At 48.0% G+C, this 141,921-nt stretch overlaps 3 protein-coding genes, 1 non-coding gene and 1 pseudogene across 7 annotated transcripts in view; 3 read left to right on the top strand and 2 right to left on the bottom strand.

Moving 5' to 3' along the window:
- FAM200C (family with sequence similarity 200 member C) overlaps nucleotides 1-3,489 on the top strand; it is a 6,209-nt gene extending 2,720 nt beyond the window's left edge. For both annotated transcript variants that reach the window (XR_014146966.1, XR_014146965.1), the window contains one exon: nucleotides 1,073-3,489. This is a non-coding gene — a transcript (family with sequence similarity 200 member C). The remainder of the gene's footprint in view (nucleotides 1-1,072) is intronic.
- A 15,861-nt stretch (nucleotides 3,490-19,350) lies between these two features.
- C1QTNF2 (C1q and TNF related 2) lies at nucleotides 19,351-38,112 on the top strand. Of its 2 annotated transcripts, XM_081826276.1 has the most exons (4): nucleotides 19,411-19,494; nucleotides 30,421-30,586; nucleotides 33,475-33,727; nucleotides 37,178-38,112. In XM_081826276.1, exons 3-4 carry the CDS (start codon nucleotides 33,484-33,486, stop codon nucleotides 37,789-37,791), a joined length of 858 nt encoding a protein of 285 aa, XP_081682402.1. In that variant the 5' UTR covers nucleotides 19,411-19,494; nucleotides 30,421-30,586; nucleotides 33,475-33,483; the 3' UTR covers nucleotides 37,792-38,112. The 2 variants fall into 2 exon arrangements, with proteins under 2 accessions (XP_081682400.1, XP_081682402.1); XM_081826274.1 differs by lacking the exon at nucleotides 30,421-30,586 and having other exon boundaries at nucleotides 19,351-19,494.
- LOC102746060 (surfeit locus protein 2 pseudogene) lies at nucleotides 22,345-23,183 on the bottom strand (annotated as a pseudogene).
- Nucleotides 38,113-72,097: 33,985 nt separating the features above from the next.
- On the top strand, nucleotides 72,098-125,698 carry CCNJL (cyclin J like). 2 transcript variants are annotated; one of them, XM_081826273.1, is made up of 6 exons: nucleotides 72,098-72,141; nucleotides 72,916-73,030; nucleotides 99,733-99,946; nucleotides 120,068-120,370; nucleotides 121,917-122,076; nucleotides 123,573-125,698. In XM_081826273.1, the coding sequence occupies exons 2-6, from the start codon at nucleotides 72,965-72,967 to the stop codon at nucleotides 123,994-123,996; spliced, it is 1,167 nt and encodes a 388-aa protein (XP_081682399.1). In that variant the 5' UTR covers nucleotides 72,098-72,141; nucleotides 72,916-72,964; the 3' UTR covers nucleotides 123,997-125,698. The 2 variants fall into 2 exon arrangements, with proteins under 2 accessions (XP_081682399.1, XP_081682398.1); XM_081826272.1 differs by lacking the exon at nucleotides 72,098-72,141 and adding an exon at nucleotides 72,264-72,524.
- Nucleotides 125,699-133,165: 7,467 nt separating this feature from the next.
- FABP6 (fatty acid binding protein 6) lies at nucleotides 133,166-138,594 on the bottom strand. Its single transcript, XM_006745867.2, has 4 exons — nucleotides 138,448-138,594; nucleotides 137,090-137,265; nucleotides 135,731-135,820; nucleotides 133,166-133,483 (listed from the first exon to the last, which is right to left on the bottom strand). Exons 1-4 carry the CDS (start codon nucleotides 138,512-138,514, stop codon nucleotides 133,430-133,432), a joined length of 387 nt encoding a protein of 128 aa, XP_006745930.2. The 5' UTR covers nucleotides 138,515-138,594; the 3' UTR covers nucleotides 133,166-133,429.
- Nucleotides 138,595-141,921: the final 3,327 nt, after the last annotated feature.

Below are 141,921 nucleotides of genomic sequence, written 5' to 3'. Positions count from 1 at the left end.
TGTTCTGGTTACCATTCATAAGAATTATTCAAAATGCTTATGTAGAATACAGATTCTGAGCCCCTACTATAGAGCTAGGGAATCAGAATCTCTGGGAGTTGGGACCATGCATCTACATTTTAGCAAAAGATTTCACTGATTCCTCCATTTGCTAACCTAGGAACCATTACATTCTAATCCCTGTCCTCAGATTAAAACAAATCTTAATTTTGGGAATACTGCTTATTTTCATTCCATTGTTTCGGCTTCTTTCTTGACTGCTTTTACTGAGGGGTAGTTATATGAAAAAGCATCATGAAATTCCTATCGTAACTAAGGATGTTACTCTATGAGAGAGATTTTTCTGAAGTCTCAGTAACAAAAATAGTTGTATTTCTCCTGAACAACTTGTTTTGCTTTTCTGTATACGAATCATGGACTGGTAGTGTGTTACACTTTAGCTTCAAGGAAGCTCTGGGCCAATTTTGTATCCTACTTCTGTGTCAAAGGCGACTTAATCAGACCCATTTGAAATTCTCTGCTTACGTTGGAATCAGAGCCAGTCAAGGATCAAATAGTATTACAGACCTGTTTAATCCTTAACTATGAAAAAGAACTAGCCACTATGTCAAAATATGTCCTTCCTTAGAGTATTTAATGAATTACGCCCTTCTCTATTCACTTGCTCATAACTGCCTGTGTGTGTACATCCCTGGCGGAGAATGGAAGGAGGGGGAGGGGGTGGTAGTAAGATGCCCTTTTAGGGGATACAAAATGTACCAGATTTGTTTGGAACATACATCATTGAAAACAAATGAAGCCATAACTTCAGTTCACCAATAGAGGATTTACGGGTATTCACAACCTATATAAGTCCAAATCTCCCATATGTAGCTTACTGGTAAGTCGTTTACTCCGGGGCATTAGCTGTGAGTTGATAGCTTTAAGTTGGACTGTCATGCTGTCATGGTTTACTTTGAACTGACATGTTACAGGATATTTCTTTACATGTACAAATGGCATGTGATGTGGCTTTGTTTTAATTCGGTTAGCCAGTGATTTTTAATATGTGGGTTATATTTTACTCCCAAAGCAAAATTCTGCAGCATCTCTGGAATACTACCTGAGAATTTCGGGGTGCCATGTCGAAGAAACGCAAATGGGATGATGACTATGTTCGTTACTGGTTCACCTGTACAACAGAGGTTGATGGAACTCAGCGCCCACAATGTGTATTGTGTAACTCAATATTTTCAAATGCTGACCTCAGACCATCAAAATTGTCTGACCATTTTAACAGACAGCATGGTGGTGTAGGTGGGCATGATCTCAATAGCCTGAAGCATATGCCAACACCATCTGATCAGAGTGAAACCTTGAAAACATTTGGAGTTACATCTCACGAGGATGCCTTATTACAAGCATCATATCAGTTTGCATATTTATGTGCCAAGGAGAAGAATCCCCATACAATAGCTGAAAAATTAGTAAAACCTTGTGCATTGGAAATAGCACAAATAGTTTTGGGACCAGATGCACAAAAGAAGCTTCAGCAGGTACCCTTATCAGATGATGTGATCCATTCTAGAATTGATGAAATGAGCCAGGATATCTTACAGCAAGTTCTAGAGGACATCAGAGCCAGTCCTCTGAAAGTGGGTATTCAGCTTGCTGAGACAACGGACATGGGTGACTGCAGTCAGCTAATGGCATTTGTACGATACATAAAAGAAAGAGAGATCATAGAAGAATTTCTATTCTGTGAACCATTGCAGTTAACAATGAAAGGAAAAGATGTGTTCAATCTCTTCAGAGACTTCTTTTTGAAGCATAAGATAGCACTTGATGTATGTGGCTCTGTTTGTACTGACGGTGCCTCTTCTATGCTGGCAGAAAATTCAGAATTTGTTGCCTGTGTGAAAAAAGAGGCACCTCACATCGTGATCACGCATTGTTTGTTGAATCCTCATGACCTTGTCACAAAGACCTTGCCTACAAAACTGAGAGATGCTCTGTTTACTGTGGTGAGGGTAATAAATTTCATCAAAGGACGCGCTCCAAATCATCGCCTCTTTCAGGCTTTTTTTGAAGAAATTGGAATCGAGTATAGTGTCCTCCTTTTCCATACTGAAATGAGGTGGCTTTCCCGAGGTCAAATACTTACCCATATTTTTGAAATGTATGAAGAAATAAATCAGTTTCTTCACCACCAAAGCAGTAACTTAGTTGATGGCTTTGAAAATAAAGAGTTTAAAGTTCACTTAGCATACCTTGCAGATTTATTCAAACACCTGAATGAACTTAGTGCATCTATGCAAAGGACTGGGATGAACACAGTATCAGCTAGAGAAAAGTTATCTGCTTTTGTTAGGAAGTTTCCATTTTGGCTAAAGCGAATTGAGAAAAGAAATTTTACCAACTTTCCTTTTCTTGAAGAAATCATTGTTTCAGATAATGAAGCAGCAAGCATTGCAGCTGAAATAACACTGCACCTGCAACAGCTGAGCAACTTCTTCCATGGATATTTTTCTGTTGGAGATCTTGCTGAGGCAAGTAAATGGATACTGGATCCGTTTCTTTTTAATCTGGATTTTGTCGATGATGGTTATTTGATGAAAACTGATCTTGCTGAATTACGAGCTAGTGGCCAAATCCTGATGGAATTTGAGACAATGAAGCTTGAGGATTTCTGGTGTGCTCAATTCACAGTGTTTCCAAGCCTGGCAAAGACAGCTCTAGAAATCCTTATACCATTTGCAACTACATACCTTTGTGAGTTGGGATTTTCATCACTTTTACATTTTAAAACAAAGTCCAGAAGCTGCTTTAATATGAGTGATGACATTCGTGTGGCTATTTCAAAAAAAGTTCCTCGTTTCTCAGACATCATTGAACAAAAGCTACAGCTACAGCAGAAGTCACTGTGAGCTGATACATTTTTAATGTATAATTTTTAATATATTCTTAATTTCATTGTAAAATTAAGCTGTAATTGTGTCTCTTTTATATTTATGGCATACCAAATCCCAAGAAAAAGTTTAGCATGTGTAACTTTTAATTTTCACAGTTTTGAGAATAAGAACACAGGCAGCAGAAAAGATTAAATACCACCTAGTGGATACATAGAATTCTTCTAAGTATCTGTTGAAGCTGTTGATGTGATACGTAAAAAGACACACAAGCACTAGAATATCCACCTAAGTGGTACAATAGGCTAGGAATGGATCCCGGAGAAGAGAGAAGATCTCCCAGAACATGCATCTTCATGTTAAAAGTAAAAGTTGAAGGACAAAATGATAGACTGAGTCCCCGCGTCTCTGTGAGTGTTGTCAATGGGGAGGCTAATGGGATCAGAACAGGATTATGAAATGTTATAGTTGGAAAAGGGATGAGTCTAGTTTATATAAGATTTACTTTTAAATGTATTCTTTGGAGTTAGTCTTACAATGTCCATTCCTCTAGCTCCCATGCTCTAAATACCATGACATTAATAAATGTCCTAATATCCTATTAGTCACTCTTTGTCTTTTTTTAAATTACAGCAGGACTCCAAGTCATTGAGGCTGCTAAAAAGAGGATCTGAGAGCCTCACCATAGAGATTCTGATTTAGCAGATCTGGCATAAGCTCAAGGGCCTTCATTCTTTTTTTTTTTAAAGATTTTATGTATTTCTTTGACAGAGAGACAGCGAGAGAGGGAACACAAGCAAGGGGAGTGGGAGAGGGAGAAGCAGGCTTCCTGCTGAGCAGGGAGCCTGAGGTGGGGATCATGACCCCAAGGGATCATGACCCCAAGACCCGGGGATCATGACCTGAGCCGAAGGCAGACGCTTAATGACTGAGCCACCTAGGCACCCCAAGGGCCTTCATTCTTAACCAGTTTCCAGATGGTTCTGATGGATTCTTTGGGCCTCCGGTCTCATCTTATTTTCCCTTTACCCCAATTTTCCCACTTATTTTACATCTTAAGCTCTGTGTATTTACCTAACATAGTTCAAAACTTTTGAATGGACCAGAATATAAATAATAAATAAATTGATGTGAAGTCACTGTGGTAAATCAGGGCCATCAAAAAATTTCCTGTGGGGGGGCGCCTGGGTGGCTCAGTTGGTTAAGCAACTGCCTTCGGCTCAGGTCATGATCCCGGGGTCCTGGGATCGAGCCCCACATCAGGCTCCCTGCTCGGCTGGAAGCCTGCTTCTCCCTCTCCCACTCCCCCTCCCCCTACTTGTGTTCCCCCGCATGCTGTCTCTCTCTCTGTGTCAATTAAATAAATAAATTAAAAATCTTAAAAAAAAAAAATAAAAATAATTAAAAAAAAATTTCCTGTGGGAACTTAAATTTACATACGTTTTCTGGATAATAATTTGGTAAAATATAGTTTTAAATTTTAATAAATTTACATTTTTATTTCAAAACCTAAATACCTTATCAAAGTGGTATGCTAAAAAATGAGTCCTATAATAAAAAGCCACAGTCCCTTTCCTGCCCAATTACTTAACCATTTCTGCTTTAACATTTTGTGGTTCCACCCTTATCTCTAAGTAATGTGTTTATACCAAACACATATGCCAGTTTTGAGTTTTGTTTTTTGGTTTTGTTTTTTTTTTTTTTAAGATTTTATTTATTTATTTGAGAGAGAGAGAACACATGAGAGGGGACAGGGCCAGAGGGCGAAGCAGACTCCCTGCCGAGCAGGGAGCCCAATGCGGGACTCGATCCAGGGACTCCAGGATCATGACCCAAGCCGAAGGCAGTCGCTTAACCAACTGATCCACCCAGGCGCCCTGTTTTTTGGTTTTTTTAATTAAGTAAACTCTACCCTCAACATGGGGCTCGAACTCACAACCCTGAGACCAGGAGTCGTGTGTTCCACCGACTAAGCCAGCCAGGCTCCCCCACATATGCCAGTTTTGATTTATCAGCTTTAGAAGTTATATATTGACTCCTCTCGATAATAAGTGATTACTGAATTTATAAAACGTTCATCTCCTTCCCTACTATTCCCAATTTTTTATTATGGTAGTATTAATTTTAGTTCCTTTGTTGATTATTCGTAGCCCTTTGATTGGGGATTTTTCCCTCTAGGAATTTACGTCCTGGGGAGAATCAGGGATATCCACAGTTTGATTTATAAAACAGGTAATTACAGCATTTTTCTAATAGTGAAAAATTGGAGAAAAAAGACAAGGGGAATGGAATCTGACTAACAGGTGCACCACCCGAATACTGCAAATTGAAGTTTGTATTTTCTACACAAAACTCAACTTGATCACCATCCATCAAAATACTCTTATCAATAAACATAAATACATGACTTTCATCTAAAAATGTAGTTACAAAATATAAGTTCCTAATTTTTTTCTAGTATAATCTAACATCAAGAGCAGTGGGAAGAATTTCCAAAGCTAATATAGGAATAAATCTGGAAGAGTATGTATAAAGTTTCATATGTGTGTGTATCTAGAGATAGGAAGGAAGAAGGATGGAAGCAATGTATGCGTGTATGAAGCATGGAAATTAACAATACAAAAAAGCAGGACTAGGACGCAATGCCAGAAGCAAATGACCTTTGATGGCCAGTCTTTCATTAAGTCCACTAGAATTCTCCTGCTATGAAACAAAAATCCAAAGGATATTTTAAAGGGAATAGCTGAGTTTTGAATTCATTTTCAAATTCTACAACAGTTTATTTTCCCTGATCAAAGTAAAGAGACTGCAATGTCTGCTAAAATAAAGAAACTTAGATTTTATTTTTTAGTTTAAAAAAATTTCCCACAATGGTACATATACTGGCACTTACAAGTCATGTGTTGGTTTCTTTTTCTCCCAAGAAAGAGATAATTGTCTTATATTTTTACTATATAATTAAGGTCATTGGTCAATTGCAAAAAAAGAATCAGGGTAAAGATACAATCGTATGACCAGCAGATGTCACTCTCTGTGCATGATTGGTTGAAAGTAAATTTAACCACAGATTTTGCCAAATACCTGATTTTAAACATCTCTAGAAAAAGGATTTGTAGTTCAAATTAAAATTGCCCCACCTGAGGAGCACCTAGGTGGCTCAGTCAGTTGAGCGGCAGGCTCTTGATTTTGGCTTAGGTCATAATCTTGGGGTCCTGGGATCCAGCCCCACATGGGCTCTGCACTCAGCAGGGAATCAGAATTCTTCTCCCTCTGCCCCTCTCCCTGCTTGTGTGCTCTCTCTCTCTCTCTCAAATAAATAAATCTTTAAAAAAAAAAAAAAAAAAGCCCCACCTGAGCCTCTGCTGGCTCAAAATTGGCAGAAAGAACTGTTGTGGAGCATTGGGAAACATGGGTGGGAAAGAAAATATAAATAGCTTTTTTTCTAAAACTGACTTGAGCATGTGGACCTTTGACATCTCAGCTACTTTTCTAAGCCACCAAAGGCTACTTGAAGTGGGTGGATAGGTCAGCACATACTCCTTTGCTATTCCATGACAGTTAACAAGGCTGGCAGAAGTAAATGGCAAAGCCATACCCAGATAATGTGTCTTTTCCAGTGAGAGTAAATTGCTATCCCTTCCATGATAGAAGGGATCTAATGTAAGTAAGCTGCCACTAAGGGCCCACACCAGGGGGCCCTTAGCCCAACACATCAGGGCTCAGTGTTGGTCTCTGGTCTCTGCTATTGGCAGGTCAAGCACTCAGTAGGTCAGTTTTGGTGAGGGGAAGTCCATGTTGCTGAGCCTATGTATAAGCCTCCATCCTTGCCAACATAGCCACTCTTGTATATGGGCCCACTGAGCAGTCATTAAGATGACTGGAAAAAGAGGCTGACTAATTGCTACAAAGTACGTCATCTTGTCCTGATTACTGAGAACCTCCTCTGTCTTAATTTAGGTTCAGCAAGCTCTTCAAGGAGTCCTCAAGCCAGGGTCAGCTATCACGAGAGACCCAGATATACTTTAGTATTCCTGCTACTCTCAGTCATTTACTGGAAGCAGGCCATGGGAGGCATTTGAACCAACACAGGTGTGATGAATTTCGGAGTGCAACAGCTGGGGCTCATGGTTAATTATGTTCCCTATAGTCACATGTCTACAAAGTACATTCTCATGGATGTACAGTGTCCTTTGGTGAACATTCACCTGGAGCACAATAATCTTCAATTCTCTTGCCTATTCTGAGAGGTCCATCTATATACTTCGCCCCCAGACCTTGTCACTTGTCTTATATATCTGTTCTTCCCAAGTCCTGAACAGTCATCAAACCATTAGTAACTGCCCTTGAATACTAGAGTTTCGATCCATACTTCGGGGTAGTGCTCAGTTCAGACATAGCAGACAAGCAATCGTACCGCTCAGGATTCTCCTCAGGAAAATGTCCCTTTACTGGGATCTTTCTGAAACATATCCGATGGAGGTTGTAATGCTGCAGGAGATTTTGCAGATCCCAGCTGGCACTAGCCTATTAGGCAAAATAAACTGTAAACCAGACTTAAATTTCTTTTTTTTTTTTAAGATTTTATTTATTTATTTGACAGAGACACAGCGAGAGAGGGAACACAAGCAGGGGGAGTGGGAGAGGGAAAAGCAGGCTCCCCGCCCAGCAGGGAGCCCGATGTGGGGCTCCATCCCAGGACCCTGGTATCACGACCTGAGCTGAAGGCAGACGCTTAATGACTGAGCCACCCAGGCGCCCCCAGACCTAAATTTCCTGTTAGTCAGCTGGTCAAAAGGAACTCTTCATGCAGCCAGAGGTAAAGACTGGGAAAAAAGAAGTCTTGTAACAGGAGTAAGTGTCAAAGGATTTGAGCCACCTACTCAGGCAACTTGCTTATGCATTCTAGACCTGCTTGCTCTCTCTCCCTTGTATATCACTGCTACTTGAGGATGGATTGCTGCTGTGCACATTCCAGCTTATGGCTTGCTGGATCACGCAGCACCCAGTGCCATAGAGCTGTTTCTAAAAGGAAAATCAGTTAACTTCAAAAGAGGGTATGGATTTGCTCCCAAACCCTAGAGGTGTATGCTTCGATTCTCCTATTGGCATTTGCCAGAGGTTCTGTACAGAATCCTTATTTGCCATATTTAATGTCATTGGATCTGCTGATCTTAAGTTTTGGGTGGCAGGGGAGCTAGCCCTACACTTGCTACAGAGCCTTTTCTACTCCACTCAAAACCGGCAGTGTTATGGTAAATGGCTCAGAGTGATACACTCAAATGTGGTATATGTTGCCTCCAAAAGCCAAAAAGGCCCACCAAGCATCAAGCCTCTGTTGCAGTAGGAGGTGATACAAGGGACAGCAACTTATATTTCACCCGGAAAGAACTATTGCAACATGCTCCAGACCATTAGCACATCAGAAATTTCACCAAGGTGCATGAGTCCCTGAATTTTTATGGGGTTTACCTCCCACTCTCCAACCTCACATGCATTTTACTAAGGCATCCGCAGTACTGGCTATTACCTTCGTATCAGATCCAATCTGCATGTCATCAGTGAAGTGGACCAGTGTGATGGACTGTGAAATGTCAAGATGATCACGATCTCTGCAGATTATGACAGGAGGTTGATGTAGCCCTAAGGGAAAACTATAAAGGTGGTCTCAGTTCTGCAATGTAAAAACAAGCTGCTTCTGGTGGTCACTGCAAATTATTATAGAGAGAGGAGATAAAAAGCATTTGCCAGATCACTAATGGTACGTGAAGTGCCAAGGGTTATGTTGATCTTCTCTCATAAAGATAGCACATCTGGAACAGCAGCTGCAATTGGAGTCATCACCTGTGTAAGTTTACAGTAATCCATCGTAATTCTCAGATCCACCGACCTTTGGCACAGGACAAACAGGTAAATTTAAGTGGAGATGTGACAGATACCAAGCCAATGATGGTGGCACTAATCTCTGCAATTTCCTCTAGGGATGTGCTATTGCTGTTGGCTTGGTAAGGAGGGGACTTTCTAGGGGCTTCTACTTGGCCCTTTTTACAATAATAACCCTCAGTCCATGGGTCAGAGAGGAAATTTGGGGATCCTGCCAGTAATTAAGTATGTCTAATGCAATTACATTCAAGAACTGGAGATGTGACCGCTGGGTTCACAGACCTACTGGGCTCTCTGTAATTTTAACTTGGGCCAATATTCCATTCATCACCTGACCACCATTAGCCCCCACTTTAACTGGTGGACCAGAGTAGTGTTTTAGGGTCCCAGAAATTACTGCCAATTCAGGACCAGTGCTTATTAATGCCCAAAAGATCTGAAGACTTTTTTTTTTTTTCAGGATACAGTCACCCTATTAACGACTACAGGTCTCTGGGGAAGCCTTGAAAGAAGGTTTATAGTATATACTGTGGCAGTATTGTGGAGTTCTTAAGAAAACTCAGCATAGGGCGCCTGGGTGGCTCAGTCATTAAACATCTGCCTTCGGCTCAGGTCATGATTCTGGTGTCCTGGGATCGAGCCCCACGTCGGGCTCCCTGCTCAGCGGGAAGCCTGCTTCTCCCTCTCCCACTCCCCCTGCTTGTGTTCCCTCTCTTGCTGTCTCTCTCTGTCAAATAAATAAAAATCTTAAAAAAAAAAAAAAAAGAAAAAATAGCATATCCTTCAGTCAAGGGACTCTGGGTATGATAGCTGGCTTAGGTCTGGAAACTGGAGGAGAGGCTATGATTCGCTCTGTAGTGACTTTAGTCAGACTTCGGAGTACCAGACCTAGAGTTTTTCCTAATGTGTAGATCGAGTAATATTTAGTAGACTTCCCATCTATTTCATTCCTAGGTCTGCTGTACCAACTAGCTACTGTATTAGGGTTCTCCAGAGAAACAGAACCAATAGGATGTGTGGGTATGTACATAGGAAGAGATTAGTATAAGGAACTGGCTCACATAATTATGGAAGCTTGGCAAGTCCAAAATCTGCAGGGTGGGCCAGTTAGCCACACAGGCAGGAAAGCAGATCCAGTCTGAAGACAGTCTCCTAGAGATTCCCCTCTTGCTTGAGAAGCTTGGTCTTTTTATTCTATTCAGGCCTTCAACTAATTGGATGAGGCCCACTCACATTTTGGAGAGCAATCTGCTTTACTCAAAGTCTACCAATTTGAATGTTAATCTCATCCAAAAACACCATTGCAGAAACACCCAGAATAATGTTTACCCAAACATCTGGGCACCCAGTGACCCAGTCAAATTGACACATAAAAGTAACCATCAACAGCTACTATCAGTGTTCCCTGGGGGTCAAAACATTTTGATGGCCATTTTGTCCCTGCTGAGTATTATGTTAAACATTAATTTCAATTCGGATGAAATTAATGAACAGCATTGAATTGGTGACAGCATCTTCTACCATCATACCAGCTTAAAGAGAACAGCCACCACAGAGATTTTCAAGAATATTGATGATCTCATTAATGTATTGCTCAATACCTTAGTGAAGGAGTGTCCACTGGGTCCTCTTGAACCATATAGTAGAGGGCAGTAATGGGGGAAGTTTGAAGGTCACAAATAATATGTTTACTCTAACATTTCTCTCTCCCTAAAGGTTTTAATTCCTTTCTCTACATTATGCCAGGGAAGTTCTGGGATCTCAAACTCATTCTTATATGTAGGTCACTGTTGAGTCCAAATAAGCAAATTCTTAATACAGGTTAACACATTAAATAGAGAGTCCCTGATAAATACACCCATATCAGTAAATTTGGCCTGTTATATTCTGCCTTCTTTGGTCTAATGCTCTTAGAATCCCATTCCACACATATTCACCAGGTTTCTGCCTATATAAATTAGAAAAATCTTGCAGTTATTTTGGATTATAAAATCTTTCCTTCAGGATCAGACTTTGAACTTGTTTCCTTGTAATATTCTGGATCTGACCCTAGTTATGGGTCTAGTGGCAACAAGGGGTAGTAGGGTAGATCTTGAAGAGTAAAGGCGTCTCCTTGAAAGGCATCTGCCTCAGGTGAGGTTAATACAAGAACTTTAAGCAAAGGAAGCCTAATCTCAGTCGTGGAGGGTGAAGGCAAGGAAGGCTCAGAGTGACTTAGGGGTTAAGATTTTTAGCTTCATGCAAGCCTATGCAGATGTCTTCATTCCAAGTCTTAGAATTAGACACTATCCCGGTTCTCATCCCAACTTGCACTGAGAGACATAGGCTATGAATTCAATTTACCTTTAAATTCTGCAACCCTCACAGTTAAATATTGTGTCTCAATTTGCAGCTATAAGAGATTTGAGATACTTTTAGGACTGCCATAGAATCTCCCTAACCAGGACTTGAGCTGAGACTTTAAAGAGCTGAGTATGTCATTTTCTTTCTGTAAGCACTCCAGTGCTCTCAGAAGAAGGCATCTCACCCACATTCCTCCTAGTCATCATTATTGCCATCAGCCACTTGATCTCCCAAGGCACCTGCTTCAGGAAGTTCTTCATCACAATGTTCTACAGCCAATAATTTGATTAATCAGTGTCACTCCATGCCATGGGTTACCAGCATCCCATTTCCATGATAAGAAGCTCAAGAGTGCATTCAGGTCTAGAGACAAATCCAAACACCTGAAAATATTCCATCTCTGAGGTCTGTTTCCTGAGACTTCTGGTACCAATTTTTGTATCAGGCAAGGTTCAGTCTGGAGACACAAACTCTACCAATTACTTTCACAGACAGAATTTACTATAAAGAATTGTTAACCAGGTATGAGAAAACTGGAAAGGCAAAAGGAATACTGTAGTAAATGCAGAAAGCAGTTACCAGCCCGAGGGCTGGGAGAAAGGAGAAGAGTTTGGGATTAATAAAACTTAAGAGCTCGGATAAAGCGTCCCATGGTGCTGGGACAGAGAAGGCATCTGCCCGCTGATACCAGTATGTCTGAAGAAGCATAATGAGGCTGGTTCTGAGATTGTGGGAAAAATGGAAACTTGAACCAGTTGCTCCCACAGGAAATACTTCTGTCATTGCCAGGGTGAGGAACTGTTGTTTGGGTGACCCTGCCAGTAACAGTAAGCAAAACAGAAAGGAGCAAGTTCCTTGCCAATCTAGACTTCCAGTCTCCCTCTAGTGCCCCCTATTGGCTGACTGACAGAAGACCCGCTGGCAAAGGAGAAAGGATTTGCTGTCCCAGCCTTGACGTAGAGCCAGCCGAGTTCGAAGAGATGATAGCTTAATAACCATCTGTGTGTGTGTGTGTGCGTGTGTGTGTGTGTGTGTTCTGAGCCATTTTAAAGTGAGTTCCCAACATCATGTTTCTTCACCCCGGCATACTTCATCATACATCTGACAATAACTCCCTAATACTAATACTAATACTCAGATCATATTCAAAGTTCCTCCAATCGCCCCCAAAATATCTTAATTTTTTATGACATCAAAATTTCAAAGAATGTCCCTACTCTCTGAATTGGTTGTTTTCTCTTATATCATTTAACTAGTTCCTCTGTTCTCTATTTTCTGCTAACCAGAGGTTAGGTGTGTGTATGTATAACCTTTTTTCTTCACAAGCAGTAGCACATGTAATGATTTTTTTTTATTATACCAATCATAAATTAAGTGGATGAGACATGTAGAGCTGTCTTCTGAGTGTTGTTTAAAAGAAATCTGTAGAAGTCTTTTGAAATACAAGATTTAGAGAAATTAGTCTCCGTTCACTGCACAACAGCTGATAGATAAAAAATTTCTTTCTAGCCACTAGCTAAATCTCACTTATGCAGTCTAATCATGCATTGTTTCCTCAGTCTGGGATTTCTGCTTTTCTTTCCAGCCAAAAGGCAGAGATAGACCCTTTATTTCTCACAGCCCCTCCCCAAATTATGCTGGCCAAACGTGGCAAGGCCTTGGTTTCTATACTCATTCCTATGCTGCTCTCTCAAAGATTGATTCCCTAAAGCAGAAGCCTTAGACTTTCTTAGCAGGGCATTTCCCTCAAATCAAATGTCTGTTCATTTCTGATCCCCACACCGACTTGAGAAACATCAAGAGTTTTTGCATTAGGTTCCAAAATGTCTCTCCAACTGAGGCCCTTCAAGTTACATCTGGAAAGTGGTTGGATCTTTTCTGGGTCATTTCCTGTTGAATATAAGTGGTAACTATTTTGGTCTGACTTCATTTGTGCTGGGACTCTTGCTGGCTCAGGGCTTTAACTCTACTGAAACCTTAGGCCAAAGGAGCCTCTCCGAACTCTCTGGTTCTTTTCCCTCCCGCGAAGACTGCTGTGCTTGTGGAAGCCCTTGCCTGGCCAAATGTGGCCCCAGTAGGAGAATGTATGACTGGACAAGAGCTGAGCTCTCACGGCAACTCTGGCTCCCGCTCGCTCTGTGACCTTGGGAAGATGGCTGGCTTCTGTGCCTCTGTTCCTTCAGCTGTATAATGGGAGAAATAATTGTCCCAAACTTGGAATACTCAAACAGATTGAATCTTTTTTAAAGAAAGTATATAGTTGTAGGAGGAGGGTTACTAGTTTTAACTCTCTCAGCTCTCTGGCACATCCCCAGATCCAACTCATCCATCAGAGCCAAGGAAGAATTTCCAAGGACTGTAACACAGCATATTCTTTATTTTTTTTTTTATTTTATTGAGGGGAGGGGCATAGAATAAGTACTAGATTCCCATGGTTTAAAAGTCAAGTTGTCCCATAAAGTGAATAATAAATCTTACTTTTACCACTGTTTTCCAGTTCCCCTCTCTAGAGACAACTTTTTGGGTCACAATGTTTCATGTATCTTTCTTGAGATAGATTATGCTCATACATTCATGTGTGTTTCTGTGTGTTTTCCTCACCTCTTTTTAACTTGGATGATAGCAAACTATACATGCTGTTCCGCTCCTTATCATTCTCACTAAACACAGTATCATGCAGATAATTCCATGGTAGTACATAGAGTTCTGCCTCTATGTATGTATGCATAATGATTTATTTAATTAGTTCCCGATGGTGAACATTAGATTGTTTCCAGTCTTTTATTAGTTCAAACACAGTTGAAATGAATATCTTTATGCACACTTCCAGGATAAGTTGTGGAAATAGAATAACTATGTCAAAAATAAACTGTGTATTTTCAATTTTTACAGATCTGCAAGCTTTCCTTGCAGCTCAACTATCGTCTTGTTTGATTCTAAGTGACGTAATACACAGGGAAGCCAACACTCACTCCAACATCGCGGTCTTTCTATGGAAGGGCAGCGAGTCCTCTCTTTCAGCAGCTGTCTCCCCAGTGCTGCCACATTAGGAAGACCCCATCTGGAATGATCTCATCCTGGAGAACTTCACAGCCCCAAAGCCCCTTGTTGTAAGTAAGCATTGACAATTTGGGTCTTGGCCATTAGCTCTTTGGAATGATTCAACAATCATTTTAAACCCTCTTTTGTGCCAAAATTGGAGAAAAGAAAGGGCTGAAAAAGGACAAAGAGGAAGGCTGGGAAGGCCTACATTTTAATCATGGATGGAGGTCAAAAGATTGTGGACTTTCTCTGTCTTGACTTCACAACGAACTACCAAGTCACCGAAGGTCTCTGTCCTCTTTTTCCCCATGTGTGAAATGAAGACCACAGGCCAAATTATTCCTCAGGACCTTTCCTCCTTTGGAGACTCAGATGCAGTGTGGGTCAGGGGCACTTGCCCTCCCAACGTCACCATATTCAAAAAGCAAGAGTTGTTACAAATCGGTATGTGACAAATATCCAAGTGGGTGGTCCAGCTGAAATGGCATTCAGAGAGTACTGTGCTGGTGAACAGGCTGAAGACTCTGCTGGGGGAAGAGAGTCTTGATTTGTAGCATTTGCTGATTTCCGTAGCATAATTATTCCCACTATGACGCAAATATGATGTCCCTTGACTCAAAACTGGAAAGAGAAGCGCAGAAGCACAGAATTAGTGGCTGTCTCCAGCAAACCACTAGTTAGGAATTCAAGGACAGCATTTTCTTCAGATTGTTCTGTATTAAGAGGCCGTTCATGAAAGAGGAGAGATTTGAAGTGGGCATTGGACAGTGCCGTAGGACTCTTTCCATGGTCTGACAGGAACAACTCACACTGGCTTGAAGAAAGAGAACGAAAATTAGAACATGAATGTTGTAGTGCAAGTATCTGCACAAAGGTTTCCAATTATGTGGGCAGAGCCCTCTCTCTCTCCCACCTTTCAGTTCTTCTTGCATCTACTTCTATCGCTATACTGATGTCATTGACTCCTCCCACAAGCAGGCTCTCTCCAAATGGCAGGAAAAAAATGGCTAGTGCAGCCCAGGGCTCTATCTTTACAGTTAACAATTCAGAAGAAAAGTAAGTGCCATCTCATGGAAATCACATGGAAAGATTCTGATGATCTCTGCTTGGATCTCAGGCTCCCCATTTGGGTTCTTAACTGGGCACAAAAGGAAGGGGTGCCTGGTCCACATGCCCCTACTCCTGCAGCCAGAGGGCAGGCAGAGCACCAAGATGAACCACTCTTTCCCTACCACCCAGTATACATGAGAATCACCCAAATGGAATTCCCCAATGGACAGAGGGATAATGGGCAGATAAAAGCTATGAATTTCCAGTAGACACATGTGTAAGGCTTTGTGGAGAGGCAGAAGAGTGGTTGGAGGAAACTGCCTGAGTGGAGGTGTAGACACATAAAAGGTGAAGGTGGGAGCCAGCAAGACGACCCTGACCAAAACAGGGCTACCCACAGGGCAGTGGTTCTCAGTGGAGGGCGATTTTGCCCACCTTGGGACATTTGGCAATGTCTGGAGATATTTTTGGTTGTCACAACTGGAGGCAGAGGGGTAGCTGCGATCATCTAGAGAGTAGAGGCCAAAGATCCTGCTAACCATCCTACAATGCACAGGATAGTTCCCCCAGTGAAGACTTATCGAGTCTCAAGTGTCAGTAATGCAGACATTGAGAAATCCTGACACAGGAAAAATAGGAGAAGTGGCTAGGAAGATGTCAAATCAGAGGCTTCTAGTTACTGAGGCTACAGAAACGCTAAGTGGCTGAGACTCTATCCTATGACTATTACCCAGGGGAGCATTAGAAAGCTGTTGGGCATGGCTACTGTGGCTCTTACTCACGGCTCCTTCTGCCTGGCACCACTATCCCTCCTCCTTTGCCACCTTCACAGGGCTGGCTCGTTTTCACCCTTTGTGACTCAGCTTCGATGTTACCTACTCAAGAGATCTTCCCAGACCTCCCAGGAAAGTAAGGTCTCTCACAGACTCCGCCCCACTGTTCTCTCCCACAGTTCCCTCTTCTTTTCCTTCGTAACTCTTGCCACGGTTGTGAGTTCTATGTTTCAGTGCTCCTTCAACACTTGTCTCCTCAAAAGCACCACAGAGGCAGAGAGCTCACTTGTTTTGTGCACTGCCTTGACCACAACGAAAAGCAGAGTGCCTTGTGCACTGTAGTTGTTTGATATCTGACCAATTAATTGGTTTGAAAGTTGCTTATAGGATTGGAATGGGGTCAAGGTGAAACAGAAAGAGGAAAGAAAGGTGGCCGTCTGGATGTCCTTCCTGCTATTCTGCTCACACTCGTGTCCCGCCCCGTCTCTGACACTCACAACACCTCTAATTCACAGCGTGATGTATCAGTTAGGGTTCATGTGAAGGTGCAAAACCATTCTAGCTATTTTAAGAAAACACGGATTAATGAATAGAATCAAGTAAACTCAGAATCCTTGTAGAGCAAGTTCTGGCCTGGCTTGGTCCTCAAGAATGATTCCCAGAACACCACACAGTACTGAATGCCCAAGGGAACCACTATTTCTGCCACAATCTGGAAGCTGAGGTTCCAGGAGTCACTGGACCCAGTCTCTACACATAATTTTAGGTATAGTCCGGGGCCAGGAGTTATTGCCCAAACTCTAGAGCTATCTTGCCCCTTGTAGGTCACCGCCAGCACAAGGGATCCCTCCCCATCTGCTGCCTCCTCTCCACCTAACTCAGTTGTTTTTCCTAACTCAGTGTTGAATTCAGGTTTCCACAAGCGCACGGGACTGGCCAAACCTAAATTACGAGGGGAACTCCAACAGCAGGGAGTTTGGGAAATGGATTTTTAGCTTTTCAGCCTCTGTAGTACAGGAAAACACACCAAGAAAGGTTTGGGCAGATGTGGAACAAGCCGATCTACCACCTCTGGCACATGGCTGCCCCTGCTGGACTACAAGCCCTCTATGGCCATAAATGTCTCAATGTCATTCATCTTCTCAATACATTGAGCATTTTTTCTAGACATGAATGGCATTGTGAAATGAATTGAACTGAATCAAAAAAACGGGGAAATCCTCATTTTGAACACGTTGTATGTTTCCTATAGCACTTACTGCATTATGCCTCTTAGACGAATTTGTGTTCTCATTCCTTTCCCCATAGACCAAAAGTTCACCTCCTTGTCCCCATACTCAAAATAGGTAACAAATGTTTGTGTACTGAATTAAAGACAGAAACAGGCTAGAGTGAGGAAGTTCTGAGCCCCATTCTATCTTGAAGCAGCTCCTGCAGCTCCTAGAATAGCCATTTCATGAGTATTTGGGATTTCCAGTTCCATGCCATCACCACCACAGGGACCCACAGGACAAGACCCCAAGGACTCTGCTCAGCTTCAGGAGACCTCGGTTCCAAGTCTTCCCCAAAAGCTGGAAGAACATACACGCCCATTCATTCAGCCAGTAAACATATATTAAGTGCTTCCCAGGTGCCACTTTTCTGTACTTCTTTTCCTTTTCCTGTACTTCTCTTCAACCATCTCCTTACCAACAAGAGTGGCTTCAGCCTCTATGGCAGTGGAGGCCCATGGGTAACACGTGGAGATTTCTACTCTATCCTAGAGCCCTTTAGATTGTGAATGGCATCCATGCATTCGAGGCAGGGTTTCCTTACCTTTTTCATTCCTGACATATTTGGGAACAGACCAAGGTACCCAGAGGGAGTGGTGAACAGAGGTACCCTTTCCAGCCATCTATGATTCAACACACTAAACCCTACTTCACATGTCATCTTTCCTCTGTGTTTAGAGCTCACACCTCCCCTACACCCAGACAAGTCCCAGTCCTCCCTCAGGGTTAGACCCAGGCCTTCCCCCTGAACGCCCAGTTTCATACTCAGTGTTTTCCTCTTCTGTAATACTCCTTTCACTTGTATCCACTTGTGTCATCCCCATGAGACTCTAAGTTCCATGAGGACAGGCACCAAAGTTTTCTGGTTTACCTCCATATCCCCAGCACCTAGCTCAGGGACTGACACCTCACAGATGTTTATCAAATGTTTGTTGGATGAAGATCTGTTGAGCCTGCTAACTTTCATCCTCAGATAATGTTTATGTAACATTAGTAATAATTCTCTACATAGTTCAGTGGCTTACCAAACAGCTTTATGGGTGAGTGTCCCAACTTCAGGGGAGGGGAGGAGACAAGACAATAATATAATCATTACTCTCTCTACTTTTCAGAAGATAAGACACCATCCATGAGGTAAGTCACTTGTCTTAGGTGGTGGAACCAGCAGACTTCAAATGTATGTCTGCATTAAAATTCTGAATGTGGGTCATATATCATCTGCTAGCCAGATGCTGTAGCAGTGGAGTGAAATACTGGTAGCTCATAGAAGAGAGCAGTAGAAAGAACAGGAAGAAGCTAAAGCCAGGCCTCTATGATTTTTCTTTCCTCTAGAGTCTGCTTGCAACCTAAACAGGGTCACTCTGCCTGTTCTGGGACTCTCAGCAATCTGAGGAGGAGGCAGAAACTTAGTGAAGCCAGGGAAGACTTACCTTCTGGGAGGAGGGAAAAGAGGGTTGGGACACAGGGGCACTATTATGTATGTGCATACTCACAAAAGCTACACCACAGCACGTGCACATATAAACACACCCAGAGTGAGCAGGCACTATACAGAACTCATGCACATGCACACTGATATGTGGTTGTGCACACTCATACACACATTTCAATGCATACACCCAGCAAATGAAGGGCACTTCAGTTCCACACTGAGCTGCAATCTTGGACGTGTGAGTGTATGTGTGCATACGGGAGCCCTGATGAACGTTTGGCCACCTGCACTTATGAATGCACACACACACACACACATACACAACTAAACACACACACACGATTCATAATCACTCAAGTACAGGCAAATTCCGTACTTGGGGAATTTACGCTGTTATAGCTGTCATGCCCATTACCCTCTGATCCACAGCGAGTTGAATGCTCACGTGCAAGCAATACAGATGTCTCTTCAGACACACGCACGAATACCCACACTCTTGCAACCGCCTGGGTAGCAATCACTCTCGTGCATGTAAACCTTCCAATGCACTGACAAGTTCTACACCCAGAGACCTGCATGGACACACTCAAGTTGTCACCAGCGCTGAAGTTTTTTCCAAACCCATGCCGAAGGGAGAGCTCGGAGCCGCGGGCTGGCCCACGTGACCGGGAACGGAGCGCTCCCGCCCATGACGGGATGGGAAAAGTATGCCTGGGGCGGGCGCCGGCAGAGCGGCGGCGGCGGGAGGCGGGACGCCTAGCTGGGCGAGAGCTTCGTGGTTCCGGAAGCCCCTGGACGTGGCCGAGGCTGCGAGGGTGAGTGTCCGTGCGCTACCCGCGCCGCACCTCCGCCGCCCTCCTGCAGGGGCGGAGAGCTCAGATGGGACGGGAGGGCTCCGCGGTGTTGGGGCGGGGACAGGGGTCTGTGCGGGTGGGAGGTCAAGTGCTGCAAACTTCCCCTCTTTGCAGGCCGGGCAACCCCGGGATTCCTGGCTCCCGACCTCTGCCTTATGAATTATAACATGAATTAACCTGTATTGAGCGCTCACTGTATGCCAGGCTCTGTGCTAAGTGGCTTAACTGTTGATAGCAACACCTCTACAATTTATTGAGCGCCTATTTTGTGCCAGGCTCTGGCAGCCTCTGGTGTGCTGTTTCATTTCCATGACGACAGGTTATCCCCATCTACCAAAGAGGAACCAGGCTCAGACGTTAATGACTTGCTTCGGGTTGCACAGCTAGTAACTGGTGGTAAAGGGACTTGAGCCCTGGTAAGTCTGAGTCCAATACCCGAGCTAACAATCATAGTTGGTATTTATGGAGTGCATGACCTCATTTACTCTTCACAGCACTTCTTTAATTAAGTATATTATTAGACGGGCAGACTGAGCTCAAAAGGTACTAAGTGGCAAGTGGCAAGTTGAGATTTGCATCCAGTTCTTTACAACTGTCTTCCCCCAAACTACTTGTCTCTTAAGCCTTGTCTTAATTACTTTGTTCATATTTCTCCAACCCCCCTGCCACGGTCCTATTCCAGGACTGTATCTCTCTGCTGAAAGATCGCAGTGGCCCCCACTGGTCTCCCAGTCCTTGTTTGCACAACCTCTGCACCATCCTCCTCTGCTCTTTGATCACAAAACTCTCCTACCTGGAACCCTTCAAAATCTCCCCCCTCAGACCCGCCATCTCCCAGGGACCCCGTGTTCCTACCCCCACTGAACCAGCAGCAATAACAACAACATCTTATATATGTCAACCCAAGGCTGATGCTCAGGTAGCATTGTTCAAAGTCTGTCCTCTCCTCTCCTCCCTTTCTGCCCCCCTCCCCCACCTACACAGTTCTCTTCTGATTTATTCTGTTATCTGGTAATTGTATCCGTTAAGCCCACTTTCCACTGCCAACACCTCAGACCCCCTGCACTTCTTAGAACATCACTACTACCCTTTATTCTAACACATCAAGTGCACCATGGTGTTGGCTTCTTCCCAAATGTCTGACTTCTCCCCATCCTAGCAGGGACACCAACTTTGCCTGTCTTCTAATACTTAAATATTAGGGTCACCTTTTGTTTTAAATGCTACAAAACTAACAGTGCTCATCATAAGAAATTCGGACAGTACAAAAAGGGAGAAAGTAAAAAGTAAAAGCTGACACACCCATTCCTAATTCTGAGAGGAAACCCATTTATCAAGAAGTTGTGTCCTTTCAGAAATTATATATGTGTGTGTATCCTTTTTTTTTTTTTAACTCAAAAAGAATCATACTTTATGTTCCATACTGCAACATGCCTTTTTCACTTTGTGTATGTTGGCCATCTTCCCGTTTGCATGTCTGGACTGACTTTGTTCTCATAATGGTGTCATAGTATGTCACCGTACGAGTAAATGGTGATTTCTTTCACAAGTCTGGGGTCATCTCTGAAGCTATTCTGCCTCCACCAAATACTCAGCAAGTTCCCCCAGGACGTGACTGCTTTCTCTGCAAATCCCCCTCTTCTTCCCTGTCTCACTATTCTTCCTCATCAGCTGCTTGGACACAGGGGACTGACTCTTCTTTCCTACTGTGCCAGTCTCTACTGCTTTCTGCTCCCGAATGTTCGGCATAGGCTAACAGAGTCCGTGTACACACTCACAGCTTCCCTCACCCTCCCTTCCAGTCAGAGGCTTGCCAACCGGGCTTTGCCTCTATGAGATGAACTCCTGCATAAAGCAGATTTCAGTTCAAATTCTATTCTAGGTTTACTTTTGAAAGGAATTCTATGCCAAATCTTTTTTCAAGGAAATAAGCCTCCTTGGATTTGTGCCCTGGCTTACTTCTGTAACACACACGCACACAGAGAGCTGCCCTGTGAGTTAAGGCTTTCTGTTCGTGGGTCCTATGCCCGAGCACATGGCAGAGGTACATGAGCCCCGTGCCCTGAGTCAGCAGGCCTGGGTCCCCTCCCAGCTTGGACCTGGAAAAAATTACTTCACTTTTCTGAGCCCTGTTTTCTCTTCTGCCAAGTGAGGATGATAGCATCAGCCTTACAGAACTGTGAGGAGAGCCGAACGGGGGAAATGAACATCAAAGCTTTGAAGTAAGAACACACAACATGTGTGGAGAACACCCTTTTCCCCTGGGTCAGGGGTTGCCAACTCAGATGCTGATAGGGGCTGTGCATGACACAAAAGTGAGCAGAAGGCATGCCATCTGGGAGTGGTAAGTGCTGTGCACATTGGGGAATGCAGATGCTGCGTCGTGGTCTGCTAGGGTGGCCATAACAAAGTACCACAGACTGGTGACTTAAACCACAGAAAGTTATTCTCTCCGAGTTCCAGAGGCTAGAAGTCTACCATTACAGTGACGACGGGGTTAGTTCCTTCTGAGGCCTCTCTCCTTGGCTTGCAGATGGTCACCTTGCTGGGACCTCACATGGTCATCCCTCTGTGTGTTGTGTCCTAATCTCTTTATGAGGATGCCAGTCATCATGGAAGAGGGCCCATCCATACGACTTTATTTCCCTTTACCTCTTCAAAGGCCCAACCTCCAAATATCACCCCATTCTGAGGTTCTGGGATTAGGACTTCAACATATGAATTTTGGGGAACACATTTCAGCCCATAACACTCCATCTCAAGGGGCAACCAGTTGGTGCCCTGCCAAATGTTGCCAGATCCTCCAGATTCTCAAGAAAACTTGAAAATCTTGATTTTTTTATTTTTTGCTTTTTCCAGCAACCTTTTATTAACCTGTTTAAAAGAGCTGAAGCTCTTAGGTTTATGGTCATGACTTTTGAACTTCTTTGGTGAGCCCAACTGCTTCTCCTAATGCCTGAGGACCTGCTCCTGGTCCCCTTCCATCTCTTCTCTGGCCCCAGGACCCTTCTCCCTTGGGCACCTTGACCTCTCGCCCTCCTCCTCTGTCGAAGAGTCATCGATGCTGTCCCCATGCTCAGTCCCTCCCAGGTCCTCTCTGGTGAACAACTCAGGTGGGTAAATGTCTGCCATGGTGTTGTCACTGTCACTCGCCCCTGCGCCGTCTTCGCTAGAAGCGGGTTGCCAGGAGGCTTCTCTCGGGTGAGGGGCCAGTGCTCTGCCTCTCGTCTTCCCCCCTCTTCCTGGTGTGCCGGAGGCAGGCAGGCACGCACTCCATACACGGCTTCTGACACCCTTCGTTTGTACTCACGCGGAGCTCTCTGGCACCGTGGGCGCTGGGTATGCTTCAGCACCTGCTCCGGGGACTTGTTCATGTGCCCCCGGGGTGAGTTTGCGGACCAGCTGTCACAGGTTCTCGGTGCTGGGAACGATGTGCAGCTCCAACTCCGAACTCCTGTGCCCTCGAAGGCAGGAGAGGCATGGACCAACCGCCGGGATTTCTAGCCACGGGTGGAGACCTGGAGCTCAGGCAGAAGGCAGGGCAAGCTGCGGGCTGGCGAGAGCGCATTGCACCTTGTGGGAGCTGGGCTCCAGCCACAGAGTCGGCTGCTTGTGCCTGGAAATCTTGATTTTAACATAAAATCTCCCATGTTTTACATTGGCAACAATTTCAAATTAAAACAACGACAACAACAACAAAAGCATGGTGCAGTCTGTAGTTTGCATCAGCTCAGGCCATTGATAAGCCAATCGGGTCTAGATTATCATTCCCTAATCAATCCCTCAGTGGCAGGCCATCCTCCCTGGCTTTTTTAACCCTTTCAACCAGAGGTCCCTGCACATTGCAATGTTAATAAAGAGCTGGTTATTGAATGAGTAAATTTGAATTTTACAACTTTTTTTTTTTTTTAAGATTTTATTTATTTATTTGTGAGAGAGAGCACATGAGAGGGGGAGGGTCAGAGGGAGAAGCAGACTCCCTGCCGAGCAGGGAGCCCGATGCGGGACTCGATCCCGGGACTCCAGGATCATGACCTGAGCCGAAGGCAGACACTTAACCGACTGAGCCACCCAGGCGCCCGAATTTTACAACTTCTTTGACAGTAGGTCACACGTGTAGAAATCCTGCACCTTCGCATTTGTGCCTTGCTGTCAACCCGTAGCAGCTGTCATAACTGCCTGCGAGCTGTTTACCCCAAAGCTCACAAGTGTTCAGCTCACCTTTCTCATATGTTACAGATGAGGCAACAGCAGACCCAGGTCTGCTCATTTAACCTCCTCCTGTTATAGCCTATCTCACCTTGCTTTCACATGTTATCATCATATCAGAATAACACTACCATTACCTAGTGCTTACTGGTGCCTGGTTACTGCATTATCTCATTTAATATTCACAATTATTGTATAAGGGAGGGATGAGCAATTTAATTACTCGGGGAGTAAAGACCTCAAATAATTCGAATTGGTGTAATTCAAAATTCACCGGCTGAAGGATGGCAGGTATTTTGCTCACCTACTAGAATAGTGTTGTCATGTGGTTCTCGCGTACACACAGTTGACCATTTACAAGTCACGCTGCCTTGCGAGGTTCTTGACAAACTTTTAATTTGGGGGGTTTTGAGTTATTTCAGATTTCACACATAAAGAGAAAGAATAAATATTTTTCTTTCATGCTATTTCAAATTCAAATGGTTTAAACAAGACCATAGAGTATGGTTTTTTCCATTTTACAGACAAGGAAACTAAGGCCCAAAGGGGTTCAGTAGCAGAGGTCGAACATGTATGACTCCTAAGCACCAGACCGACTCTGTGCTTCTCAAAGGCCAGCCCCGGGTCAGATCCTTAGAGTTACCCTGAAAGCCTGTCAGGGCCTGACTGGAACAGCCTCCATGGAGACCAGCAGCCCAGAGAAGTCCAGGCAAACTTAGCCTTTGCTCCCTAGCTCTTCAGAGTTCAGCATTTGTTCCCCCCCTCAGTTCCTGGGTCTTCAAGGGTGGTCCCTTCTGTACCATTCCGAGGGATCATCTCACCACCCCACAATGTCCTTCCCTTGCCTTCTGCCTGGTCCTGGGTGCTCTTTGGAATGAGGGCCTGTTTCGAAGAGAAAGGAGGTTCAAGGCTTGCTTTCTCTCCTGGGCACCCAGGCTGGACCCTCAGTATAGCCAGGCTGTGTGCCCTGTGAGGGTGGCAGCCACATTTTTCATCTCCAGAACCCCAGTGTCTGGCCTCAGAGGCAATAAGTAGCACCATTTATGGGCATGCACATGCCAAGCCATGGTACCAAGCACGTGATACCCCATTTGGCCTCCCGTCACTGGCTGAGCTAAGCGCTGTCCCGGTGATCCACCCGTCTGTGTATTATGGAGCGTGAACATACCAGGTGGCTCAGCGGTGTGGGGCCAAGGCAGGCACCCCATCCTTCCCTCAGGATGCCATGCCAGAGCAGGGGCAAAGGCCCAGGCTCCTCGCTTTCGGTGGCAACTGACGGAAACACAAAGCAAACTAGCTTAAATGAAAAATGGAGAAAGAGAAAGCAGGGGCCTCCCCCTGAAATGCCCCAGGACTCAGCGATCAGGACTGCAGTTGGTGACAATTACAATTTTAAACAAGGTCTTGATTTCTGTATCGTGCTTTACTTTCAACATCCATTATCCTGTTTGATCTTTGGAAGGGTAAGAAATAATACAGTAATAATAGCTCATACTTTTGTACCCCTCACCACATGCCACGCCTCGTCTAGGGACATTATGTCCTCATAACAACCTTCTAAGGCAGATAGTAGTAGTATTGTCCCCATTTGGGAGAGGACAAGGCTGAGGGAGATAGAATAAGTAATTTGTAAAAGGTCCCACAGCGAGTTCAACTGGTTCAACTCAAGCGGCTCTGTTTAGAGCTAATCCCAGCCACCACATGGCTGTGGCTTGCGACGTGACCGGTCTGAACGCAGATGTGCTGCAAAGGGAAAATACACGCTGGGTTTCCAACACTTAGTGCTGATTAACGAATGCGAAATGCCTCATTAATCATTTTTACATTAATTACACGTTGAAGTGATCTTTGAGATAGATAAGGCTACATTAAATTTAATTTCACTGCTTTCATTTTACCTTTTTACCATGGCAATGAGACCCCTTTCGAATGGTGGCCGCACATCCTACTGCTATCAGATGCGCTGCTCAAACACACTCCCCAGCACCCTGGGCTGCCACTTGGAGGCTGGCCCTCAGGCCAAGCTGGATACAGGACTCGAATACCCTCAGGCTCCTTCCCTCCCCTCACATCTGGCACACAGGCTGCATTCTTCTGGCTCCCTGCAGTCCTTGGTCTCCGTGGTGGAAAACAGCTGTGGGCAGCCCCGAGGCTGGATGGCTCTGTGCCCTCACTGCCTGGGCAGCCGGGGTCCCACACGAAGCAGCCAGGGGCCCGGGGGTGGGCCCCGTGTTCAGCACAGCACATTGCATGTCGGGTTTGTTGGTCGGCCGGGGTTTGGGTGTACATAGCAGAAGGCCTAGCGACTTCCAGTGGGTCTTCAGGAGTGTGTGCGGGCACCAACCCCACGAGATCCTGGCTCCTGGGATCTCGCTGGGTCACGCTTTGTCCTTGGACCTCTTTTTCTACACCCAGCCAGAAGCAGGGAGTGTGGCAGGAGAAAACAGCAGATCGGATCGTTTCTGGGGCCTGTTGGCAAGTGGGCCCCATGCCTTTTAATCTTCTGTATTAGACTCGGGTTGCTGGAGTGTTCCCAAATCCCAGGAAAGGGGACTTTTCTGTGAGCGCTGTGTGAGAAGCTGTCGCCAGCCCCTCTTCTCCAGGCGGTCTGTCAGCTTTTCAGAGAAGCTGGAGAGGGCTGTTTCCAATTTGCCTCCTGGAATTCAGGGAGGGCATGGGGTGTTTTTCATTATAGAATTGTCACTCCCATCAAAGGGAATTTTCAGGGAGCTTCATCTGCAAGTGAGCCCCACCCCATTCCAGCCACCAGCCCCTTCCCCTTTACTCCATAGTCTGGTAGAATCGCTGGCTGGGTCCGATTCAGGTATCCCCAGCACCTCCCTCCCAGAACCGCCTCCCTAGACACTCCGGGGGCTCCTAGTGGGAGGTCAGGACTGCTTGCTATTAGTTCAGGGGCAGGTGGTGGCAATTACAATTTTCAACTTTTGTATCATGTTTGCTCTCAACATTAGTTATCTTGTTTGATTCTCAGAGCAGTCCTGGAAGGCAGACAGAATGAGCGTTACCACCGCCATTTCACAGGTGAGGAAATGGAAGCTGGGATAAGAGGAGACGACTTTCCCACCGTCACATAACCAGTGAGTTACGTGACCCACATCTTCCAATCCAAGACCAGTCATCTAGCTGCCTCTCCCTCATTGGGCGAGTGTGGCTTTGTCATCCACACAAAGCAAATGAAAGTAGTGATCCTGTTTTGCCCTTTTATTAAAAGGAGTGTCTCGTTCAAGGCTGAAGAACAGCTCTGAACTGAGCACTCCTATATGTGGGGCGGTACTGTGCTGGGCTCTGGCGACATGATCAAAAGCAGGACAGGCAGGGACTTGCTTTCCTGGACTTCCACACCAGAAGGAGGACACAGTTGGTGGGTCAAGAAACCAATACCCTATATAATCACAACTTGGTCCAAGTGCTTGGAAAGGAAAAGCAAAGTAGCAGGGGTGGGTGGGATACTTTCGGTCCCATGACCAGACATTTCTGTCTGAGGAGACAGTAGCAGATCTGAGCCCTGAAGGATGAGGCAGGCAATGGTCTTCGGGCTTCACAGGGAGGGGGTGAGGGCTAGGGGGCATTTCAGAGCTCTCTCCAACTGCTGAGCAGTCAGTCACACACTGGGCTCAAAGCTTTGGGTACGTTATCGCATTGTTCCTACAGAAACTCCATGAGGTGGCTAAACTATTATTTCCATTAGATGGGGAAACTAAGTGAGTGGGTTTCCCATGGCTCTGAATCACAGAGTTAAACACCAGCCCTACCTGCCAGTGGTCATAACCCAATAACCAGCAAGTTAGATTTATTTAAGTATAATGTAGATCTTCTAGTCTCCAAGGCAGGATGGCTCAGAAGTGAGCAGCCGGCCCAGACAGGTGTCCCTGGAGTTTCTACCAGCAGACCACACTCAGGGGTAGTCAGCAAGACACCGATGTCCCCACTTCTGGTCCTTCTCTCATTACAGTCTGGGCCGAGGGTCCTTGGGAATGAACCGGGAGCCCATGTCTTGAGGGCCAAGGGCAGAAAGGAGGAGGCAGACTCTTCCCCTGACAGTGGACTTCGGGCTGGGAGACTTAACTCCCAGTTCTTCCTAGGACATGTGTATTTATGAATCATTAGCTACTTAACTGAGAGATGAGAAGTCCAGGGACTGGACAAATTAAAACCAGACTGAAGAACTTCATCCAAGTTTAGTACCTCATGACTTCATTTTGGGGGTTTAATCAACTAACATTTTTTTCCGCTACAGCAGGAAGACGGTCATAGCCTTCTTATTCAACTCCCACCAGGAGGGATTTAGGAAATAAGATAGTTTTTTTTTTTAAGATGTATTTATTTATTTGAGAGAGAGAGCGTGCACAGTGCATGCCAGCACAAGCAGGTGGAGGGGCAGAGGGAGAGAGGGAGAGAATGTTCAAGCAGACTCCCTGCTGGTCATGGAGCCTGACACAGGGCTCAGTCTCATGACCCCGAGATCCTGACCTGAGCCGAAATCAAGAGCTGGATGCCTAACCTACTGAGCCACCCAGGCACCCCAGGAACTAAGATAGTTTTTCAAAAAGGGGAGGAAGGATCAATAATTGTTTTTTATTCCCTCTGAGCAGTTGAACAGATATTTATGGGGTACCTCCTATGTGTAAAATATTCTGTAAGCTCCATCCCTGGAGTGAGGGTGGGAGTCCCTGTGCTCTAGGAGGTCAAAAGAAAGGAGGGATTAGAATTAGATCTGGGTTGAGTTAGAATAACCTCGAAAGGGAGAAAACTTTCTTTTCTCTTTTTTTTTTTTGTTTTTTGGAGAAACCTTATTTGGATCCAAGGATTCCTTTTGGATTTAGGCCATTGCCTTGTTTTCTCCTCACTGTGGATTTTCTTGAGGGCCGATTGTGTGTCTCACACATTAATGAGGCAAATGTTTCTTGAACACCCACTGTGTGCAAAGAAGTTGGAAGCTGTGAGGATATAACAGACCAGCTGGGGTCCCTGCTCCCATGGGGCTTCCATTTTAATGGGAATGCCCAGTAAGCAGGGGAGCAAGCAAATCCAGCGAGTACAGGTGCACTGTTGTAAGGACTAGAAAGACACAGTCAGGGAGCTGGGGTCCAAAGGGAGAGCTGTCTGAGAGGGCACGTCAGGGAAGGCCTTGAAGGAAGGGACATTTAAGCTGAAACACAATGGATAAAGAGCCAGCTAGCCAAGAGGGTGGGGCTCCTAGGCTGGCAGAATGGAGCTTGGCTTGAAGGAGGTGGGTGGCTGGGGGATGGGGAAGCAGGGAGAGGCAGGGGGAGCTGGTGTGGGGCAGTGGTGGCCGCAGGGGCCGGGTCATTTAGGGCCTTGTGGGCCACGTGAGGGTTTCCGATGTTTGCTGTTACCACCAGCAACAACTGGACTAAGACCCTCCAGGAAGTGATGGGGCCGAGTTATGTTTCTGAACGGTCGCTCTGGCTTCGCATGGGGAGTACGTGTGGGGGAAGCGGGAGACCAGGGAGGAGGCTCCTGCTGGGTCTAAGCAAGGAATGAGCTGCTGGTGCCGGGCATGTGCTTTGTACACCCTGGTCTTTTGGTTCAGCTCATGGGAACATCCCATTAACACTCCAAAGGGGCCTGTGGAAGTCAGGGCCCAGGACGTCCCGCATCCCCACCCCATCACCTTGGCTAAGCCAAGTATGGGCCTCTCAGAGAATAGGAGGTTTTCCTTAAGCATCAATTTACTCAAGTATCCTGAGGGAGAAAAAGTATCACATCTACATTTTCACAGTCATGTATTATACACACACACACACACACGTGTGTATATGTGTGTGCTTGCAGGTGTGTGTGTGTGTGTGTAAATTGATATTAAAGAAATTTCTCTATTGTGTGTGGCTTTGGCAAATGCTTCAAGGTCTCTTCTGTGATTCAGAATATTTAGGAGAAAAATCTAAGAAATGCTGACATAAGGGAAAGCGTTTGGGCCTTAGGGTCAGCCAAACCCAAGTTCAAATATAACTTCTGCCATGAACTGTTGTGTAAATATGAGCAAATTAGCCTCTGAGCTTCAGTCTCCTCTAGTATAAAACAGGAGAAAAATAGCAGGAGGAGGGAGCAAGGTGTAGTAGATTAAGTGCGGTCTTCAGACCCCCTCAGACACTGGTTTGAATGCGGTCCCCATTGCACCAGTTGCGTGACTTTAGGTAAATCATTTCACTTTTCAGAGCCTCTGTTTCTTCCTCTGAAAAATAGGATAATAAGTTTACCACCTTCACAGAGTTTATTATAAACTTCAAATAAAATAATTCATGGAAAGAGCCTCACACAGTGCCTGGAACATTGTAGGCATCTAATAAAGTCAGTTTGCCTCTGCCTCAGTTTCTCTGTCTGTAACTAAGAGGGCTGGTCCCTTGGGGCCCTCCCCAAGTATGCCATTCTAAATTTATTTAAAAGACCCTGGAAGAGGTAACCTGTCTGGATGCCTTGTGGCCCTGGCTCCCCTCCAAGCCCCCAACATCCAGTTTGTCTCAGCACCAAAGTGTGGAGAGTCGGCTTGGGGCCAGGCTTGAGAGGGCAGGAGGGCGGGGGCACTGGCTGGGAGCAGGAATTTTTGCAGCCTTGTTTTTCTTGGAGGTGCCCTGGAGGCAAGGAGTGTCTGTCTCCCTCCAGAATCTAGTCTCCCCGCCTTTATTTCCAAAACAGTTCCTGGCTCGGACTGCGGGAACCGCCAGACTCCAGCTCTGAGAAATCCCTTCCTCCGTGCATGTTCCAGAGCCCTGCTCCTCCACCCAGCCACTGGGGCCTGCCCTGGGCCAGCGGTCACTGAGCGGCATCCCCTGTTGTCCCCAAGAGGCTGGTGCCGGCAGAGGTAGGGCTTGTGTGGCTGAGAGTGATCGTCAGAAGAGAAAGGGGGCTCGTAAACTGAAACAGAGGCTTCTTCGCCTTCCTTCCTCTCTCATCTAGCTGTCTCTCCTTCCTGCCTTTCTTCATCTAGCTGTTTGCAGGACCTCCTCTGCCTAGAAGACTCGCTCCCACCGGCTTCCTTCCTCCCTCTCCCTGGTCCAAAATATTTGCAGATTGCAACTTTTCAAACCATTTCAAACCTGCTTTGAGAATTCGGTTTCTCTTGCGGGCGCCCAGATGTATCACAGCTCACAAGGAACAGTGACAGTTTTCCAAGACCCTTGTCAAGCAGACGAGGGAAGGAGATGGAGGTGCCTGGTGCCTGGGAGGGTCTAGGGCACAATTCTCCAAAAGTACATCATGCACATGACACTTCCCCACGTTCTCCAGGCCCGCCAACACCTCTCCTGTCACTCAGGCCAGCCACGGGCAGCTCAGGTGACGTCAGAGGCACACATTTTTACCTCCTCTGCCCCTCTATAATGTAGCCAGGGAGGGAGGCATCCACTCCCGGGGAATCCCATCTTCAATCTTCATTCAAAGGTGAGACTTCCTCCTGTCCCCCAGCCAAGATGGGAAGCTGGCAGGGCCATCTGTCCCCTTTCTCAGCTCACCTGTTTCCAGGTTGAAGGAAGGAGAGGTAAGGGGACAGGCAGCAGGAGGGCTCTTCCATGTTTCTGGGTGGGGACAGAGACTGTACTGCTCTGCCTCTCTGGGCCTGGCAGACATCGAAGCTACCTCTTTTGTGGGGGCCTTCTGCCGGCGCCTTGGGGTTGCGATATTGGACTCAGACTCTAACAGCCTGGAGGTGGGCCCGCACAACCTCTTTTTGCTGCAAGTCCAGGCCTCACCCTCAGCTTCTGGCTTTCTGGTGTCTGCCCTGCATGGTTATCGCTGCTGGGGCCCCTCACTTTCTGTCCAGACCCCTTGGCCCAGGCTGACCCCTGCTGGGGCATGTCTGGTACCTTCCATCTCCCAGGCGCCCCCTTGCAACGTTTTTTAAAAAATTACTCCCCATACTACTTTCCAGGAAGCTATCACAGGCTATGTGCCACCAAACTGAAGCCTTAAAAAATCTTTTTTAATTAAACAAAGAGAAAGACGTGGGATTCACACAACAGGAGATGTAACACGAGAGAGGGAAAGACAACCCCCACAGTGATCATAAAGGAGAATCTAGGACGGCAACGGTTTTGCATGTGTGAGGATCGGAACAGGGGGATGGGGGGGCTCCAGGACGTTTATCTTCAGGAAAATAAATGGATCAGAATAAATGGAAAATAAACGGATCAAATGGTAATGTAGAAAATAATAGCATGGGGAACTAAGCAAATGAAAAAATAAAATTATTATCTCCAGTAAGAAAAGAGTGTATGAGAAAGGAAATGCAATTATGATATAGGGCTTAGCTTGGCAGTAGACAATACTGATAATGATTCAGAGAGCAAATTTTCATTTCAGCAAAAATTATATTTTAACTACATGAGGGAGAGGAAATAGGAGCTAGGGTGATGGAAGGGAGCTGATTCCTCATCTGTCATAAATGAAATTCAAAAGATAATGTCTAAAATAAAGGGCGCAGGGGGCTCCTGGCTGACTCAGTCAGTAGAGCATGCGACTCTTGATCTCAGGGTTGTGAGTTCGAGCCCCACTTTGGGCATGGAGCCTGATACTTAATTTAAAAAGTTTTTTTTGAGGGGTGCCTGGGTGGCTCCTTCGGTTAAGTGTCTGCCTTCAGCTCAGGTCATGATCCCAGGATCCTGGGATCGAGCCCCGAGTTGGGCTCCCTGCTCAGCAGAGTCTGCTTCTCCCTCTCCTCCCACCCTTCCCCCTACTCGTGCCTGCTCTTTCTCTCACTCAAATAAATAAATAAAATCTTAAAAAGAAATTTTTGCTAAATAAAAAAGAATCAGTGTAAGCATATTATCTGTTAATGGAAGTAAATGCCAGAAGAGATAGCTAAAAGGGTTTGGGGTGGGGTGTGAGGTTAAGGATAGGTGGGGCTGGAGATCACAGTTTTTCATTATAAGACTTAGAGTATTGTTTGACTTCACAAAGAATGTTAAGTGTATTATTTCAATTAATTTTTTTAATTAAAAAAAAAAGTATGCATTATTGCCTGCAGCAAAAGGGCACAAACTCTGGATCTGCCCAGTCTGGTTCAAACCCAAGCCCTGTCACCTGCTACTTGCACGAGATGGGCTTGTGTGCACGTCCCTGAGCCTCCCCTCCCTCTCCCTCGCCAGTATCCGTCTGCCTGGGATGCTGTGAGTTAAGTAATGTGTGGAACGCTCTGAGCCCGTGCCTGCCCCCAGGAAGCACCTGGCAGGGAGGCTGCTGTCCTAGCCCCCACCCCTCCCCGTGCTGCTCAGGTGTGGGGCAACTTGACTTAGAACTGAAGCCTCAGTTCTCACCTGGCGCTACCCCGAGTCCCCCCTACAGAAGCAGCATAGCCACAAATCATCACCTACAATGACTTGCTACCGGTACTGCGTATTTGAATGAAATCATAGCTCGTTTCTCTCCATCCACGGCTCCTCCCAATCGGTGCGACTGGGCCATTAGGTCCCACCTCCGTTTCAGCTACTCTGAAGGACAACAGTGTGATGATGAGTGCCTCGCCCCCAAGACCTCTCCAGAGTATATTCTGGGTCCATGACTCAGTTCATCCAAATATGTCCTCCAGATAGGATGACCCTGTCCAGCTACTTGTATGTGATGTAGGAGAGAGCAAGAGAGAAGTATAATGGAATTTCTCCCAGCTGCCTCCTCCTCCTTCTCTGCCTTTCGGACTGACCACCAGTCAGCTCAGTGGCTGGACTCACCTGCTCACAGCTCTTTTGCCTCCCACAGGTGACCGCCATGATCCCTTGGGTCCTCCTGGCCTGTGCCCTCCCTTGTGCGGCAGACCCACTGCTTGGTGCCTTCGCCCGCAGGGACTTCCAAAAGGGCTCCCCTCAACTTGTCTGCAGCCTACCTGGCCCCCAGGGCCCCCCTGGCCCCCCGGGAGCCCCAGGGCCCTCCGGAATGGTGGGAAGAATGGGCTTTCCTGGAAAAGACGGCCACGATGGCCAGGACGGGGACCGGGGAGACAGCGGGGAGGAAGGTAAGAGGCCCAGTGCCTGCCCCTCCTGCTCCTACCTGGGGCTGACATCCTCTGGCACAGAGAGAGTTTAGTTATACAAATGAAAAGTAATCCCATTTCATTATATACCAAATTAATGTCTCTTTAAAAAGCAGAGCGGTGCTTCCTGAAGGAACAGTAGGTATCAGATCTTGTGTCCCTTCCCCAGCTGCACCACTGATTTGCTGAGTTGCTTTAGACAAGTCTCCTGATATATTATTCAGAACCCCTTTGGTGGCAAGTGACAGAAACTCAATTTATAGCCCTGAATGGAATTTATTGGCTCATACAACTGGGGAGTCCAAGAGCCGAGCTTCAGCAATGGCTGGGTCCGGGAGCTCAAATGTTGTTGTCAAGGCTCCGCTTCTCGTGTGTGTTGGTTTTGTTCTCACAAAGGCTGAAAGTTTTGATATGGCTGCCAACGGGCTCAGGCCTACCTCCTCATGGCTTGATCCCCAGAGCCAGTCTCAGGATGACTAATCTTCCCAAATCACATATGTTTCCTGGACCAATCTCTTTGACCATGGAGGTGAGGTACCACCATCTGCCAGGACTGGGTCATGGGCCCACCCGTGGGTGGATGAGTGGGTGGTGAGGGCAGTTGGTCGCTGGGACTGACAGCCTCGCTGGGACCACATGAAGTCATGAAGGGCGGTTCCCCGAAGGAGGAGATGCCAGGCAGCCAGCAAACAGATCGAACAGTCTCTACAGGCCCTTTCCGCCTTGATATTCTTTATGTCTCAAAACCCTTGATGTCAGCAACATCCCCACGCATACGTTTTAAGCAGTTGGGGAGTCGTTATAACTTTTAACATTGACAAAGCACTTACGAGTATGTTGCTCAACTGGCCGTCCATACCATCCTGTGAAGGAGGTATTCTTACTATCCCCATGTCACAGACGAAGAAACTGAGAGTCAAGGGGGATTCGTCACAGCTGCAAGAACCTGAACTCTGGACACAGACCTAGGTACCTGCTTTGGCAAATGAGTTAACCTCTCTCCGTTCCTCAGTTGCTTCATCTCTACAATAGAGATGATAACAGCACTTAACCTCACCGGGGTGTGACAAAGATGACCTATGACCTGGGAAGCATCAGTCTCGAAGTAGACGCACAATAAACGGTAGTCACCCCTTAACTGATGTACCAAGCTCATGTAACAGGTTGGGAGCTGACTCCAAATCCAGACCTTCTTCTACCACACCAAATTAAGCCCTCCAAAAGCACCTCCTTCCCCAGACAACTATATCAATAATGATGACGGCTTTGACTCGAGGAGGTCTCAGAGCGCATCAGGCACTGGATGTCTCAGTATCCCGTTCCCTGACCCCAGTGGTAGCTTCAGTCTGGGCTGGGCTCCAAGCAGAGAGAGCTGCCCCTGACATTCACCTTACAGGTCCCAGAGGTGAGTGGGTATCTCTGCTATTGCCTTTTTCTCCTGGATCAAGAGGTGTGAGGATGTAGGCTGGGGGCTGCTCTTGGCCATCTCTCCTGCGATGCACTGAGTCTCTGCTGAGAATTAAGACAACACACCAAGGAAGGCAGTGTGAAGAGACGCAGAGTCCTGACCGGTAAAGCTGGGCCACCCTGGGACCAGTAGCAACCACCCCACCACCCTCCCCCGACATACACATACAGATCCACCCCCAGAAAGGTCTTGAAAAGTAAAATCAGCTTTTCCTGAAGTTCCTCAAAAAGCTATCAAGAAAGAGGCGCACCACATCACACATCGGAGAACTTCCCAAGAAGCTGTCTGTCTCCCCCAAAAAATTCCAAAGCAAAATGACTCAGTTTTTATTCCTCCTCACAGTCCTTTCTCCCACTATGAAGCAATAAGTTTTGCTTATTGTCGTTTTTTTCATGGAACAGCTTCGTGATCTTAATTTTTCCCCATTTTAAAAATTTTTAATTATGAGTAATACACAAATACATTCTCACTGCGATATATTCAAATCATACAAATAAAGCAAGAGACCTTCTTAATTCCCACCCTCCTCATCTTCTCCTCACTTCCCAGAGGTAGCTACTATTAATTGCTTAGATACGTCTCCTTCCTGGCCTTTTTCTACATAAGTTACCTGTGTGTGTAGTAACACCAGGCCTTGCCAGCCACTTAAGCAATCTGCTCCTGAAAATTAGGTGTTCAGTGAGAAAATGCTATTTGGGAATCTGTTTCCCAATTACTTAAAATAGGGAGGATTTAAATGCATTACATGTTAACTCAAAACTAAAACACAGTAAAATGCCTACATATATCCGTAAAAGAAGCAAAGTGCCTTGTTAGAATGTAAAACGCCTACAACATTCCTTTGTGATCGCCCAGTTCATTTGGTGCCTAGCACACAGTCGCCTTGTGTACAATCAGGCTAGGATGCCTTTCAGCACCAGCAACCTTCAGAAGCAGGCCCTTGACTGACATGCGGCAAACTTTTCGAACATCTACAGCCAATTCTGCCAATCTACCAGTTGTACCCATTATACCATTGTGTTTGGATGTGACTCAAATCCTTACCCACATTTGTTTTGTTTAAAATGTTGTACTGAATTTAGGGGACATAAATAGACATGTTTCCTATATAATCACTGGCCAAAGTGTTGCACTGAGAGAAATGCAGACTGTATGAAATACGGGTATTAAGAACCAAGGGGCATTCTACAGGAAAACATGACTTGGCAAATGTTCTGCAGGATATGCCAACTATATTCGCAGAGTGTTTACTATGGGCCGTTCTCCTCTGCTCTTAAATGGCTATAGAACTAGTTAGTGTTGTGGTTTCCCTTCAACAAAAAAGGGTCTGCCACCTGCTTTTTCCTCTTAACAGTATACTTGAGAGAAGTTTTCATATAGTACACATGAATCTGCCTCATATTTTTAATTCCTGCATAGAATTTCACAGTATGGGTAGACCATAATTTTTGAGGCATTTGTCTTTGGATGGGCATTTAGTTGTTCCTAGTTTTGCTATCGTGAGCAATGCTGCACTAAAACTCTTGCACATATGGACAGGGACCTCGTGCTCAACGCAGGGCTTGTACTAAGCTCAACGCGTTGAAGTCGAGAGGCTTCTTCCAGTTCTTTTGTCGACCCATTCCCAGAACAGCCCGTCAAAGGATTGGTCTGGCCGACAGACCAGACTTTTCCCCAGAAGGCAGGAAAAGGGAAGGGGGCGAACTGTTGTAAGTTATTCTTTTTGCCCTGATCCACAGTGGTTCTGGAAGGTAAGTATCACCATTCCCATTTTCCAGATAAGATGGGGAGAAGTGCCCCAGGTTACACCATCAGGATCTGCACGCGTTTCTATGTGACTCCAAAACCTTCTTGCTCTTTCCATTACCCAAAGCCTCCTGCTCCAAGGATGGAAAGCCAAGGCCCACAGCCTCTGCCTAGTTCTGTGAAGGCCCTTCCATAACACCAGCTGCTCTGTCTTCCAGGTCCACCTGGCCGGACAGGTAACCGGGGAAAGCCAGGACCAAAGGGCAAAGCCGGAGCCATTGGGCGGGCCGGCCCCCGCGGCCCCAAGGGGGTCAGTGGCACCCCGGGGAAGCACGGCACACCAGGAAAGAAGGGGCCCAAGGGCAGGAAAGGGGAGCCGGGCCTCCCGGGCCCTTGCAGCTGCGGCAGCGGCCACGCCAAGTCAGCCTTCTCAGTGGCCGTGACCAAGAGCTACCCGAGGGAGCGGCTCCCCATCAAGTTTGACAAGATCCTGATGAACGAGGGCGGCCACTACAACGCGTCCAGTGGCAAGTTCGTCTGCGGCGTGCCGGGGATCTACTACTTCACCTACGACATCACGCTGGCCAACAAGCACCTGGCCATCGGCCTGGTGCACAATGGCCAGTACCGCATCCGGACCTTCGATGCCAACACTGGCAACCACGATGTGGCCTCGGGCTCCACCATCCTGGCTCTGAAGCAGGGTGATGAGGTCTGGCTGCAGATCTTCTACTCAGAGCAGAATGGGCTTTTCTACGATCCTTACTGGACCGACAGCCTCTTCACGGGCTTCCTCATCTACGCTGACCAGGACAACCCCAATGAGGTGTAGACGGCAGGTTCTGGCGCTCCAGGGAGGGAACAGGCTCTTGGACTTCCAGAACAAGACCCCTCGACTCTCCGCCGGGTGCGCGCGGGAACTTCCAGCCTCGGACATTCCTCCTCTGCCCATCTTTCCCTCCATCATTAAATCCAAGCTTTTTTACTCATCCCTAACATCTAGCCATTCGCTTTTTTTTTTTTTTAGTATCTGCTGTGTGACAGGCACCGTGCTGGAAGGTGCCTCAGCAAACAAGACAGACAGAGGCTCTGTCCTTGTGGGGCTTCCATTCCAGTAGGAGATGGAATTTACAAATAAACCAAGTACCAAGTAGTTGGTTTTCAGCTGAGTCCTGATGCAGAAGACAGAGCAAGACAAAGGTCTGGGAGAAGGGGTCTCCTGAAAGAAAGAGCTGCGGGTGCAAAGACCTCTCTTTAGGAAAGAGCTGGACATACCTGAGGGACTGGCTGAAGGCCAGAGGGATGAGTGAAGTGAGAAGGGAGACTGGAGGCATAAGGTGTGAGGCTGGGTGTTACACGGAATCTCACAGGCCATGGCAAAAGAGTTCGCTCGCTGGAGAAAGCTTATTGAAATGCAGCAGTGAGCATGATATTAATATGGGGATGACCTTGGATCTGCTCAAAGCAGGAGTAAGTTAACCTCACACTTAAGCACTTTATTATTCATTACAAATCACCTGCAGGCCCACTTCTCCAACAGGAGATAGACCAGGATACCCAAGCGTGCCTGAGAACCACTGCTCTAAGATGGCGGGAAGGAGTAGCATATAAATGAATCTTGCCCCCAACCTCAGGTGTTTCCAGAGTATAGGGATCTGAGGGACATGGGAAGCCAGCACAAAGTGGCTGATGCTGAGAGGGCCTCACAGATCAATTGCTGAAAAGAACTTTCTGACTGCTCTGACTGACCACTAGCTGGAAACGTGGGTCCAGCAAGGCTGCCTATGGTGGTCCTAGAAATGGGTAGCCCCCTCCATAAATAAAATGGGGTTTACTTAAAATACCCCCATTCTCTCGGCCACAAAAAGTATGAGATTGGAATGGATTTAAGAAACCCAGGAAATGGATGTGGGGCCCAAGTGGATTAGTGTGTGGGTTGTGGTCCTGCCCATCACCCCTGTAGGAAGGGGCCAACTTCTGAGATTGAGGATATCTTTGTGAAGAGTTCTTTTTTCTTTTCCTTTATTAAAGCACACACACACACACACACACACACACACTTTTTAGGAGCATCTTTAGCCACTTCCTCTTCCTTCCCCTAGGGATTTACTCATTTGAAGGCAGTTGACTTAACCCTTGGTAGTCTGAGTAATAAATCCTGCCTGAGCAAGATGGGCAGGAGCCCAAAGCTCTGTGGTTGCCCCTTCTGGGCCTGACCTAAACCCATGTGCGCTTGGCATCCTGCCAGGGAATCCCCAGGGAGGATCGTGGGGATGATGGGGGGGATATTTAGCCCTCTTTGTGGGGGATGGGGTGGACAGAGGCAGAGACCTCGCAGAGACCACCAGAGCTGGGGTGCTGTCTTCCTTAGATGTGGTCCAGGGCTGCCGCCATCTTAGAGCAGTGGTTCTCAGGCACGCTTGGGTATCCTGGTCTATCTCCTGTTGGAGAAGTGGGCCTGCAGGTGATTTGTAATGAATAATAAAGTGCTTAAGTGTGAGGTTAACTTACTCCTGCTTTGAGCAGATCCAAGGTCATCCCCATATTAATATCATGCTCACTGCTGCATTTCAATAAGCTTTCTCCAGCGAGCGAACTCTTTTGCCATGGCCTGTGACATTCCGTGTAACACCCAGCCTCACACCTTATGACTGAGATATGAGCACTAGGTTTGTGAGAGGTGGGGCAGGACCCGTGACACTGTTGAGAGAGACTCTAGTAGCCCGCTGATGGTGAGGATGGAGGCTGCCTCCTTAGGGGGGGTCACCAGGAGTCCTCAGGCTGAGGATGCAGGATGGGGGCCCAGCAAGGAAGGTGTTCCCAGGAGGTGGCACCAGCCCCTCTTCCTGGCTCTGGGTGCTTGCGATGGGCCTCAGTGAACAGGGCCTGTCTTTAGGCCTTCGCGTTTACAGGCACTGATGAAGACCCAGAATCCGGTGCATCTTTCTGCAATGAAATTGCCCTTGAACCCAGGGTCTTTTCTCATAAGGGACATGCTTTGAAAGGCAGCTGTTGTCAAAGATAAAGAAAGCCGACACTCGTTAAAGTGGTAAAGACAGATTTTAATCAGTAACATACTCTTAGAATAGGGAAAAGCATCCAAGGTGAACTGAACCCAACTTCGATTTGTACAGAGGTGACTGGGTGTTTTAGAGGGGGGTGGAGGGACTAGGGATTAGGGGCTCTATGGAGTCGGGGAAGTAAAGAACTACAAAACAGAGAAGGGCTTGGTCCACGTGAAACCCACCTACATCTGCTAAATGGTCTTAATCCAAGTTGGACTCCTACACTCCCACAGAGACTGGGAGACGCTATCTTCAGATGTTGACTGGAACAAACAATACATTTTTTTGGCTGCCTTGAGTTTTTTTAACCAGCCACTTTAAGGGGGCACTTATGGTCACCCTGGGGACATGCCCCTGAGCTATTAGAAACCATGGTAATGTTTGTTCAAGTCTTTATTGGTCAAGGAGGACAGGCCTAGTCAAGAGGAGGGCTGGAAGTAGTGTGGCTAGAATTTGGGCCACGAGAGAGTCTTTGTCACCATTCCCTTCTGGAGAAAGCCTGGACAATCTGCAGCTCTGATTATTATGGTGCAAAGAGCACCAGACCCATGCTGCCCAAACAGGCCAGCCCTGGTCCTGGCTGGGTCTCATGGCTCACCTGACAAGTGAGCGAGGTTGCATGTTATGTATCTGCGGGGTGTTCCAGGGCTGACTTCTGGATTAGGACTATGGCTGGGGGCAGGTGGCAAATGAGGCACTCACCTTGGGCACACAATTTAAGGGGATGCCAAAACCCTCAGTAATAAATATAAAAATTTTAATGTATCAAAACACAAAAAACTCTACGATAAACAAAATATCAGAATTTTAAGTAAAGACGGGATCTGACAATGCTGTGATTAGGGTGAGGTGAGGGAGGCCCCAGATCCTGGCAGCATCAGACCCCAGGGCCCCTCTCTTTTCTTCACTTCCTGCCTGTCATCTTCACTCATTCCACTAGGGGGAGAACGTCTGCTACACAAACCTCGAAGCCTCAGGGTTAGAGGCTGGAAGAGCCGCTCTGGTTTCCAGGCTGTTTTCTAGATTCAGAGCCAAAGGAGGGGGAGATCGAGAGAGAGAGAGAGAGAGAGAGAGAGAGAGAGAGAGAGAGAGAGAGAGAGAGAGATTCTGGCCCACGGTGTTATGCGGCCATGACCTTGCACACTGGGGAAAAGAAAAAATAAAAACACAAGAGCCACATGTCTTCCTAACACTTTCAGTGAGAGGATTTCACATACTTTTAAAATTGCAGAGACGGCTGGTTTAGTGCAGGAAATACAGCAGTTGCCTGGGAAACAAGAAATCCAGGTTCCAGTCCTAGCTCTGCTTTGACTCCTTGGGTGCCTTTGGCCAAGTCATTTCCCATCTCGTGGCCTCAGTTTTCCCATCTATAACATGAAAGTTTGGATCAGATGGCCCCAGAATCCATTTTGGCACTAAACATCTGTTTCTGTCTCCAAAGCAGAGCTTGGAGAAGAGCCTGAAATTCCTGAATCATAAATTAAAGCAGCCGGGTGAATCAGGCTAGCACGTTCTCAAAGGTTGATCTTCCACATTTGGCCTTCCGCTTCCATTGAAGACTTTCAACCAACTGCTGGCACTAGGTGTCCTGAGCTGGAAGACAAGTCACTTTATCTAACACTGGCCTTATGCTGGATTTTACACGCATTGTCTCTTTTCAGCTTCTCGACACCCCTGTGAGCAGCTATGAGGATCATCAGCCTCACTTTACAGATGGAGAAATTTGAGCCCTTAGAAAGTTTAGGTCAGCGCCAAGGTCACCTAGCTGGTGAGTGCATGGCTAGGCCTGGAAGAGCATCTGAATCCAGAGGGTGAGCAGGCCCGCGTGTGAGCCCCAGACCCTCCCCACCACCTGTGTATCCCCTGGGAGGAAGGGAGTCAGGGAATGAGAAGTGCCCTGATTTGGAAGCACTTCTGAGTGGTGTTGGGGGGGTTGGAGCTGGGCCCCAGACACTTCCCTCCCAAAAAGCAGGATGGTGTCTAATGATGGATCCAGCAGACAGCTCCTGTGTTCTTGCCAGGGCAAGGCCAGGGAAGGCAGCAGGGGTCCCCATGTCAGATGAGGAGTCAGAACCCACCAGGGCAGGGCGGGAGTGTGGGAGGGGGTGGGGCAGCTGTACCTTCTCTGGCGCCTCGGTTTCCCTGGTGGGGCCTGCAGGGGCGGGGGATGAGTGGGGATCTGGTGGGTTAACAAGCTCGCCAGCTGATTCTAAAGCACAGCCTGCTTTGCCAGTCCCTGGCCAGGGCTAAGGGAAACACTAAACCAGGAAAGGCTCCAATTCTGCTCTTTAATGGGGGCGGGGGGGTTCCTTTTTCTTCATTTTCCCCTTTCTCGGTGCCACTTCCGCAACTGTCCTTAGGCCTGGATGGAAGGTGAATCGAAAGCTCTGCAGAGGAGTTGGAAGGCCTACCTCCTAAACCACAGTGCCTGAGGGCCAGAGAGGAGTGCCAGGCTTGGCGGCTCCTAATAACCTCCACGAACTTCCTGGCCCCGCCCCTCCCCCTCTCCCTGCTTCAGAGACAGAAGCCTAGAAAAAACTTTCTCAGCAAAGGCACAAAGGTATAGCTCTGGGCAAATTGTTTTTTTTAAAAGACATTCTTCATCTACTTTATAATTTTCCCTCAGATTGGCCCTGATTAAAAATGAGAAGGAAGAGTTCACCTTCACCTCTGGGGTTTATTTTCGCTGATGCCCTTGTCAGTCAGCAACACCTATTCACGCCTGTCCCATGTGGTCTTCAAGTTGAGGCTGACAATGATCCAAAATGGCCTCTTGGTGTAAAAAGTCCACATTCCACTTGGGGCTCCCTTATCGAATATAACTCCTTTAAGTATGAGCTTAACATGGAGATCAAGGGCCTCGGAGGTGAAAGGCTAACAAGGGCATTATCTGGAACCACTTCTCAGCTGCCCCATTCCTTGGCAAAACTGGATGGGCAAGCCGCTCTTGAAAAGCTCCCCATCCCCTAGTTTTTGTCCCATTCAGGCACCATTCGAGCAGAACCTACCCAGGGCAGGATGTGGAGGGTCTGGAAAAGCCACCTTCTACAAGAAACAAAGAGGAGAGGGAGTAGAGTCCTGATGGGGCCTGCTTCCCTTGCAAAGGGGTCCTGAGGTCAAGGGTGCAGACTGCTGTGAGAAGCTCTAGAAGGCAGACTTGAACAACTGTTGGACTTTATCTTGTGGCCATTTTTGGTCAGTTTACTTATTCAATAAATAATTACTGACCCTCAACTATGTGCCAAGCACTGCGTTAGGCATTGGGAATACTGGGAGGAGAAAAACACAGGTATGGTCTCTGTCTTCCCGGAGCTCAGCCTCTAACACAGGTGACAGATGTTGGACAAATGACCACCAAATAAAGGTAAAATATCAGCCGTGACATGGTGCCATGAGAAGTGAGGATTTGTCCTGATAAGAGGTCAAGGAGAACTTTACTGGTGGAAGGAAGCCAAAGCTGAGAGCTACAGGGTGAATTAGCTGTGGGCAGGAGGGAGGGGAAGGCATTTCAGGGAGGAGCATCTCATGCAAAAGTCCTGTGGTGTGAGAAAGCATGGCAGTGGGAGGCAATCAAAAAAGCCTCCTCCCCCAGGCCGTCGGGGGGAAAGGGTGTGAGATGAGAAGATGACTGGCAGAGCCTAGATCTTGAAGGCTGGTAGGTCAAACTGAAGACTTCTGTCTTGACCCTGAGAATAACGGAAAACCACAGAATGATTTTAAGTGGGCGGGTGATAGAAGCAAACTTGGGTTTTGAGAAGATCACTCCTGCAGCCAGAAGAAGAACAATTGAAATTAACCTATAGAACAGGCTTCTGATGGGATGCTTGACTTGGGGAAAGTAATAACAATAAACACATTCATCAGCCTCGTGTGGAGAATGAAGCACGGTGCCGTATGCTTATCATGGATTCATACGTTTGGCCTTGAGAATAGCATATAAGACAGGTGTATTACTACGATGCACTTTTTATAGATGAGGAAACAGAGGCCCAGTAGTTGGGTTGTGGTCACTCAGCGGGAGAAAGTGCAGAGCAGGAGCTCAGATCCAAGTCTGGGTGATGGCAGAGGCCCTGCTATAATGACTACAGCCCAGAAAGCTGCAAGTAACGCAGGCCTGGTCCTCAACCTTGGTTGCACGATGGCATCGCCTGGGTGGGCTGGTAAAAAGTCCAGTCCTCTCCCCAGAGAGATTCTGTTACAGTCAGCCTGGGCATTGGGAATTTTTGTAAACTCCCCAGCTGGGTTTACAGATTGTGCGGCCCAGTGGAGACCCCCTGCCCGCGGCCTGGGAGACCCCTCGGGAGTGTTCCATTTCCAAGGCTGCAGCTTAAAGCCGTGTCTCTGGCTGCACCCAGTGACCTCCGAGTCCCCTGTTGGCTCAGACAGGCTACAGTTTTATGATCCACTGGTTGTGCTGCCAGAAGCCTCTTTCCCAAGGTGAACGGGTTTCTGGAACTGACAGATGGAGGCCGAGGGACCTTGGTAACACAGCATTGGCTGTAACAGCTGGACAGCAAGAGCCAAGTCCTCAAGGCTGCATCTTGAGCCCTGCCAGGCCCTTTCCTTCTGGCCCAGACCCAGCCTGTAGGCAAGCTGAGAAGAGGAAGAAAGATGGTCAGCTAGTCCCACCTGGGCACGGCCAGAACTGGGTGTTGCTGGCTGTTGGCCCATTACTGGGGACTGATCCACCCCTTTGAAAGCATCTAGAGGCTTGGAAGGTAGGGGGATTCCTCCAAAGCCAAGGCCTACTAGAAGTCAGGGGTGACCATGCCTGATGGCTGGGTGGCGAAGAGAACTGGGGAGCATCCCTCACCTGCCCCCTTGGGGCTCCTTGGCTTCTTGGAAGTGTTGCTGCCTGGATGCGTATTTGACCCCTTCCCCCTCCTCACTCTAGCCAGGCTGTTCTGCTACCACTTGAACCTGCCAAGTTCATCCCCTCCTCTAGGCCCCGCATTTGCTGATCCTTGGGCTTAGAATGCCCTCCTCCAGCCATTCCCTTAGCGACTCTGGGCCTGAAACCCAGGCCTGGTCACTTGGCAGAGCTATGAGAGCAGATTGTGAGTTGAGGGGCCCAGAGGCAGGCCATGCCTGAGCCCCTTGCTCCTCCCACATGCCTCCTCTGTAACATCTGGGGTGAGCCTTCATCTGCCCCCAGGGAGGCCAGGCCACTGGAACCACCATCACTACGGCAGTCTGAAGATTCAAGTCACAGATGCTCACCTGACCCTCTCTGAGCCCAGGGACTGCACACCATGGGAGGCTGGGAGAGGTGGGGCAGCAAAGAATAAAACCACTAACCTCACGTTGGTGGGCTGCTTTCTGGCTTTTCCAGGCTCTCCTGGAGCTATTATCTCATTTACAGACATAGAATCTGACAGCCTCATGGCAACCACATGTGTCCCCCTCATAATAGAAATAAGAAACTTAAAGGACCAGAGATTATATGGCTGGTACAAAGTCATGCCGTCTAAACTCCAACCCCAGCCAATTTGGATGCACCTTTGATTTTCAGGATAACTCTGTAAGATCGGCAGAGCAGTACCATCAGCCCATTTGACAGATGAGGAAACAGAGGTGCAGAGTTGAATCAATCTGCCCAAGGTCACATTGGACCTCACTGGTGAGCAGAGACCAGAAATCTGTACTCTTTTTTTTTTTTTTTTTTGATTTATTTAAGAGAGAGAGACAGAGATAGCGAGAGAGAGCACAGGCAGGGAGAAGAGGGAGAAGCAGGCCCCCCGCTGAGCAGGGAACCCGCCGTGGGCCTCTATCCCAGGACCCTACATCATGACCTGAGCAGAAGGTAGCCGCTTAACCAACTGAGCCACCTAGGCGCCCTAGAAATCTGTACTCTTGGCCCCTGCTGCCATACACTGCAGAGCCCTGCTTCTGTGAAGAGCAGCGAGAAGACAGGTGGGATGTAAATAATACCAGCTGAAGTGAGTTCTGAGTGGAAAAGTTGCTTTTAGGACTGTGAATTTGCAACTTCTCAGAACTAGAGTTTGCCAGAGAAGGTCAATCTCAGCCCAACATTTTTCCGTCACCCCATGAGTCTCAGTGTTTTCATTTATTAAATGACAATAAGTGATAGTTCTAACTTCATAAGGTCATCATGAAGATTAAGTGAGATCAAAGCCCCAAAAATGTATGACCTGTACTTGACAGGCAATAAATTATAGTTGTTATTTTTATTTTAATTGCCATTATTATAATTTTCATTATAATCATGACCATTCTGGAAAACAATCCATCAAAACAGCTTCCTCCAGTGATGGGGCCTCATTTCCCAGAAGGCTGGAAATAAGGCAAAATCACCCTAGAGGGAATCTGTCCCTCTTTGCCCTTCCTTTTTTCTTCCTCGAAATACCGTGGTGTGCTGGAGCCAACTGGTACTGGCTTCAGAGGGCCTATTGTTAAATTTTCAGGAATTTTGTGAGCTGGTAGTTAAACACAGCCATTATTAAAATTAAATTATGTAAACCATTGGGAGCCAATTCTTCATGGGTCTCTCTCATGTTAGCTGGTCTCACAAGTAGAGGAGCTGACTCTTCATTCCCGGCTGTCTTTTCAACATCGTTTGTACAGTGTCTCTTTCCAGAAGAAAGGGCAGGTTTGCTTATCATCCAGAATAATAAAAATAATCTACCTCTGAGCATTGCAAAAGATGGTAACTTATCAGAAAAAAAAGATTCAGGTCCCTAAGCTCAGGCTTCCTCTCCTGTGTTCAACCTGCTGCTTGTGCAAGTACCAGCTGGCCCACTTTGCTTCCCCCCCCACACCGTGGGAACTGGGGCTTAGGGAACCAGTGCAAGATAATGCTGACACTCTGATTACCGCAGCTGCTGTGAGAAAGAAAGGCCGTTGTCTCTGACCTGGGAATCTCGTGTCTTCTGTCGGCATCTATGAAACTGACAACTTGTTAGCTTACCAGTAGGGTAAACTCTTAGAACTTCCGAAGTTCTTGATGTAAAATTAAATAAGTTACACTAAAAAACAAAGGTCATTAAGACTCCAAACTCCTACTACATTTTATTATTATCTATACTCCATCTAGGTAAGTGTGGAAATACGTATTGGTGTGCTTCCTTTTTTTTTTTAAAGATTTTATTTATTTATTTATTTGAGAGAAAGAGAGAGAGAGAAACAGCATGAGAGGGGAGAGGGTCAGAGGGAGAAGCAGGCTCCCCGCTGAGCCGGGAGCCCGATGTGGGACTGGATCCCAGGACTCCGGGATCATGACCTGAGCCGAAGGCAGTCGCTTAACCAGCTGAGCCACCCAGGTGCCCCGTATTGGTGTGCTTCTGAGCCTCTCTTCCTAACTCTGTGTTCAGTGGTATAATCCAGGTAGCTTGAAATCAGCTACGAAGTTTGTATTTTTACCACAGAAATTGCCCTTCCTTATCTGGAGCCAGTTGTGAAACATTTACTGTCACATCCCTGTTGAAATCCCACAAATCTCTCCCCAGCAATTCTCAAACCTTCATGTTCCTGAGGAGCTTGTGAAAATGCAGACTTGGGGCGCCTGGGTGGCTCAGATGGTTAAGCGTCTGCCTTCAGCTCAGGTCATGATTCCAGGGTCCTGGGATGGAGCCCTGCCTCAGACTCCCAGCTCAGTGGGGAGTCTGCTTCTCCCTCTCCTGTCTCTCCCCCTGCTTGTGCGCACACTCACTCTCTCTCAAATAAATAGTCTTTTTTTATTTTTGAAGATTTTATTTATTCATTTGAGGGAGGAGCAGAGAGGGAGGGGGAAGGACAAGCAGACTCCACACTGAGCATGAAGCCTGACACGGGGCTCCATCTGACCACCCTGAGATCAGGAGCTGAGCCAAAATCAAGAGTCAGACACTTAACCGACTGAGCCACCCAGGCACCCCTATATTGAAGAAATTCTTAAAACTCAATAGTAAAAAAACAAGCAATCCAATTAGACCATGGGCCAAAGACATGAAGAGATATTTCACCAAAGATAAACAGATGGCAAATAAACACACACAAAAATGGTGTTCAAGATCATTAGCTATTAGAGAAGTGCGAATTAAACCCACAATATCACTAAGTACCTATCAAAATGGCTAAAATAAAAAATAGTGACAATGCCAAATGCTGGCAAAGATGCAGAGAAATGATCACTCTTACTTAATTGGCGGAGATGTAAAATGGCACAGTCCCTCTGAAAAACAGTTTGGCAGTTTCTTTTGAAAAGTAAACATGCAACTACCATACAAGCCAGCAATTGAGCTCATTGGCGTTCATCCCAGAGAAGTGAAGATTTGGGTTCACAAGTACAAAATTGCAGGGGTGCCTGAGTGGCTCAGTCAGTTTGTCTGCCTTCAGCTAGGGTCATGATCCCAGGGTCCTGGGATTGAGTCCCACATCCAGCCCCCTGCTTAGCGGGGAGCCTGCTTCTCGCTCTCCCTCTGACCTTCCTCCCTGCTTGTGCTCTCTCTCTCTCTCAAATAAATAAATAAAATCTTAAAAAAAAATGAGGGAAGGGTTGAACAAATTCCATCTCATGGAATACTACTCAGCGATATAAAGGAACAAACCACTGATACATGCAACAGCTGGGAAGAACCGTAAAGAAAACATCTCATCCCTTTGGCCCAATAGTCCTACCTTGAAGAAGGGGGATGCTAAACACAGAAAGATTACTTATGTAAATAAATACTTGCTAAGTACTTACATGTGCCAAGCTCTGTTCTGGACACTGGGGATAAAGCAACAAACAGAATAAAGTTTCCTGCCTTCACGGACTTCTGTTCTAGTAGAGAGATAGGCAATAAACTAGGTAAATAGACACAGCGGTATGTTGGATGTCCCTGAGTACTATGGAGAGAAAATAACGTGGAGGAGAAAATAGGAAGTTGGTTGGGGGTGGGTTCCATCTTTGGTAAGGTGTTCAGAAAAGGTGACATTTGAGTAAAGACCTTTTAGTAGGTGGCCTGCGAATATCTGAGGGTGTTGTGGGGGAGGGGAGCATTTCAGGAGGAGGGAACAACACATGCAAAGGCCTGAGGCAGTAGCATTCACAGTGTGTATGGCCAAGAATCCATTGTGGCTGGAACGGAGGGTCAAACAAATAACGGTGGCGCAGATCCTGTAGGGCATCATGGACCACTGACCTGACATTGGCTTTTACATGGAGATGGAGAGCCACCTGGAGAGTTTTGAACAAAGGCTTTACATAAAAGATGTACATGTGAACAAGAAATCAATGCAGGTCCCAGGTTCCCCAGCAGGGTGCTGGCTGGGTGATCAACAAAAAAAGGGAGTGGGGTAGAAATCAGCTACAGAGAAATGCATGTCCTTGAACCTAGTTACAACACATTACAGATAAGAAATAACCGGGCGGAGGAGGGAAGGGATGTTTTCCCTCTCCTTTCTCTTGTGCTCTGCCAGGCTTTGGCTCTGCTGAGGTGACATGAAATCCTCGTAGCATGTGGACTGGGAAGTGGGACATTAGCGGGCTGCGGCTGCCCTTCCTTCCCACCTCCTCAACCCAGGTCTAGACACCCCTATTCCCCTAAATGCCTAGCATACAACGTCTCATTTCCACTAATGGATGGATGGATGGATGGATGGATGGATGGATGGATGAATGGATGGCTTTTATTTTTAAGTAATCATATCTACACCCAACGTGAGCCTCATTTCCACGACTTTAATCCTCACAATAACCTCATGAGCTGGGTCCTATCTGCTTCGTTACATTTTAAGTCAACACCAATAAAACGAATTTCTTCCATTTTATACTTTTTCCATTTAAAGGCAAGCACTACCTTTTCAAATGGGTCCATTTTAAAACATATTCTCAGCACCAGAAATGTAAAAAGTGAATGTTAGAATTGAGGAAATTCGGAGTTATCAACCCCACTCTGCAGATAATAAAGTCGAGGCTCCTACACTTAGAAGTATAAAATCAGGGGGGGCAGAAAGCAGCATAGAATCAGAGACTTGAACATAAAACCATGGGTCCTGGCCCCAGTTCCCTCATTTTAGTAACTGGCAACCCCATCCACCTAGGTGCTTAGCTCAAAAATGTTGGGAGCATTCCCTCTACCACAGTGTTGACAAGGAGGGTTCATCTTAATCCTAAATGAGTGGGACCTTGGCTTGACAGATGGAGCCTCCTACCACAACTACCATCTGTTGATTTTTCGCTCCATGGCCCAGCTCCTGAATATTGCTATATGCTTTAACCTTTAAAATACATGTGACTTTGGGCGCCTGGGTGGCTCAGTTGGTTAAGCGACTGCCTTCGGCTCAGGTCATGATCCTGGAGTCCCTGGATCGAGTCCCACATCAGGCTCCCTGCTCGGCAGGGAGTCTGCTTTCCCTCTGACCCTCCCCCCTCTCATGTGTTCTCTCTCAAATAAATAAATAAAATCTTTAAAAAAAAAATACATGTGACTTTGACATTCTACTTATTAGCATCTCTCTAACTGTACAAACATAGAAATAAAATGTTTTCCTTAGGCAAATTGTTAAATAATATTGAAACTTGAAGGAAAATGGGCCACGGCCTTGGGCACCCAGCACACATTGATAAAGTTGATCCATTTGGTTGGGTGTTTCCAGTTAGTCAACCCCAGCTTGCCGCTTGGCAGATACAGGTAACAGATGAGAAGGCACTTTCTGTCAGCATTAATGTCTCACTGAAAGCAAGTCAGTAACGATTTGTAAGATGAGGCATACATCAAAGAGAAAACCACCATATCATCAGGGTAAGCAAGGCTTTATGTATTTACATTGAAGGATGTGTTTAGATGTGTTTTTGGCATGCTGCTTATTATAAATTCTTAGTGTTGAAAGCAATGATGACTTTTCACTCTGGCTGTGGTGAACTCAAAAAGATACTTTATTTATGCCTAAGATACATATATATTTGTTAATTGTCATCTTTGTCTTGGATTTTATTGTTCTATCTTCAAACTATCCCTTATTTATAGGGATTGAGGTTTAATCACAAGTACTGGGGTGGAGGATAGTACTGCAGTTAATTTTGCCAGGTCTTTCTTAGGTTTTAGTGTACTTGGGATGAATATTTAGGGTAATGTTAGCTCTTGCTCGCTGAGCCCTTACAATGTGCCGAGTCTCATAGTAAGTGCAGCCTGTACGTCATCTAACCTACCTCCTTCCTAGCCAGCCAACAGTATAATCACTCCCTTCCACAAATGGCCTTAATGTCCTTATCTTTTCTTCCTATTATTCTTCCCTAGCAAAATCTTGATCTGGCCATGCCCAAACCTCTTCTTTCTCCATTCACTTATTCCCAACTGAATGTTGAAGAGAAAAAAACTCTGCCAATTGGTCTCACTTTAGTATTTTCTTTTTCATTTGGCCTCATGTCTTCAAATCTCAGATAACACAAAATATAGCCTAGCAATTCCATCAGCTTCCCTCCCAGACCCCCAGCATTCTCAATGAAAATTTCCTGAGGTGGGAAACAGCACAGTTGGTTCAAGGAGCTGAGTGATGAGGAGGAGAGGAGAGGGGGTGGTGACACGGAGGTTACAGGGGCCCAGATCATGTAGGTCCTTGTAGGACCTTGTAAAGACTTGGCTTTTATGTTGAGTGAGCTGGAGGACCATTGGAGGGTTTTGAGCGGAGGAGTGGCAAAGTCTGACCTAGATTTTAACAGCATCACTTCAGTTACTGTTTTGAGAACAGACTGTAAGGAGCAAAGACGAAATCAGGGAGAGGGAAGATGATTGCAAAAACCCAAGCAAGAGATGGTTGTGGCTTGGTCCCAGGGGGTTGCAGGGAAGGAGGTCAGAAGTGACCTGATTGGTGCTGTCTTTGAAGGTAGAGCCAACAGGGTTTGCTGATGATTTGAACGTTGTGATAGAAAGAGAAGGGTTTGGCCTGAGCAACTTCAAGGCTAGAATTGCCCTTTCCTGAGGGGGCAGGGTAGTGTAGGAAGAGAGCAGGTTCAGGGGGTGAGGGGGTGGGGAGGGAGTAACCAAAGACTTTGTTCTGGACACATCAAGTAGGAGATGTCTATTAGACGTCATTATTAGTTTCCTAGGACTGCTGTAACAAGTTACCACAAAGTTGGTGGCTTAAGAGAACAGAAGTTGGTTCTCTCACAGTTCTGGAGGCCAGAAGTCTGAATACTAAGTGTCAGCAGAGCCGTGCTCTTTCTGAAGGCTCTGGGAGGAACTGCTCTTTGTCTCCTCTAGCTCCTGGTGGCTGGTGGCATTCTTTGCCTGTGGTCACAATGCCTGTCTCCCATAGAGGCAGGAGAGAACCAAGGGACTATGATGTTGGAAGCCAAGTGTCTTAGTCCATTCAGACTACTGTGACCATGTATCATACATTGGGTGTGTCATAAACAACATAAATTTTTATCTCATGGTTCTGGAACCTGGAAACTCCAAGATCAAGGTGCCAGCAGATTCAGTGTCTGTAGAGAGCCCACTTCGTGGTTCATAGACAGCCATCTTCCTGCTGTGTTCTTACATGGTGGAAGGGGCAAGATGCTCTCTGGGGTCTCTTTCATAAGGGCACTAATCTCAAGTTCATGAGGGCTCCACACTCATGACCTAATCACCTCCCAAAGACCCCACCTCCAAATACCATCACATTGGGGATTAGGTTTCAATATATGAACTTGAGGGGGATACAAACATTCAGTCTACAGCACCAAGTGAAGACACTGTTACAAAAAGGAAGACAAGATCAACCATGTCAGATGATGCAGCAGGAAAAGTAAGATGAGGACCAAGCGTTGACCATTGGCTTTGGCAAGATGGAGCTCAGAGGAAATTTTGGAAAGAGCCATTTGGGAGGAGGAGCCATTAGAGGTAAAACATGGCTGGGGAAGATTCAAGAGACAGCAGGAGGCTGCACCTTTGCTGAATCTGTTCTTTAGCTCCAGTAGCTTTCTTGTGGAGTCGTTGGGATGTCCTCTACATAGGAAAAAATTTGGAAACAGTGGTGATGGTTGCACAACAGTGTGGATGTAATTAATGCTGGATCATACACTTACAATGTTTAAAAGGGCATATTGTGTTAAATATAATTTATCACAAAAAAATGCTAAAACATAAAAAGTGATGCTGGGTGAATAATTAGAGGCAGTGACTATTTTGAGAAGTTTTGTTGAGAGAGATTTTGTTGAAAGCCAAGAGAGGTAGCAAAGAGGGAGATTTGAAATGATTTTTTCCTAAGATGGGAGAAGTTGCAGCATGTTTCTATAGCGAAGGGAGAGAGACATTTCCTCTGTAACAACAGGAGGGAAGGCAGCAGAAAGGTAAAGAGGAATGACAGGGAGCTTGAGCAAGTTCTCTTCTGATGGATCCTGTTTTCCCAGTGAGGTTGTGAGGCTGGGTCAGCAGTCAAGAGTGAAGATGGGACAAGGCGTTGGAGGTTGAAAAAAGGTGTGAAATGGTGGCCACGGTCCTCACAGGGGTCTTCAGACCAGCATAGTAGCCTCACCTGGGCACTGTGAGAAACGCAAACAATCCAGGCCACTCCTTCTTATCAGGGATTCAGGACCCCAGGGAGTGGGGCCAGCTCTCTCTGTTTAGCAAGCCCTCCAGGTGGATCTGACACCTGGTCTGGTCTGGTCTGAGAAGGCCTGGCCTACTGAAATGTGGTGTCATTGCTGGGCCAATGTAGTGGTTCTGAGTGTGGGGTCTTGAGCTGAACTGCCCGGGTTCTGTTATAATTCTTCCACTTGGTTATGTGATCCTGGGCCAGTCCCTTAATCTTCCTGTGCCTCAGTTTTCTCATCTTGAAAATGCAGATGATAATAATTCTCATGAGGATTAAATGACTTATTCTATGGAAAGCATTTATAATGGTACTTTCCCATAGAGAACAGAATGCATGTAGCTTTTATTATCAATGTAAAGTGAGGCCTTCATGGGGTGCCTGGGGGGCTCAGTCGTGACTTCGGCCCAGGTCATGATCTCAGGGTTGCGAGATCAAGCCCCATGTCGGGCTCTGTGACAGCAGGGAGTCTGCTTGAGATTCTTTCCCTTTGCCCTTCCCCCTGCTTGCTCTCTCTCCCTCTCTTTCAAATAAGTAAATCTTTATTTTTTTTTTTAAGATTTCATTTCTTTATCTGACAGGGAGAGAGACACAGCGAGAGAAGGAACAAAAGCAAAGGGAGTGGGAGAGGGAAAAGCAGGCTTCCAACTGAGCAGGGAGCCCGATGCGGGGCTCGATCCCAGGACCCTGGGATCGAAGTCACGACTGAGCCCCCCAGGCACCCCATGAAGGCCTCACTTTAAATTGATAATGCTTTCCATAGAATTGCCGAAGCAAGTATGGGCCTGATAACAGGTGCATGGGACAATGAAAAGGTGGAGGATCAATGGATGGAGGGCCCAGCGGGATGGAATGGTTGTTGGAGTTGAGGGGCCAGAGGGGTGAGCTGGGAAGGCAGGTGGGCGGTTATAGGTATGATGCCCAAAATGGATGGTTTACAGTTATTAGTAATAACAAAGTCAGGGTCTGGGCTGAGTGTGGAAGACAAGATCGTTGGAGAAGATCTCAGGAACTGAGAGTCTCGGGTCTTGGATAATGGCCCATGATAATGAAATCAATGAAATGAGCAAAAATTATGATGAGGCGGTGGTCGGGATTGTGACAGTGAGGCATGGCCTCAAGTCTTCAAGGAATGAGAGGAAATGCCCTTGGGCCACAGGATATTGGGACAAGATGGTCTAGTTTGCTGATGCGAATTTCTAAGCAGTGGGAGTTTATGGAGGAGGGAGCGAGAATGGTTTGAGTGTGGCAATGAGGCACAAGGAGATCACCTGCCCCCTCATTCAGGCCCCTTGGTATAAGGGGATTGGAACAGAAAACAAATCCAACCTAAGGGGAAAAAAATCCAATGTAAGGGAGCTAGAGTGGAAGGACATTCTCAGAAAGGAGCCAGGTTTTAGGTAAAGGGAGAAGAAGAAGAGAACACTCAAAGAGATTGATGGTATCAGTTCACTTTCTGTACCAAACACTCAGCTGGGCATGGAGACAGTGAACAAAAGTGTAAATATCCTGTCCTCATCGACTTTATATTCCACCTGGGGAGACAGAGTAAACAAGATTGAAAAAGTCAAATATACAGTCTATTAGTGCTAAATATTAGGAGAAAAAAAATAAAGCAGTGGAGAGATTAAAGTGTCAGTAATTGGGAGTTGAAACTATAATAGATGGCCAAGAGTGGCTCCCTGAGAAGGTAACATTGAGTAATGACTTGAAGGATATGGAAAGCTGACCAGATATCTGGGAACAAGAACAGCAAGTGCAAAGACCCTGAGATGGGAGTATACCCAGAATGTCTAAGGAAAACAAGGAGGCCAGTGTGGTGGTAGCAGGTAGGGGGATGGGGGTATGATGCTGGGGAGATGAGGTCAAAGAGGGAAACAGAGGGGTGGGCAGATCATATAGAGCCCTGTTGACCTCTACTCTGAGTGAGATGGGGAGCCACTGAAGGTTTTGGGCAGAGGAGAGATGTGAATTGCACTTCGCGATGAGAAGATTCTGGCTGCTGTGTGGAGGGCAAAGTGGTGGGGCAAGGGCTGATGTAAGGAGACTAGCTGAGAAACTTTTGGCAAAATCCCACCAAAAGTTGGTGGTGACTTGAACCCAGGGCAGTAATTGGGCCGTGGCCTCAGGAGCCCAGACACCCAGTACGTCCTTACTAAGAGCGAGCAGATAGGGGGTGAGGGCACGGGAGCAGTAAGAAGGGGCACAGGTATGTTGTGGAAGTTCCTCTGATTTCTTCTGGCTCTTAATGAATAAGGAAGCACCCTGCATGTGAGGTGGGAGAGGAAGTATCAGGCTTTTGCAGGAAGAAGAGAAAGTATAGTCATCGTGGAGGCTGGGAGAAAAGATGGACTAGAGCATTGGTTCTCGAGCTTGAGCATGCATGTCAGGCTCACCTGGACAGCCGCTAATGCAGACGGCTGCCCTACCCCCCAGAGTTTCTGATTCAGTAGGTCTGGGGTGGGGCCTGAGAACTGCATTTCTTCCAAGCTCCCAAGTAATACCGACGCTGCCATCCAGGAACGACCTTTGAGAACCACTTGACAGGCGCAGTACAGTGAGCTTGCCCGGCAGAAGAGAGCACTCACTTGTGCTTAATGATGGTGACTTCACTGAAGACCATCAGTGTGGCTCTATTCTTGTCCAGACTGGACAAGATCACTGGGGTCTGAGTCCTAGCGGGAGTGAACTGGAAGTTGAGGTTATGAATCGGGGGAGACCCTAGCAAGGGGTGGCCAAGGTGGGTTGGAAGACAGGGTGACTGGAGGATGGCAGGTCATGGAATGAGGGTCTTGGAAACTACATCTGTCTTCTTGGGCATTGAAAACACCAAGACTTAAAAGAGGACCTGGTTAGAGAGAGTGACAGTGAGCCAAGAGCTAAGATCTTCAAGCAACGAGGTGGTGACCTGGAGGCCGGGAGGTGACCGCAACAAGGAGCTGTGGCAAGAGCTGTACTCTGATGACAGGAGGTTCAAAGCCAGAAGGTTTTATGAGCGATGATGGAGGAAGGCCTGGCAGTGACAAGGGGGAGCGAGGAGGCGCCCCCCACTCCAGGCCCATGGAGCAGAGGCAGGAATGGCAACACCATCACTTGAGAGAGCAGCTGGGGAAGCTGAGCCCTTGGCAGAGCTGGGGTCTATGTCCGTGGTTCTCGAGGCGCAAAGCAGAAACAGCTGGGGACTCAGGAGCCCATACCCGCCCCTGGACCCCACCATCCAAGGTTTTAATTTCATTAATCCAGTGAGGTGCCTGGACTTTGGTGTGTTTTCAAGCCCTGGAAGGGATCTGAATGTACAGCCCAGGAATGATAGCGAGAAGGGAACACTGAGGAGTCTGAGGATGTGGGGGCTTTGCCCATGACTGGGGGGGCACTGCAGGAGATAGAGAGAGGATTGGGGAGAAGCTGGCATGAGGATCTGAGTCTGGGGGAGGGAGGGGAGGCCTGGGCTAGAGATGGCTCTAGTCCCTGATGTGGCCACAAGGCAGATCATGATGGCGGTGAGGCTGTGAGTGTTGGGGAGAGGGAGGGATGGGGTCTTGCCTGGAGCACAGAGAGGTCAGTGGCTCCCTCTTCACCAGCAGTGGGGGCCTGGAGGCTGGAGGGCCTGGCAGTCCTAACAGAACGCCTGGAACTCTGGGGCCCGCTTCCCTCCAAGTTTCCTCCTCCTCACATCCCATCTCTCAGTGGGCTCTAGTGAGGCCGACTAGGTACCTAAGGTTAGAGCCTACCCTGTGGAGTCAGATGGTCTTGGTTCAAATCTCTGGTCTAGGTGACCTTAGACAAGTTACTCAATCTTTCTGTGCCTCAGTTTCCCTGTCTGTAAAATGGAGCTAAAACTAGTACCCATCTTCCTGGGATTTTGTGAACATTGAGTTAATTTATAGAGGGTTGCTAAAAGAGTGTCTGGCAAACAGTAGGCCCTATTTATGTTTGTCATTGTTCTTTGCAAAACATATCCCAAATCTACTTTTCTCTATCCTCATTATTACTACACTAGCCCAAGCCACGGTCTGCACCCACCATCATGGCTGGGAGTCCTGTTTTCACGCCCTCCCCACCAACCCACTCTCTCACAAAACCGCTGATCAACCCATGTCACTCCTTTGCTTAAAATCTTCCTATGACCCATCCATGGCATTTAGAATAATGTTCCTGGATTATGATGTCCCTCACCATCTGGCCTCCTCTCTACCTCATTTCCTCACCCACTAAATTCCTCATTCACTCACCTTCTTCGGTAACAGACCAAGCACACTCCTGCTTTGGGTCTCTGCACCACCTGTTCCTTCCATCCCAGATTATTCCTTCCCCTAGACCACGCATGGCTGGGTTCTTCTTGTCCCTCAGGTCTCAGCTGAGGCTTTCCATGACCCCAATGCCGTGTGGCCTCTGATTACTTACTCTGTTCATGACTGCTTTAATCCCTCTGCGTGGTATTCACTAACCTCTTTTATTTTTTTCTTTCTTCTTTTTTTAAAATGTCTGTGCTACTTTGAATTTCCCTGAAAGAAGAGACTGAGACAAGGCTTTGGGTGTGGATAGGCTATTTGGAAGATGTTGCCAGAAGTCAAGGGTGAGGATGCAGGGAGAGCACGCGTGCTGCCTCAGCGAGCACAAGGATGCAGGGAGAGACAGGAAGGTGCGAAGTCAGCGTAAGCACATTGGCCTTACTACTGAGGGAGGGGGAGGGGCGGGATCCCACCAGGACCTCCGGGAAGCATATGGAATACCTCACAGACTTGTTCTGCTGAAAGATGGGAGGCTGAAGCCTTGATCCACTGGCTCCCATCCCCCATTGGCTAAGGGCTGCCTTTGGGGCATTATTTCCCTGACTTCCAGGTTGTGCTAACCTGAGGGCCAGTCTAGTTCTGGCTGCCTGGCTGCCTTGGAGAAGACTCTAGCGGCCAGAGGCCGGTAAGCCATTCCCCACACAGCTGTGACTAAACTCAGAAGTGGGCTGTACCACAGGCTCTGGGGGTCTGCTGCCTGACCCATTTTACCCTCTAGAGTGTAAGTTCTTAGTGAGAGGAGACTGTCCTTTCCGTGCACTCTTGTATCCCAAGAGCCCAGCACAGTGTCAGACAAATAGTTGGTACGGTAAATACTAGTTGAAGGAATTTAATTCATCCTTTCTTCAATCCAGGGGTAGTTACCATTATTATCTGCATTTTTACATTTTTTAAAAGATTTTATTTATTTATTTGAGAGAACATGCAAAAGCAGGGGGAGGGGCAGAGGGAGAGAGGGACAAGCAGACTCCCCACTAAGCAGGGAGCCATACTAGGCTTGATCCCAGGACCCAGAGATCATGACCTGAGCCAAAGTCAGATGCCTAACCAACTGAGCCACCCAGGTGCCCCTTAAATTTTTTTAAAAGTAATCTCTATGCCCAACATGGGGCTTGGGCTCACAACCCTTACAACCCCGACATCAAGAGTCACATGCTCTACACACTGAGCCAGCCAGGTGCCCCATTATCTGCATTTTTAGGTGAGGAAAGTCAAGCTCAGCCACTCGGTTCACTGGTCGTACAGCCAGAATGTCAACCCAGGCAAATCGGACTAATGGCTTTCACGTTGTGTTAGGGTGTGATTTAGAGGATTAATAAGGATGAAAAATGCAAATGGTTCAAAGTCTGAGAGGGTCAGATAAATAATTGCAACTGGCCAAGTTTGATCTAAGAGTGAGTGGGGGGTTCTCCTGGCAGAAACTGGAGAGTGCTCCATTTAAAGGCGGCATCTAGGGGCGCCTGGGTGGCTCAGTCGTTAAGCGTCTGCCTTCGGCTCAGGTCGTGATCCCCGGGTCCTGGGATCGAGCCCCGCATTGGGCTCCCTGCTCGGCGGGAAGCCTGCTTCTCCCTCTCCCTCTGCCTCTCTGCCTACTTGTACTCTCTCTCTCTGTCAAATAAATAAAATCTTAAAAAAAAAAAAAAGTTAGGTAATATTTCTCAATGTAAAATTTATACGGTGGGAACATTCCCAGCGAAGGCAATGGTATGAGCAAAAATATTTAGAGAAGCACAAATATTCATTTTGACAGAGAGCAGCAGGTGATAGGGCTGGAAAACACGGAAGGAGATCAAGGACTCCAAGGAGATGGGGTCCAGTCTATAGACCTTGAGTAGTGCTCACAACTGCCCTCTGGGAAGGTTGATGTTAGCAGTGCCTACTTAAGACTGGAGCCTGGGGGCGCCTGGGTGGCTCAGTCTGTTAAGTGGTTAAGCGTCTGCCTTCGGCTCAGGTCATGATCTCAGGGTCCTATGATCGAGCCCTTCCTCCCAGCCAAGGGCTCCCTGCTCAGCAGGGAGTCTGCTTGTTCCTCTCCCTCTGCCCCTCCCCCAATTCATGCTCTCCCTCAAATAATAAATGAAAACTTAAAAAAAAAATAAGATTGGGGCGCCTGGGTGGCTCAGTCGTTAAGCGTCTGCCTTCGGCTCAGGTCATGATCCCAGGGTCCTGGGATCGAGCCCCACATCGGGCTTCCCGCTCTGCGGGAAGCCTGCTTCTCCCTCTCCCACTCCCCCTGCTTGTGTTCCTGCTCTCGCTATGTCTCTCTCTGTTAAATAAATAAAAATCTGAAAAAAAAAAAAATAAGATTGGAGCCTGGGGGATCAAAAAATAGAAGACCAATTAAGACACTGCTACAGATTTAAAAAAAAAAAAAGACACTGCTATAGACTGAATGTTTGTATCGTCCCCGGAAATTCATATGTTAAAGTCCCAATCCCCAATGTGGGGCCTTTGGGAAGTAATTGGGTTTGAATGAGGTCATACAGTTGGAGCCCCCAAGATGGGATTGGTGCTCTTATAAGGGGATGAAGGGACCAGAGCTTTCTCTCTCCTCCACGGGAGGATATAGAAAGAAAGCTACTGTCTAAAAACCAGGAAGAGGACCTTCCTCAAGAACCCAACCATTATGGTAGCCTGACATCAAACTTCCAGCCTCCAGAGCCGTGAGAAATAAATGTCTCCCAGTCTGAGTTACCCGGTCTATGGTAATTTGTTATAGCAGCCCAAGCTAAGTCAGAGACTGCTGTGATAGGCAGTAAAGGTTTCTTGCATGGCGCTCTGAGCTCAGAACCAAATTTCTAGCTTTAAACCTAGAATCATAGAATGCCAAAGCGGAGAGGGAGCTCAGAGGTTTAACCACATCTACCCCCGCCCCACCCCACCCCCCTGACAGATGGGGAAGCTATGATCTGAGAGATGTCACCTGCCTATGGTCATACATCAAGCTAGGGCAGAGGTTGGCTTGCACCTGGGTTCCCAGGGCCTTTGAGCACGTATGCCAACATGTTTTGGAAGCCTATCTCTCAGGAAGGGAAAAGAGGCTTGACTATACATGTCCTGTAAATTATAAAAACCCAACATAAAAAAAAGTAAAGACAGCAGGAAAAATATTTGCAATAAATTCAACAGACTAATTCTTGTTAGTTTTAATATATAGCTAGTTCGTCCTTTAGCAAAACCTAATATGCCAACAGAAAGAGAGATAAAGGACAGTTTGCAGAAAAAATGCAAGCGACAGATAATCACATTTTTAAATTCCAGCCTCATTGGAGAGCAGAGAAATGTGAACTAAAACAATGTATTCAATTTCAAATCAATTTGGGGGAAAATCTAATATACTTTTCTCTCCTTGTTTTGTTTGGTTAATGGTGACTTTGTTTTGGTGAGGGGTCAGGGAAGCAGTCACTTTCTGACACTGTATTGACAGGAATGTGTTTTGGTAGAATCTTCCTGGAGGTTAATTTATAATCTATTTCAGAAGCCATAAAACTATGCATACCCTTTATCACAGCAATTTCACTTCTAGGAGTGTGTCCTCAAGATATGATTGGAGAAGCATAAAGAAAGTATGTTTTTAGGATTTTTAACTCAGTGTTGTTTATAATACCCAGAGAAAAACCAGAAACAATGTAAGAGTTACCAATAGCTCTTAGTCATAGTTTAAAATATCCAACAATAAAAGACTGGTTCAATAAACAATGATTTATCCATATGATAGCGTATTATGCAGCCATTACAAATATTTTTGAAAGATATTTTTTTAAGGTATCTCATGAAAAATGCTCATATTTGGGGCTTAGAAGAGCAGGACACAAAACGATGTATATATGTGATTACAACTTACTGACAACACGGTAATTTGGGCTCACACCTATTCAGTGCCCTGTACACACAAGTCATTATACCACCTGATCTTCGTACAACTCTATAAAGGAGGTGATCTTATTATCTCCATTTTGCCAACGAGGAAGCTGGGGTTAAGTAACTGGCTGAGAGCAGCAACTAGAAAGAAGCAAGTCCAAAGACTGAAGTCTGAGGCGGTGTCACTGAGAACCCAGCCTTACCCACTGAGCTGTCGGAGGCAGAGAGGCCAGGGTGGGAGAAGGGCAGTTCCTCGGAAACGTCCCTGGTGATAGGATTAAGGTCCTTGTATCAGTAGATGAACACTTCAGTTTTCAGGTGCTCAGAACGAAAGTCTTGGAGGTCTTCCTGATTCCCCTCTTTCACACCCCACATCTGGTCCCTCAGCAGGACCTCCTATTAGCCTTAACTTCGAAATATGCTCAGAATCTGGCCTCTTCTCACCTCCTCCACCACGGCCACCTGGAGCCTCCGACCTAGTTTTCCTTGCCCCCCACGGTCTATATGCACCCTGCCCCCCATACCCAGAATACCATGTGGTATCACACAGTTGCCTGGTACTGGTAGGAGGGTGGCGTTGTTTAGGATCTCAGTAATATTTTTATCATGCTTAGGAGGAGAGTGATACTTCGGTCATCAAAAAAAATTTTAAATAGAAGATTGCCCAGCCTCCCGTCCCCCACCCCAACAGCCTCAGGCTCCCCAGATGAGTGGCTGCTACCCTCATTCTTGGCCCTTCACCCTCAGGTCTCTGCCCACCTGGAAGCTTTGGAAGCACCTCACAGAAGGTGACCTACGGGCGCCCTGCTGCAGGCCGTCAGGACCTTCCCACCTTGAAGGCCCCACCTGCAGGCCCCAACAAGCTTGTCTGGTTGTTTTCTACTGTCCCGGTCTCAGTTTCCTTCCTGTTCATTGTCTGTCAGAGGAGGGGTCTGGCAGGCTCAGGGGCTTTGAAGTTAATGGCTGCTTTTATTTCCTCCTCCCGGAGTCTGGGCTGTTCTGAGGGTCTTGCTCCATTGTTCCCCACAGACTCCTAGTCAGTCTGGGAGGCTCCTTACCACACACCTATTCCAGAGCTCTCAAACTAGGGCTGATGCGGGGTGTGGCCACACGGCATTTTTTTTTTTTAAGCCAGTGTTTTAAAAATTAAGCAGTATCTCACAGTCTGGCAATGACACGCCCAAATTCTGGAGCTGGAACAATCAGAGGGTTTTGAAGGGGCCTCTTGCTTTGGATGTGCCATAGGCTCTGGCTTCACAGCAGCCCCCCACTCTATACTGCTTCCCTGCACCTCCCTGGCCCTCCGTCCTGACCCTCACAGAGAGAAAGACTTCTCTATCCCCATCTCTCTTTCTAAGTGTGTTGGCGTGGCGGGGGGGGGGGGGGCGCGGTTCAGGAAAGGTAGACTGGGAGAGCTGTGAGACTTTTCTTCTCAGCAAGCTTCTCTCACTTAAATATTGTCTTCCTGATCTCATTATGCCCCTAGGTCTATGCCTCCCCCCACCCACCATCCCCTTCCATCCCTTCCTTTGATAGGAGAAACTGAAGCCCATGGGAAGAAGGCTGCTTATCAAGTCCCTACAGTGAGTTTACACAGTGCTTGCTTCAGGCTCTGAAGAGCAACATTCTAGGAAGGTTCTAGCATGTTTGTTGCTATTCTGAATGACAAATATTAGTGAGCTGTCTGTACTTCCCCTCGTGTTTCTTCTTTTCACAGCCATGACAGTTTTAAGGAAAGAGTAGTTCTTGCCTTTTACTAATAGGAATAATGAGGCTCAAAGAGCATAAATGTCCACAGTCACAGAACTTTCTGGGTCTCATGTGAAAAATGGGGACAGTAACTCCTCATCAACCTGAAGTCTCAGCCAGGTGATTCCTTCAGGCCCCAGTAGCTCGGCTATCTCTATGTCCCTCATTTATATACTAATTCAGTAAACCTGAATTGACCACACCTTTATTTTTTCATAAAGATTTTACTTATTTATTTGAGAGAGAGGGCACAAGTTGGGGCAAAGGGAGGGGGAGAAGCAGACTTCCTGCTGAGCAGGGAGCCCAACACCAGTGGTGGTGGCCTACGCCGGGGGCTCAATCCCAGGACCCCAGATCATGACCTGAGCCAAAGGCAGACACTTACTCGACTAAATCACCCAGGCGCCCAACCACCTTCTTTAAATCAGGCACTGTGATTATTGTCTTCAAGGAGCCTACACTGTGTGAGGGTAAATAATAACACTGAGGAGAAAGAGGGAAAATTTTTCCCCAAGTGTTGCCCATGGAGGGGGAGGGGTGAGTTCAGATTAAGTGATACAGCATAGAATATCTTTGGGAGAAAACATAAATGGGTGTCTTAGTCCACTTGGGGTACTAAAACACAATACCGTAGACTGGGTCACTTATAAATGACAGGAATTTGGGGCGCCTGGGTGGCTCAGTTGGTTAAGTGACTGCCTTCAGCTCAGGTCATGATCCTGGAGTCCCGGGATCGAGTCCCACATCAGGCTCCCTGCTCAGCAGGGAGTCTGCTTCTCCCTCTGACCCTCCTCCCTCTCATGCTCTCTCTCTCACATTCTCTCGCAAATAAATAATAAAAAAAATCTTAATAAATAAATAAATAAATGACAGGAATTTAATTCTCACAAGTTCTGGAGGCTGGGAAGACAGATCAAGATGGTCCCAGTACGGTCAAGTTCTGTTGAGTCCTCTTCCTGATTCATAGCCAGCACCTTCTTGCTGTGTCTTCACATGGTGGAAGGGGCTAGGGAGCTCCCTGGGGTCTCTAATCCATTCATAAGGGCTCCACCCTCATGACCTAATCACCAAAGACCCCCACCTCCTAATACCAATGTACAAATTTGGGGGTGACACAACATTCAGAGCATAACAGTGGATTTCCTCTGGAGTAGACTTCAGAGGGGACAGAGGTGGGAGCTGGGTAAGTGACACAATTTGCAGGACCCCGTGCAAAATAAAAATAGGGGGCCCCGGGTTCATAATGCAGAAATGTGCTGTTAAGGGTAGTAAAATATGAAGGTTTCTCCTTTCTCCTGCCATCTCTCAACTTGTCATGGGTTTTCTTAGTTGCTCTTTAATGTTCTAAATAAAAAAATTTAAAATATTAACATGAGTTTTACTATTCATCTTTATATTGTGAAATGTCACCTTTTGATGCAAAAATAAGAGTATTTAACTCATATGTAGGATCCCTGAAATTACACAATTCATGTTTAATAGCTCATTTGTCCACAGGTATTTAGTTCCTACAATAATGGTAGAAATGCTGCAGAAAGTTAACTCAATGGTTCTTAATTTCCCTTTTTAGTTTTCTTTTTTTGTTCTGTTTTGTTTTTGTTTTTAATAAAAACTGTATCTATTTAAGGTGTACAACGTGATGTTTTAATATATATGTATATACACATAGTGAATGATTACTGCAGTCAAGCTAATTAACATATTTATCTCCTTACATAGTTACTTTTTTTTTTTTTTGGTGGTGAGAACACCTGAGATCTATTCTCTTGCCAAATTTCCAATATACACTACAGTGAGTATTGACTACAATCATTGTACTGTACTTTATTTATTTATTTTTTTAATAGATTGTGACTTTTATTAACAAAGTCTTTTTTTTTTTTTTTTTTAGATTTTATTTATTTTTTAGAGAGCGAGTGAGAGAGAAACAGCATGGGAGGGGAGAGGGTCAGAGGGAGAAGCAGGCTCCCCGCTGAGCCGGGAGCCCGATGTGGGACTCGATCCCAGGACCCTGGGATCATGACCTGAGCCGAAGGCAGACGCTTAACCATCTGAGCCACCCAGGTGCCCTGTACTGTACTTTAGATCTCTAGAACTTATCCATCCTACATAACTGCAACTTTTGTACACTTTGACCAACATCTTCCCATTTTCCCCACCTCCCTGCTCCTGGTAACCACTATTCTATTCTCTGCTTCTATGACTTGGACGTTTTTAGATTGCACATATAAATGATACCGCGTAGTTATCTGTCCCTCTGTAACTGGCTCACTTCACTTTGCATAATGCCCTCCAGGTTTATCCATGTTGCTGTATACGGCAACATCTCCTTTTTTAAGGCTGAATAAAATTCCATTGTGCGTGCGTGCACACTACAATTTCTTTATCCATTCACCCATCCACAGACATTTAGGTTGTTCGCATGGCTTGGCTATTGTGAGTAATGCGGCAATGAATTTCTTGAGGTGTGCCCATCTTATCAATACTCTACCTTTGGCTTACTGATGACTAAGGAAGGGCAAAAAGGAAAAGGAACGTGGGTTGCCCCGTCTTTTCCTTTTCAATGGTGTCATAATATGTGGTTGCCTAATACAAGGAAGCAACCCCAATAAGAAAGGGTATGAGAGAGATCCTTGGTCATTCATGTGTCTTAGAATGCTATTGCCTTCTGTTATGGGTTGAACTGTGTCCCTCCAACAAGAGATGTTGAAATCCTAACACTGGATATGTCAGAATGTGACCTTATTTGGAAATAGGGTCAATCCAGATGGAGTTAAGATAAGACCCAGTAGGGTCTCAATCCTGTATCCCTGACTGGTGTCCTTTAAGAAAACTGTGAAGGTGCGGGCAGAGATGGCATTTACGCAGCTGCAGGACAAGGGACACAAAGGATGGATGGCCACCACCAGAAGCTAGGAGGAGGCAAGGGAAGATCCTACCCAGCATCTCAGGGGGAGCACGGCCTTGCTGACACCTTGATTTCAGACTTCTAGTCTCCAGAACTAGAGAGAATACATTTTTGTTGTTTTAAGCCACCCAGTATGTGTACTTTGTTACAGCATCCCTAGGAAACTGATATACCTTCTTTCTGGGTTCAGAGCAAGTTCTAGTTCAAGTGGAAAGCATGGCCTCTCGGGGGTGTGTCCAGGAACTCCCATGCCTAGTAGGTCCACTGGAATTCTGTGCTCACGGGACATGGAGAATATCATATGCGAAGGGTGGCAAGGAACAGCAGACAAGGCTCCTTGGCTCGTGTGCATGCTCCACTGTCCCCTCAGACTTCATTTACAAACACTGCTTCGAAGATCAAACTCAAGAATTTCCAGTGGTGACGGGAGAGCATTAAACCAAGCCCAAGGCCCTTCTGAGCACAGGCCTGTGCAACTGTGAACTGGCCCCCAGGGGGAGGGAGATTTATTTTTTGATCTTCTACCTTTCTTTTTTGATTAAAAAAAGTAATATGGGCCAGCTTTCCAAATGTCCTAGGTTTTGAGCTCTGTTTGCAAAATGCTGCCTTTTTATTCTTCCTGCCTGGCTCTCAGCCCTAATCTGTAGAGTTGCATCTCAAGAATTTCTAGTTAAGGACCATAAAGGATTGGCCAACGTTCTTCTGTGTACAGCACACAGCTAGAAACAGTTTGAAAGCGTTGGCTTGGTTTCTGGTTAAAGACCAAAGTGGTAAGTAAACAAGGCTTATGTCTCTAGGTTTATGGTCCAGATGTCTTCCTTCTGTCCCTATAAACAGAGCCAGCCTTCATGAGTTGGGTCCTAAACGAAGCAAAGCAAACCATGAAGACCCAAAGGAAACGTTACTCAAAGTATATGCTTATCTTCCCCTGAAAAGCTGAGTGTTTGAAGAATTTGTATCACTGACTCGCCTGCCACCACAGGGTGGTCATGGCAGCAAAAGGCTGGAAACAACCTAAATGTCCAGCAGAAAAAGACTGGTTGCCCGTCTCACGATGGATCCATTCTCTGGGACACAGGGTAACGGTGCAGCTCTGCGGCCACAGCCAGGGAACCAAAAGGAAATAACAAGGTGCAGAGGGATGTGGACCATATGCTGTCATTCAAGTACAAGGAAAAAGCAGAAATGTCCACATTATTAAATGCACAGATGACTTCTGGAAGGAAACCTAAGACACCGGTTTTCCTTGGGGAGGAGAATGAGCCCGGGGACCAGGGTGAGAAGACACACATTTCACCGTATATATTTGTAGTGTGAGAGCTTGTATCCTATGAAAAAGGAGAGAAAAAGAAAAAAAGTGAGAATCTGATAATATTAGATTGACTTGTCCTCTGAGGAAGATGGGAAAGGTCAGAGAAATGTTCTTTTTCCTGATTTTATACATGGGCAAGTTGTAGGTAGGTGGGGTGGTCTTGCCCTGAATCTTTGGCTCCCAGCCTGTGAGCCTCAGAGACTGGGGGTGGGAGGGTGTTAACTGGCTCATCATAGTGAGCACTTGATAAAGGTTTGGTTTTGAATGAATGAGTGAGTGAGTGAACCAATGAATACTTCTTGGCTTGGGTGGGGCGTAGTGGTGTGGAGAGTTCCCTTGCTGGTCACGGGAGGAAGCTTCTGCTGCTAGGGCCACTGACGTCATTTCTACCTGTGGACAGTGACTCACCACCCAAACCATCAGTGCAGTGTATTTTTATTCTTCAGAGATACTGGGAAAACGAGAGTCTCCTGAGAATGATACACAAAGGACAGCAGAGTATGCATGATTTTTAGAATCCTCTTAAAATCGCTCCTGGAGAAAAAGCCAAGTTTCTGCCTCCCTCTGTCATCCGTCAGAACTCCCGATAACAGACAGCTGAAGTTTAGGAAAAGAGGAGTCCAAATTGGTGAATTATAAAGGCCTTTCCTCCTTTGGTGAACCCTGCACAGAGAGGTGATAATACTGCTATGAGGAATGAAGAAGAACAGCAACAGCAACAGAAAGCAAAACAATACTTTGAGTTGTTATTCAATGGAGGCCCCTCTAGTAAGTAAGTGATTTAAAAAAATAATAATAACATTGATGTGGTGCCTGGGTGGCTCAGCTGGCTAAGCATCTGCCTTTGGCTCAGGCCATGATCTTGGGATCTTGGGATCTTGGGATTGAGTCCCGCATGGGGCTCCTTGCTCAGTGGGGAGTCTGCTTCTCCTGCTTTCGCTCTGCCACTCCACAGCTCATTTTCTCTCTCTCTCAAATAAACAAATAAAATCTTAAAAAAAAAAAAAGCATTGACTTTTTTTCTGATTATAAAAGTAATGCACGTTTCTTGTAGAAAACTTAGAAAATACAGATATCCTAGAATAAAAAGTAAAAGAAAATTTCCCATAATCCTACCACTCTGATTACAGTTAATACTTTTATGGATAGTCTTCAGATTCTTTTGCATGTGTGCTTAACCAGTCCCTGTTCTAATAGTTCACTATAATAAAAAAAAATGTGATGAAACCCCTTAAAGAAACCTTTGTACTCATCTGCTTATTTTTTTTAAATAAATTTCCAGGGATGCCTGGGTGGCTCAGTCAGCGAATCTTCTGCCTTCAGCTCAGATCATGATCCCAGGGTCCTGGGATCGAGCCCCGCATCAGGCTCCTTGGTCAGCTGGGAGCCTGCTTCTCTCTCTGCCTGCCGTTCCCCCTGCTTGTGCTCTCTCTCTCTCTGACAGATAAATAAAGTCAATAAATAAATAAATAAATGACTGAATAAATAAATAAATAAATTTCCAGGAGTGGAATAGTTAAATCAAAGGATACATTTAAATTTTTTTTGAGTTATATCTTTTAGTAAGATGGTATTAATTTATATTCCCAACAATACTTATATTTGTCAACCTTATGTGTTATGTTTTTTAAAAATCCTCAACAAGGATGTAGCACACTGTTTCTAAAATATTTTTTTAAATTTTTTAAAAAGATTTTATTTATTTATTTGAGAGAGGGAGGGAGAGAGAGTGAGAGAGTGAGCACGCACAAGCTGGGGAAGAGGCAGAGGAAGGGAGAAGCAGACTACCCACTGAGCAGGGAGCCCGATGCAGGGCTCGATCCCAGGACCCTGGGATCATGACCTGAGCCAAAGGCAGATGCTTAACCGACTGAGCCACCCAGGAGCCCCTAAAATTTTTTTTTGTATGTCTTTGCTAGTGAGTATGAACATTTTCAAAATGATACTAATCCATTTGAATTTCTTCTTTCATGGCATGCCTGTTCATCCATTTCTGAATTTTGGTGTTAGTGTTTTATGTAGTATTGATTTCCAAGAGGTCCAGATAGCAAGACAAACTTATGTCACATTTGTTAAAAACATTTTCTCCAGTTTGTCATTTGCCTTTTTGGTGATACTCGATATGTTCAAGTCTTGCACATTCATTCAAATATATATACTCATTCTTTGGTTTTTCCTGCGCTTTGTATCTGGGCTTTCTCCTCTGAAATAATTCACCTATGTTTTCTCTTAATTGACTTGTAATTTTGTTGTTGTTGTTTGTTTGTAGTTTTTTGGGCTTGATAAAGCTAATTTATAGATAGGGACCCATAAAATGGAAGCCACCCTAGTGACCTGTCTCACATCACAAATCTAAACCTAAGTCAGACTGTGCTTTTCTGGAAACACCTGGCAAGGAAACCTAACATACACCAATCACGAATCTCCAAATTAGCTTTAGCTAGTTTACCTTACCTTAGAAAATAGGACCTGCTAGCCTTATAAGGAAATCCCCAACCTCCTACCTAGCCAATCATGCCCTGCTTCTGTATCACCTTTTCTAACATTCTGTAGAACTTGCTCTTGCCCAAAATCCCTCTGGAAGACCACTCCACTGCTGGTGAGGCGCTGTATTCCCCCAATCCATGGACTGTCTTCCCTTGAATAAAGGACATCAAACTTGTTACTAAATTGTTTTAGTTTTTGTCATTTCAGGTTGTTATGTTTATTTTGGTGATGGTTTAAATAAATCTCTAGGGGCACCTGAGTGGCTCAATCATTAAGCGTCTGCCTTCAGCTCAGGTCACGATCCCAGGATCCTGGGATCAAGCCCCACATCAGGCTCCCTGCTCAGCGGAAAGCCTGCTTCTCCCTCTCCCACTCCCCCTGCTTGTGTTCCCTCTCTCGCTGTGTCTCTCTCTGTCAAATAAATATATAAAATCTTTAAATAAATAAATAAATCTCTAGGGTTTTTTCCTTCAATTAACTAATTTCCCCAACCTAAATTATTGAAGAAATTATCCTTTTTCCCACAAAAGTGAAATGCCACATTGATCCTAAGGTTAATATTTAAGTATCTTGTATACGTATCTAGGCTTCAATTACTCCACTGATGCTTATCCATCCATTGTTGTGTCAACACCACACTATTCTAATTACAGCTTGGCAATATGTTCTAAGATTTGGTAACACAGGTCTATCCTCCATGCTTAAGATATAAAAAGCTTAGGTTTTCTCACAGATATTCTTCCATTTGAGTGTTAGAAAAAGTGTTATGTGTCATCCCTCACCCACCCCTATCTATCTGCAATCATTAGAATTTTATTAAAAGAGCTAATTTGAGGGGTGCCTGGGTGGCTCAGTTGCTCGAGCATCAGACTCATGATCTCAGCTCAGGCCTTCATTTCAAGGTTCTGAGTTCAAGCCCCACAGTTGGCTCCATGCTGGGCGTGGAGCCCACTTAAAAAAAAATTAATTTGAGTAAAGTTGGTATTTTCACCTCCTTCTATTTCTTCCAGCCTTTCTTATTATGTTTCAATTTTTGTAATTTCTTCATTAAGAGCCTGCACTTAACAGTAAGTTTATTCCTAGGTATTTTACACTTTTACAAGAGTATATATATGTATGTGTGTGTGTATATATATATATATATATATATATATATATATATCATTAAAACTGCTCTTTAAGCTCCAATTGAAGCTTATCAAAGCTGACTTAAAAATTTTTTTTCCAGATGGGTATGTGCTTGCAGGAAATCAGTCAGAAACTAAAGGCTCTTTAGTCATGGCTATTTATTGAGTGTTCTTTGTACACCTGACATGGCGATTATTCTTTTACACGAATTATCTTATTTAATAATACAATATCTGCAGCAAGCTGCTGCAATTTTTGTTCCCATTTTATACAAGAAGGTTCCCAGGCTTAAAGCGTGTGAGGAACTTGACAAAAATCATCCAGTTTGTAGGTGGGTTGGAAACAGATCTGTGACTCTCCAGAAGTATCACAAAAAAAACCAATCAGCCAAGAGGACAGCCCACTGATGTGCCAATAGACCAGCTGATTCAAGGGAGTGCCTTTCCGAAAAACAATCAGCTGAATTAAAATGACAATACTTTCCAGCTACCGGACCCTTCCAAAAGACGGGTTTTCCTCCAACCTAAGACGAGATCTACACTCTGCGGGAACACAATAAATACCAGTTCACTTACTGATCCTCCTTTAGAATGAAGGACTCGTGGATAACCAAGAGTGGCTTTTCTCGAGCTTTCGTGGGAACTGTCCGTTTGGAAATCTACCTCCCCATAGCAGGACAAGTTTAAAAAAAAGAAAGAAAGAAAGGAAAAACAGGTGAAACCTACGTAAGACTGGCTACAGCAGCGCACGCGGGACACAGAACTTTCTGGGGGCATCCTGCCCGCGCGTTTCACGCGTGGTGCGCGCAGGTGGCGCTGCGGTCCCTGCGCTCCCCGCGCAAGCCCGCGAGGCGCCCAGGAGGCCACCCAGAGTCTCCGCGAAGGTGAGAGGAAGCTTTTCCACCCAGGCGGGGGAGGAGGGCGGGCAGGAAGCGGAGCCAGCACTGGCGAAAGAAAAGTCTGCAATTCCCAGCCCCCCGCCCCGCGGGGTGCGGGCCGGCGGCGCATGCGCGACGCCCGGGCCCCAATTCCCCCAGCGAGGGAGGGAGGCCCCCGGCGGCCGGGAGGCTGCGAGCCGCGGCGGGACCCGAGCGCATACAGGGGCGCTGCGGCGGCGGCGGGGGCGAGCGGGGCTGCGGAAGCGGCCGCCGAGAGCGTGGAGCGCCCCGCTCGTTCGCCCAGACGCGTGCAGGCACCCGAGGGCACCGCCGGCTCGGCTCTGATAGGGGCCTGGCGCCCGCAGCCCCCCACGCCCGAAGAGGGATGCGTGAGTTTGGCCCCGGCTCTAGGGCAGGATGTGGGAGCAGGACAAAGGCTGGGCGGCAGGGGAGGAGTTGGGGACGGCGAGCCGGTGGCCGCTGCCGGAGCCCCAGCCTCGGGCGACCTAGCGGAGTGGACAAGTTTCTCTGCAACTTTTGCAAAAAGAAAGATAAAAATTCGGCAAGTTGTTGCACAGCTCCAGGTCACCCCGGCTCCCGCGAGCAGAGGGCAGAGGGGCACCGCACCCTTGCCGGGACCGGAGACGACCATCAGCTCCGCCGAGCAGGGCAGGAAGGGGCGCCCGTTCGGGCCCCAACCGGGGACTAGCGAGGGTAAGGGTGCCGGGGGTCGGAGCCGGGGGGCGTGCTGCGGCTGCTCAAGTTGCCGTGTCCACGCAGGGTGCGCCCTGAGAGCCCGGTAGCGTCGGATCGCTGCGCTGCATACCCGATGATGGATGAGCCGTGGTGGGAAGGGCGCGTCGCCTCGGACGTCCACTGCACCCTTCGCGAGAAGGTCAGTTCCTCCCCGGCCGCGGTCCTGGCGCTGGGCATTTAATTGGGTCTCAATTCGATGTCCTCTGGTCGTCCCGCGTAGGTACTCGAAACTCCCGGCGCCTTGCCTTCTTCCTGCCCTTACCCTTCTCCCGGAGTGGGGGGGGGGGGGGGAGACACTGGAGGTTGGGAGAGCTTTAACTGGTTTTACTTATTAGGAACCCAGACAGCTAAACGGAGATAGTCACTGTACTACTTAAAGCTGTATTTCCCATAGTATTGATACCTGAGATGATTTTAAATAGTACATTAAAAAAAAAGATTGTGCATTTATTTTAATGTGAAATTTAAAAATGTATATCTAGCAAGTTCTGCATAGGATAAATGATGCTGATTCTCATTGACTGTAACGATGTAGCAGTTTAAGATAGAAAAAGTTGTGACTCGATATAAAGAAATGTTAGGTAAATGAAAGTACACGGAATATATAGTTATGCCCCCCTCAAAAAAAAAATCTCTGGGATGGGACTGAATAAAATCTAACTAGTCTAAGTGAGAGGCTACAAAACTGGGAGGATGTGGGGAAAAACAAACACTCCCCTGTCCCCTGCCAGTTTGCCTCTGGGGGCGGCTGATATGTGATCCCTACACTCACTCTGCTCACCTTAAAGAGAGAAGTGCTGATGGGCACTGAGAAGGTAGAACCTCCAAGAAGGTTGGTGGCATGGCCTGTGTGTCTTGCCTCCTGATTCTGGGCTGAGACTGGGAAGGGTGGTTTGGGAAACAGGTGTGAAATAGAGTGTATTGGTTTTCCTTCCTTTTTTTTTTTTTTTTAAGATTTTATTTATTTATTTATTTATTTGAGAGAGAGAGAGAGCAGGGGGAGGAGGAGAGGGAGAGGCAGGCTCCCATGTGAACAGGGAGCCTGATGCAGGGCTGGATCCGAGGACCATATGATCATGACCCGAGCAGAAGGCAGACACAACCGACTGAGCCACCCAGGCGCCCCTTGTGTTTTGGTTTTCTAGGGCTGCTGTGACAAGGGGACTTAAAACAAGAAATGTGTTCTCTCACAATTCTGGAGGCTAGAAGTCTAAAATCAAGGTGTTGGCAGGGCCATCCTAATCCCTAGCGTTCCTTGGCTTGTAGATGCATCATTGCATACTCTGAGTTGGCTGTCACAGGGCTTTCTATCTGTGTGTCTGTCTTGTTTTCTCTCCTTATAAGAACACCAGTTCTACTTCAATCCAGTATGGTCTCATCTTAACTAATTACATCTGAAAAGACCCTATTTCCAAATAGGGTCACCTTCAGAGATTCTAGGTAGACATGAATTTGGGGGTGTGGGTGGATACTATTCAGCCCAATGCAGGGAGGGAGAGGCCTTCCTAGAGGGGTACTTGGGTCCCTGCACAGACAGGTCCCACATCCATTGCATTTGTACCTAGTGTCTGTGGAGTTCTGCTTAAAAAGTCACCAGCTATTCAGGGGTTTTTTTTCCTCATCAGGGAGTAGCTGTCTTCCAACCGTATTATTATTGTTATTTTCCTGTACCTACTAGTCTACCTCTGTCTTGCATTGGTTTCTCAGGCCATAGCTCTTTTCTGCTTCCTTTGGTCCTCTCCCGGGGGAGCAGAATGGCCAACATGCAGCCCGTTCTGGTCATCTAGAGAAGGAATCTAGGTCTTGGTGTTCAGTTAGAAAGCAGACCAGGCAGTCTAGGCTTGGTTCTTTTCTGGGTGGTGGCTAAATGAAGTAGAGAGAACTGCCATGGAAACTCAGCTTCCTTGGTTCTCATAGGCTTGAGTGTTGTCCGTTCTGCTCAGAGCTCGGGAGCAATGACTGTGACCTGATTTGTCCCTTTCATGCGGGAAGGCTCTCTGAGAGCAGTAGAAACTGAACGAGCTCAGGTACCTGAGAATCCCCCGTCTTTTATCCAAGCGTTCCAGCCACTCAGGGCAGCAGGGGCAGGCAGTCCCCCACTGACTGTGCCTCAGCCACACCACAGTGCCATCCGTGGTAGTTTCTTATGGGCTGCCCACCTCAGGGGGAGGAGAGGTTGGCCCAGGTTTTACAGGTTAGAAGTAGAGACCTCGCCTGGCGGTTGATGCCCAGGGTCCCCTGTGATGCCCGGGGTCTTATCTCAGGTTCCTTTGGCTATAGTGTCCTGCCTTCCCAATATATTAACTATTTTTCTGCTTTATTTCCTCTTTCTGTTCAAAGAAGCAGATGCCCCTCAAGACAAGTTGGCTTTATGGAGAGTGTGCAGAGAAAAGTGAGGACTGGGGGAATCCAGACAGCCTCACCTTTCTTAAGGAATGAGGGCTGGCCTTTCATTTTCCCCAGAGTAATTTTCTAGTAAACATCTATTCCAGTAATACATTTCTAACCCTGTAGGACAACTTTGCAAGTGTCTGGCACACAGTCGACCCTCCTTGTTTGTCAAATGTTGCCAGATGAACACAGAGCATGTTTGCATGTGTGCTGTTGAATTGTCAATCATTGAACCAGGAGTGGTTCTGCTCCCTGGATTGATGCAGGAAGCAAGGCTGGAGCACAGAGATAACGGGAGCCCCACTTTGTCAGATGTGTGATTCCAGAATAGTGTTATACTATTCGTGTGTAAAATGTGACACCGTGGAAGTGAACTGTGGTGTTGGATGCAGACTAGTTATGGCGGTCAAACTCCAAGCCGCGTGTTTAATCTCTCTAAACTTTGAACCCGGCCGCCATTGTCCATTCTTCCCACTAGCACCAGAACTTAGACCGTGTCAGTTCCCTGCCTAAAGACCTCCAGTGTCCTCCCATTGTACTCACAATTACCTCTGCCTGTAGGACCTGACACAGTTGGGCCCGGGCCTGCTCTCCTACCTTGTCTCCCACTCCTGACACTGACCTCCTTCTCTTCCTTGAATGAGTCAAGCTTATTTTGCGTCTCAGGGCCTTTGCACTGGCTGCTCTCTCTATTTGAAGTCTGCATTCCCCTATTACTATTCCTCTGTGTCTCTCCATCAAATCATCCTGTTTTGTTTTCTTTATAGTATTTACCAGTATCTGGATTTATTTCCTGTTGATGATCTTTTCCCCTCTTCTAGAATGTATGCTCTGCAAGAATCGGCCAGTGTCAGTCTTACTCAGTGCCAGGTGTCAGTGTCCAGAATAGAGCCTCTCCGATCTGAGCGGAGTTGTGAAAAGAATGATCTCCTTTAGTTTCTTCTTCTGTAACCGGGGTGGGGGGGTATTTTATAGGAATGTTAGGAGTGACTGAGGACCTGAGAACTGTGGGAGACATGTCACGTGACAGGCATTGTGCCTTTCCACTTGATGATTGTTAAATATGAGGCCGAATGTGAAACCGACAGTCACTTTCATGTAGTGTGTGGTCAGAGTAAGGCTTGGGGTTTGTGACTACCCTCGGAAGGCTTCATTAAGTCTGACAGGTAATCCTTATTAAGAAAGGCATCATTGGGTGCCTGGGTGGCTCAGATGGTTAAGCGTCTGCCTTCGGCTCAGGTCATGATCCCAGGGTCCTGGGATCGAGTCCCGCATCGGGCTTCCTGCTCAGCAGGGAGCCTGCTTCTCCCTCTGCCTCTCTCTCTCTCTCTCTCTGTCTCTTATGAATAAATAAATAAAATCTTAAAAAAAAAAAAAGAAAGGCATCATTATCCCATTGGGCTATTGGATGGTAGGGGGTTGAGGCTGAGAAAGGCATCAGTTTACCAAAAGTCACGTCCCTGGGACCCAGCAGCTAGACACTGTCAGCAAATTCTAAGCAGCTAGCCTAAAGCATCCTGACTGTGATGGGGAGAATGGAACCTTCCTCCCACCCACATCGCTCTGGAGGAATGCCTCTCTCTCGGGCTACTTTTATCCCATGCTCAGCCTTAAATTGCTGCCTTCATCATCCTTCCTGGCCTTGCTTCTGCTGGAACTGACCTAGAATCCCTTTCTCTCAACTACTTCCTCCTGGGGCTGGGGTGCCAGCCAGTACAGGGGAGTCAGGTTTCTTACTTGTAACACCTGTGCCCTTGAACTTCTTCAGTGAACATGAGGGGGGAGCAGATCCTCACCAGGCCAGTGGTGACAGTGAGGCTGCTGGTGATGTTTCCCCATTACCAGGTGTATGTCCCCATGAGTATCCAGATTAAAGCTGAGAGCCCATTAAAACCTGGGGCGCCTGGGTGGCTCAGTTGGTTAAGCGTCTGCCTTTGGCTCAGGTCATGATCTTGAGGTCCTGGGATCAAGTCCCGCGTTGGGCTCCCTGCTTGTGCTCTCTCTCTCACTCTCAAATAAATAAATAAAATCTTTAAAAAAAAACAAACTGAGAGCCACCTTTTCTTTTTCCCCCAAAAGAGGACCCCTTAAGTTTAAAATTAGCTTTAAATGGGGTGCCTGGGTGGCTCAGTCATTAAGCGTCTGCCTTCGGCTCAGGTCATGATCCCAGGGTCCTGGGATCGAGCCCCGCTTCAGGCTCCCTGCTCGGCGGGAAGCCTTCTTCTCCCTCTCCCATTCCCCCTGCTTGTGTTCCCTCTCTCGCTGTGTCTCTCTCTGTCAAATAAATAAACAAAATCTTTTAAAAAAAAATTAGCTTTAAAATAAGTTTAAAATTTAAGACCCCACCCTCCCAAAGCCATGTTGATAAGCCCTACTTGGCATGATCTGGTAGCTTTATCTTCCAGGGCCCTGGGGAGCCTGCGTGTCAGAGGCTCCCTCCTTCATCCTGTTCACCTCATCCTAGGATCGGGGTCATGTGATATCTCGGAGGTCTTCTTGGCCTGCCGAGATCTGCAGGGCAATCAGCCTCCTTCCTGAAGCTTCCTTTCTTTGCACACTCAGAGAACTTTACCTGTGTGAGACCACGTTTCTTGAACCAGTAGACTGATAGAGGACGTTTTTACTGATTTGTGACTGAATTTATACAAAGATCTTCCTACACACCATCAACAAAAATGACATTTAGTGATGATAACGTTGGCAGGTACTGTTGATTGAGCACTCACTGTTTCAGGCGGTGTGCCGAGCATGCCCCCCCACCCATGCATTGACCCCTAATGCTGGCATTGACCTTGTTATACAGATGGGAAACTACAAGACTCAGAGGGTGTAACTCTGTTGAGAGCAAACAGATCATTGTATCAGAGCTTGAACAAAAATTCATTTGCAAAAACATCCATTTTAACGAAGATTGGAGATCTGTGGCCGGGGACCATCAAGGCTGTACCATCCGTGGTGCTGTAGGCTCTGGGTTTCAGTCCGTGTTACGATGACTCTCCAAGTTGGGTTTTCTTTAAACCACCCTGAGCAGCTAGCGGTCCCAGGCTCTGGCCTTGCTCTGGGCTTTGGAAGGGCCTTCCTTATTTGGTCCTGGCACCTCAGCTGTGTGTGGTGCTTCTCACCCTGAAGCGATTTGGCCTCCGCTGTCGTGTGTCCCTGGGGTGGACACGATGGTGTTCTAACTTGTCAGGGCAGGGGAGGGACACCTCCAGGCCTTCTCTTACCCGAACTCTGACAGCTGGAGGTGGTAGAATCTCACCCCAGCTCGGTCCCCTGCCCCTGGGTTAAAGCCACATCATTTTCTAGTGGCTTCCAAAGCTTTCACGTCCTTTTATCTGTCTCTTCCAATATCAGTGTTTTTTTCTTCTCACTCTTCTCCCTAAATTCCTTAAACTTCCCCACTGCAAGGCTGACCATTTGACTCTTTATAGAAAGTGTTGATCCAAGTCCATGCTCCCAGTTTGCCTGGATCGAGCCCTAACTGGTTTTTCTGTTCTCCTCCCCTTTTGGGTTTCTGCACACCCAGGGGACAGTTCTTCCCAAATCATGAGACCAATCTGGATCTACCAATAAGAAAATGTTCTAGATACTGGCCACAGGACGTGTCTGCCCAGCTTAGTTCCCGAAATCTGTCATTTAAGCCTATCAGACCCCAGTGGCTGGTTTTGACAAACCCTTATCCACCAACAGGGCTGCCTTATGGTTGTGGTCTTCAAGGGAGACCCTAAGTTGCAGGCCCTCAGGGCCCTTCCTGGAGGGGAAGGTGAGGCTTTTAGTATAAGCAGGGTTTCCTGCAGTCCTGTTGGCACGGGTGATGGGGCTGCCCCCTGGGGTTGTATAGAGAGGATGGAAGACGGATTGACAAATGGGGTGGGGGGCCTGGATGAGACGTCATTCATGGTGGCATCCAGCTTTGAGACTCCCTGACTGCAGGACCCCCACCTGTATTCTGAAGGGAGCTGGGGACAAAACTGAATCAGAATTGGGTGTTTTCTCATGAGCCCCTCTGGTCTTAGACAACAGAAGCTCTCAGTGTGCCCACAACACTCACCTGAGACTTGGTCTCAGTGCACCTTACCTGTGGACGAAGCAAATTGCCTTAGAGCCTTCCTTTCGTCTGCACATTAGGATGGTGTGATCCCCGCCCCCACCTGCCTCCCGGGTGTCCCAGGAGAAAATACATGGGTATGGATGTACTCAGTCAGCTTTTGGGGCCTCTGGATTTTGGGGGAGGACAGGGGGTTGGCGGGTACCCCGGTTGACTGGGGAACCCTGTGCCAAGTGAGGGGAGGATGTTTAAAGCTTTGATCTGGCCCCGTGCCTCTACCCTTGACTTGTTCTTTGTCTTCCTAAACCACACAGCCCCTTGGGTAAAGGGAGTGCAGCCAACGATTCTCTGGTGTATCTGAGCACCTGGCAGAAAGAGGTGACACTGTGGGTCTGCTGTTTTCTCTCTTTTTGTTTTTTTTTTAAGTTATTAAACGTACACACACACACAGGGTGGGGTGGGGTTTTTGGGTTTTTTTTTTTTTTTGCTTGTTTGTTTGTTTAGGAGACTACAAAAATACATACAAGCAAACAGAAGAAAGTAAAATTCCTCCTACAGTCCCAGCACTTGGAAGTAATGATATTTTTGGGTTAGGTTCTTCTCTTCCTTTGTGTGCATGTCATCATGATACATTTTTATTTTGTCTTCTGTGTTTTGTTTTTTTAGTAAAAATGGAAAATATCTTGAGTCGAAACACTCTGTTCATTTCATAGTTTATCAGGCACACATTTCTGTATCATTCTTCTGCACCCAATTCCTGGTTATTGGACACTAGCAAAAAAAAATTAGAAACAAACGATTGTGCTTATTTAGAATAAGTAATATGAGAACATGGTAACAAAAACTAAGCTATATAGAGGGGTAGATAGTGGGGCGCCTGGGTGGCTCAGTCGGCTGAGCATCTGTCTTCAGCTCAGGTCGTGATCCTGGGGTCCTGGGATCAAGCCCTACTCAGCAGGGAGTCTGCTTCTCTCTCCCTCTTCCCATCCCCCTGCTCATATTCTCTCTCTCGCTGTCACACTCTCTGTCTCAAATAAATAAAATCTTTAAAAAGGGGAGGTGGTAGATAGTGAATAGGCCTCCTTCCACCCTGTTCCATTCCCCTAGTTCCATTCCATTTACTCTTTCTAAAAGGTACCACTGATCCCAGCTTCTTGTCAATATTTCCAGAGTTATTCTATGTGTAAACAAACACGCGTATGTGTGTGTGTTCTAACACAAGTGTAGTAAAATTTACACTTTCTTGTACCGTTTGATTTTTTTTTTTTATTAAAGATTTTTTATTTATTTATTTGAGAGAGAGAGAATGAGAAAGAGAGCACATGAGAGGGAGGAGGGTCAGAGGGAGAAGCAGACTCCCTGCCGAGCAGGGAGCCCGATGCGGGACTCGATCCCGGGACTCCAGGATCATGACCTGAGCCGAAGGCAGTCGCCCAACCAACTGAGCCACCCAGGCGCCCCCGTTTGATTTTTTTAATGTGTATTTTTAATAATTTAAATATTTTCTGTGAAACCAGTGAACAGAAGGGTTCTGTGACCAGAAGGGTTTGGGTTTTTTTTGTCTTTTCTGCTCATTGTGACTATGAAGGAATATAGTAGATGCTGGATAAATTTTTATTGACTAAATGGATGGGATATTTCTTTTGGGCCATTTTTTATCTAAAAATATATATTTTATCTTATAAAATGCCACTGTAGTATACTATAGTTCTGTAACTTAATTTTTTTCTTTCATAACTTTATGTCATTAACTATTTTTCTACAATGCCATGCATCATGTTTTATTGTGTGGATACACCAGGATTTGGTTGGCTCATCTCCTTGTTGGATATTTAGGTGGAGCTGCTTATTCATTTTTTAAAATTGAGTTGTAATCTATAGTGCAATGTACAGATCTTAAGTGTGCATTCAGTTTACAGTGCACAGTGAGTTTTGATAAATGTATGCACTCATGTAACTACCACCATATTCAAGATACAGAACATTGCCAGAGCACCTAGCTAGCTCAGTTGGTAGAGCACATGGCTCTTGATCTCCGAGTCATGAGTTCGAGCCCCACATTAGGTACAGAGATTGTTTAAATAAATAAGCTTGAAAAAAAAATCTTAAAAAAAAAAAAGATATAGAACACTGCCATCAACCTAGAAAGCTCCCCTGTGCCCCTTCTCAGTCACTCACTCCGTCCTGCTCCCAGCCCCAGGCAGTGATCTGCTATTTGTGGATTGTATTTATCTTTCCTGGAGTTTCATATAAATGGAGTCACCCGCACGTACTGTTTTCTGTCTGCCTTTTTCTATTTAGCATAATGTAGCATTCATCTGTGTTGTTGTGTCTATGAGGAGTTTATTTTTTTCCTGCTGAGTAATACTCCATTTGTTTATGTATACAACACAACTCTTTCATCCATTTCTCGCTTGTCCTTTGAGGCATTTCTAGTGGACCGTTTGATTATAAATTGCACCGTGGTGGTGATCCTAGTTTGTCTGTGCATATGGCCATGAGAATAAATTCCTAAAATAAAATTGTCTGTCATAGGGTAAAATTTTGAGAATTTTGCCTATCACCAGTTAATAAATTCCCAAAAGGTTGCATCTGTTTGCACTTCCACCAGTGGTGTGGGAGAGTGCCTGCTTCCCAACAGCTTTGCAAGACCAAGGTATTGCTTTTTTTAAAAAAAATCAGTGCCCTTTGGATAGGTCAAATTGGTGTCTCCTGGCTGTGTTTGAAAGGGATGGGAACCCAGGGTGGGAAAAGCACTGGAGGCTGGAGGGGAATGGGAAGGGAACTCTGAATATCTCCCAGGACCTGGGGAGCCCCATCTGCAGCAGGGAACCGGCCTGAGACGCATGTCAGGCTGGGAGAGTGCTGTTGAGGTAATCTCCCGCCCTGGCCAGAAAACTCCCAGTGCCCCCTCGGTGTGTTGCTCCCGACCCCAGGTGGCACTTCCTTAGAAACTGAATCCTTCCAGATTTGCATTGTCCGGAGGCATTGGCTCCCGTGGAGGTCACAGGAGCGGGCGAGGCAAGAGCCTGGGCGCTCTTTGGGTTACAGACAACCACACTGGTACCACGAACTACTCAGTCCAGAAATGACCATCCAGTGACTTGGGTGGGTGGGCTGGAGGAACAAGAATGGGAGGGGAGGGTCATTAGAAGAGAAGCACCAGGAACTAGATTCAATGACTGAAAGGAAAAGTTGGAAAGAACCTAAATGCCCATCAGAAGGGAATTGGTTTTGCTGTGGGGGACCCATTAGATGTGATGTTGTGGAAGACAGCTTGGCACATAATGACTGCCAATTTTTCTGGTCATTGTGAAAAACCCAGACAACTCAGAGCATGTCTGACTCTGGAGTGTACCTCAGTTTGTTTTCACTTTTTATGATAGAGATTTTTGAAGATACACAGAAGTAGAGAGAATAGTAAAATGAATCCCATGTACCCTCCACCGAGCTTAGTACCTATTTCATCTGTTCCCCAGAGAGCATATCATTTTACCTATAAATATCTGCTAACAGACTGTTTTTTAATGTAACAATCATGCCATTATCACACCTAACAAAATTAACAACAATTCATTAATATCTATTGTTGTCCAGTCCATGTTTAGTTTCTCCATGTGCTTCAAAAATAGTTGGTTTATTCAAAACATTATCCAGATAAAGTCCACATATTACATTTCTTAAAAAATTACTCTTGGGGGCGCCTGGGTGGCTCAGTCGATCGAGCGTCTGACTCTTGATTTCGGCTCAGGTCATGATCTCGGGGTTGTGCGATCAACCCCCGCATTGGGCTCTGCACTCAGTGGTGAGCCTGCTTGGGATTCTCTCTCCCTCTCCCAACCCCCTCCCCCAAAATAATCTTTTTTAAAAAAATTACTCTTAAGTTTTTCATTCCATGATGGTCTCCCTGCCCGCCCCCATTCCCTTAAAAACATTTTTTTTTTCCCATACTGTTGCCTTTTGGAGAAACCAGGTCATTTGTTCTGATAAATGTCCCCTACCCTTGATTTGGCCTGTTACTTCCTCATGGGATCATTTAACTTGAGTACATGGTTCACAATTTGTTTTCTATACTTCCCTGCTCTTGTGGGATTTTAATATGCTGTAACCTGCTGTTGAGCTGTCAGCTCAAACATCGCTTCCTCAGAGAAGCCTTCCCTGACTCCCAGACAAGGTCAGGCCTGGGCCCCTTGTTACCTTCTCAGACCACCCCATGTTATTCCTTCAGCGCTTAGCACGATTTGTAATTATACAGTTCTTAAAGGGAATATTCGATTTAGAACTGGCTTAACCCCTGTGAAGGGCAGGCCCGTGAGGGCAGGCTGGGGCTGTGTCTCTTCAGTTCCAGCAGAGTGACTACTGCACATCACGGACACCTTATCTGGAGTCCGTGCCCTACAGCCCACACGTTGCCTTCCTGGACTTCGCTGTTGAAACAGGCTTACGGGGTAGGTAAGCATGGCTCCCAGGAATCCATCCTGCTGGTAGAGAAAGGGCCTCTGAGAGCTTAAATGCTCAGCCAGGGCTTCCCTCTTAAGTGAGAGAGCTGGGCTTTAAAACCATGCGATCTGCTGGCCAGAGTCTGACTTAGGACAGGCAGGAGAATTGCAGCCAGCCTTGAAGTCAGTGATGGTGCAACATGAACTTGCCCTTGAGCGACATGAGAATGCGGGGGCTAGTGGTATAAAGCTGTTGGCTCTGAGTTCATATCTCTCGGTAGTCTCTCCTTTTGTGCTCACTTTCTGTTTTGAAATAATATCAAACTTACAGAAGAGTTGCCAGCACGGTACAGCAATCAGGAACATTTTAACACATTCACCTTATCGTTCTCTTCCATCTTTATTCGTTTTTTCTCTGGAACCGAGTTGCAGGCATCATACCCCATTATCCCTTAACACTTCAGGGTTTATTTTGCATTACTTTTGAGATTGACCATGAAGTGGTTTCTGGGGGCATTTTTGTCAGACCACTAGGAACATCTTCCCAGGTGTCGGGAACTTCCCTGGAGGCCTGTTTGGGGAGGAAGGGGTTTTAGCATTCTGGTGAGAAAGGAGGAAGCCTAGGGGCCACAGGCAACCTTTCTACACCGTGAGTCTGGGGAAGGCCGAATTCTGGCTTATTTCCGTGGACCATCTCCATGGCCTCATTGGCAGACAGCCTCTTTATCCAGCACTTACTGAGCCCCAAGTATAACCTGTAGACCTATGGGGGGCTCTGCCAGGGGAGTGTGGACTCAAGCACGATAGTCCACATTACTGTACATTAATGGGTGTTTGCTTGACAAACCTTCCCTTGACGATCCAAGTCCTCAGGCAACCCCCTCTAGTGTGTACTATAATTATCCCCATTTTACAGGTGAGACATCCTTAAGTTTAGGTAGTTAAATGACTTACCTAAGAAAGTGATGGAATATCTGATAGAGGCATGACCAGGAAACACTTTTCATACTGCTAAGAAGACGGCAAAGCCAGGATTTGAAGGCAGGCAGCCTGGCTCCAAAGCTCACATTGTTAACTGCTGTACAGATGGTGACACCTCGTTGCCTAGAGATGTGTGAACAGCTTCAAAGAGGAGGTGCGGTTTCTGCTGGGTTCAGAGGATAAGCAGAAGCTTGCTAGGCAGAGAGAGGTGTGGAGGAAGTTCATCTCCCAGGGCCCAGGGCAGTGTGTGATGGCCACTCGGGGACCTGCGAAGGGCGGTCTGGTGAGGAGGGGAGGGGAGGAGAGGGACCAGGAGCACTGGCTCTGGGGATGCGGGCCTCGCAGAGGTGTACGCATGTCCCGCGAGCGCGCGGAGTACTAGGAGGACAGAATGCTGGATCACTGGGAAATGGCCTTGGCCTTGGAGACCTCTGCCTTCAGCGTTGGTGGTGATCCAAAGAAATGGCATCTGAACTAGGGCAGAAAGTGGGGAGACTTGAGAGTTTTAGGAAATAGAGTCAAAGGACCAGTTAACAAAAGGAGGGAAGGGTTTCAAGTTTCTTACTGGTTGGAACAAAGTAATTTTCCATTGCTGAGCACGATTGGCTTTTTTCACAGTGAACATCGTTCTTAGAAAGCTCCTCCTAGCATGTGCTAGTTTCTGTTTCCTCTTTAAATACTTCCATTCACTTAAGGGAGTTGATGTGTATTGGGCGCCTATGATAGGCCAGGTGCTGTTAAATGCTTGGCGCACATTATCTCATTATTATCTCATTGATTATTAATGTTGCTTTAAAAAAAGACAAGTTGGGGCACCTGGGTGGCTCAGTCCGTTAAGCGTCTGCCTTCAGCTCAGGTCATGATCCCAGGGTCCTGGGATTGAACCCCGCATCAGGGAGCCAGCTTCTCCCTCTGCCTGCCGCTCCCCCTGCTTGTGCTCTCTCTCTCTCTGACACATGAATAAATAAAATTTTAAAAAGACAAGTTAATTGTCCTGACCAAGACACTGGCAGTTCTTAAACATCGGTGCGCGTTCATTCTCGCGTTCAACGTATATTTTTTAAAGCCCGCCACAAGCCAAGCACTGTGAGCTGCTGGGAGTAGAAGTGGTGAACACAACCAAGTTCTCTACCTTCATGGAGCATGTGGTCAAGCGTCAGGCTCAAACGAAGCGCACATAAAGCCCAGATGGGTGCCCAGCTGCGTCCCCAGGAAGTCTCAGAGAGTAAGGCTGGAAATGGGGAATGCAGTAGACCACGAGGGCTGCCTCAGACTGGAAACAGTAGAATTTTATTCTTTCACAGTTCTGGAGGCTAGAAGTTCAGAATCAAGGTGTCTGCAGCTCTGTGCTCCTTCCAGAGGTTCTCGGGGAGGATCCTTCCTTGCCTCTTCCTTGGTGCTCCTTGGCTTGTAGCTGCATTGGTCCTTTCTCAGTCTCCATATTCACCTGGTCTTCCTCCTGTATCCGTCTCTGCCTAGTCTTTCCTCTGTATGTCTTTGTGTCTCTGTTTTCTGTCCTCATGGGGACACCAGTCATTGGTTATGAGCCCCCCCCAATCCAGTACAACCTGTCGTCACTTGATCACATCTGTAAAGACCCTATTTCCCAAAAAAGGTCACATTCTGAGGTTGTGCGTAGATAGGGATTTTGGGGAGACGTTATCCAAGTCAGTACAGGGGGAAGCCTCCATTTTTCTGTGAATTCTCAGAAGATCCCAATGCCTGTGATCAGCTGACCACAGTGACAGAAACCCTGGACAGTAGATCAACGGGGGAATGGCGTCCCAGCAGAGCGACTCAGGGCTAGTGGTAGTGCTTACCCTGCTCACCTGTTTCAGGCTGGTAGGGCCAGGGTGCCCAGGAGGATCCATCAGAAGGAATCTGGAAATCAGGGACAGGATCTGGAAGTGTCACATGAAGAGCTGTTGAGGCCACCGCTTAGGAATGGTGACCCAGGAGGGAAGGTAGAGAGATCCAAGGGTTGGACCTGTTACAGAGAACTGCCCCTGCACCTAGATAATGGAGGGTGTGGGAGAATGAGGGGCACCCCCAGTTGAGAAGGTGTGAGGGATGTGGTCATATCCAGAAGCTGCCGAAATGAAGAACGAACCTAGGGGACACTTTATAAAAAGGCCACGAGTGTTGTGGGGGCGTTGGGAGGTCTCGGGGGCCGGAGTGGGAGAGGGACCACGGAGAGGTAGGCACACATGTCTTTGGCCACAGCTGGGTGCCCAGCAGCCATAGCCGGGCCTGTCACAGTCTGCTCTGGAGGGCAGAGGCTCTGGCTCCTGGGAATGAGACGGTGTGTCCGGAGCTGACCCTTTCCTGAGTTCAGAGGGCCCGTGAGAAATGCGATGGCTTGGCGTGACCTTTCTGTCTGCTGGCAGGAAGCTACAGGCCGGAGGTCAGCAGGAGGGGATGTCACTGGCTCTGTGTGCCCCGAGCCACCCTCTCGAGAGTGTTGAAATAGTTTTCTTGCAGAGATGTTGGTTCTTTACCGAAAATACCTCTCAGGGCTTTATGAAGCAATTGGGGCAGAGAGGGGAAGGAGAGTGATCCTCGGGCCTCACAGGGCCTCCTAGGTCAGTGGTGTGTACTCCTGAGGCCTCTGAAGAACCAGCCTACCCCCCTCCCCTTTCTTTTTCCCTTTCAATTTGCAAGTCTCCACTTCCTGTTGGTCACCTTGGTTACACATGGTGTTTCTTCCTGTCTTGCTACCCTTTGTTCTCAGGCAGACACGATCCCTCAAGCTATTTCCCAACCAGCTGGCCCAGTGCCTGGAGGCCCAGCCTCCCTAGGGAGGCAGTGGTTGGCAGCACTGAGGATGAGCATGGCGGGAAGCACAGAGGAGACCAGTGTGGTTTTCAGTCAGTGGCCGGTGTGGGAGAGCCCCTCAGCCCCGCTCTGACCTTGGCCATTTATGAAGTGGTTGTCACACTCAACGCAGCATCACACCCCAGGCCCAGCCAGTTCCTCTGATGTCCAGGTCCAGGATTTGCCACTAACCTGCAGTGTGGCCTCGGTTTTCTGGGTACCGACCAGTCCTGGGGTGGTACCACTGACTGGGCCCACCTCAACAGGGTGAGTGCTGGGATGGAGAGCCCAGATGGAGTTAACAGTTGTCCGTAGGGCAATAGCACAGTGAGAGACAGAAGTGGGGGGCGCACGTGTGTGCAGAGAATCAAGACTGTGTACATGCTCACACTTCTCTCTCAGTGGTGGGATTGCTAGTGAATTTAATTTTCTTTGTATTCATATCTGTGTTTTCTAAAATTTCTGTAGTAATAAGATATCTTACAATCGGTTAAAGATAACATCACTTTGGAAGGAAAACACAAACCTAAACTATCCCCTGGAAGCCACAAAACCGTGTTATGAGCATGAAGTCAGAAAGGCCAGATTCAGATCTATCACTTAATTAGCTAGGTGACCTTAAGCAAATTCCATCGCCTCTCTGAGCTGTCCTCGTCTGGAATACTGGGATGTTGATAATCCCCACCTTGTGGGCTTGTTGGAGGATGAGAGGACAGAATGCATGGGACACAGTATCTGGCAAATGAGATACATATGTATTTGAAATTATGTATGTAACACATGTATATAAAATGGAAGGTTGTATAGAACTCTTCATCACAATGGGTGATTCCAGATACTTGTGAAGACCAGAGAGGAGGTGTAAAAGCCTGGGGATGCTGAATTCTAGGGGAAAGAGAAAGCTCTGTCCTTGCCTTGGGGTGGCACGTGCCTCAGTCTACTCAGTAGCAGTAGATGGCTTCCAAGGAGGAATCAGGTGTTTGCAGAGGATCGGGAGTTGAGTTTCTATAGAATATATACAGGATATGTGTATATAATATCTGAGGTGGGGCAGTTGGCGGGTTGGTGGGGGGGGATTTAATTTGGAGTCGAGTCCCTAGACCCCTCAGGGCAGGGCACCCAGGGCTGCCTGGGTGAGCTGGCATCTGGAGCCTCTTGTGCTGCTCCTAGACTCCTAATGGCATGGCTGTGGGGAAATTCTTACCAGGGCAATTCTGCACGTGAAAGCAATGGTTTTTGATCTCAGCGAGCTTTTCAGTAAATCTCTCGGCTTAACATCATCAACTTATTGGGAGTTGAGCCAGGAATTTTCTCCGGAGTCTCACCTTGCAGATGCGTTGGGGTTTAATTTCCCCAGCACACCCATGCCCAGCTGCCAGCACCCTAAAGCACCATCTCCCAGAACGAGCTCTCTGGGATGTTGTTACTCTGCCCGCCACCCCCCACCCCTGCCCCGAAAGGGATGGTGGTAATGGTGATCTGTGGATAAACAGATTGAACCTAGAGTTTCCTAAAACTATGTTAAGTTTTTCCCTGAACAAATGTTTCAGGGCTTCCAGTGAGCTTTTAGGAAGGAACAAAGTAGTATGCAGTATATAGTATGGCCCACAGATCCCTCTTCTTCAGGGAGTGAACCTTGGGTCTGGGATGTCACGGAACACACATCGGGAAACACTGCCTTGGAAATGACTGAGTGTGGAGTGTGCATAATTTATCATTCTTGAAGTTCCCAGTCCCCTGTAAAACACTGCCTGCTTCCTCTGTGTTCACCCTCTGCTGCTATTGGGTAGACTGAGGCATGTGCCACCCCAAGGCAAGGACAGAGCTTTCTCTTTCTCCTAGAATTCAGCATCCTCAGGATCTTACACCACCTCTCTGGTCTTCAAGAGCATTTGGAATTGCACATTATGATCGTTTCATTCAATCTAAGATCAGGAGCAGATCATTTTTACTTACCTTTTCATTTCAAGTATTTGCCTTTGTCCATTAAGTATCGTTTTTATGTCAAGAATTGAGGTCACAGGGCGCCTGGGTGGCTCAGTTGGTTGGGCGACTGCCTTTGGCTCAGGTCATGATCCTGGAGTCCCTGGATCGAGTCCCGCGTCGGGCTCCCTGCTCGGCGGGGAGTCTGCTTCTCCCTCTGACCCTCCCCTCTCTCATGTGCTCTCTCTCATTCTCTCTCGCAAATAAATAAATAAATCTTTAAAAAAAAAAAAAAAAGGGGCGCCTGGGTGGCTCAGTTGGTTAAGCGACTGCCTTCGGCTCAGGTCATGATCCTGGAGTCCCGGGATCGAGTCCCGCGTCGGGCTCCCTGCTCGGCGGGGAGTCTGCTTCTCCCTCTGACCCTCCTCCCTCTCGTGCTCTCTGTCTCTCATTCTCTCTGTCTTAAATAAATAAATAAAAAATCTTTAAAAAAAAAATAAAAGAATTGAGGTCACAGAGCTGAACAAGATGAACCCATCCCTTTCCTCGTGATGTTTACAGTCGAGGAGTGAAGAAAGACACTAAAAGTAAATGGATGGAAGGACGGATGGACGGATGGATGGATGGATGGATGGAGAAAAGTTCTAGATGCTTGGGGAATATCTGATAGAGGCATGACCAGGAAACACTTTTCAGAAGTGACTTTTAAGCTAAGATCTGAAGGAAGAGTAGGTTAATGATGAGAAGTAAAACCATAAGGCAATTAGAAAACAACTCAGTGCAGGACACCAAGGGTTAAAATGAAGACTTCCCTTCCTCCCTTAATAGGAGAAACCAGGGGTGACTGGCTGAACTTTTACAGTGCATGTGACCTTCAAACTTCTCTGAGGTTAGCCTCAAAATGCCGGCAGAGCCTGTGTGTGAAGAACACAGGCTGAATTTTCTCCCCCATCTGTCCTGCAGCAGTGACAGGCCGGGGTCCCTGCCCAGCTGGATAAGGAGACTGGGGTGAGGCAGGGATGGCCACGGGCAGAGAAAGCATTCCCCCAGCTGGTGTTGGCTGAGGTCACATCTGTGTTCATCACGAAAAACACTCCATTCATTCAAACATTCATTCACTCATTCAGCAGATACTCATTAGCCCTTGCTGTGTGCCAGGTACCAGGGGTACATCTAAGACCTGGAGGGAAGAGTGACTCCCTCTCTCTGACAGAGGTCACATTCTGCAGGATGGAAGGAGGAGGACAGTTAATAAGCAAGCAAACCCTTTATTCGACAGCCACCGCACAGTGTGGGAAGACAGGCTGCTGTGGCAGGGAGGGCGGCCAGGGAAGGACCGGCACGGACACCGCAAGGAAGAAACGGCCCAAACATCCAGAATGGGGGTCTGATGGAGTCACGACACAACCGCACAATGACGAAACGCTCGGCGACCATTGAAAACATGGTTTCCAGTGCCATCTTGAAGGGGAAGTGGGGTACACTTGCAGATTATGGTCCCCTGTTGTGGACGTTTGCACAGAGAAAAACATCTGAAGAATCCATGTAAAACTTAACACGACTTCTCTGCACGAGGGATCAGAAGTGATATTTGTTATTTTTTTCTACTCTTGAAAATTTGTCAGTGAATATATAATTTATAACTAGTAAAAAGGAAAGAAAAAGATCACTACTTGTGGGTTGGACTTGGGTGGGATGTTGCATCTTGTGAGGACGAAGTGGGATATTTAGCATAGTGCTGGCATGGGGCATGTTCTTATGAAAGGGCTGATTTTCTCACAGTCATGATGTGGGATTGCCAGAGAATCCTTGGGGATACATTTTGAGCTGGACCTTAATACAGTGGGTATCTAGTCCCTCCCTCTTTTTCTTTTCAAACTGGAAATACAGTAATTAGAATGCAAACTGATTACACATTGAATGTTTTTTTTAAATTTCAGTCTTTTTTTTGGAAGTTATTTTTTAATTTGTTTTTAAAGGTTGTTGGACATACAATGTTATGTTAGGTTTCAGGTGTACAACATGGTCACTCGACAGTTCTATACATTAAGCTATGCTCACCATGATAGTTACCATCTGTCACCATACAACGTTATTATAGTATATTGACTATATTCCCCATGCTGTACTTTTCAGCCTCGAAACAATCTTTTTTTTTTTTTTAAGATTTTATTTATTTGACAGAGACACGGCGAGAGAGGGAACACAAGCAGGGGGAGAGGGACAGGGATAAGCAGACTCCCAGCTGAGCAGGGAGCCCGATGCGGGGCTGATCCCAGGACCCTGGGATCATGACCCGAGCCGAAGGCAGATGCTTAACGAATAAGCCACCCAGGCGCCTACAATCTTCTTTTATTGACGTAACATTATATTAGTTTCAGGTGTACAACATAAGGATCGAGTATTTGTATATATTGGGAAATGATCACCCCAATAAGTGTCGTTAGCATTTGACACTTAACATAGTTACTTTTTTTTTCTTGTGATGAGGACTTTTAAGATTGACTCTCTTAGCAACTTTCAGATGTACAAGACAGAATTACTAACTGTAGTCACCATGCTGTACATTACATCTCCAGGATTTATTTACCTTATACTTGTAAGTTTGTACCTTTTGACCATCTTCACCCATTTCGCCCATCTCCCACCCCCTCGCCTGTGGCAACCACCAATCTATTCTGAGTTTGGAATTTTTTTTTTTTACTTCGAGTGTTTTTTAAAAATCCCAAGTGTTGAAAGCATGAAAATAAAAATCACACAAGATCTGAGCCGTCCAAGATACCGCTGTGAACATTTTGTTGTATATCTAATAGTTTTTTCTTGTTCTTTGTTACTATTTTTATTTTTTTCATTATTACTTTTTTTTTTAAGATTTTATTTATTTATTTGAGAGAGAGACTGAGAGAGAGAGAGCATGAGAGGGGGGAGGGTCGGGAGGGTCAGAGGGAGAAGCAGACTCCCTGCTGAGCAGGGAGCCCGATGCGGGACTCGATCCCGGGACTCCAGGATCATGACCTGAGCCGAAGGCAGTCGCTTAACCAACTGAGCCACCCAGGCGCCCCATTATTACTATTTTTAAAAACCAAAATAAACTATTTTGGTAACAGAGGCAGTTTTTTGTAAGGTGGATTCCACCCCGCACCTGAACTCCTCACGGCCACCTGTCCCTGGCCCCAGCCTGCTCATTTCTAGGTGTAGCTGAGGAATGCGTGCTCTCCTGTTGGGCTCAGGGGATAGAGGGCCCGCGGCTTGGGAGGGAGAGTTTCTGGAAGCCTCTGCCTGTCCCGATGCCCCTCTTCGTCTGTGCCCTGCCCCCACCCTCTCTGCTGGCCACAGCAATGTTGCCCCTGCCCTCCTGAGCAAGGTCACTCTGCCTGGCCCGGTTCCTGCCCCTTTCCTCCCACACTGGCAGCCGAGTGCCTGCCTAATCCGGGAGGGCTTTACAGGCCGCCCCTCTCAGGCTGCTCTTTTGTTTCTGGAATCCAGGCCCCTCGATAGGAGGGGCTGGCTTCAGGCACTGCCGCTGTGGCCTTTAAGCTGACTTAGGTCAAAAGTGCTTGGGGAGGAATGCGGATCTTTAGAGCAAAGCCCTTGGAATGAAGGCCTTTCCCCCCCTAATTGGGTTAGGGAAGGAATCAGCTGGGCTCTCAAACTAAACAGGGGAGGCATGCTGGCGTCCCACACTGTTGTTCATCTGCCAAGGAATCGCCCTTCTCGGCACCAGAAGCTGAGGCTGAGAGCCCCTGATTCCACTTGGCTTGGGGGTTCTCTGGAAGACCTGGGATGGGCGGGTTGGTTTCCTTTCCTGCAGAGGCACTCAGGCCCAGCTGTAAACCCTCAAGTCTAAAGCTGCATTCCACCCGACAGAACAGGTTCCTTAGAGAGTCCAAAGAGCTTTTCACAGAGGCAGATAAGCTCCGTTTATCTGAAGTTTGATTGCCTAGCTTGAGGAAAAGGTCCACTAAAGCTTGTGGATTGCTGTTAAGTGCCACATACTTTACAGTTGTGGCAGTGTGCCCGCCCCCCCCATTTTTTAGGATGAGGGCACTGGGGTTCAGAACTCACATGCCCAAGGTTAATAAATAGTGGAGTTGTGCCAGGCTGCTCCCCAATATGTGGGGAGAGAAGTGTATTTGGTGCAGGGAAGCGTATTACTGTATTCATTCTTTTTCTCTTTTTTTAAGACTATTTGTTAGAGCAGTGTGAGGTTCACAGCAGTATTGAGCAGAAGGTACAGAGGTGTTCCATGTACCACCTGCCCCCACACAGGCACAGCCTCCCCCATACCCACATGCCCCACCAGAGTGGTACATTTGTTATAGTCGGTGAACCTCAGTGACACACCATTGTCACTTAAAGTTTATGGTCCACATTCGGGTTCCGTCTTGGTGTTGTACATCCTGTGGGTTTGGACAAATGTATAATGACATGTATCCACCATCATAATATGATACAGAGTAGTTTCGTTGCCCTGAAAACCCTCTGTGCTTGGCCTGTTCTGTCCCTCACCCCCCCAGCCCCCAGCAACCACTGCTCTTCTTACCCTCTCCATAGTTTTGCCTTTTCCAGAATGTCGTATAGTTGGAATCCTATGATATATAGCCTTTTCGGATCGGCGTCTTTCCCACAGTAATGTGCATTTAAGTTTTCGCCTGCCTTTTCCTGACTGTTCGTTCTTCTGAACTCGTGCCCATAGTTGCAGAGCAGCTGCCTCTGGGCCAGGGACGCCCTGGACTCCAGCAAATGGTACAGGCCCGACGGACCTGGCCCCCACCCTCAGGAGCAAGAGCTTAGCAGGAAGACACATAAATAAGTAAATATTTGGCCACGAAGAATAGCATGCTCTGAGAACCAGGGGGGACCTGATTTGGAATGGTGAGGGGTCAGAGGAAACCTCTCTTAGGAAAGGACATTTATTTATTTAGTTAGTTTAAAAGATTTTATTTATTTTATCTGTCAGAGAGAGAGCGAGCACAAGCAGGGGGAGCGGCAGGCAGAGGGAGAGGCGGGCTCCCCACTGAGCAGGGAGCCCGACTCAGGACTCGATCCCAGGACCCCGGGATCATGACCCGAGCCGAAGGCAGACGTTTAACCACCCGGGCGCCCCAGGAAAGGACATTTAAAGCAGGATGTGAGGAACGAGCAGAAGTGGGGATAAAGAGCCTCACAGGCCTAGCTTTCAGAATCCTGCCCGCTTTTGGCACCAGCCTCTTCTGGGAAGCCCTATCTGCTAATTCCTCCTTGGTGTGTATTGTTGCCTGTTCCAAAGGTCCATAGCTTTTTCTTTCTTTTCTTTTTTTTCTTTTATGCACGAATGGCTTCCTTTGAGAATCTGCTCAAGCCACTGGACCCTTTTCCCAGGAAAGTATACAAGACCTACAGTATGTTGCTCTGAGCTCTCTTCTCCCAGTTCACCCAAGAGAAAATTCCAGAAGCCATTAAGTTTGGCTGAGTTGAGCAGGGAGGGAAGTCAGGGCTTTGCATCTCTTCCTTGTTGTGTTTTGGGACTTTGAACTGCCTCGAGGAGGGCCGTGCTGCCAAGGGTCAATTGTCTGATTTCCAGCAGCGGCTGCCGACGGAAGCAAAGATCTGTGATTGTTGTTGCTTCTTGTCAAGAGCCTCCTAGCCCTCGGTTGAGAGGAAATACCCAAGTAGCCTGCAAGCTTGTGGGGGCTGCTGGGGGGTGAGAGGGAGGCTGCTGTTGGAGCTGTCTGGCCACAGTCCTGGAGGAGCCTGGCTGAGAGGTCTTCACGTGTGGCCATCCTGCCCATCTTGATGCCCAGCTCCGAGCCCTTCCGTGGTTCTCTGGTGCCCTCAGGGCAGGCTAGATATCTTAGCATGGCACACAGGATGGGACTGTGCCCAACCATCCCCACCTGCTCTGTCTAGGCACACCCTACCTGTCTGTCTGTTCCAAGTGCTGCAGATTCCCAGGGCGGAACACGTGTAGCTTTCTAAGTGCTGTTTTTGCTGCTGCGCTTCCTTCCTTCCTGCATCTTCAACAGGTCAATTCCTAGATGTCCTTCCAAATCTTGGCTGGATACATCTCTCCTCCTTGAAGTCCCCACTGACTGCTCCTTAATGCCGATAGGCTCAGGGCATTTGCTACTCACCACTACAGTTCAGTCCCTCCTTCTGCCCTGGTTCTCCCCCTCCCTGCCTTCATTCCTTCCACAACTGGTTATTGGGCACCTGACGATGTTCCCTATCACCCTAGGGTGGTGACAAAACAGTGAGGAGCCAAAGCAGACCCAAACCCTGCCCTCAAGGAGTTTGAAATCCCATGTTGGCCACATAAATTCATCAACGAAGATGAATAATACACAAAGAAGTCAAGTCTTTTTTTTAAGGAAATTAAACTAACGATAAATCTTTTCCATGATTTAACAAACAAAAAAATTGGGGAGCCTGGCTGGTTCAGTCGGTGGACCTTTCGACTCTTGATGTCCAGGTTGTGAGTTTGAGCCCCACATTGGGCATAGAGATTACTTAAAAGGAAGGGTTGAAAAAAAAGATACGTTGAAAGTCTTGTGGTCTCAGGTCTGTTGCAGGTTAAGTAACGCCTGGGGTCTCAGGACTTTTTCAAACTCAGTTTCTTTAGGTGTAAACATAAGGGAGAGGCAATAACTTACTCACCTAGGAGCACCTTCCATGAGCCAAACTCTAGGGTTACCAAGAGAGCTGTCCCGGCCTCGGGTCTCTGTGAGGGAAGGAGCCAGACGAGAAGAGATCCCCTGGCTTTCCTTTGTAGTGTTGATCACAGTTTGGACTTGTGTGATTGCCTTATCATTTGATTTCTAGCTCTCTCTTACTGGGCCATAAACTCCGTGAGAATGGGTGATGTGTCCATCTTATTCTTTTTACAACAGCTTTATTGAGATATAATTCATATGCCATAAAATTCACCCTTTTCAAGTATACAATTCAGTTGCCTTTAGTGCATGTAGAGTTGTGCAACCATCAACACTATCTAATTTCAGAATATTTTCATGATCCCAAAGAGAAAGCCCATATCCATTAGCAGTCACCCCCCATTAACCTCCACCCACCCCTAGCTCCCAGCAGCCACTAATGTACTTCATGTGTTTGTATGGGTTTGCCTATATTGGACATTTCATATAAATAGGACCCTCACAATATGTGGCCTTTTATGACTGGCTTTTCTTTGCATAGCATGTTTTTAAGGGTCATGTTCATGTTCTTTCTTCTTTATGGCCAAATAATATTGCATGGTATGGATATACTACATTTTCTTTATCCATTCATCAGCTGATGCACATTTGGGTTGTTTCCATTTGGAGGCTATTATTGATTCAAGCTAGCTGGGTCCGAGGACCCAGAAGAGGTCCCGCAGAGCCAGCCAAGAGGGTCCTGGGCTTCTCGCAGGATAGAAATCAAACATGAGCCAAGAGGAAGTGAGAGCAGTTTGTTGAAGACAGAGCAGATACAGACAGAGCATCTGGAAGACTCAGAAAGGAAAGGAGAGTGAATCTCCTCTGTGCTTGGGGCCTGGGGTTTTTATTGAGGATGGTGGTCTCGTGCAGTGTCTTCTCGGGCATCCAGGAACAAAGAGGAGTGTTTAGGTGTCCTCCGTAAGTCACTTATGCCCGGAGCCAGGGGTCTTGGTCACTCATTGGTCTTGGAAAACGTTCATGATGATCCTGCCCCATCACTCCTGAGATGTTATCTGTTGTGCTGAAAGACTCCAAAGAAATCATTAACTCCTTGACCTTTACAAGGAGGACGTTACTGTACCATAAGGTGTGGGGTGGGGGATAGGTCCTAGCAAGAAGAGAGGCAAGGGTCCCTTCAGTTTCCCTATCTCGTGTTGGATAATGCTGCGAGAAACATTCCTATGCATGTTTTTGTGTGGCCGTATGTTTTTAGTTTCTTCACATCCTGACCAACACTGGTTTATTTTCTGATTTTTGTTTATATAATGGCCATTGTACGGGTGTGAGGTGGTATCTCAAGGTGGTTCTGATTTGCATTTCGCTAGTGATTAAGTGTTGCACATCTTTTCGTGTGCTTATTGGCCATTTCTGTCGTCTTTGCAGAAATATCTGTTCAGTCCTTTGCCCATTTTTAAATTGGGTTGTCTTTTTATTGTTGAGTTGTAAGAGTTCTTTATATATTCTGGATACAGCCTCTTACTGATGCATGATTTCCAAACATTTTCTCCCAGTCTGTGGGATGTCTTTTCACTTTCTCGATGTTGTCTTTTGAAGCATGAAAGTTTTAAATTTTAAAGTCCAATTTAAGTATTTTTTTCTTTTGTTGCTTCTGCTATTGGTGTCATATCAAAGAAACCATTGCCTACGTCATAAAGATTTGCTTCTGTTTTCTTCTAAGAGTCTTAAAATCTTACCTTTAGGTCCGTGTCTGTCTTACTCTAGATTATATCTCCAGTGCCTGGAATAATGTCTGATACATAGAAGGTACTTGATACTTACTGAGTCAAATGAATGAATTAATATATCTTGAATGAGGGTGCCAAGGTGGCTCAGTCAGTTAAGTGTCTTCCCTTTGGCTTAGGTCATGATCCCAGGGTACCACGTCTCCCCGGGCTCTCCGCTCAGCGGGGAGTCTGCTTCTCTGCCCCTCCTCTGGCTCGCACGCACACTCTCTCCTGCTCACTCTCTGTCAAATAAATAAAATCTTTTAAAAAATAAACATTTAAAGAAGTATCTCTTGAATGATTGAATGAACAGATACCTCTTGTCCCAGGACTGTTGCTACCTGCGTAGAGCCCCAGGGCTAAGAAAGTGGGAGTATACCCCCCAGGGGCTCCAGTTTGTTTGAATCTCACCCCCAGTGAACCTGCCAGGAGGGAGCTCCCACAGTTCCTTTTCTGCCATCTCCTTCTTGCCCGTTTTCCCTCAGTTTTGCTTCTCTTTAGTTTCTCCACTTGACAAAATGTAGCTACGGCATTTCCTAAATAAATCGTGTCTGGCCTACTTTGGTGAAAATGCCAATAGGGTAGGTATATAAGAAAATTTTTCCTGTCACAAAAGTCTTGGTGGGTTTGATATTTCTCTTGTGGGCTTTTCTTGTGTCAGAGAAATACATTCAGAGAACATGGCAGTGTCCGAATGACAAAGTAAAAGTTGCCTCCTGGCGGGGAAGTATGTTTGGAATTTACTTCTAGAAGAAAAATGTGTACGTGCAAGCAGATAAAAATGAAAACTAAGGAATCTGGGGAAGGGTATTTTAGGAGTTCTTTGTACTATTATTTTATTTATTTATTTATTTTTTTTAAAGATTTTATTTATTTATTTGACAGAGAGAGACACAGCGAGAGAGGGAACACAAGCAGGGGGAGTGGGAGAGGGAGAAGCAGGCTTCCCGCAGAGCAGGGAGCCCGATGCGGGACTCGATCCCAGGACCCCGGGACCATGACCTGAGCCGAAGGCAGTCGCTTAACCAACTGAGCCACCCAGGCGCCCCTGTACTATTATTTTTTTTTTTTTTTAAAGATTTTATTTATTTATTTGACAGAGAGAGAGAACGAGAGAGGGAACACAAGCAGGGGGAGTGGGAGAGGGAGAAGCAGGCCTCCCGCGGAGCAGGGAGCCCGATGTGGGGCTCGATCCCAGGACCCTGGGATCATGACCTGAGCCGAAGGCAGACGCTTAACGACTGAGCCACCCAGGCGCCCTCCCTGTACTATTATTTTAAACAGCTTTTTGTACATTAAGTTTTTTTAAAATCATCTCTCACCGTCCCACCCACAGAGGGAATTAAGCCAGGGACCCTGAGAGGTGCCTGTGTGCTGGGCGTTTACATTCCTTTTCCGTCTAATCCTCAGCTGTTGAGGAGGTGACAAAAGTGAAGGCAGGTGACCAGGCCGGCACAACTTGGTGGAGTAGTACAACCAGAATTTGGACGCTGGTCCCCACCCTCCAGGCCTGTACATATTCATCCTTTCCCCAGGGAAGGACTGGCATCTTGGGGGCCTGTTATCTCCGTCACCTGCCTCTGTCATTGTATCCTTGGCACATCACGAGCCTGTGCTCACCGAGGGCAGACGGGGGACAGTGCAGGAGTTTCTGGAATGGGGCGGTGGGTGGGGTGGGGGGGGGCTGCCATCCTGGGACTTGAAGGAAAACGGCCAGGGTATGGAGGGAATCGCTGCCCCTAACCAGCCAGCAGGCGGGCCCCCGTGTCTCGGCTTTCCTGGGGCATCCGAGGCTCTCAGGAGGCGGTGCTGACCCCCAACCCCCTTCTGTCCTGCCTGTCCCCCAGGAGCTGAAGCTGCCGGCCTTCCGAGCCCACTCCCCACTCTTGAAGAGCCGCCGGTTCTTTGTTGACATCCTGAGCCTGCTGAGCGGCCACTGCCAGCTCTGTCCCGCAGCCCGGCACCTGGCCGTCTACCTGCTGGACCACTTCCTCGACCGCTATAACATCACCGCCTCCAAGCAGCTGTACACCGTGGCCGTCTCCTGCCTCCTGCTCGCAAGTATGTGCACTCACCGCTTCCCGCTGCCCCCTCCCTGGAGCCGGGTGCTCCCGAGTCATTTCACGTTTCCGAGGTCTTTGCACGTCTTCTCTGTCCGCCCTTTGCTGAGAGCGAACTGTAGTGATAATAATCAACATTTTCTTTAGCGTCTGTAATGTACCAGGCTAAGCGATAAGGATTTTCGCGGCTTGATCTTAATCTACACAGTGACCCCAGGAGATGGATACCGTAGTCCCCCCCCATTTTACCGACGCACAGAGAGATTAAGAAGCTTGCCTTGGGTCGTCTAGCTTAGTAGATAGCAGCCAAGATTTGAGCCCAGCAAGGCATGGTGCCAAAACCTCTGAAGTCCATGTCACCTACTTCCTGGCATTGGGCCTCTGAGAGTGTGCTAGAAGGGAAACCTGAGCAACCACTGTTCTTAGAGCTGTTTAGAAATGGGACTGCTTGATTGGGGCCTAGCAGGACCCACTGTGTGGTCACCAGTCCTGAGCACTGGCCTCCTAGGGTTTGCATCTTCCAGCGAGGCCTCACAAAACGCGCAGCGTGGCTTTGACCATCCGTCCGTCTGCCTTGGGAGAGACGACCGCATGACTATGCTGCTCGAGTCGTGTGCTTAAAATACGGTTCTGTCCTGCCATCCTGCCTCTTAGAATCGCGCCCTGGTTTACCAGCAGTCTGAGGCTAGGGATCAGCTGTCAAGGTCCTGTCTCTCTGACCTCAAGCATCTTCGGCCAAGCCCCCTGCTGTCACAGAACTTCGCACATGCTGTCTTTTCTGCCTGGCGAGCTTCCCTACTCCACCCCGCCTGTGTGGTCCTCGTTAAATGTCACTCGGGCCCCGCATCCTGGGCAGGTGGGATATCCCTGATACACGTTTCCATGGCATTGTGTACTTTTAATTAACACCCACCTCCCCTACGAAACAGTGAGTTTCAGGGAGGGTAGGGAGCCCAGTACATCATAAGACATCAAAAAAAAAATATATATATATATATATGTATTGGTGGAGTAAAGGAATGAATGGAGCTAGGGGTTCCTTCCGCGCTGGGCCCTGCGCTTCTCCAAGGTGCCCTGCCAAAGAGGGGTGATATGCAAAGTGGTCAGCTGTGGTCATGACCTTTCCTTGACATCTAGTGTTTTCTCCTTAGAATTCAGTCAGATTTGACATTCCCCTCCACAATATGTTATCGTCCTGTTTTATTATGTCGGCCCCTCCCCAGTCCCTGAGTCCCACGGGGGCCTCAAGAAGATAGTACCCATTTTCTCCTGTGGCTTTGTCTGCTCTTGGCATGCTGCCGTGAACCCTTCTAGAACGATCACCCAGTTCTAGAAGCATGGCTTTCGAGTTTTAAACACTCTGTATTGTTTTCTACCGTGGCACCATCCACTTGCTGTTATTTGTAATCCCTCTGAGTTTACAGCCTCCCAGTTTGTGATTTGCTCTACCTTGGGCCAGCTGGATTTGCCGTGTTCTACAGAGAAGGCAGTCTTGCTGGGTGGGAATCCCGCCTGCCTGTGACTTCAAAGTCCCAAAGCGACATGCCACTCTCTTCCATCTTGGGCTTACAAGACATCCCCATCAGCCTCAGCCGAGGGCAGAATGGGCATCGCGTTTCAGGCGGCCCAGGAGGAGTCTGCACCGTGGCCTTTGGCCCGCAGCTGTCTGTGATCTGTGGGCTGCATTGAGGCCGCATGGGGGCAGGGGACTTAGATTTCCATGGGGCCATGGAGGCTGTCCCCCAGCGTCTGTCTGGGGAGCTGGGACGTGAGGCGCACACTGGAGACTCCTTTGTGCTACTGCCGCCATGGTGGAGGGAAGGGAAGGGGGCCTTTCAGACGGAGAGGCAGATGCCCCCACCCACAAGTCTGAGGGTAGCAACCAGCCTGGGGCGGCAGGAACGGAGTTTTCAGGACACCTGCCATATGCTCAGAGGCCTCAGGAAAGAAAAGTTTCCATGACAGCCTGAAATCCTATTCATTGTTCCTTCCCCTCTCCCCAGCTGACTGTCGGCCACAAGGGGGGGGGCACCTTGCCTCAGGAAGCTTTGAGTTCTGCTAATTCAGTACCAAATAATTCCTCAATAAGACAGTTCTTGCCCCCTCCTTTCGGTTCTTCAGGTTTTAGAGCTGCTTCCAGATAAGGGCCTTGGCACAGATGGAACCTTCTCACCTTCGTAAGCCACCACGCCCCCATGCATAAATCAGGGGTCGGTCAAGGGGTCCTTGTCTACAGGCCAGTGGAAGGAGGTGGAAAGAGCAAGAGCTTATAGGTTGTTCCGTGGCGGACGTGTGGCAAAGCCACCCCATGGGCTTCCTATGACGGGGTTACCTGCATTTCCTATACAGGAGAGCATCCTAATCTAAATATAGTCTAGATAGAAATATAGTAGGGCCGCGCTCTCCGCTCTCTACTTCATCTTCTTTTTTTTTTTTTTAATTTATTTATTTTATTTTATTTTTTTTTAAAGATTTTATTTATTTATTCATGAGAGACAGAGAGAGAGAGAGAGGCAGAGGGAGAAGCAGGCTCCCAAGGAGCAGAGAGCCCGATGCGGGACTCGATCCCAGGACCCTGGGATCATGACCTGAGCCGAAGGCAGACGCTTAACCATCTGAGCCACCCAGGCGCCCCTCTTCTTCATCTTCTACAGCTTCCCTCCCCCTGTCTTTTTGTGGTTGTTGCTGTAGGTGCTTAATTAAAAGGGTAACTTGACAGCATGGAGACCGCACCCCTTCCAGGTGAGTTGGCTTTGATAGCATGCCTTTACTGACGTCCCAGCGGGGGCAGCTTTGCTACTGACCGGTCCCTCTCTGTGCGCCCAGCCCTGCGCCGAGCACTTAACAGTCACATCACGTGGAATCCTCCCAACCAGCTTACATGGTTGTGCTGTCATCTGCCCAGTCCAGAGGCTCAGAGAGGCTGAGTAACTGGCCTAGGGTCACACAGCTCACGGTTTTGTTTATTTTTATTTGCGGTAAAATTCATATCACAACGTGAAATATACCCCTTTAACCAATGTACAGCGTACAGCTTCATGGTGTTTAATACATTCACACTGTTGTGCAACCGTCCCCTCCCTCTAGTTCCAGAACATTTTCATCACCCCAAAAGGCACTCTTGTATCCATTAAGCAACCACTTCCCGCTCCTTCCCACTCCCAGCCCCTGGCAACCACTCGTTCCCGTCTCTATGGATTTGCCTATTCCGGATATTTTGTATGAAAGAGACACAACATGTGAGCTTTTGTGTCTGGTTTCTTTCACTTACCGTTTTCAAGGTTCATCCACGGGGTGATGAACACATCAGTACCGCATTCCTTGTTGTGGCTGTTGTATGGATCCACCACAAGTTGTTGATCCTTTTATCGGTTGTTGGACATTCAGGTTGTTTCTGCCTTTTGGCCGTGAGGATTGGTGCTGCTGTGAACATTCACTGCTGGCTTCGTGAGAGCACCTGCTCTCAGTTCTTTTAGGTATAAACCTAAGAGTGGAATGGCTGGTTGGAATGGGCTCTTCGGTGCTGAACTGTTGAAGGAGACTCTAGAGTTTTGCTTTAGCCCAGCTATTGCTGCTCAGAGATGACCGGGTGTTGAGTCCTTGGCCCTGGGGCCTGGAGCGGCCGGAGGCAGGGGATAGGGAGGGAGGGGCGCCTGGGTTAAGTTGGTTAAGCGTCTGACTCTTGATTTCAGCCCAGGTCATGATCCCAGCGTCGTGGGATGGAGCCCTGCCGGGGCTACGCGCTGAGTGTGGAGCCTGCTTAGGATTCTCTCTCTCCCTCTGCTCCCCTCCCCCTCCCATGTGTGCTCTCTCTCTCTAAAAAATTTTAAAAAGGAGAGAGGGTGGGAAAGAAAACCAGAAAGGCCAGAGGCATGACCAGGGTGGCCTTTTTGCTAGGGCAGCGTGGCCTTCAACGTAAGACATTACTATGATGATTAAAAAAAAAAAGTATGAGATACATTTTTATTGCTAAAAAAAATTTTGTATAAAAAAAAAATTGGTTTCCCGATCCCGTTGCCACAGTTTGGTGTGTATACTTCCAGACCCAGACTTATTTATGTGTTTTCATAATTGGGAAAATAAATCTATTTTTATTTACAAAGGAGAAAAAAATGAATCCTAGATTACACCCATATGAACTGCCCAGTAAACAAAATTGCAGGATTCCCCTCTTTTCCCCCCTTTTTCATTTTTTTCTCTCTCTATATATAACCCCAATTCCATCATACTTTCTCTTCTGGACCGTGAGCCCCATCCTGCCCCTAGCTGATTGCTTCTGGTACATGAAAGGCAGGAAAAGCTAAGGATGACAAGTCTGCTTCTTGGGGTAGAGTTCTGACTTTCAGGTTTTTGTAGGTGAGGCCAAGTCTTCTGCTACCCTTCATCTCAGCTCTCATCCTCCTCCCCAGGAGAGGGAAGCATCAAGCAGGAGGGTGGTCACGTGGCCTTTCTGCAAGGCACTGGTCCCCATGCAGGGCCGGATCCTTTAGCCCAGACTGAATCTGCCATGCAGTGCTGCGCGTACCTGGAGAAAGGCTCCTTTTCCTACTGTACGTTTTTATTTTATTTTTTTTTTGAAGACTTTATTATTTGAGAGAGAGAGAAAGCGTGCGCATGAGCAGGGGGAGGAGCAGAGGGAGAGGGAGACAGAATCTCCAGCAGACCCCACACACTGAGCGCAAAACTCAGCATGGGGCTCCATTCCCACGACCCTGAGATCATGACCCGAGCAGAAACCAAGAGTCAGACGCTTAACCTTCTGAGCCACCCAGGTGCCCCTCCCCTACAGATATTTTAACAGTGAGATTCAAAGAATAAAGTAAAAAACCTGTTGCCCATCCCACTCGCCAAAGATAGCTTCTGGCAGTACTTTCTTCTTTTCCCAAAATTGAGCTGGTGTATTTTCTAGAAATGTTCTGTGCATATAGAGACATAGGGTTAATCCTCACGATTAAAAGATGCTGTACTTGCAAATTTTCCTATCCACTAAAATTTATTTGTAACCTCAAAATCGGTATTCACAGAACTCTGGCGGTCATTCGCGGACATGTGCAGTCACCCCATGTGCACATTCCCAGCTGAGGTCAAACAAGGCAACGGTCTGCCTTCTTGTTTTCAGCTCTCCTACTTACAAACAAGGGTCTTTTTCTCAGTCTGTTTAGTGCCACATTTTCTCGTTTTTCTGCTTGTTGGTGGTTTTACTGTTTAAAACCGCCCTCAAGGGGCACCTGGGTGGCTCAGTGGGTTTAGCATCTGCCTTCGGCTCAGGTCATGATCGGTCCTGGGATCGAGTCCCACGTCGGGCTCCCTGCTCAGTGGGGAGCCTGCTTCTCCCTCTCCGTCTGCCTGCCGCTTTGCCTACTTGTGTGCTCCCTGTCAAATAAATAAATCTTTAAAAAATAAAAAAATAATAAAACCCTCAAGGGCCTCCTGGGTGGCTCAGTCAGTTGAGCGTACGACTGTTGATTTCAGCTCAGGTCATGATCTCAGGGTTGTGGGATCGAGCCCCTCCTTGGCTCCATCCTTAGCAAGGAGTCTGCTTCTCTCCTCTTTCTTCCTCTGCCCTCCCCCTGCACGAGTGCTCATGTGCTCTCCCTCTCTCCCCCTCCCCGCCGCCCTCTAAAATAAATAAGTAGATCTTTTTAAAATAAATAAATAAATAAATAAAAGGGCCCTCAAGCATCATGCTGTCTAGCGTTCCTGAACACAAGGCTGTGACGTGCCAAACAAAGGAAATCTGTGTGCTAGATAAGGTTTGTGCAGGTGTGAGTTGTAACGTGCTGGCTGTTGAGTTCGGTGATATTGAATCCAACAGTATATTGACCAGAAATACACAGGTTCTGTATTGATCGATGGATGAAAACGTAACCAGAGGCTCACAGGAACCTAACCCTGAACTTCCCCTAGGAGCATGGTTCTGTGTTTACTAGGGCAGTGTCCCCAGTGACTTTATCGAACACAGCTTCTGTGAATAACCAGAATCAACTGTGTGTTTACACAAGTGGGTTAATACCAAAAATGCTTTCTTTGTAGTGCATCAGGGAACATCTTTCCTGTCAGTCTGCAGGATTTGCCTTATGCTTTATCGATTGCAGAGTTCTCCGTATCATAAACACTGCCGTCTCTGTGATGACTCATTTAGATTGCCATCCATTTTTTTCCACTACTGTAAATAAACAGTATGACAACAACTATCATTTTCCCTATAACTTTGCCCATGTATGTGTGTCTGTGAGAAAAATGCCCTGCCGTGCAATTGCTTTGGTCAAAGGTGTGTGCGTTGTGTGCATTTAAGATTTTGATAGATAGCATTAAATTTCTTTGCAGAGGCTTTAACCAACAGATGATGAGATCCCTTTTTTTCTTAAATTGAGCTTAATTTGTGGGAGCCTTTGGAACCACGCTTCTCTACCTAAATAAACGAGGAGCAGTGTCGCTCCCCCATGCCGGCCCCTCATGGGTGTCTCCTTGTGACTTTTCTTCTGTGCTCCCAGCACGGAGTGCATTTGCATCCCACCTTTCTGACTTGTCCTGTCCAGGATGCCCAGATGAGAAGTGAGTTTCCCAGACCCAATTGATTTGAAAACTCTTTAAGTCAGAAATCAATAGCTTCATCTCTTAGTGAAGGTACAGGTAGAAGCCGTTGCCTGTCTAGGGCTTATGCTCTGGACCTCAGGAAATTCTAGGAGAGGCCCAGCCCATCTCTTTCCCAGTAAAACACCTTCACTCCCCTTCAGTCACCCCTGCATCCCTTCCTTTCCGCACCCCCCTGCTTTGATTACTTAGCAACTGCTGCTTCTGAGAAGCAGCTTCTCTGACAGCAGGGCAGGGGGTAGGATGGGGTCTGTCTGTTGGAGATCTGGAAACTTGAAAGCAGTCTTAATCCCTCCTGGTAGACAGGAGTGAAGGAAGGCCTGGGGAAGTTAAGCACACCAGCTATCCCCCAAACTGAGAATGCTTGAGATGCCTCTAGGGCACTAATTTAGCCAGCAGATGCGAAGGGGGCATTTTCCCAGGTGGCCTTTTCTTAGGGGTGTACTTTGGACAAAGCATGAGATTTATTTACAGGATTAAACCCAGATCTGCAAGGACAGAAATATGGCTGCCCCCCTGCAGGAGGTAATTTGTGTAAGGGGGGCTAGGAGGGGGGCTCCTGGGTGGCTCAGTCGGCTAAGCGTCTGCCTTCGGCTCAGGTCATGATCTCGAGGTCCTGGGATCGAGCCCCGCATCGGGCTCCCTGCTCAGCAAAGAGCCTGCTTCTCCCTCTCCCTCTGCCGCTCCCCCTGCTTGTGCTTTCTCTCTCAAATAAATAAATAAAATCTTTTAAAAAATACAAAATAAATTTAAAAATTAAAAAAAAAAACAACTTAAAAATAGGTGGCTAGGAGGAGTACTACCACATGGGTCTTCCGTTCGATGTGCGCACTTCACATGACAGTCGTTGATTATTTTCTCCAGAAAGCTGCTGCAACATCAATGGTGCCTCTTCTAATCAGTGGCATTTTGGTGGTGGCCACACAGCGCGGGGCGGACTGGAAAAAGTGGTCTGTCTCATGAGGGCCACACCAAGTACATCCGGGCTCGGGGCTCTGATGTTGTAGTGCAGTGAGCAAGGCCATGGTGATTTTCCATTTCCTGTTCCCATCTCTGCAGACTGGCAGGCTTAGAGCTATTTTCAGGGAAAGGATTTTGGGTGACGTGTCGGTCAGGAAGCTGGCTGGGCCGGAAACTCAGAAGTGTAGTTTGCTTTATAGCAAGTCTAGTGCTCAAGCCTGTTGGTCCAGGGCCTGGGGTTCTTGGATCCAAGTGGGGTTTTTGGGTGTGTGTGTGTGTGGCTGGGGAGAATAAGGGAGGAATCTTAAGATGCATGGGTTAGTTGGAGATGCAGTGTTCAGGAGTCCTTGACCCCCACGGGTGAGTCACTCAAAAAAAACATTTATTTGACCTCTACTGTACACCTGGGGAGGCGGTGGCAAACAGAAGGAATATCTCCAGTCCTTGTCACTGAAGATAATTCATTCCACACACACGTACCTACATGCGCTGAGCCTGGGAGATGGGGGTGGGGGGGCACAAAACAGATCAAGTCCCCGTCCTCATGTTGCTTATGATCTGGAGGCATCTCCCAAAGAAGCAGCCTTCAAGCCAGGGATTACCAGCAGGGCTCCCGGCACCTGTCCAGTGCAAGCTAGTGGCCCTTCTAAGAAAATCTAAGTGTCTTTACTGTCAGGAAAATAGGCTGGCCCACATCTTAGTGGGAGGATGACCAAGACATTGACGTCAGGCACCCTGTCTGATCTTCACACTTATCTGCAGCTTGGCTGCTGGGAGCTAGGCGTTCATCTTTCTTTTCTTTTTATTTACTTTAACCTTGAACCCTCTCTGGAGTGAAGAATTGTGTCTTACCGTACCCTGTCCTCTGTTACATCCAGGATTGCGTTATGCACATTCTCCTGTTAATGCTGATGGGAAGAGGGCAGAGCTAGCGAGTTCTTATTCATTGGACCCCTTCCCCCCGGGAGAGCCACCGCCGAGTTTATCAGATTATATCTCTTCCTTGTCTTGCCTCAGAGACTCAGGTTCTCAGTGGTGGAGAACGTTTGCTCCTCTGGTCCCAGCGGCCTGCCCTTCGTTGGGCACACCCCACCTAATCAGCGCGACTCAGGATACTACCAGCAGGGCAACTTCGGTTGGTTTTAAAATGACTTTCAGACCCAGCCTGTTACACCCTTGCGTGGGGAGATTAGAGATGATTTTTATGTCAGGTGTGTTTGCCTGGATTTTCAAGATTGTCTTAAGGGAGTATCTGTTGCCTCTCCCTGCCTCCTGAGTCTTCATTTTAATTATAAGCATTTCAGTGTCTAGACAGGAAAAGTGTCGTCTTTGTCACTGACATGTTGGGGTTCCTGGAACTCTTCTAGGAAAGTCTGATTTGTGGGCATTTGTAAAGCAGATTCACACTGAGTAGTCTTGGACTAAGGCAGACCCATGTTCTGGAACCTTCTTTGGCAGTTACTCTGCTGGTTCTGGCTCCTAGGGTCCCATCAGTGTCATTTTCTGAGAATTTTAAACTGTTTCTCTTCAGTGGGAGAGTGATAGTTCTTCCTTGTAGAAAATTAGAAAATAGAGAAAACTATAAAGACTAAAACAAGGGGCACCTAGCTGGCTAAGTCAGTAGAGCACGCAACTATTGATCTCAGAGTCGTGAGTCTGAGCCCCACGTTGGGTGTGGCGCCTACTTAATTTAAAAAATAATAATAATAAAGAATAAAATAAAAATTACTTACAAATTCACTACATTATTTTTTTCTGTAATCAAAATTTGGGGGTAGAGGGCAGATCCTGGCCCCAGTGATCAGGGGATGGCTAATATGTTGTTTACACGCCAGGCAGTTCTTTGAGTTCTTTGCATGGATTTACTCATTTGATCCTCAGAACAATCCTATAAAATAGGCAGTATTATTTTCCCCACTTGATAGAGGAGGAAGCCGAGGCCCACTCAGTTAGGTGACTTGCCCAAAGGTACGTGGATGGGGCCCAGGAAGGACCAGGTCTGCAGGACCAGGTCTCGTGTCTGGAACCCCGCTCCCCTTCTAACCTTGAGAGGAGTGGCCAAAGCGGCCTCTCCCCCTCTTTTCCCCTGCTCCAGCGGAGGTGCCGGGACCCCTGATGTCCACACCTCTAGCCCTGCAGTCCAGAAGGACTGGCTCCCTGCTCTCCCTGCAGCCGAGGCCCCATCAGACCTGGTCCCGAGCAGCCCCTGGCGAGCTGGGAGTGAGCATTCTGCAGAGCAGTGACCTCTGTTACCGGAGAGAACTCTGTTCCCCCGCAGGGAGCCCTTGCTCAGCCCTGGCCCCAGATGCCAGCCGTGCACCTGACAAGCGCCGCCCCCCCCCCCGCCCCTGCTTTTAGGTAGTCAGTGAAATAGTTTGTAAAGCAGAGCACAAAGGAGCCCGGGATTTGCCGGGGCCGGCGTGTGACGTCCTTGCACCAGCGGCTCCATTCTGAGACGGGGAAGTCCTCGCAGCCAGAGGGGAAGCCGCTGTGTGACCCAGCTGGCCAGATGCCAACTCTGACCTGGGAGACCTTTTTACAATTTCCTCCTGAAGAAAACAACCACCCGAAACCTCACCTCTTGTCTCTGTTTCCAAACTTGGACTCAGGAATTGGCTCAGCCGGCCGGAAATGTGCTTTCATTCATTCCTTCGTTCGTTCATTCCTTCATTCTTCCAGTATTCGTTGAGCCCTGCTCTGGGCCAGACTGGGGATGCCGCCGTGGATGGAGCTGCCCGCTTTAAGGGAGGAAGGGGACAGGCGCTGGGAGGAGGGACGTACTGTAAGGCAGTGTGTGGACGGGGACTTGATCTGTTTTGTGCTCCACTGTGTCGGAGGCCCAGCGCCTAGGGGGTATATCTGTGTGGGATGAGTCCTCTTCGGGGACAGGGACTGTCGACATTGCTGCCCCTCCTGCCATCACCCTGGGGTTGTCAGCCACTGCAAGGACCTTTCCTTGTGTCCTGAGGAAGGATGAAAGTCACCCAGGGAAGGTCCCAGGTCCCCCTTCACGCCAGTCTCCCCAGCTGGCCCCTGAGATCAGAGGCTTTTTCTCCAGGACACTTCCCAACCTCCAGACCCCTGCAGCAGGTCAAGGGCAGAGAGGGAGGGGGCGCTCCTTGCTGCACCCCCTCCCCCTGCGCTGTGGGCCTCACAGCTTCCTCCCTTCCTGGAAGAGTGCCAGCACACTGCCTTTAGCTGGAGGGGCTTCGCACCCGTCCCCGTATCACATCCTGTCCAGAAACTAAGCTGCCATTGAGCTTGTGACAGAAATTGCACAGTTGGCCCTGAATCGACAGGAGTGCCACCTGCAAGAGCAAGGTCCAGTGTTGGCGGGGTGCCGGGCACCATTCCAGAACGCTGCGCTCTCGTGCCCCCTTTGCCACAGGTCCACTTCTGTTGTCCCGGTTGCAGGGGCCAAGATGTTGAGACTTCGCCCTCACAGCCAGCGAGTGGCTGGGCCTTTGTAGAACCCTGGGGGGGTGTCATCATCAGTCATCATCCTGCCCTCTGTGCTGCATCGCCAAGTAAAACGGCCTTTGAGAGGGTGTTGTCCTCAGAGCAGTTTTCCTGGCTTCTCCGTCACGTTGCTCAAAATCTGTCTCCCATGGCTCCTCAGAAAGACACTGCCTGCCGGACGTACGAACAGTGTCCCCTAGGGAGGTAAGTAGGAAGCCCCCTTCTGGCCTCCAGTAACTACAAAAAGCCAAAGAAATTTTTTAATGGAAAAGCTGGTGTGGGTGGGTGGGGGTGTGGTCCTTTATTACAGAAAGTATCCCCTTAGAGATACGCTCTTCCACTTCAGTCCTGTCATTGGAAGAAAAAAAGTAGGTCCTGCTGTCATACGGATCTTTGTTGGAAAGGCTCTGGGATTAAAGTGCTAACTAGTATAAGCAGAGGGGAGGATGACGACGAGAGTATGTGTGCAGAACAGAGCCATTAGGTGGGGAGGGGGCATAGCTGGGCTCGTACCCACATTGGTGGGAATCCATGCGCCCAGGCAGCTGTGGAGACTTTCTGGGATTGCAGGGACCCTGGTGACTCTGAGAGGCTCTGGACTTTGGAGCCATTTATTCATCATTTTAGCAAATAAATCTGTATTAAGTTTATGCCAAATGCCGTGCTGGGTGAAGGGGATCTGTGACTCAAAACACACGTGAGCCCTGCCCTCCTGGAGCAGATAACCAGATTTCCAATTTTCCTTTGTCCCTGACCAGCTGGGTGATGGGAGCAACTCACTCAGTCCTTCTGAGCTTCTGATTCCAAGTGGGAGACACGCCCAGCCTCCAGGCTTGTTACCAGAACGCACTGCGAATGCAGTGGCCGGGAGATTCCCCCCCGCCCCCCGGGGCTTGATGCCTTGATGTTTCTTGATGCTGGTGGTGCTGTGGTGGAAGCTAGCATGCAGCAGAGACCCGAGCGTGGGAGTCCCGGTGCCCCTGGAGCTCACATCCTGGTGCGCGCACATTCTGCCTCTTGCTGACCAGCTCGGTGACCAGGGAAGTCCCACCCCTGTGGGGAGGACCCATCCGGGAAAGGCTGTGGACCCCAGACTCCCCTTTGCCTCCCTCTACGTGAACCTTGGGACCTCCAGCCCCAGCGTGGTGTTCAAGGTCACAGTCCAGGGGAAGGAGGCTGCAGCCACTCTAGCGTCCAGCGCAGCCCGGCAGGGGGTAGGGGAACCTTTTATTGAGCTTATTTCTACCCCTTTTTCAGAGCCTGTAAGAAAATGTCTGGTAGCGCTGGCTACCAACTTTGGTTCATCTGTACCTAACTAACAGGACTTTAGAAGAAGATCCCAGGTTTGGGTGCAAAGGATAAATACCGTGTTCCGTAACTCACAGAGCAGCAGCTGCTGCCGTTTATGGGGTGCTGTCTGTGCCCGAGGCCCGGTGCTGTCTCCTGAGCCTCCCTACCACCATTGGAGGTCTGGGTTTCTGGGTGATGGCCCGAAATCCCACAAGTTATATATATATATTACTGGGGCGAGGATGGAAAACTGGAGCCTGAGCCTGAACTTGATTGAGGCTTTTGGAAAGGGCATTCCAAACCTGTTTCCAGTCAGGACCTCCCCCAGAATCTGGGCTCCCCAGGTCACAGAATGCTCAGCCCTCAGTAGACACACTCAGCTCACATTAAATATTTGCCCCTCCTGATGGCCACTTCTCTGCCTTCGGAAGAAGGAAGAATCTGTGGAAGAAAGAATTAGCATCGGAAATGTCTGCATTCAGCCTGGCCCTGTGTGGAACTCATGGGCCCGTGCTTCCACCCCTGGGTACAGGGGAAAGCTCCCCACCAGAGCTTCCTCATTCCCCTTGGGCTCCCGCTCGCTACCTCTGCTGCCTAGCCCTTCCCACAGTCACCTCCGAAGCTGTCCGGCCCACCCAGAGGGCCAGGCAAGACTGTGAAGCCGCTGGAGCTATCCCCCAGACCTGCTTCCCTCCCTCTCCCTTAACATCAGCACCTTACAGAGCAGGACAGAGGGGCTTCTGAGGGGTGTGGGGCAGCCATGGGGGTCTCAGTTCCTAATCTGATTTTGTTCTTGTTCTCAGATGACAAGAGTGGGGAAAACTTCAAAAATAGAGGAGAGTGACCCTTCTTGGGGAACAGTAGCTTTGCCTGTTTTTTTAAAAGCATTGCATTTCAGGGCGCCGGGGTGCTTTAGTCTGTTAAGCGTCTGAATCTTGATCTCAGCTCAGGTCTTGATCTCAGGGTCCTGAGTTTAAGCCCTGCTTTGGGCTCCATGCTGGGTGTGGAGCCTACTTAAAATTTTTTTTAAAGCATTGCATTTCTTGGGGCGCCTGGGTAGCTCAGTTGGTTAAGTGTCTGCCTTCCACTCAGGTCATGATCCCAGGGTCCTGGGATCCAGCCCCACATCCACATCGGGCTCCTTGCTCAGCGGGAAGCCTGCTTCTCCTTCTCCCTCTGCCCCTCCCCCTGCTTGTGCTCTCTCTCTCTGTCAAATAAATAAATAAAATCTTAAAAAAACAAACAAACAAACCTGGTTCTCCTTGGCCAGGAATCTGTGGCCTCAGATCGGAGCCTAGGTCTAGCTCCTGAATGGGCAGCAGGTAACCCTGAATGAGTCCGTAGACAGGCGTCTTGCTGGGCCTGAGGACTGACGGTGGGGGAGTTTTCACGGGGAGCAGGGTGTAAAGCAGCCTGCTTAGTAGCGTGTGAGCAGCCGTGGACCTGGACATCACAGACGGGGCCGCACTGACTTTTTACAGAATTCTACTCTGCATATGCACCTTTTTGTTTCGGAATTTTTCTAAAGGCCATCTAAATGTTGATGATTGTTGGAGATGGGTAATGTCTTCTTGGGGGTTCATTATAACATTTCTCTCTTTTTCCAAAATAAAACATTCTTTCAGCAATTAAAAATATTATTTCTCTTGGCCCTCATTCAGAAAAGTCAGGAATCCTATTTGGCCTGCTTGAGGCTTGTTTGCTAGGACCTTGGGTGGGAGAAGAAAAGCCAGGCTTTAGAAGGAGTCAGTTCATAGAGACAGAAAATAGAATGGTGGTTACCAGGAGAGGGGGGAAGCAGGGACAGTGAGTTACTGTTTCATGGGGATACAGTTTCAGTTTTGCAAGATGAAAGGAGTTCTGGTGATTGGTTGCACAACCGTGTGAATGTACTGAAGGCCGCCGAACTGTACGGTTAAAATGTTAAATTTTATGTCATGTGCATTTTACCACAACAAACAAAAATGCTATTAAAAAAAGAAACGGGGGAAAAAAAAAAAAAAAGCCGGCCTGTGAGAGTCCCTCCTGAGGCTTGCTGGATTGACAGCGTCTTGCCTCTGTGGTTGAGTTAGGCCACTTGGCTGGACTTATGGTCCTCGGTCCAGTAACTGTGTGACCTGCTGGGAATGGCCGGGGCCCTCCAGGTTGTCTGTGCACCAGCCCCCGGGAGGAGCAGGAGTGTGCAGAGGGTGTGCAGAGGGTCCTCAAGGGCATTATTTGGAGGTCCCACCACTGCCCCCTGCACTGAGGGCCCACGCGCCTCTCCCTGAGCTCCAGACCCGGGGTGAGTGCTTCAGTAATTTTAGGATTTTTTTTCTTAAATCTTACAAGTAGATCCATATGGTTCCCCCTGCTCAAATTTGGGACAATGTGAACATCCAGAAAGAAAAATGTAGATAGAATGATAGAATTATTAAAAATTCATTTCAACCCCAATGTAGTTATTTATTCAGGAAAGACTCATTTGTGGATGCTAAAGCATTGAGGTAAAGGTTGTTGGGAGACAGGATATTCAGAGTCTGAAGGTGTCACCTCACAGATTACTTATTAATTTCACAGGAAAATGGTACCTTTAAAATGGAGAGATCTGGTGTCACCACCACCTTAACCAAGCGATCAAACGTAGCATCGCTCTTGCCGGGACAAACTGACGTTATATAACTCCTGATGTGATCCGGTAAGAAGGACAAAACATCGCTTCTGTGGTTTTCTTACCCAAACTGTTTGATCCTGAGGAGACAATCCAGAATATGGGGCATATATATGTATATATATATATATACATATATATATATATTTTTTTTAAGTAAGCTCTATGCCCAATGCGGAGCTTGAACTCATGACCCTGAGATCAAGAATTGCATGCCTTACCAACTGAGCCAGCCAGGCACCCCCAGAATATCAGACATTTTAGAAGAAAACGGGCGTGGATTCATCCAGAGTCAGTGTCTTGAAAAACAAAGAATGGGACTAGAGAGATATAACAGACACCATGTGTGAGCCTTGTCGAATCTGGATCCAAAAAAACAAAAGTTATAAAAGACATTTCGGGGACTCCTGGGGGAAAGTCAAATGTGGATTGAATATTAGAAAATGCAGGGGCGCCTAGCTGGCTCAGTGGGTGGAGTGAGCGGCTCTTGATCTCAGGGTCATGTGTTTAAGTTCCACGTTGGGTGTGGAGCCTACTTACAAAAAAAAAAAGGAAAGGAAAGAAAAGAAAATGTTACTGCATTAATGCTGTTGTTCTTAGAATTGGTAATAGCATTACGATTATGTAGGAAAATGACTTCAGGGATGGACGCTGTCCAGGGGTGGCATGTCACGTCTGCAACTTAATTAGAAATGGTCCCGCAAAACCAGTATGTGTACACACACACACATGCACACACACGCAACAAATGTGGCTCCAAGTCAGCAGTTGGTGAATCTGGCCGAAGGATCATCTGTGTTCATTGTTTACATCATTTCATCTTTTCTGTGGATTTGAACGTTTTCCAAATAAAATGGACATTGAAGCAGTCAGAGTCTGTGAGTCTGTGGCTCTGGTCTGCTTTGGAAAGACTCAGACTTCCGTCCCCCACACATCCCGGGGGACCCGCCTGAAGACTTCCAGGCATCTGGTGGCAATGCAGTTTGTCGATAAGGAGTAAGCAGCTGAGTGGCGGCACTTGGTGGTGGCGGCACCGGGGACAAAGGGCTGGCCGCTCACAGCCATGGGAGGAGGGGAGGAAGTGTCTGCCAGGCACGTGCAGCACCAGGAAACTCATAAAATCTTTTCTGGCTGCGAACTGGATTGTGCTGGGGAATAGTTGCTGAGCTGGGGTCTGCCGGCCAGCAACCAAGAGCTGGGGCTATGAGGTCGCTCCTGGATGTGGAGCGAGGTTCTCCGAGCCTTGGGGGATCTGAACAGAAACTGCCTGGGAGGACCCGGTGCCCGGCCCAGCAGGAGGACTCTGTCCCTTTCTGTGCACTGGGCACTCCAGAAGCATTTTCCATCCTTCGTGGCCCTTTCATCTCCACGGGGGCAACTTCCTAAATAGGAAACAAGCGGCCTGTGGCGTTTAGAGCCGTTAGGTCCAGAGCAAAGTCCTTGAGGATTCAGACCCCACCCTACCTGGCCCTGGCCTACAGAAGCTTCTCCAGCCTGGGGAGCAGGTGAATTCAGATCCCTTAATAACCCGTGACCCCTTCCACTGGGGGGTAATCCCCTTGGGCCTGGTGACTAGGGAGGAGGCAGAGGTCTGAAAGGTTTGAAAAGCTCTGAGGGCAGGGAGAAAACTAATCGCATTGAGCCCATCTGCCGGTCAGAACAGATTGCTGTGCTAGGGTCTTAGTGTGACCTTCGCCATGGCACCCTCTGCTCTGGGGGAAGAAAAGAGCACTTGTATCCACTGAGTGTCTGTGAACAGTGTTGGCTTCGCTCAGCACAAGGTTCAGGGAAAACTTCACAATTTTGCAAAAATATCTTTCTTTTTAAATTGCACAAAGATACGATCATTGGAGAAAAAATTAGGGAATGCAGGTAATCGGAGATAATCAGAGAACAATTCAAATGGCCTAAAATTCAGCTATCAAGAGAGTACCATTCATCCTTTCAACAAATACTCACTGGGCAGTTACTCTGTACCAGGCAGGGTGCTGGGAGCTGGGGGCCCAGCTGCAGGGGGGTCAGACGTGGTTCTTGTCCTCACGGGCTTCGACCTATTAATGACCTATTGGTCAGGTGCTAGCCGTTAATATTAATAGTTGATATTAAGCGATCTGAGCGTGAGAAGTGCCTTGATGACATCCAGTGGCCTCTGAACCGAGCGCCAGAGGACACGTGATAAGGTGAGTGAAGGGATGAGCACGCCCAGCTGGAGGAGGGGTCCCCTGCTTGGGGAGGGCGTGGGGGCCTGCAAGGCCTCGTCAGCCAGGCCCCACCCCAGGATTTCCAGCCATACAAGAGGCTCTTCCCCCTTGGGCAGCATTGACCTTACTGTTCCTGCCGGAGTTGCCCCTGCTTGCAAGACAAGGGGAGGTGTGTGCCCTGAAGGCGGCAGCATGCCAGGCTTCGGTCCTGACAGAGAGGGCTCTGGAAGGAGACTGTCTGGGCTTGCTGTAAGCTGCGTGGGGGCCGCTCGGCCAGCAGTCTCCGCTCCTCGCTCTTCTGTGCATTTCTACCTGCTCACTCCTGCACGGCAAGGACCAGAGCTTCGTGTCACACCATCTTTGCCCGCTTAGTGGGTTCCTTACGGCTCGCTGAGAAGATCTCAGGGACAATTTTGGAGGCCTGCCTGGGGAATGCATTTCATCCGCCGTAAGGCAGCCTGAAGTGGTTACTTCTTCCGTTTCCTAAGAAGGGTGAAAGTCTGATGGGAACTGGGTCACGAGCTCGCAGTTGTGCACAGGTGTGTGGATGCTTCGTCGTTCTTTCAGTCGGCGCAGACAGACGCGTGCTTTCTGAGCTCGGCTGGCCGCCCTGTCTCTTCTGACACTCGCTCAGCAGCGTTCTGCCCCCAGTGAGCTTGGGCGCCAAGGCCAGGCCTCAGGACTCACCGTGTGATGTGCAGGTCAGGCAGGACAGGGACTGTGGTCGGGGAAGGCTTCCAAGGGGCGGGGACTTGGAGGGTGAAGGACAGGGAGAGGTTGGCGGAGTGAAGAGGGGAAGGGGAAGGGTGCCCCAGGCAGAGGGCTGTGTAGATGAAGGCTCGTGGGCGAGGGGGGCACGGGGCCTTCAGAGAACTGCAGGGACAGAGGCCACAGCCAGGTGTGTGTGGTTTCCACAGGGCCAGGTGGGTTAAGGCTGGGAGGCCCGTGGCCGCCGCACCTGCAGAGCCTCCCACCGTGGAGGCTGCTCCTGGAGCTCTCCCCCATTGCTGACTGCCAGGGATTGCCGTGTAAGTCAGTTCCCTTGACCCTCGAGTGGGATAATCGAGGCTCATGTTTAGTTTGTGTTTGTTATCTAGCTCCGTGCGGCTCTATTTCATACTGTTTATTTCCAGGACCTTCCAGTATCTATTCGTTGTTCCTTCAGTACCTTCTGAGCCGTGTGACTTACCTGTTGGTGGGGTTTCACATCTTTTTCGCCACCGCCATTGATAGGAATGTATCGCAGTTATCTCTTCCTGCCAAACAAATCATGCCCACACTTGGTGATCTAAACAACAGTGATGTGGGTCGCATGGCGTTTCCTCTGCTGGTTTCACCTGCGCTCATTCATCCAGCTGCTGGAGGGACGGGGCTGGAAGGTCCGGGATGGTCTCATTCGCATGTCTGAGAGTTGGTGCTGGCTGTCACCTGGGTACCTCTGTCCTCCTTGTGGCCTCTCCACCACCAACAGGCTAGACCTGCTTCCTTACATGGCGGTCCCAGCATGGCACTCCAAGGGAGGAAGATGGAAGTCCATAATGTCACCCACACACACACCCAGTTTCGTTGACATGTAATTGACATGCAACGTTTTATTAGTTTAGTATATGTGCCTCCGAAGCGAGCACATCATTGTATTAGTTTCAAGTATATAAAAATCATTTGATATATGTACATATTGTGAAATGATCACCACAGTAAGTTTAGTTAACATCCATCACCTCACATAGTTACAGTTTTTTTTCTGGTGATGAGAATTTTTTTTAAAAAAGATTTTATTATTTATTTGAGAGAACGTGTGCATGAGAGCGCAGGCTGGGGGAGAGGCAGAAGGAGAGGGAGAAGCAGACTCCCCGCTGAGCAGGGAGCCCGATGCGGGGCTCGATCCCAGGACCCTGAGATAATGACCTGAGCTGAAGTCAGACGCTTAGCTGACTGAGCCACCAATGCACGCCTGGAAGTTTTTACTTTTTGACCACCTTCACAAGTTTCCCCCACCCCTGCCTCTGGTAACCACCGGTCTGTTCTTTGTGTCTGTGTGTTTGGCTTTTTTAGATTCCACATATAAGTGAGATCATACAGTATTTGTCTTTCTCTTCCTGGTTTATTTCACTTAGCATAATACCCTCAAGATTTATCCATGTTGTCGCAAATGGCAGGATTTCCTTCTTCGTACAGCTGAATATTATTCTATTGTATATAAATAACCACATTTTCTTTATCCATTCATACCCCAGTGGACACTTGGGTTATTTCCCTGTTGTGGCTATTGTAATTAATACTGCAGTGAACATAGGGGTACGGATAACTTCAAGATAATGTTCTCTTTTTGCCTTTCCTCCCTTTCCTGTCTTCTCCCACGTCTCGCACTTACGGGTCTCTCCTAGGCTCACCTCCCAAGCAGACCGTTTCTGAGGGAATCCAAGCTAAAAACCTATTGCCGGGGTTTAAACCCAATGCTCAGGGCAGTGGGGTGCCATTGCAGGGGGGGACAGGATCAAATTTGCAAGGTCATTCTGACTCTGGCTGTCTGACCCCTGACCAGTCCTGAGATTGAGCTAGTGAGGGCCAGACGGTGGAGAGAGGGCTCCCTTATTCCACAGGCCCTCACTGCTGTGCCTAAGTGCCATTGAGCGCCTCCCGTGTTCCATGTGCTGGCCTGAACATTTGGTGTGCATGTTCTCATTGTCTCTGACAAACTTGATGAGGTTTAGGTTCCATTTTACAGAGGAGGGAACTGAGGCACAGGAAGGGTGGGACACGTGTACACGATCACACAGCTGGAAGCGGTGGCTCGGGGGACCCAAGCTCTGGTGTGTCAGACTCAGAGTGTGTGCTGTTAGTCCCTTGGCAGTGGGGCCGTTTTGGCTTTCCTCCCTGCCCGCACTGTCCAGGCACTTTAAGGTGGGCCTTTACCTCCTGGGTGCAGGCAAGGGCCATCGTCCAATAACCTCTGCTTCTCCTGCAGGTAAGTTCGAGGACAGGGAAGACCACGTCCCCAAGCTGGAGCAGATAAACAGTACGAGGATCCTGAGCGGCCAGAACTTCACCCTCACCAAGAAGGAGCTGCTCAACACAGAACTGCTGCTCCTGGAGGCCTTCAGCTGGAACCTCTGCCTGCCCACGCCCGCCCATTTTCTGGACTACTACCTCTTGGCCTCCGTCAGCCAGAAGGACCACCACTGCCACAGCTGGCCCCCCGCCTGCCCCCGCAAGACCAAAGAGTGCCTCAAGGAGTACGCCCACTACTTCCTAGAGGTCACCCTGCAAGGTAGGGCCCGACGGTGGGACCTCTTACCCCTTCCCCACCCACACAGATGCATGTCCGCCCACGGAGCCCTTCCTGACCGGGGCCTGTCCACCCAGAGCACCCCCACTTCCGAGGGGATACACAAGGAAGGGGCAGCGATTCTCCCAGCGTGTTACCAATACTATGTAATGACAAATAGCTGCTCAGATCCTGGCAGCTGGCCCCCTACAAACGTACTGATCACCTGCTAATTTTTCTTATGGTAACCTGGAAGGTTGCAAATGATCTAATAGGATAGATTTGCAAGTAGGTCATCCGGAAGAGCTGTCCTCATGTTATGTTTCAGTAATGACGTTTAGCAATAAAGTTACCCTCTTTGGGGACTTTGTTTGAATCCCACTCTTCCCATTGTCTTAAAATCCAGGTATTAGGTAGACTACCAGGTCAGAAATACTGTTGATACAACCACCCGATAACCCACCACAAACCAAAATGGTCCTGAGTAACAAGATCAACAGTTATATCGAGCATTAATTGAGCATTTACCGTGTACCAGGCACCTTATCTTAGTGCTTTGAGTTATAAGATGTCATTGGAATTTCACAATGACTCCACGTGAAAATCACTTCTGTTACTCTTGTTTTACAAATCTGTTTCCTCAACGGATGCTCAAGAGGTGAGGTAACTTACCCAAGGTCATTGCTAAGATTTGAATCTGAGGAGCATGGTTCTGTGCCCGCGCTCATAACCATAATGCCACTCTGCTTGACCCCTACTTTAACTGGCAAACGTTGAAGTCATCAGGAATGATAAGCAATGTAAGACAGAACAATGATGCACTGATCACCAGTGTCATTCGTGAAAATCCTGGGCATCTGAAGTTTGCCTTTGCACATAAGTAGTGCTGGTTTCCCCACAGTGCCAGACATCTTAGTAGGACATTAAGATTCATTTCGCACCGTATACATGTACCAAAACATCACATGTACACCTCAAATACGTGTAGTTTTTATTTGCCAGTCGTATGTCAGTAAAGCTGAGTGGGGGGGAGGGGAAGGTTCTTCAGTAAACCTAAGTCAAGTGCTAGTTTTAGTTATGAGCATCAAATGCTTATGACCACTCACTCATTCAGCGGATTTTTATTGAGTGCCTACTGTAGGCCAGGCTTTGTTACTATTAGCAAGTAGCCTGTAGTCCCACCCGAAACAGGAGCTTTTGCAATGGTGTGTCGTTCACCCCTCACAGCCAAAGAAAGGACACGTGTTTTGTGATGCTCTTTGTAGCCATTCAGTGAGCCCCTGGCAGCCCCCTGGAAGCTCTGGGTGAAATTTTGAAAATCGTTACTCTAGGCTGACACCAGAAATCCCAGACTGAGAGCCAAGGTGTTTAAGATTCAGGAGTGGAACTTCACACTGTTTCTAATTTTTCATCCTGTGTGTTTATGGCAGCCATGAACAGGCTTGAACCAAATCATTTGTCTGCCATTGCTCAGGAGGCACAAGGTAGGAGGGGCACTGGGACCCCAGAGTGAGGCTCTATGATGCTGACTTCTGTGATTCTCTTTCAGATCATATTTTCTACAAATTCCAGCCTTCTGTGGTTGCTGCAGCCTGCGTTGGGGCCTCCAGGATTTGCCTTCAGCTTTCTCCCTACTGGACCAGAGACCTACAGAGGATCTCAAATTACACCCTGGAACATCTCAGCACATGCATCGAAATCCTGCTGGTGTAAGTTCCACCCCTGATCTTTCCGTGTTTCCAGAATATCGAGGCACTTGCTCTTGAGACCCACCCAGGCAGTTTCTCAAAGTCAGAGGGTTGTGGTGGTTCCCCCAGGTAGTGTCTCCCATAAAGTGGGCCATGGTGAATCCTGATAGAATTGAGGTTTGCAGAGGTGGTCCTTCCTATTTTGGGTAGCGTTGGGTTTGCAATTTTAAGGTCAAGGGGTCGGGGAAAAGAGAGGCTATGTGCACACCCTTCTGAGTGTCTGGGCTGTTTGCTCTGAGCCCGGTGTATCAGTCAGTCTTACGGATGATTACACTGAGTGATTACATTCATGATAAGCTGCTTTTCTCAGACATGGCCACAAAGTTGACCTCTTAGCCAGCCAAGCCCAGAGTGGCTTAACATTAGAGGCCACAGCCTCCTTGCATGGGTCCCTGGGAACACTGGGGAGGACATGTTGAGTGTATCAGAGAAGATGCATAAGGGCAACATAGACCCAACACCATGAAACTGATATTGAAGGAGGAAGTGTTCACTGGTGACGGCAGGGAGGAGACAGAGAGGACAGAGAACCCCAGGCTGGCTGCACCCCTTCCCTCTTCCACCCAACAGGTGGCAGCACCTGCTAGATGCTGGCCCTACTCACCACGGGGCCGGACCCTGGAAAGCGGCCTCTCAGCCTCCTGATGCGGGAAGCTTTGCTGGTAGCTAGCTGCCTCTGTCTCGTTGCTCTGAACTGTCCACCCTGCTCCCTGGACCTTGTTTTAAAATCTGTGTTTGTTGAAGGTGCCCAAAGCCAGATCATATGGTCTGGTGTGAATGCAGATAGGTGACCCCAGATGCTTAGCCACCAGCCCTGCCTCTTCACCAGGGTGGTGGCTCTGGGATGGCCACCTTCTCAGATCCACAGCCTCCCTGTGCTCCTGTCTTAACCTTCCTGTCTTAACCTAAGTCTCTACCGGATTAATGGATTTGTTATTTCAAAAAGCTTTATGGGAAGCTTTCTTTTTTTTTTTTTAGATGGAAATAAACGTGTTGATTCCCTTTTCAGAAGGTGAAACTTAGGCCCCAGGGGCGGCTTGCTTGGGATCTGTTTGGGGGTGCCTCGAAAGCAGAGGTTGTACTCATCAAGTGCTGGCCCCTCCCTCCTGGAGCTTGCACTCGGCACCAGGAGGCAGGTGGTAACCCAGAAATTACCAGCTAGGGGTTGACTGCTGAGATGGGCAGTGTAGCAGCCTGGGGGACAGCGAGGCTAGTCTCGAGGGTCCAGAAGGGATTTCCGTAGGAAGCAGATCCAGGCTAAGGTCTGCGGGCTGAGTTTAGTCAGAAGAGAGCCGGCGGGGTCGGGGGGCGGGGAGCAGCACTACAGACAGTGAGCATGGGCTGGGCGCGGCCCTGGGGTCACAGCACACAGATCTCGAATCCCACTCAGGGGCACGCTCAGGGGTCTGCTGCTGTGGACTTTGACCTCAAGTCTCACCCAGGTCATTTCCTTTCAGAGCTTATGACAACGTCTTCAAGGACGCTGTCGCGGTCAAGAGCCAGGCCTTGGCAATGGTGCCCAGCACAACCCCTGCCCCCACCCAAGTGCTGTTCCAGCCGCCCGCCTACCCCACCCTCAGCCAGCCAGCGACGCCGGGCCTGGCCCAGTTCCAGACCCCCGTGCAGGACCTCTGCTTGGCCTATCGAGACTCGCTGCAGGCCCACCGCTCTGGGAGCCTGCTCTCAGCGGGCTCTGGCTCATCCCTCCACACCCTGTACCCCACCCTCCAGCCCCTGGATGTGTGCCCCGTGTCCCTCCCCGCGCCCCTCAGCATGCAGATGGCCATCACAGCTGAGCCCAGACCCTGCCTCACCGCCACCTACGGAAGCAGCTACTTCAGCGGAAGCCACGTGTTCCCCACAGGCTGTTTCGACAGATAGGGCACCTTCGGGCCACAGAGGGAGGCCTTGGAAACTCACCTGGGCAGAGGAAGAGGACACAGGTGAGGGGAGCTCAGCCGAGTGAGGCAGTGGGGAGGCCGTCCCCACAGAGCCTCGCTGACTTTGAACACAGAGGGTTCATGTTCTTTTTAAACAAAGCCGACCCAGAGCAAAGTGGTCAATGACATCCCTCCCCCGAGAGAATTCCTCTGGAAAACGTCTTCCACATGTGCAGCTGGGGTGCAGGGGGACGGCTCGGCCACCATCCTCCGGAGGAGGAACCCGGTGGATTGAGAAGGACCTGGTGAGAGGCCAGGAGACTGGACACAGGATGCAGGCCGCCAGTCCACGAGCACGTCTGGCGTCTAGCATCCAAGACTTCTTTATTCTTTGCCAGTGGCAGCTACACTGAACAAGAAGGGACTGCCTGATGTCTTCTCAGGACCCCCAGCAGAGGCCGGCTTGGGTGCTCCTTCCCTGGCTCCATACGGAGGAGCCTGCGTGTGTTTAAGCCTGGGCGTCGCCTTCCGAGGCACGGTGGGTGGCTGTCATGCCTTTGTTGTCCAGCCTAAAACCTTATTTGGCCTTTTAGATATTTCACATGCTGCTGCTTCCCGAAGTGACCTAGCTTTCTGTTCAGTAACATATCTTGTTTACATACTGTATCAGGGATTTTGTGATACTTGAAAATTCCTTAGGAGAAAAAAAAGGTTGATTGCCATCCCACGCAAGGGCTGTAGGTTCTAACCCAGCTTGTAACAGCAGAGCTCCGTTTTCAAAAGCGTATGGTTGGGGAGAGCCACTTTCCAGGCTCTCGGTTCCAGAAGATTCCGCGTCTTCGATGCCGTGTTCACCTGTAGAACTTCAGCAGCCACCCAGAGGAAAAGGTGGTTGAAGGGTAGACAAAGGTTTACAACTAACAACCCCCACCTCCCTCCACCATGGGCTTAGGGTGCGCGAGGTTAAACCCAGCCTTGGCTTTGAGTTTGGCTCACAGGGAAGGCTGAACATGCGGAATATTGGCTTCATGCCAGCTGGATTTGGGGAGCGGGGCACGTACGTGGGTATATGTCACAACCACTGACAGGCAAGCGATGGGTTAGATCGAAAGCCAGTATTTGGGTCCCCGCAGCGAATGGGCTCTCAGGAAGACTCTTGTAACCATGTGCAATATGTTTTTATTCTGACTCGTGGCTTGTGCTCATTGTATTTTTTTTTTTTTTTTTTTTGGTTCGGGGTCAGGGGGACACATTGTTCACCCATCAGAACGGGGAGGTGCAAAGAACCACAGAAGCATTTTTTGTTTGTTTGTTTTAAAAAGAACCCATCTTGGTTTTCTTGGTTTATGTGCCAGTCCAGGAGACTGGCTCGGGGACTGGCAGGGAGGTGGCTGTGTGCTGCTCAGTTGGATCCGAAGGTGATTTTCAGAGTGAATGGAAGCTTCGGCATAGAAGCAGAAGAGGAGGTGACGGGGATAAGGCGCTGCTGCCACTTTGTCCCACGAGTGTGGACAAACTACATGTTTGTTGCTTTTCTGTTTTTCCTTTGCCAACCTCCTTCTATTTATGTGAGACTGGTTTGGATTCCAAGTTAATGTGTCTGTTCTGGGACTGGGGCTTGTGAGGGGCCCCCCAGTAGAACCTCACAGCCAGCCCAGCACCCAGAAGAAGGCATCCTGCAATAAACATAACATATCACCTGCTCTTGGTCTCTGTTCCCTTCCTGCCCTTGTCCTCTCACCCCGGGGATGTCTCCGCTCCTGCCGGGAGGTTGCGGTTGGGGGGAGGGGCAACCCAAGACTGGCCCCCGTGGAGCTGGGTGCTGCCCCCCAAGTTGGCGCTGGGCCTCCCTGGGGACACCCATGACAGGAGTAAGGCTCAACATCCAGCTCTTGGTACCCACTGTTGGTCAAGGTTCTCTCTCCACAGAAACAGCACTCATTATATACGTAGCCAGAGAGATTGATTGTAAGGAATTGGCTCACACAGTTGGGGCTGACAGGTCAGGAATTTGGAGGGCAGGCCAGCAGGCTGGAAATGCAGGTAAGAGTTGATGTTTCAATGGAGTCCAAAATCTGTAGGGCAAGCCAGAAACTCAGGACTTCTCTGACAGCCTTTGGGGAGAATTCCTTCTCCAGGGAACCTGTTTTTGCTCTTAGAGCCCACACCTGACTGCATGAGGACCCCCGCCACATCCCCCCAACACACACACACAGAGTAGTCTCCTGTACTTAAAAGGCTTACTGATCGTCAATGTTAATCGCATCTACAAAATGCCTTCATGGCAACATCTGGACTGGTGTTTGACTAAACCACCGTGTGCCACAGCCTCGCCAAGCTATCACATACGATTCACCACAACCACTTACTGGCTGTTGGGAGGCAGTTGACTCAACTGCTCTGGGCCTCAGTCTTCTCACCTGTTGAAATGGGGGTGATAACACTTGCCTCGTAGGGTTCTCAGGAGGATTAAGCGACATAATGCACGTCAAAACCAAACATAAATTCTCCTTCAGGATGCACCATTATTTTATGTACCAGTAAGAAGAATTAAAGAAAAACCTGCCAACTAAACTAGGGCACAGGGTTTGAGAGACTGCTGATTAATATTTCAGGAGGGTTAAAAAGTAAAAATATCTGTACCATAGAATCGATGGAATATGGTGTCAGCTATTACGGAAAGTGTCAGACTCTTTCTGAAAGGAAAAAGAGCCCCACCCTCCACTCTCCCAGGTTCCTGCAGGAGAACCATCCTGGGGACACGGTGTAGCGTGGAGCTGAATGGTTCTTTCGAAACGGATGCCTTTAGTGAGGACAGGGAGGTGTGGGGAGAAACACGTTCAGGGCATGAAGCTGAGGTCCGGCCCCCGGAGCTGGGGCAGTACTCTCCATCCGCTATGTGTAGGCCGGGAGGCTCTAGATTTGGGGGATTTGACGATAAGGCAAGTCATGGATTTGTCAAGAACACCCACTTCACTATCCCTCTGTCTTTAGGCCTCGGTTTCTCCACCTGTTAATGTAGAGATGGTTGAGTTGTGTGGTTTTGAGCTCAAGAGGGAAACAGCCACAGAGGCCCTGGGCTTCTGCCTTCCTTCAACCCAAGGGATCTGCTCATACTTCTCCCACACATGGGTGTTCCTTGTTAGATTTTGTTCTTGCCCATGCTGGGCAGTAGTTCAGAAAGCTTGAAAAAGCACAGAGATGGCTTTAAAGGCCCCTCCGGGGCTGACAGCTATTTCAGTCTAGAGATTTTCAAACATGAGCAAGCTGCACAATGACCTGGAGTCTTCCCAAAAAGGAGTGGGGCCTGGGAGTCTGCATTTTTAGCTGGCTTCCGGGTGACTCAGATGTGTGTTTTCTTTGACGTTCCAGCAGAGGACTTCATGCAGGACCTGGTTTCCGGCCCAAAGGACAGAGTAAGGAAACCACATCCCAGTCTGAATTTCTGAGCCACCTGAGTTCTAGACGTAGACCTTGTTCCGTACTTAGCTGTTTTTTATTCTATGCAGTATTTCTTCAGCCAAGCCATGTGAAGGCTTGGGACGTGCAGATCCATTTTCCAAGGACAGCCTGCTTCCTCAGGTTTAACATCATAAGTGCCTGGATTAGGGTTGGGGTCAAGGTTCCACTTCCTCATGCCCTTGGGGTTCAAAGTCCACCCCTCCAGAGCCACCCGTTCTGTCACCTGCATGCTCCTCTCCCTTCCGCCTTTCTATCTTCGTTTCTCAACCGGGCTCATTCTTGCCCCTTAGAGGACATTTGGTAATGTCTGGAGACATTTTTGTCTGTCACCACTGGGGTGGGGGGATGGCAGGCATATAGCGGGAAGAGGCTGGGGACGCTGCTGAACATCCTACAGCCCAGGACGCCCCCCCAGAAAAGAACTGTCGAGCCCCAAATAACTGAAATAGCAAGATTAAGAAGCCTCAACATGTGTTACCTCCCAAAGAGGTCTCTGTAAGAACCCTAGTCACTCATTACTCTTTTTATTTTCTTCATAGCTGTTAAAGCCATCTGAAATGATCTTGTTAGTTTGCTTACTTGCTTTGATGTTTGTGCCCTCAGCTACTTTCCCCCAGTAGAACATGAAGAATATTACCACTTGGTGAGGGTGGCATGAATCATAGCTGTTGGCGTTTATTGAGCATTTACTGTGTACAAAGTGCTATGCTAAGGAATTTGCTCCTATTGTTTTTTTTTTTTTAAAGATTTTATTTATTTATTTGAGAGAGAGAGAATGAGAGAGAGCACATGAGAGGGGGGAGGGCCAGAGGGAGAAGCAGACCCCCCGCTGAGCAGGGAGCCCGATGCGGGACTCGATCCAGGGACTCCAGGATCATGACCCGAGCCGAAGGCAGCCGCCTAACCAACTGAGCCACCCAGGCGCCGGGGAATTTGCTCCTATTGTTGATAATCATCCTAGTAACCCTATAATGTAGGAACTATTATTAGCTTGTACAGATCAGAGAACGGGGGGCATGGAGAGGTTATTTGCAGTGGGGACCTCAGGAGCCACAACTCAAACTCCGGCAGTCTTAATCTGCCCTGCCACTTTGTAGTACCTCAGTCAAGGGCTTTGAATGAGTAAAAGGCTCTGTGATGGTCCCAGCTGGCCACCTCGCTCACCTGGTGGGGAAGACATGACAGCATAATGGATACGGGTTCATAAAAGAAAAGGGTTACCAGGCATTCATACTCCTGATTTACGGCGTGGCAGGCGGGCTCTCAGAGCGCACTCGCCAACAGACAGAAATACAGAAACGGCTTCTTGCACATCTGCCCCAGGCTAACGTGATTTACGGCTGCATCTCTCTGCCCCCAGCAGGCTCGGATGTGGGAGGGGTTCCCTGAACCCCATCTGAAGGTGGAGATCTGGGACCAGGCTTGGAGTTTCCCCAAGGCATCCCCTGGGAGGGACCCTGCCTCTGGGCTGGCTCTGGCGGTCCCTGGCCCCACGAGCCTCGGAAAGAATCTTACCAGCCCTCATTCACCTCATTCTCTGTTCCTCAGGGAAGACCTTTGTGACTTGAATTTCAGCAGAAAGGCCATAGCATTTCACAGGAGTCTCAAGTCCAGATGCCCACCAGGACCAGGCAGGTAACATAGTGGACCCAGCTGGGTGACTGAGACAGCGTGATGGGGTGACTACTGCATTGAAACCAGTGTCTCCCTAAAGGATATGGCTTCTCCTCAGCTCTGGTCAATTATTACCTTTCAGGGGTGTAAGCTCTGCAGTGCTGAACCTTCAGATTTCCAGAACAACTGGAAATCTGTCTTTCCTAGGAAACCTACTAATTTTTCACTTAATTTAAAATTAAATTAAAAAAATTCTTAACACAATAGATGACCAATAAAATACATTGTAAGTCAGAATAGTTCTTGGGCTGGAAGCGTGAAGCTTCTAGTATATAGGCAAGAGCACTGGGCTTCAAAGGTGGAAGATCTGAGTTTGCTCTTAGCTAGATGACCTTGGAAAAAGCCAGCTCTCCTCTCTGAGCCTCTGTCTCCTCATTTATAAGGTGGGAAGGCTATCAGCTTGGGTTTATGATAACTAAGCATGGAATGTATAGTATCATTATTCAACAATGAGTTCTCTGAGAAAGAGTGTAAATAAGTGGGACACAGGTGAGTCTCTGGGCTTCACTTCTGACCTAGCTCTAGCTTCTAAGGAAGAACTCGAGTGGTCTGGCTTCTGCTGGGCCGGCTCTGACCAGTGTTTCAGGCTGCTGCCCTGGCCGGGGACACAATGGGCAGGATATATAGCAAGTCATGCTTTCTGCAAAAATGGGAGGACTGGGACCCGAAATAGTCTCCAAAGTCATGTGTGGCTAGCCGGGGAGCACTTCACAGTGACAGGTCGCTGGTCTTCATCCCTAAGAGTACAGTTCAGGAGGACTGGGGTAGGGCCGGGGCTATTCTTTTAAGAGGACCCTCAGGAGATGCTCATGCACAGCCAGGTTTGGACCCTTCTCCCTGCTCTAAATGCTCTGACCCTGTGTGTGCCCGTTCTCCCCAGTAGAACCTCCAAGAAAGGCCCTGATAACTGTTTAATGAGCACTTACGATGTTCCAGGGCCCGTATTTGACACTTTGCTCAGGCTCTCTCACTCATTTTCCAGACAAAGACACTGGGGTTCCGTCAAGGTCTCAATATGGGCAACTGGTAGGAATTGGCTTCAAATTTAGAAATGCCTGACTGAGGAGCCCATGTAGCCTCCAATGCCATGTCACCCCTAGATGACACATACACTCGGCCACCAAAGCCCAATCACTCAGGATCTCACTGCCCGCCCTTCGCCCCGCCCCCCAGCAGACACGCCCACTTTTGGCGTTCTCAGGGCGGCAGGTGGGAGGTGGAGCGCCACCTAGTGGTGGTCTTTAAAGATGCTTTGGTAAGCCGCTGCTTTCGCCAGATGAGCTTGGTGGGAGGCAAGCAGTTGCCCCACAGAGTGAAAGAGATGACTCGCAAAAGTCAGGATGAAAGTCACGAAGAGCCTGGGGTACAGGGCCCCCGAACTGAGGCCTGTGGAGTGGGGAGTCACTGTAGCATCTCGAACAATGCAGCAAAGTGGTGAAGCTCCTCTAACTTCTAGGAAGCCGTGGACATGGGTTTTTACCCTTTATCCTTGCAACTCCCTTGTGACCCAGGAAGGAAAGGTCTTCTTGGTCCATTTTACACACGCACAAGGTAAGACTCACAGAAAGCCAGCAGCTTGGGCACGTGCCTTGAGTCAGTGAAGGAGGCAGCTAACCCTCTCGTCACGCTGGTTGAGAATGATGGTGGTGATGGTGGCTGGTCATGGCGGCAGCTGCTAATATTTAGTGAGCTTGTAGCATCACAGCTCTCTAGGTGAGTACAATTATTATCCCCACTTTCAGGTGAGGAAACTGGCTCAGAGGAATGGGTGAACTTACCCCAAGGGGACACAGCTTCTAGGCAGTGGAAGAGGGATTCAAACCCTGGCAACAGCGTGTCCCCAGCATCAAAGCTTTTAACCCCTGTCCCTTCTACCAGCTGAGGAAGGCTCCCTGCCAAGATGCCAGCAAAATGGATGCTTTACTCCAGCTCCCCTTACTCCATCCACCCCCCATAAGCTGGACTGAGAAGCTGTGGCCTCCATCAGGAGGCAATACCCAAACCCACATTATTCTCAGAGACACTCTCTGCCGTGTGACCGTGGGCAAATGTCTTCCCCTCTCTGAGCCGCTGTTTCCATATCTGTGAAATAGAGAGTTCAAACTAGTTGAGCTCCGAGGTCCTGCTATTCTATGCGTCTGTGACTCTATAACAAGACTGGCTTAAGAATTTCTCCCCTGCTAACAATTTGAATTTGTCCTTGAATCAGTTGCCAAAGTGAAAACAGTCTCTCTCCTCTCCTCTCCTCTCCCTCCTCCTCCTTCACCCTCTCCCCGCCTCCCTCTCTCCCCTCCCCCTTTCCTCTTTTCTCTCTCCTCTCCCTTCCTCCTCCTCCCTCTCTCTCTCAATCTCTCAATTTTCAGCCTAATTATGGTTAACTCTCTGTTATTTAGAGACTTATTATCCAAGCTCATTATGAGTAATTATTCAGTCTGGAGGGGAAACAGCAACACTGCTAGTTTAATTTAATGCTTACCTAGTTCACTTAATTAGCAATAAGTCTTGGCAAAACGATGGAATGCACGGGGTCCTGGCTTGATGGGGGGTTGGGGGGAGGCTGAGTGCTGTTCTTGGGAAGATAAACAAGTTTCAGGGCAGAATGTGGGAGGAGGCAGGAGGGAGCAGCCTGTAAGCTGGGCCGTGCCACCTGTTCAGGCTGAGGATGGCCTGTGACAGTGAAAGGTTGTTCATTACACGGGCTGGAAGGGCCTTGGGTCAGGTAGCACTGCTGTGTGCTAGACCCTGTGCAAGGCACTGAGCAAACCTTATTTCTAATGCCCCATGTCTGGGACTTGGGCATTCAAGGTAATTTAGATAATCGGCTCTCATAGCAGTACGTTCTCTTTTCAGTAGCCTTGCAGTAATTTTGGTTTTGCCAAGGACAGCGTGGCCCATTTAATGCTGCTGTGTCTGTTATATCTCTGTCTTCACTTAGGGACGCCACAGGCTCGGGCCTTTGGGCAGGCAACAGGATCTAGCTGTTGTTCAGCTTTGGCTTTTTTGATAGTTTTCATCTACTTATGGCAAATGATGTTGAAATATAGAAGTGGTCTAAAGTTTCCATTGCAGCAAAAATAAGTGAATTGTCAGACAGAAAAATATGGGGTAAGAAGGCAGGGTGGGGTCCTTGCCAAGGAGGAAGGAGAATGGAAAAAAGGACTGTTCGGTGCTCTGGGTTAGGGATTATCTAGCCAGGGAGCAAGCTGCCACCCCCACCCCCACCCCCCACCCCCGCCCACTCCCATGCCCTGGAGAGACAAATAATCAGGCAGGGATTACCCAAAGGCTGCCTCAGGATCCTGGACTTGGCTCCTGGCACCCATTAGGAGGTCAGAATGACCCTCCCGACCACCTTCCCCAGCCAGCCAAAGCCCCTCCCAGTTTCTCCCAGGCATCGCTGTCCAAGTGAGGACGTCCCAGGCCCTTCTTGTCCCTCTTGTCACTCCCATGGCCCCTTTGCCATATAATACTCTCTAATTTCTCCTCAGTCCCTCATTGGTCCTCCTGGCCCCCTGTTGTACCAGTGGTTAAACTGAGGCCCAGAAGGATGCTTCCACAGCCAATTAACAGCAGAGCCACGGCCATGCCAAAACACCTTTCTGGCCAAGTCCTGTCTTCCTCCTTCATCTGCCAGCCTTGGAGCCCAGCCACAGGGCCCTCTCCTGGAAGTGCCACTCCTCCTACCCACCATCTGATACACCTGTCCTGTGGCCCACATGAGAGTCGGTGTGTTAAAGGAGCCCTGTGTCTCTACCCACAGAGAGGTGGGTGGCAAGGTGGGGCAAGGGTGCACGGAAATGTGGCCACCGTGCTTCTCGAACACCAGGGGGCCGGGAGTATTGCAGTCCACATTCAAGCCTCCCTCTGCCATGTTGCAGAGCCCACAGGGGTCTCAGGGCCAAGGTTTGGCCTGTGTAGCCATCCTTGGGCCTTTCCCACCCCTACCCAGCTAGAAACTGCCCAAAACACCAGAAAACAAAAACAAAGACAAAGAGGTTTGGACAAACAGAATGTCTGTTCTTTTTTTTTTTTTTTTAAGATTTTATTTATTTATTTGACAGAGACAGAGATAGCGAGAGCAGGAACACAAGCAGCGGGGGTGGGAGAGGGAGAAGCAGGCTTCCCCCCAAGGAGGGAGCCCGATGTGGGACTCGATCCCAGGACCCTGGGATCATGATCTGAGCCGAAGGCAGACGCTTAACAACTGAGCCACCCAGGTGCCCCAGAATGTCTGTTCTTATCCCAGCTTTCCTGGTGGCTCTGTGCCCCCACCCCCCACAAGAACCGTGCCTGGTTGCTCAGGCCAGCCTCTTGCTCACACGCTCATAGGTCACGCCTCCGATGGTGGAGATCTGAAAGAAGCAGCCAGAACAGAGGGAGTCAGTGCAGGGACCCCTAAGTGAGATGGAGCACAGCTGGGGGAAGACAGGCCTCCAGTCCCAGCCGTGAGCGGAAGTGAACAGGTTGCACCCGTTCTCTGAGCCTCAGTTTCCCAATTTGTTATGCAAGCCCCTGTGTAGACTCAGTATGGCAAAAGTGCTAAACAGATGTCAGGGCTGACGTGGCTCTTCGTATTGTAACCTTCCATCTGTCCACTGAAATTCACCTACTCCAGGCACTTCCCTTGTGTTATCCCATTTAATTCTCCCAGCGACACAGTAGGGTTGTACCCATTGTACAGATGAGAACACTGAAGTCTAGAGGAGTCAAGTAACCCCTTTAAGATCTAGAGGCCACACTCAGCCTCTGCACCACACAGCATTTATGGGACACCTGTGCTTGGTGATAGAGCCCCTGCCCCGGGGGGAAGGCAGGCAGGGGGTGCTGTTCAGTGAAGGTGCTGTCCTATGTCCTGGGCTCGAGGCCCTCGAGACCCACTGTCAGGGGGCATGCGAGTATCGTGAGTTTGTCCTGATAGCCAGCAGAGGAGGCAGCCTTCTCACAGGAAGTGGGTGGGTGGCAAATGTCATCTTTGTGAGCAGTTCTGTCAAGGGCGTCAGTGTGAAGTGATGTGTGATTTGCACCTGGAGCAAGATGGAGTAGAGGGAGAGCTGCGAGCAGGGAGGAGGCTAGGCCTTGGTCTAGGTGATGATGAGAGCATGGCGAGGGGTGCTGGTGTTGGCCTGGAGAGGGAGGAGGCATGCCCACCTAATGCACTCCCTGTTGGTGGAAAAGGACACAGGTGTCCAGGATGGTTCTGACAACCCTGGTCAGGAGCCTCTAGGCATCAGGAAACAGGATTATTCAGTTTGGGAAGATTGATCCTCCTGTTGGGCACAAACCTGCTTCTGGTTCCCCCACCCTGGGTGCTCCCCACACACCTCACAGGCCGTGAGCTTTGCTTCTGGGAGTCAGAACCCACTGGCTGACATTTAATGTAAAAATGTGTCCAGAGCTTTTATCAGATTTTCTAAGAGGTCAATTTCTATCCAGGAAAAAATGGATAGTCAATTTTGTTCTTTTATGTATATATTTTTTAAATACTGTGCATCTCTTTATTTTTAGTTTTGTGTGTGTGTGTGTGTTTGTTGTTGTTGTTGTTGTTTTTAATTAAAGACCCACTGGCCTGGGCAGAGCTGGCAGAGAGCCTAGTCTAGAAGTCAGCCAGTGGGACCTGCCTCCACCACGAACTAGCTGTGGGGCTTTGGACAAGTGACTTGTTCTCTCTGAGCCTCAATGACCTCTCTGTAAAATGGGAATAATGGGAGGTCACTGAGTCTCTTGGGCCTCTAGACTGGGTTTGGGATGAGGAAAACAAGGAAACAAGAGGGGGAGAGAGAGAGAGGAGAAGAGGGGAGCAAGGAGGTGGCAAACCCTACCTCCCTCATCACTTCCCTTCTGGAGAACCTTGGGGAGGGTAGACTGGACCCCAGGGAGCTCTGGCCCAGGACATGGGCTCACAAGGGGCGAATGAAGTGTGGAAGAGCCTACTTTTTGCTTTTAACTTCACATCCATTTCTTGTACCTGGGGAAAATTCTGGAGCCCCAGGGGAAGAAACAGAAGGGAGGTGAAGTGAGAGCAGCACCTCCAATCTGTGGTTATAGAGCGCCAAGTGTGGGAAGGGTCCAGCCGCAGATGTGTGTGTTAGCCCTGCCAGCATTTTTTAAAAGGTTTAATTCACTGCCAGCATTTAGTAGTCTGGAGGTTTCACAGAGAAGTGCAAAGTTCCAGCTTCTCTTGAAAAATCAGAAGATCTAGCAGGAAGGGCCTGAAGTCCCTTGGGGAGGTGGAACAGCATGGTGGCTGCCCTTGCAGGGCCCACCCGGACTCCCCCCTTCATTTAAACTCTGGGGAGGGTCCCAGGGGCTTCCACGCTTGGGCCCCTGAGGCGGCAGAGTCCCTGCCGAGCGCCAGTTCCCAGCACTCTCAGAGAAGCTAGGGGCCCTCCAGCTAACCACTCAGCTCCCAGCACCTCAGCGTCCTCACCTGGAAGATGCAGAGAAAAAGCCCTGTCTAGCAGGTGATCGTGAAGGTCGAACGAGACGATGTCCCCCAGGCACTCAGCACAGAGCCTGGCACATGGGAAGTGCCCCGAGAGCCAGGGCTGGAGGCAGGAAAGTGTCCTCATCATTGTCCCAGGAACCAGCAGGACACTCACCTCCACCAGCTTGTCGCCCACGATCTCCGAGGTCTGGCGATAGTTGGGGAACTCCACCGCAATCTTCCCACCCTCCATGTGCACAGTGGCCTGGAAGCAAAGCATAACACTGAACCTGAGCCGGCAGAGGCCCCCAAACGCAAGCCAGCCCCCGAGGGAGGAAGGGCTACCCCGCAGCCCCCGCAGCAGTCCCCTCTGGGATTTAACTGGCCTTGGAGATACAGGATGACATAGATCCACAGGTACAGACAACACGCACAAGTCACTCAACCTTGCTGTGCCTCAGCTTTCTCACCTCTAAAATGAGGGTCGTAACTGTACCTCCTTGAGAGTTCTTATGAGGATTGAAGGATTTCTTAGGACATATGGAAAGTGCTTAGAACAGTGCCCGGCCCAGGATGAGTGCTCCTTGTTAACTGTGGATTTGGTTATGATCCTCATTGTTAGGATGATGATGATGTCATGCAGAATGTGGACTGCAGCATTGTTTGTAACTGTAAACAACCTAAATAGCCATCCGGACTCTCCACCGGTAAGTAACTTCAATATCTATCGACCAGGGAGTGTGAAGGGAATGATAGCATTTCCATACTAAAAGATGCTGTGCAAGCAATAAAAACAATAAGACAAATCGATCTGTGCTGACACAGAACGAGATCCTGAGAAACTCTTAAATTGTTAAAATCCACGAGTGACAGAAGATGAACATCAGGACCACTTATTCTCTACTGTGGCAGCCTAAGGAGCAGAGTAGTCATGGTCCTGCCTGGGGGCGATAGAGGGGACCCAGAGTTGGTGGAAGATCTGCGGGACCAGGCTGGGTAGGAGAGGACAGTCACCTTTTACTTCTTTCTTATGTAAGATTGCTGTTTCGAACCCATGCGAGTCCGATTCTAGGGCTGTGCTTCTCTAGGCTGCACTGGAAGGCAGCCCCAGCAAATGGTTATGCTCTCTGAAGCCAGGCTGCCTGGGTGTGGAGGTCCGCCTGTGTTGGGTGACCTGGCAAGCCGCCGAACCCCATGGCTCAGCCTAACTCCCTCATCTGTAAAATGGGACAGTAACTGTTGCGACTTCGTAGGATTCACTGCAGTAACGTGTGCGAAGTATTCAGCAGGTGTCTGGGATATATTAAGTGCAAGTGTTAACAATTTTTAACAGTTTCGTTACAGTGTCTGTTATTGACTGTAGCATTAAGAACCCGGAGTGATTAACTTGCTGAGTAACTCAAGCGCCTAAGGCTGGAGGCTGGATTCTAGAACTGAGCCTCAGCTTGGGGTGCAGCCCCAGGGGACACGCTTGAGACCAAGAAGTTAGCCAGAGGCTTGGGGAAGGAGGGCGGGGCGGCCAGTGGCCTCTCACCTTGAACTTCTTGCCCCCCATGGTCTCCATGTCACACTCCTTGCCGATGGTGAACTTGTTGGTCATGAAGCGGCCGTCCGGGTAGTGCTGGGACCAGGTGAAGTTCTGCCCGTCCTGCTGTACCTCCGTGACAGTCTTGAAGTTTCGGCCCTTTTCGATAGCATCGCTGGGGAGCCCTGGCCCAGGGACGAGTAGAGCGGCATGTAAGAGCTGCTTACAACCTGTGGCTCTGGGAGAAGGCTTTCCTCCCTGGTGGCTGGCTAGCCCGATGGTTAGGAGCACAAATCCCAGTTCTACCATGAACCATGAGCTGGGATGCGTCACTACCTCTCTGAGCCTCGGTGTTCCCATCCACAAAATGGGGGTAATAAGGCCCATTTCACAAGGCCGTTGTGAGGAGGAAGTTAAAGTGATTGTGTCTTATAAAACTCCTGGCATGTAACTGACGTTAAGTACTAGCTGCTCTTCTGATTCTGATAGCACCAAAACACAAACACGACAGACGCGGCCAAGCTCACCAAGCCCCAGGATGAATGGGACCAGCGAGACTGCCTTCGAACACTGCTGTTTCACAGATGAGGCAGGCAAGACCCAGAGCAGGAAAGGGGCCTCCCAGCATCTCCGTGGAGGCTAACAGCTGAACCAGATCTCCCGCGGACACTGGCACCCTTCCAGTTCCACGCGAGACTGTTGGAGGTGAAGCCAAGTCACCGTCCCTTCAGGGCCACTCCCAATAATGGACTCAGAAGGGCTCTTGTCTCCCCAAGGCCCCTGCTCTCAGGGCCTCTCAGATCCCCCGGGGCCGTCCTCTGACTCTTGACAATGGCACTCCCTCCGACTTAGAGCGTGCCCCAAGATTTCTGCAGGACTGTCGGGGCCACTGTGCCATGGGTTCCTCACAATCAGCACTGCAAATGGAGCAGTGAAGAGGAGCGGCATCACTGATCTCGGCCCACTGTTCCTAGCGCAGTAAGAGGCCCACGTTTGTTGAATGGCCAAATGAGTGCATGGCTTGTCAAACCTGGCCTCTATAGTAACCCCTTGGTCATCTCTCCCCAGGCACCACTCATCATCTCATCACTGGGTCCTGGGTGCTAATGATCTCTGCCCCTAATTTACAGTGTGACCTTGGGCACATCATGCTGAGGCACCCCATCAGGAACGTCGGGCTGGCCCTTACCTATAGCAGGGTCTTGAATGAATGAATAAGCCAATCAAGCCTGCACCTCACCAACTACTGGCTGTGTGACTTTGGACTAGTAACTCAGCTTCTCTGGGCCTCAAGGAGTTTGGGTTGGTGGCCCCAAGCTGGCTGTGACAAACTAGCCCAGGGAAGGGGACCTCGTGCACTCACTCACCGAGGCTCTTCATGAACTCGTTGTAATTCTTGTCACTCTCGAACTCGTACTTGCCATTGAAGGCCATGCTGCTGGGAGAGCCGGAGGCCGGAGGGCAGGGGGATGAGGAAGAAGGGTTGTGGTGCTGAGGGGCCCGGTGCCCCAGCTTATAAATTCTGCCACACGCTGGGGCTCGGCCCCTAAGTCACTCCACCTCCCCCTCCAGCCCTGAAGAGGAAGCGTTGCCTGTTTTATGACGGGGGCAGGACCCAGCGGAGCAGAGCCCTGAGGTTATTCACCCGGGGGAGTGCTGGCTGCAGGCCCTTTGCCACTCCCAGCAAGGGCGATGGCAATCCCAGAGCGTCCGAGGTCTCAGCCGCCTCTGCCCTCCCTCCCTCCCTTCGTCCTTGCCCTGTCCTCCAGCCATGCTCGCCTCACCCCTTATTTACTTGTTCACCCCCCCATTCGTCGACCAAAGCGCATCAAGCACCTGCTGCATGCGGGGCTGGCACCGAGGCCACACGGATGAATGAGACATACACCCTCCCCCCAAAGAGCTTCCAGTCTAGTCCGGAGACAAAACACAGGCCTGCAGAGAACCCTTGTGCAGGCAGGATGTGACAAGTTCCTAGACAAATGCAGATGCGTGGCCTGGGGCACAGGGAAGGAGCAGGGGGCAGCTGGGGGCCGGGATATCTTTGCATAGGAGATGGCATTTGATGCTGGTTTGGAAGGAACCATAGGACTTGGATGTTTAGAGAAACAGAGGTTGGAGAAGGCGGGGAATATAGGGAGACAATACTCTAGGTTGAGGGAACAGTGTGACGAAGGTGGGAAGGGTCATGATGGAAGGAAAAATGAGTTTGACTGCAGCAAAGAGCACTTGAAGGAGAAGAGACGGAAGCAGGGTGTGGATAATGCCAGCAAGTGAAGCAGCAGTCCGGGGGCCCAGGGGGCAGCTTGGAGCAGGACTGCCAGGGGCACTGAAGACCCACCACGTGCCGGGCGCAGGCCAGGAGCTCGGTGGAGTGTGTGTTGTTCGAAGCTCACAACCGGGAGGGGGGGCGTTCAGACCCCAGACATCCAGGTCCTGTCCCTCCTGTCTTGTGGGATTGCTCCCCGGTTCAGACTGAGGACTCTCCTTTTTCTTATTATTAATTATGGAAATTTCTGCAAGTCAGTCTCCTTTTCCAGCATCAGCTCTTCGTGAATCCCGATCATTTCTTTCTTTCTTTTTGAATCCTCATCATTTCTATCTAAAGCAGAACTCACCACAGATCTGGGACTGAGTGATTTCTGAGCAGGTGAAACCCACTTTGCCCCATTTTGCCAGTGTTCAGTCTCCAGTCTTGGAATTCCTTACTCCTGCCAGGGGTCTTATTTTTTTTAAAAAACCATAAACACACACACATACCCACACCCACATCCTCATCATCATTATCATTATCACGGGTTTTCTGATAAGTTATATATATTAACATTTCATAACTCAGAGCAAGTAACAGTCCTGTCACTTGTCAGAGATGGCCCTTAATAGTTTGTGTCTATCCTTCTAAACTTAAAGCATATACATATACTTCTTCTATAAATGAGACTATATTGTTCTGTAACTGAGGGGTTTTTTTTAATTTTATTTATTTATTTTGAGAGAGAGCACAGTCAGAGGGAGCCGCAAGCAGAGGGAGAGGGAGAAGCAGACTCCCCGCTGAGCAAGGAACCCAGTGTGGGGCTCGATCCCAGGACCCCAGGATTATAACCTGATGATTAAGCAGATGCTTAACCGACTGAGCCTCCCAGGCACCCCTGTAACCTCGTTTTTATATAATGATATGGGTACATGTCTGTATCATGACATAAAGGTAAATCATACCCCTTTTAATAGCTCCAGAACGTTCATAGTCTATTGTCTGTATGCCGTAATTTACATAACTATTGTTATGTAAACATTATGTACATGTTATGTAACAGTGTAACTTGATCTTCAGGTTATTTTTCTAAACTCTTTCTATGACAAATAACTCTGAGATAAACATTTTTTTTGCAGTCTTAGACCTTTATTTGACAATCAGCAATTAGTTCTTATCTACATTAACTGTCCATAGATTTTCAAAAGTGGTGACAGGTACTTAGGTAACCACCATATAGAGCTTGTTTGGTGATTCTTCATCCTCGCGGTGTTTTCTGGACAACCTCACACGGAGACGGAATGGAACATTCCTTATTCCTTTGGCCCAGACAGTCTTGTTGAACCTGGTGTGAATGCACACATCTGGAGCTCCCATCTCTTTCATGGCAAATTTCCAGATCTCTTTGAGTGCCCTAGGGGCACACTTCCTGAAACTCACTCTAGGATGTGCTTGTGAATGGTGATGGTATGTTCTCTGGTCACTACCTCGTTGGTGGTGGAACGGCCCTTCCGGCCACGCTTCTTCGCGGGAGCCATTCTGCCGGGCCCTGGTTGGAAAGCTGAGATAAACCTTCTCTTTTACACCTCAGTACACATGTCAGATTATTGACTAAGGATGAATTTCTAGACATGAAATCCCTGGAACAAAGAGGTTTTGTATTTATGTTTATATCTGTTACTCTGCTGCCTGTCCGAGGGTCTCCAGCGCTGTCCGCTCCTACCTAGAGCACGTGAGGATTCCCCTCTTTGATGCTAATGACGGCAGAACAACAGCTATAATTAAGCTAACATTTATCAGGTGTTTATTATGCACTGGGCAGGTTGCTAAGTGTGTTACACAGATTATCTCATTTATTCTTCAAAAAGATTCTATGAAGTAAGAGTCATTTTCCCCATTTTGCCAAGGAGGAACCAGGGCTTCAGAGAAGTAACTTGCCCAAAGCCACAGAGCCCCTGTGTGGAGTTCCTACTTAGTACCACAACAACTGTCAATAGCGTTTAAAGACATTTCCAAAAATCCTCCATAACCCATCACCCTAACTCAGTAAGTGTTATTTTTTTTTCTACTTTCTTCCTCCCTCTTTCGCTCTTCTGTCTCCTCTCTCATTCTTGTTTTCTTTCTCACTGACCCTAATTATGGCAGATAAATAAGAGCTATAATCATTATGTAAATGCAATACTCCACTCTCTTTGCTCAGCATTAGTTTGAAAACACAGTCCCATGTTTCCATAAAGCTGCCATGTTTATTATTAGAAATGGATGTATAATGTTTACTGTTGGACCTTTGGTGGGGCCCAGCTTACCCCATTAAATGTGAGACCACAGTGAGTTTCTTTATATGATTTTTTAGAAAGCATTTCCTTGAACTAAAACCCCAGGATGGAATCACAAAGTTATGGGATCTGAAACATTTTGTTTTTAAAGATTGAGTGATTGATTTGAGGTGGGGGGAAGGGCAGAGAGAGGGGGAGAAGGAGAGAAGCAGACTCCCCACTGAGCATGGGGCAGGGGTTTAATCCCAGGACCCCAAGACCATGACCTGAGCCGAAATCAAGAGTCTGACGCTTAACCGACTGAGCCACCCAGG

Source organism: Leptonychotes weddellii, chromosome 7 (assembly GCF_054177405.1).
Source record: "Leptonychotes weddellii isolate Sample4059 chromosome 7, ASM5417740v2, whole genome shotgun sequence".
NCBI lineage: Eukaryota > Metazoa > Chordata > Mammalia > Carnivora > Phocidae > Leptonychotes > Leptonychotes weddellii.
Note: the sequence above shows the minus strand (reverse complement) of the source record. Positions and strands in the feature narration are given on the sequence as shown.

Coding starts and splice junctions, on each gene's coding strand:
- CCNJL (XM_081826273.1), top strand. CDS start 72,965: ATGATGGATGAGCCGTGGTGGGAAGGGCGCGTCGCCTCGGACGTCCAC. Junction 73,031..99,732: donor ACTGCACCCTTCGCGAGAAG/GTCAGTTCCTCC, acceptor CCTGTCCCCCAG/GAGCTGAAGCTGCCGGCCTT. Junction 99,947..120,067: donor CTCCTGCCTCCTGCTCGCAA/GTATGTGCACTC, acceptor CTTCTCCTGCAG/GTAAGTTCGAGGACAGGGAA.
- C1QTNF2 (XM_081826274.1), top strand. CDS start 19,387: ATGCCTGGGGCGGGCGCCGGCAGAGCGGCGGCGGCGGGAGGCGGGACG. Junction 19,495..33,474: donor ACGTGGCCGAGGCTGCGAGG/GTGAGTGTCCGT, acceptor TGCCTCCCACAG/GTGACCGCCATGATCCCTTG. Junction 33,728..37,177: donor GGGAGACAGCGGGGAGGAAG/GTAAGAGGCCCA, acceptor TCTGTCTTCCAG/GTCCACCTGGCCGGACAGGT.
- FABP6 (XM_006745867.2), bottom strand. CDS start 138,514: ATGGCCTTCAATGGCAAGTACGAGTTCGAGAGTGACAAGAATTACAAC. Junction 137,266..138,447: donor CGAGTTCATGAAGAGCCTCG/GTGAGTGAGTGC, acceptor TCCCTGGGCCAG/GGCTCCCCAGCGATGCTATC. Junction 133,484..135,730: donor TGGGCGACAAGCTGGTGGAG/GTGAGTGTCCTG, acceptor TGCTTCTTTCAG/ATCTCCACCATCGGAGGCGT.